The sequence below is a fragment of the Anomaloglossus baeobatrachus genome, chromosome 4 (assembly GCF_048569485.1).
Source record: "Anomaloglossus baeobatrachus isolate aAnoBae1 chromosome 4, aAnoBae1.hap1, whole genome shotgun sequence".
Lineage (NCBI taxonomy): Eukaryota > Metazoa > Chordata > Amphibia > Anura > Aromobatidae > Anomaloglossus > Anomaloglossus baeobatrachus.
This window is the reverse complement of record NC_134356.1, coordinates 574311062-574436093: the sequence shown is the minus strand read 5'-3', so window position 1 is coordinate 574436093 and position 125032 is coordinate 574311062. Positions and strand designations below refer to the sequence as shown.

Genomic DNA, 125032 nt, shown 5'->3' with positions numbered 1-125032 from the left:
ACCACCGGTACAGCCCTCCGGATTCATGCAACGTAGGTGCCCACCATCGGTCCAGCCCTCCGGATTCATGCAACGTAGGTGCCCTCCACCGGTCCAGCCCTCCGGATTCATGCAACATAGGTGCCCACCACCGGTCCAGCCCTCCGGATTCATGCAACATAGGTGCCCACCACCAGTCCAGCCCTCCGGATTGACCTCTTGATTAACAGGGAGCAGACAACTTCAGCACAGCTCAAGGTCGGTGTGAACACTACTCTTGATGAATTGGGCCCAGTGTCTCACCTTCCCACAGTATAGGTGGTAAGTGTTTGCTGTTCACAGAAGTATTCTAGTTTCACTGAATAAACTCTGCTCTTTGCAGAATACAAGTTCTGCCTTTTCTCTTTTAATTTTCTTGTGCTTTTGAAGACCTCTGCTTGCTGTTGTTCACCAGGTACCTTTTATAGTTTTCTTCCAGACATTTGTCCTAGGCATGTGATGGACACTGAGGTGAACGTCTCGTTACAGTACATGCAAAAGTTATCTTGTATTTGTTGTGGAATCTGCACTCATGACCTTTTTATTATAACTAATGTCACTGCGATCATTCTAATTTGGTCTCAGTGGAACAAAGGACGTCTGAGTGAGGACCAAGTGTCCACAAAAAAGGCGAAATGGATATGTTAATTTTTAATCTGTGTTGCAGATCAAACTCACCCATGCAAGTCAATGGTCTGTAAAAAATGTCGCCGGTGGTTTTCGTTGGGCTCCGTCTACTTTGTCGGAACTGGGCAAAAATGGTGTAAGAACACTGAAAGTCCACCTCCAGTTGTACCAAAATTGCGTTCCTATTTACTCCAGAATACGGGTGTAAAAGCTTTGATGAATATTAGTCCGTGTGCTGCTGAATAAAGGAAAAACAGACCGCGCACAGGCTATGTGCGCACGTTGCGTACAGTCACTGCAGAATTTTCTGCAGCGATCTGAAGAGCACATGTGCGCTTTAAATCGCTGCAGAAATGTCCGTAGTGGAAAAAAAAAGCCGATTCCATGCGCTCTGCCTGCAGCTCCTGCCATAGACAGAGCAGGAGCTGCCGGCAAAGCACACGGAAGAAGTGACATGTCACTTCTTAGAACGCAGCGCTTCGGCAGAAGCCAAAGCGCTGCGTTCTAAAACGCCACGCTCTAAAACGCCACTCCATAGACTGTGCAGGGGACACAGGACGCATGCAGTTACGCTGCGCTACAAAGCGCAGCGTAACTGCATGAATTACGCACACGTGCGCACATAGCCTAACACTGCGCACCGATGCATTATTGCAGCCTAGGGCTAAGGGCTCGCTCAGACCACCAATATTCTCAAACAACTATCTGTGGTTTTAGCACTCGTACCTATGCTCTATGGGGTTATTCATATGTCCAAGGAAAATCTGAGACCTCCAATTGTGATACAAGGTTCAGATCAATGCAAGTTTATGGGTCCATGAAAAAAAATTGGACTGAACTTGGATGACACCTGCCTGCAGTCCTATTTTCATGGATTTCAGGAGAAGGTGGGGAAATGTATTTTCTTTTTTGTTTCCACGTACGAGAAAAACTGATCAAAAAAAATTGTCCGATTTGCTGGTCTGTAGAAGCTGCTGACTCCTGATGAGCCGGATGTACTCTGGTCACATATGCATACTTTTTCCCTGTGTTGTGTATGTCTGGCTGCTGCATGTCATTTTGTCAGGCAGATCAATCCATAACAGGAAGGTGACATTCAGGTTTGCGCTGTGGATCTGCTTCAAAATCCTTATCAAAAACTAATGATCTCTTCTAATTGGTTTCAACGGGAAATAGTGTTGTCCATGCAATCAGTTGGGGTTTTTTTTTTTGTTTTTCTGGCTCAAAATGTCATGCTATTGAGACCTGAGGCTGCAAAAATCAGCGTTGAGCTGAAAAATGCCATAAAAAACCATATGGATTTCTTCACCACAAAAAATACTTGGTGTGAATATGCCCTAGTTCAGTATTTGGAGGTTGGATTTTGCTCATTGAACAGTGTTCACGTGTAGCAGAAACTACATGTAAAGGACAGTGTGATCACTCAGCTAACGGTCTGTAACCTTTCCAGTCTGTGTGAACATGGGCGTATGGTAACTGAATTGGCTAATGCACGGCGCCGGCATCTAAGGTAAGACGACTGGGCCTCTGTGATGGGCGCGTACCTGACTGGGCCTCTGTGATGGGCGCGTACCTGACTGGGCCTCTGTGATGGGCGCGTACCTGACTGGGCCTCTGTGATGGGCGCGTACCTGACTGGGCCTCTGTGATGGGCGCGTACCTGACTGGGCCTCGAGGATAGGTATGTAATTAACTGGGCCTCTGTTATGGGCGCATAGCCGACTGGGCATCTGTTATGGGTGCAGACCTAACTTGGCCTCTGTGATGGGCGTGTAACCGACTTGGCCTCTGTGATGGGCACACACCCGACTGGGCCTCGAGGAAAGGCATGTAACCGACTGGGCCTCTGTTATGGGCGCATAACCACCTGGGCCTCGGGTATGGGTGCGTAGCTGACTGAGCCTTGGGGATGGTCGCGTAACTGACTTAGCTTTGGGGATGGGAGCGGACCCAACTGGGTCTCTGTGATGGGCACGTAACCGACTGGGTCTCGAGGATACTAAAAATAGTAATTGCAGCACACTTATAGAATGCAAAAGTGTTATTTAATGGATTTATAATACACTAAGTACAATTTTAACAGGTAAACTGCAACTTAACTGTGATGTTTCGACCCAATTTGGTCTTACTCATTCAGTCGCTTATATTGATATGGGTTTGGCACCCCTGTGTTGTACGCACTTTGTTTAATATATGTGTGCATGACATTTTCTACATTTCATATGGGCCTCAAGGATAGGCATGGAACAGACTGGGCCTGTGTTATGAGCGTGGACCCAACTTTGCCTCGGGGGATGGGGCCTAACCGACTTGGCCTCGGGGATGGGCACGTAACCAACTTGGCCTCGGGCATGGGCACGTAACCGACTGGGCTTCAGAGATGGAAGCAGGCCTCAGGGGATGGGAGCGGAGCCGTCCGGGCCTCAGGGGATGGGAGCGGAGCCGTCCGGGCCTCAGGGGATGGGAGCGGAGCCGTCCGGGCCTCAGGGGATGGGAGCGGAGCCGTCTGGGCCTCTGTGATTGGTAGGTAACTGAGCGGGCCTCAGGGGATGGGAGCGGAGCCGTCCGGGCCTCAGGGGATGGGAGCGGAGTCGTCCGGGCCTCAGGGGATGGGAGCGGAGCCGTCCGGCCCTCAGGGGATGGGAACGGAGCTGTCCGGCCCTCAGGGGATGGGAGCGGAGCCGTCTGGGCCTCTGTGATTGGTAGGTAACTGAGCGGGCCTCAGGGGATAGGTAGTACACAAGCTGCCTTGACACAGTTTAGCTGCTGTGAAACTGGTACATTCTATATGTATCTGGTGACACCTGCGTTGTTTTGGAGGTATTTTCCCTATCAGACTGCGGATATTATGAGACGTTTATTATCTGAGCTGTAAATAGCGAGAGAAAATGATGTGGAAACAATCGTACAACACTATGGTACAAGGCAGCCCACGCCGTGGCACTGGTGGCCCTGCACCGTACACACTGGCCCAGAGATGCCCACAGGTGCTGCACATTAGCGGCCGCTCGGCGACGCGCATACAACCTGCCATTGTGTCCCATCCCCCCCACATTCCCTCCTCCCCCCTCCCGACTCACACTGTCTCAGCGCATGCGCACTGCGTTGTATCCGGGTCCTGCGTTCCTTGGTCGGCGGGAAATGGCGCCCGGGATTTAGCTGCCGCCGTCCGTGGATACGGAGGACACTGGCCCCGGGGAGGCCGAGGACAATTCAGCAGCTCCCTGTGATTTCACCGCTCATCACCCGGAGGACACCGGGGCACTCCAGGTACGGAGCAATGGAGGCGGCGGATGGGGAGAGGCCTGCGGGGAAGAGAGGCCCGGGAATGGTCGGTGTGTGCACAGGTAGCCGCCGCCTCCGGTGCGGGCAGAGTCTGTGTGTGTATATATAATGGGTGTATATATTATATATACAGAGGGGTGTGCGTATAATGTATGTAAGGGGGGGGGGAATAAATATGTATGGGGGGTGTAATCTATACAGGGGGGTATGTGTGTGTATGTTATAGTGTGTGTGTATATATACAGGTGCATGTTATAGTATGTAGAGGTGTGGGTGTGTTATCTATATACAGAGGGGTATGTTAGTGTGTGTATACATACAGGGGGGATTGTATGTGTGTGACTGTTTATGTATGTACAGAGGGGTGTGTATAATGTGTGGAAGGGGGGGGAATAAATGTGTGGGAGTGTATTACAGGTATGTGTGTGTATGTTATAGTGTATGTACAGGCGTGTGTGTGTATAGTATGTAGAGTTGTGTGTTATTTACATACAGAGGTGTGTGTATACATACAGGGGGGTATATATATATGTGTGTGTATATACATACAGGGGGGTATATGTGTGTGTGTGTGTGTGTGTGTATATATACACATACAGGGAGGTATGTGTGTATTGTGGTATGTATGTTATCTACCCACAGGTGGTTTGTATGTGTAATATATATGTGTGTGTCTATGTACAGAGGGGTTTGTGTATAATTTACATCTACAGGGGCTATTGTGTGTACGTATGGGATGTATTACATTGTTTTTTTTTATATACAGACTGTGTGTCTTAGAGTGAGAACGAGTTGTACACACGCTGCAGTATGTATTTGGATGTCGTGTTTATGTAATATGGGGGGTTACATATATTATCTCGGCACTTGTATGTGACCTGTTGGGCATTATAATGCCCCTGTGATTGTGCCATTGACAGGTGACTGAGTGTACTTACCACAGATGTGTACGCACATTCCATAATGTATACCCTCCTCCAGGGCAGTAGGGACGTATACAGATAATCTGCGGCCTGTAGTGACAGTTACCGTGCTCCCATCCATAGGCATACATTATATAGGTGCATACATGATATGTATACGTGTGCACTTGCTTTATTAAAGGCTTATTCCCATCTTTAGGAGTTAACAGCAATTGATGGGGATCCGACCTTTTGGCCCTGCTCCATAGAATGACTCTGAATCCCCCCTGTGAATGTAGGGGTGGTCCGGGGCTCGCACCTCTGCCATAGTCATTCTCTGTGGCACTGACTGAGACGGTGGAGTTCATCACTCACCTATTTCTGGTAATCCCATAGAGATGAATGGAGCGGAGGTGCTCTGCACACCTGGACACCGTTCCCTTCACACCAAGTAACAGTGTCAGGATTGATAACTTTGAGCCTTTTAATTCCTTTTGTCTGATCGTAGATATAAGTGTAACCTGTGATTATAAGGCCTTATGCACATGCAGCTTTTGTTGCAGTTTGTGGGCCTAAACTGCATGTATGACCTTCCCCAGCAAAGTCTATTAGAAATCTGAAAGGTTGTGTGCACTTTGCTTCTTTTTTTGCCTGCAGTTTTGGTTGCAGAAAAAAAAAGCAGCATGTCACTACTTTTCTGCGTTTTGCCATTGACTGTTATACATTGCAGGCCAAAACGCACTGAAAACGCATGCGTTTTTTGGCCAGAGGTGCATTTTTCACTGGAGAAATAAAACTATGGTGTGTGCACATACTCTATGTGCCCACGCTGCGGAAAATTTGCAGAATTTGCTGCTATTTTTTCGCAGAAATTCCGCGGATTTTTCAAAAATCCGCAGTACAGCGAGTCCCCAGCCATTTCTATGGCATTTTGGAACTTCTGTGCCCATGCTGCAGTTTTTTCTTCAGCGGATATCCCTGCAGAAAAATCTGCAGCATGTGAATTATTTCTGCGGATTTATCCGCAGGGTCCCATACTTACCTGCCTTGATAGAAGACACCGGAGTCACTTCCTCCGGTGCAGAGGAGCACGGTGGAGGTGGGCGGGGCCTGCACAAGATCCGGTCATGTGACAGCCGGAGCTAGTTCAGGCCCCGCCCACCTTCTCCGGCAATGTGCAAACAGACACAGCTGGAAAGTGAAGTGCTGCGTGATGGAGGTAAGTATGAACCCCCGATCACTGCAGCACTTGTTCTGCACTGAGGATGCAGTGCCCAAGCCATGGTACTGTATCCTCAATGCAGGACACCGCAGCATATCCGCAGGACATTCCGCAATACATCCGCAGCATGGAAACAGACAAAGTTGTGCTGCAGTTTTCTGGGAGCTTCTGCGGATATATCCGCAGGACACTCTACCCGTGGGTACATAGCCTTAGGCTATGTGCACACGTTGAGTATTTGGTTGTAGAAATTTCAGCACCATTTCTGCATCTCTTGGCAGGAAAATTGCAGCACAAAAACATGCATTATGGAAGGCTTAACATTATTTTGAATGGTGAAAAACACTGCGAAAACACTGGAAGAATTGACATACTGCAGAATATTTCTTTATGCCAAATCTGCAAGAAAAAAAAAACCTCAGCGTGAGCGCTACACTTAAGATTTTTCATTGATTTTGCTGGCATCAGGATTTGCTTGCAGTTTTGTGACAAATGCACTATAAAACTAATCAAAAAGCAATAAAACGCACACAGCCTAACTTTCCAGAAACCTAATTGTTCTAAAGCCCCAAAATGTAGGGAAAAAAATATTTAGGAAATAAAGCTACTTTACACAGTGACAGATGGGTGCTGGATCTCACTGTATAGAGGACAGGCCCAGTACACCGGAGAGGAACGTGAAGCCATCATCAGCTGGGGCCAGAAGCAGCCGCTCATCCTGACACTGGATATAGCTATACAGGATGTGTAGTACCGCACCGCAGCGTAGGAGGCGCTATAGGACTATCAGTGCACACACAGCACTAATCCAGGTGGTTGTAGTGACGAGACCTTGCTGATTGGCTGTGTCCTCCTGTCATTCACGTGCCGCAGATCCCTTTCTCCTGCATTGTAATGTGGTTTCAGGTTACAATGTCTCAGGACAATCCATTACAAGCTGAAAATATTTGTTTTCCTCCAGCTATTGTCACTTCAATGGGCTGTCCCTCGCACAAAGTTCATTTTAATCAATAGATCGTGGAATAATGTCCACAATTGGATGTGTTCCTGAACTTGTCGGTGAGGTTTGCAGAAAGCTCGTTACTGGACATTCCACTTATTGAAGCATTTGAGAAATTTTGTTATTGGCATTGTCCTCGTAACGAGCGGCTGAGATTTCGCAGTGTAGACTACAGAGAGGTTTCCCTTCATGATCGCCTGCAGAGTCCAGGCTGCCAGGTATTGCACGGTTTGTTGGCTACAACTGTTTGCACATAGGCTTCAGGGCTGTTGCAGATTTCTTTGGCTACTTTCACACATCAGTTTTCTGCATTCAGGCACAATCCTTTTTTTCCCCTGATCCAACGGATCCGGCAAAAAAATGTAAAAACCGTATCCACCCATCCGTTTTGTCCGGGGTTTTTTTTTTTTTTTTTGTTGGATCCGTTTTTTCAAAACATTGGAGCATGCGCGGTTTACAAAAACGGATCCAGCAGCCGCATCCATTTTTTGCCGCATTGCGCCGGATCCAGCGTCCATAGGCTTCCATTGTAAAACACGCCGGATCCGGCTTGTTGTGGTTTTTTTTGCCGGAGAAATAACGTTGCAAGATACGTTGCCTCCAGCTGCCGCTTTAAATAATTTTGCCGCATCCGGAAAAAACGGATGCAACGCAAAGCCAACAGGCACAATCCGGTAACAATGCAAATCTATGGGGATAAAACGGATGCGGAAAAAACCTGATGTGTGAAAGTAGCCTTTCTCGTGCTCAGCTTTGGTACAGGTTATTCCCCATTGTATATAGATGCACAGTCCAATAATGACCTTCATCACTGTGTCCTCTAATGTGGACAGACCCTTTACTTTAAAGCTGGTTTCACACATCAGTTTTTTTCCATCAGGCACGATCCGGCGAAAAAACTGATGCGACGGATCCAGCAAAAAAAAAAAAACAAAAAACGGATCAGTCGCATCAGTTTTTTTCTATCAGTTTCTTCCGTTTTATTTTTACTGAGCATGCTCAGTTTAAAAAAACGGAAACTGGTGCCGGATTCCGGCATATAACGGATGATGCCGGATCCGGCATCCATAGGCTTCCATTATAAAAAGCACGATCCGTTTTTTCGCCGGAGACAAAAACCGTTCACTTCAACGTTCAATCCGGCCGCTGGGCGAAAGCCGGATGGAAGGCAAGGCCATCCGGCGCTAATAGAAGTCTGTGGGGGGAAAAAACGCATCCGGTGTCACCAGATCTGGATGCGTTTTTTCATTTTTCTGCTGGATTGCGCCTGATGGCCAAAAACTGATGTGTGAAAGCAGCCTAAGGCAGTGAATATTAATTAGCAGATTGTAGGGCGTTCTGTTGAGCCCCCCCCACCAAGTATCCCATACCTAATGGTGCAGAGAAAGTAAATTCAGTTGTGCCCATCCCTCCACCTCTGACAGTGAGGTCCTGCTGCTCAGGGGGAGATGTTAGGCTGCTTTCACACTACGTTTTTGAACATGCGTCCTGAACGGTCTTTTAACGCAAAAACTGATCCAGTGCAAATGCATTTTCATTTCAATGCATTTGCAATGGACTTGCGTTCACCTGCGTTTGCGTGCGTTATAGTGAGGATCCAGTTTGCAGTTTTTTAACATTTTTCAAAAATGCTACTTGTAGCGTTTTTGAGCTGCGTCCAAATACTGCAAATTGCTGGATCCTGACTAAACAGCATGCAAACGCATGTGAACGCTGGCATGCTGATAGACAGCATCCTGCTTGCTCAACTGAGCATGCCCAGAAACCAGCCTCGGGTGATCAGTCTCTCTCTCCACCTCCCTCCCTGCCTCTTCCCCTCTCCTCTCCCTCTCCCCCGCCTGAGAGCTGCAGACACTCGTAACCAAGATAAATATCAGGTAACCAAGGAAAGCGCTTCTCTTAGTTACCCAATGTTTACCTTGGTTACGTGTGCAGGGAGCCCGGCTCCTAGCAGCTGCAGACGCTCGTAACAAAGATAAATATCGGGTATCCAAGCAAGTTACCCGATGTTTACCTTGGTTACGAGCCGTCTCCCAGTCTATCACGTTCAGTTCCCCTCACTCCCGATCACATGACGCCAATGCCCGCCCATAAACTTAAAGTGACAGGATCCTGCAAAATAACACATGCGTTTGCATGCATTTTTTTGCTGTAAAAGCAGGATCCGCTTTTACAGCAAAAAAAGTTCATGACGCATGTTAAAAAAAACATAGTGTGAAAGCAGCCTTACTTTTGGTCACGTGTAAAGTTGGCAAAGCCGATACGTTAACCCCTTAGCCGGTTTTCCCCTTCCTGACCAGGCCAAATGTTACAATTCAGCCCAGCGTCACTTTATGAAGCAATACCTCTGGAACCCTGGAATCTAGCTCAGTGATTCAGAGATTTGTTGGTTGTTTTTTTTTTTTTTTTTTTATCTTTTCGTGATTCATTGTACTACATGTTATTGGTAAATATAGGTTGAATTTTTTTTCTTTGGGAAAATGTTGGAATTTTCAAACTTCTTTATTAATGATTTTGTGTGACATAACTATCTAGTTAGGGTACTTTCACACTTGCGTTATTTTCCTTCCGTTACAATCCGCCCTTTTGGGAAACAGCGGAATCCGTTAACGGATTCCGCTGTTTCCCATAGACTTGTATGGTTGACGGATTGTACCAAAAGGAGCTGCGTTGCTTCCGCTGGGCGACGCTCCGTTGCTTCCGCCCAGCGGGAGGAACGCAGCATGTAACGTTATTTTGAGCAGCGGAATCCTCTGGATTTCACTGCGCATGCTCTTTTTTTTTTTTTTTTTTTTTTTTTTTAAATCAAACTTTATTTTGGCTCGCGGTGGCCGAACGTTCAGCTGAGCGCCCGGCCGTCGGCAAGCGACAGCGCTCAGCTGAATGACCGGCCACCAGCATGCCCGGCCGCCGGCAAGTCACAGCGCTCAGCTGAGCGCCCGCCCGCTGGCATGCCCGGCCGCCGGCAAGTGACAGCGATCAGCTGATCACCCGGCGGCCGGCTACTGGGAGCAATCAGCTGATCACCCAGCGGCCGGCTGCAGGGAACGATCAGCTGATCGTTCACTATAGTCTGCCGCTGGTAAAACCGGGAAAAAAAAAAAAAAAATCAAAACGAATTGCGTTGTTTTGCAGCATCCGTTGCATCCGTTGTGTCACTATATGCAACACATCCGTTGCATCCGTTACACAACGCAATGCAACGGATACCGTTCAACGCAAGTGTGAAAGTAGCCTTACACAACATAAAAAGGAACATTTCCCAGAAGTCTACTTTACATCAGCCTCATTTTTAAAACATTATTTTTTTTTCATGAAGTTAGAGAAGGGATCAGAGTTTATCAGCAATTTCTAATTTTGCCAATAAAAGTGGTCCATAAAAAATGGTTGACATCACATTTGAAGTGACTTTGGGATGCCTAGGTGACAGAAAATACCCAAAAGTGACCCCATTCTTAGGCCCTGTGCGCACTAGAAAAGATTTTTCTCAAGAAATTTCTTGAGTCTGAAAGATTAGTGCACTTTCGTTCAAAAAACGCACCGAAAACTACATGCGTTTTTGATGCGTTTTTTTTTTCCACAGGTTGCTCCCTGCGTTTTTTACCATTATCTATGGCAGAAACTGCAGTTACCTGCGGAAAAGAAGTGACATGCACATTAATTCCGCAGCGGAAAATCCGCGGGTATAAGAAAACGCAGTGTGCGCACAGCATTTTTTTAAAACCCATAGGATTTGCTGGGGAATTACTGTAGCAACGTTAGACACATTTTCTGCAGCAAATCCGCGGTAAATCTGCAGCGTGCGCACCAGGGCTGTGGAGTCGGAGCTCATGTTGGTGGAGTCAGTATAAAATGCACAGACTCCTAAAATATATAATAAATTGGGGACAGTAGTGCAATGCAGAATGTGCTAAATATTTTTTCATAGGAATTTGGGAAAGTTATGAAATGTCCTATAAATGTCTGTTCTATTCCTGATCTAAGGCTACATTCACACACAGCGTTTTTGCTGCGTTTTTTGAGGATACGTTTTCAGCTGCAAAAGCAGAACAGCTTTTTAAAAAACTGCATCACCTGAAAGGTTTTTGAGCTCATAAATAATGCTTCAATAGCAAAAGCAGATTAGAAAACCGCCACAAACTGACTGCTCATTCTTGTGAGGATCCTCACAAAACGCTGTGTCTGAATGTCCTCTCTTGAAACCCATTGCCTTTGCTGGGATGCCAGTCACTGCATTTCACTGAATTATTTTGCCATCAATGTTTGATATGTTTGTAACAAGAAAGAAATTGTTAGCAAGACACTGGCAGTAAAAGATAGTAAAGCTCATCACAACAGCCAGTTTCTCCAGGCCTTAGTGGAAAAAGTTCTGCAAGATTAGGAACGCAAAAAAGAGCAGGTTCTTGCTATTGGAATGAACAATGCTTCAAATATTAGACCAATTAAACTGATGAATGAGAGTAATGAACAACAGAAGAAAATGTAGGATTCAGTATGTGTGTGATGGAGCCACAGCGCTGTTCATGTAACTGAGGAACAAACAGATATTACAACAGAAGAACAGCAAAATGATACTTTAGGATTAGATGATCTTGTTGAAGCTGCTTCAAAACACTTTCATATTCATCACATGCGCTGTGTTGTGCACACGCTGCAGCTGGCAATAAGCGAGAGTCTGCAAGAGGGACCCCGGTTTCACACATCCTGCTTTTCGCCGGTTTGGCGGATGCGGCACACTCCAGTACAGTGTATACAGTACAGTGGCAGCGCAACAAACGACGATCACATGCTTTCATGTGACCCGGAAGTTGTGGCGCTGCCACTGTACTGTATCGTACTGTACTGGCGTGCGCCACATCCGCCAAACCGGCGAAAAGCCAGATGTGTGAAACTGGGCGTACATGCTGGAAATCTGATTGGAAAAGTGAGGAAGTTTGTTATTGCCGCCAGAACCCCTAAACTTGATTCAATCTTGGAGACGTGCTGGGAAAGGGGCAATTGGGGATCAAGCCACTCGGTGAGGCAGCAATTATATAATGACTGAGCGATTGCTTGAACTAAAATAGTTTCTTATAGATATGGTGAACCCTCAAGTAACATTACATGAAGATCAATGGACACAGGTGGCTGAATTGAAGGAATTGCTTAGTCACCGTGACTAAAAAAATTACAAGCTGAGGATTTAACCCCTGGCATTTTCATAAGTGAGTGGAAGAACTTGCTATTTTGCCTGTCCCAAAGAGGGGTTTAATCGCAGGTGGCATTTATGCTGCAATGAAATGGAGAGAGACACAGCTATTGTAAAATAAAATTCTTCTGGTAGCTGTTTGTGGACCCAAGTCATTTTATACTGCTTGATGATCAACAGCTTACTAAAGGAAAAGAAGCTCTGACTGAGGTAGCAGTTAGGATGAGCGGCTACAGGACTGCAAGGCGCTAGATGACTTGGGGCCTGACAGTTCTACTGCTGCCATATCTTCATCCTCATCAGATGAGGAGTTTAACTTTGACAAGTATGTGGATGACATGGAGCAGGCAAAGCGTTGCCGCAAGGAAAAAGATTTCACTCCGTCTCCTATAGCAGCAGATTGACCAGATTTCAGTAAAATTTTTCACTTGCTCTCAAAGAAATAGAAAAATTCAACCGTTCATCAAAACTGACTGTGCATGAGGCAATTCCTGTAAACGCTGCCTAAAAAGAAAGCAACGTGCAGATGGAAATTCTGATTTCTTATACACTTTGCTGGGGAAGCAAAACGCATGCATTTTCTCATTGACACAGTGCAGTTTAAAAAGCACTCTAAAAGCACACGTGCGCACATAGCGTTATACTGACAGAACGCCTGTTAGACCATGTCAAGAGCATGGTCTAACAGGCCAACATCGTCAGGTAACCCGAAAGTTGTCATTTGACTTCGGGTTGTCATGGCAATGATCGGGACCCCATGATCATGTCATGGGGATCCCGATCGGGTGGGAGAGGGAGCGCACTCTTCCTGCCAGCCTCCTAAATGCTGCATTCGCTATTGATTGCGGCATTCGGGGGTTAAACAGCCAGAGACGGTGCGGACACAAGCCCTGGCTGTGACAGCCGGAGCTCAGCCATCGCTTAAGCCAAGCTCCTGGCAGTGATTGAGCTGGCACAGCTCCAGTGCTCACACGATCGCCAGGACGTATGGGTACGTAAGTTTGTGGGAACGCCACAGAATATAGGACATATCAGTGCGTCCAATGTCAGGAAGGTGTTATGTTCTACTACTATGTCTCTTAGATGCAGCGTACACACATAGCCTTTTTTTACCACAAAGATGCAGCGTTTTTATCTTTGTGGTGACTACAAAGAGCAGCGTTTTTGGCCTAATAAAACAAGTCCTCTACCTGTCAGGCCTCTACTGAAGTGAGCCGCGGGGTTAGCGCTGACGTCACTCAGGTGATGTGCGGTGACAGCTGGAGTCCTCCACCTGTCACCTCAAACCACATGAGTGACGTCACCGCTGATCTCGCGGCTCACTTCAGCCGTGGCCTGATATGCGGCCACAAGTGGAGGACTCCAGCTGTCACCACACCTCACCTGACTGAGGTCACCGCTGATCCTCACACAGCTCACTTCAGCCGTGGCCTGATTTGCAGTAACAGGTGGAGAACTTCAGTCAGGTGATGTGTGGTGATAGCTGGAGTCCTCCACCTGTTACTGCAAATCCGGCCGTGACTGAAGTGAGTCGCGAGATCAGCGGTGACTTCAGTCAGGTGATGTGCGGTGACAGCTGAAGTCACCGCTGATCCCGCGCGGCTCACTTCACTTGCAGCCTGACCCTCACAGCGAACAGTCATGGTCTATAGCCACTCTCTGTGATTGTCAGACGCAGGAGAGCTGGAAGCGTCGTGGGACCTCGTGTGGATTACATCGGACCTGGAGGGGTGTTTTAGGGGTTAATAAAGTGGTGAAAGAGGGGGCTTTTTTTGTGTTTTTATTTTAAATAAAGGATTTTTGGGTTATTGTGTTTATTTACTTTCACTTACAGCTCAGTGATGGGGCTATCTTATAGACGCCTGCCATCAGTAGGCTAGGACTTAGTAGCAGCTATGGGCTTCTGCCATTAACTCCTTATTACCCCGATTGCCACCGCACCAGGGCAATCGGGATGACCGGGAAAAGTCCTGGGACTGTCGCATCTAATGGATGCTATGGGAACAATTCAGTAAAATAAATCTTTACCTAATGCTTTGGGGGTTTTGTTTTTTTTTAGAAAAAAATCTGATTCAAGGTGTAGAGTGAGATGACTTGTGGCTTCCGCCCGGCTCTGCTGTAAGAGCAGACTACTTGGTTTCCATACGACCATTTAATTCAGATTTTTCAAAAGATAAATTCAGATGGAGAATTGCCGTAACGTTTTATTGTCGTATGCTAAGGTTTTGTCTTTACTTTTGCTGCCGACGTAGCAGTTTTAGGGCAATTTTTAGGGTATGTATAATAGCTTGCTATTAATTTTTCAGAGGAATTGGGGAATTGATTTTTTTATTTTTTTTTGCATTTTTTATTTTATGATTTAGACTGTTTACATTTACATCACAGGCTCTGTTGTAGATTCCTTCACAAAACAGTAGCACGCAGAGCTGTTTTGTCCTGTAAACATGCTGAAGACTGACAAAACCAACACATCCTGTTACGCTATGTGCGCACGCTGCATCATTGTGGTGGCCACAACGATGCAGCCTGTGGTCACAGAAACGCAGCCTGTGGCTCAAAAATGCATGCGTTTTTTTGGCAATGTGTTTTTTCTTGTTTTGTTTTTTTTTTTTTTATTACTCAATGGGTGAAAAATAATGATGGGTGGACTGGACTGTAAAGTATGACCCCAGCAGGTTCAAATGCACCCGAGTGCCAGGCCCGGGCCGAAATTCTAAGGCTGCTTTCACACTGCGTTGTGATCTCCGTTCAGTGGTCCCATCAGGACTTCCCCAAACGCTCCATCTCCAAAATGGATTTCGGACGCATTCACCGATGGGGCCATTGCCTATAATGGTGTAGACCGAGTCACCGTTTGCCCTGTTGTGCACCATTTTCGAGCGCATACGCTTACTGGAGGTGGACACTCAGATGTAGTCTACTACTGTACGATACGCCCACAGACCGGGTCTGTGATTGGAACTGTCAGACAGCTGTCACTCAGCGTGGGGGTGTGTCTGACCGCAACCAATCACAGATGCCGGTGGGCAGGGAATCAGTGAATATACATGAGCCTTAATAGCAGTCCCGGAAGGAGGATAGGCCGCGGGTGCGTACACCCACACTGTTGAATAGGTAAGTATGAAGTGCTGGCTCCTACCGCCTTTGCGTCAGATTCTGGTCCCCATAGATTATATGGGGATCGACATCCAGCGAAATACTGGGGATTGATCTTCTGCGAGTCTTCCCATCACTAGTGAGAAACACAGGGACAAAACACAAAAAGAATTGACATGCTGCAACTTTGTGGTCACCAAAAAGATGCGGCCAAAAAAACCTGCAACGTGTGCACAGCAAAAATGAAAACTTAGACTCTGCTGGGAAGGAAATGCATTCAGTTCTGGTACCAAAGCTGCTCCCTAAAGAATGCAGCGTACGCATGTAGCCTTGGGCTGCAGTCACACGACCGTCTGTTTTCTCGTGAGAGAATCGGATCGATTATGCTAATGACTCTCTGATTAGAGTTTGATTGGCGTGTCATCTTAGGGTACCGTCACACTTTAGCGACGCTCCAGTGATCTAACCTGGTCAGGATCGCTGGTGCGTCGCTACATGGTCGCTGGTGAGCTGTCAATCAGGCAGATCTCACCAGCAACCAGTGACCAGCCAGCAGCGACACGTGGAAGCGATGCTGCGCTTGGTAACTAAGGTAAATATCGGGTAACCAAGTAAAGCTCTTCGCTTGGTTACCCGATATTTACCTTGGTTACCAGCGCACACTGCTTAGCGCTGGCTCCCTGCACTCCTAGCCAGAGTACACATCGGGTTAATAAGCAAACCGCTTTGTTTATTTACCCGATGTGTACTCCAGCTACGTGTGCAGGGAGCCGGCACAGGCAGCCTGAGAGCGGCGGACGCTAGTAACCAAGGTAAATATCGGGTAACCAAGCAAAGGGCTTCGCTTGGTTACCCGATATTTACCTTGGTTACAGCTTACCGCAGGCTGTCAGAAGCCGGCTCCTGCTCCCTGCACATTCAGATCGTTGCTCTCTCGCTGTCAAACACAGCGATGTGTGCTTCACAGCGGGAGAGCAACGTCCAAAAAATGAACCAGCACTTTGTGTAACGAGCAGCGATCTCACAGCAGGGGCCAGATCGCTGCTCAGTGTCACACACAGCGAGATCGCTAATGAGGTCACTGCTGCGTCACAAAAGCCGTGACTCAGCAGCGATCTCGCTATGTGTGACGCACCCCTTAGTGTGAACGGCCTTTATTGCATGAAAGAATTGTAGTACTGGTGAGACTATAAAGAAATATCTCCAATCTGTGAGTTTGTGGAGATTTGACAGCACTCGAGAGACATCCCCTGTGCAGTCCGATGTTTTGCACTCACCCATAGACTAGAATGGGTGTGCTCTTTTTCTCCTTACAAATGGGCATAAAAAGTGCTGTTTTGCACTTCCCCATAGTATAACAGAGTGCTGTCTGATAAAACATGGGATAGCACACATCTGTGTTTTACACTCGTGTTAGCGAACCCTTAGGCTGCGTGCCCACGATCAAGGTTCACAGCGTTTTGAACGCAGCGTGTTTTCGCTGCGTCCAAAACAATGCATTGTCCAATACAAGCACAGTGGATGAAATTTATAGAAATCTCCTGCCTGCTGTGATGTGTGTTTTTCCGCAGGGTAAACTGACCTGCGATGCAGGTTCCCGAGCCACACCATGTCAATTTATTGCTGCAGAGCCGCAAGCGGTCTCCACAGGGAGGACAGAGAACCTGCAGCGGCCCGAACCCTGATTGTGAGCACGAGCAAGTGCGTTCTCCAGCGGACAGCACTCTGAGCCCTGCAGGGGAGGACATAGTACATGGTACATAGTTACTTAAGTTGAAAAAAAGACCTAGTTCCCTCTATTTCAACTTTCCTCCACGAATTATATATTTTGTCCCTAAGTCACTTATAACCAAGAATGTTGTGTGTACTGAGGAAATCATCCAGCCCTTTTTTATAAGCTGTTATAGTATCTGCCATTACTACCTCTTGTGGTCGGTATTCCACAGTCTGACTGCTCTAACTGTAAAGAACCCTTTCCTATTTAGCTGCCAGGACACAGCATATCCGGATTGTGGGCACGTACTCTTAGGCCCTGTGCCCACGCTGCGGATTTATCGTGGAATTTGCCGCGTTTTTTCACGGATTTCTTAAAAATCCGCAGTACAGTGGGTCCCCAGCTATTTCTATGGGATTTTTGAAGTCTTGTGCACACGCTGCGTTTTTTTCCGCAGCGGATTTCCCTGCGGAAAAATCTGCAGCATGTAAATTATTCCTGCGGATTTACATGCGGATTTTTCCAATGCAAGTGAATGTGAGGTCAAAAATCCGCAGGGCTGTTCCCACAGGGTTGTTTTCCTGCGTTTTTGGTGCATATTTTCCCACCAAATCCAATGGTGAAATTCCGCATCAAAATCTGCACAAAAGCGCACCAAAGTTTTGGTGCGTTTTTTGAGGGGATGCTGCGGATTTCGCTGCTGAAAAATCCGCATGATCTTTTGTCCGTGGACTCTAGGCCTTAAGGCCCCGTCACACTAAGCAACATCGCTAGCAACATCGCTGCTAACGAACAACTTTTGTGACGTTGCTAGCGATGTTGCTGTGTGTGACATCCAGCAACAACCTGGCCCCTGCTGTGAGGTCGTTGGTTGTTGCTGAATGTCCTGGGCCATATTTTAGTTGTTGCTGTCCCGCTGTGAAGCACAGATCGCTGTGTGTGACAGCGAGACAGCAACAACTAAATGTGCAGGCAGCAGGAGCCGGCTTCTGCGGAGGCTGGTAACCAATGTAAACATCGGGTAACCAAGAAGCCCTGTCCTTGGTTACCCGATATTTCCCTTTGATACCAGCCTCTGCCGCTCTCACTGCCTGTGCTGCCGGCTCCTGCTCTGTGCACATGTAGCTGCAGGACACATCGGGTTAATTAACCCGATGTGTGCTGTAGCTAGGAGAGCAGGGAGCCAGCGCTAAGCAGTGTGCGCTGCTCCCTGCTCTGTGCACATGTAGCTACAGCACACATCGTGTAATTAACCTGATGTGTGCTGTAACTAGGAGAGCAGGGAGCCAGTGCTCAGTGTGCGCTGCTCCCTGCTCTCTGCACGTGTAGCTCCGTGCGGTGGTAACCAAGGTAAATATCGGGTTGGTTACCCGATATTTACCTTAGTTACCAAGCGCAGCAGCTTCCACGCTGCGCTGGGGGCTGGTCACTGGTTGCTGGTGAGCTCACCAGCAACTTGTGTAGCCACGCTCCAGCGATCCCTGCCAGGTCAGGTTGCTGGTGGGATCGCTGGAGCGTTGCAGTGTGACATCTCACCAGCAACCTCCTAGCAACTTACCAGCGATCCCTATCGTTGTTGGGATCGCTGGTAAGTTGCTTAGTGTGACTGGACCTTTATAGTCAGTGAGGTCCACCAGCCGTTAGGTTTCGTCATGTTTTTTGTTTGTTTTTTTTTTTTTTACTATGATGAGGCGGAACAATGCAAATACCAAATGCAGTTGTGAACTTTGCCCTGGTACCTCTGAACAATAAAACATATCATGTTTTATAGAGAGAAAAGTGTATTTTTTCGTCACTGCATTCAATGTCCTTTTTTTTTTTTTTGTTTGCTGCAAAAGGAGCAGTTTTATTGTATATTTTCTAGACTTTTTTTTTTTGCATCATGCAATATCAACAGTATTTTCTTGTAGATTACGATTGCTACAGTAGCTAATAAGTAATTTTTTATGAAACACCATAAAAAATTATATTGTATTTCTGTTGGCTAGAAGAGTCAATATAAATTCTTTTCTGCCCCAAAAAATGCAGGTCTTGTACCCACATATGATCAACACAAATCGGTACTTTAAAGGGAAGGTGTTGCGTTTTTTTATTTTTGTATTAATAATAGTGATTATGAAATCAAGTATTTTTAATACAAAATGAAATTCACTGTTTATTTAGTTTTTATTTAATTCTAATTTTACTGAAGTCCTGGGGGCTGCCATGCTGGATTTGGTGTTTGTAATGACAGTTACTCACCTCCTTTATGGCAGCCCCCTGGGCATAGAGGACAGTGGTCGGAATCCGACCCCATTTAGTTACATACAGAAGGCGTTTGCTGTGAAATGGACGTGCCCCCTGGGCTGTCCAGATCACAGCAAAGGGAGGAGATCAGCGCCATCTTTGTGGAGCACACAGCATGTGCACTTTCCCCGTCACCCGCTGGGATGGATGGGGTGAGTATTGGCAACGGTGATTGCACCGTTACTGATCCTGGTGCGCTGCTCCCCATTCTCCCTTCACCCCCTCCCCGCACTCAGCCGTGGACCCCCCCTCCCCGCATGTGCTCACCTCAGGCCTCCGCTGCTCGTACTGTCATGTCTGACAGGACAGGCTGCCAAGGCGCAGGTCTGAGGTGAGTGCATGCGGTATTGGTATACAGTCAGCGACCTGAGCGAGGCATTGGGAAACAGTCAGTAGGCAGTGTGGGGGCTCTGGGAAACAGTCAGTAGGATGAACCTACACGAGCACACAGGGATGAGCTGGATACGCCGGCCGGGAAACATTCCTCTAGAGCAGGACACAGTACGGCAAAGTCTTAATAATGAAAGGTCAATTTAGGTATGTTCACACGTTCCTTTTTTACTGCAGCCAAGCCTTAGCGGTTAAAATAAAGCTGCTTCCAAAAAAGCAGGTTTTGTTGCTGCGTTTTTTTGCTTTGTCTACAGTACATGTTCAGTTAAAGTTAGTTTCAGTCACCACAAATCGGCAAAAAAGCTGCAAAAACTGAAAGCCGTTTTTCAGCAGTTTTCAATAAATATATATATATATATATATATATATATATATATATATATATATATATATATATATATATATATATATATTTATATAAATTTGTGCTTTACGTGTGCAAACCACTCAAGCGAGCATCGCTGTGCTCGGGTACACTGTGTTCAGCCAAGTTTGAACCATTTGCAGTGTCTGATCGGCTCACACTGGGGGAACAGCAACCTGATCAGATGTAGTGTGCGCTAAAAAATTAATAATGCAAAAAGCCTCCCCCGGAAGCGATCTCTTTGACTGGCTGTATGTGGGCGGAGACCTGAACTGCTCAATCAGTGACTCCCAATGGGGTTCAGGTCAAGTCTGGGCCTCAAACTGAACCTTAGGCCCCCTTCACACGTCCTTGAAAATCACACACGTGTTTCACCGACGTGTCAAAGTTGCGTTTTCCCCTCCATGAGCCATGTTTATGGCACTACGTGTGTTCTCCGTGATAACACACGAAGAACGGGAACTTTCTACTCACCTGTCCCTGGCGTCGCTGTCCGTGGTGCTGATCTTCGGTCTCCAGCCCTGCCGACTCCCCGCTGCTGCTGCTTCCGGCTGCAGTGAAGTGAATATTAAATGTGCATAATGAGCGGCGGTCGGCAGCAAGTGGCAGAGACAGGAGGGCTGGAGAAGGGGAGTAAATATTTTTATTTATTTATTTTTTTTCTCTCTGCCACGTGTATTTCTCCAACGCGTGTCACACGGGACCACATCCACACTACATCCGTGTGGTCCATATGCGGGCCGTGTGACAAACGTGTTGCCGGAGAAAAACGGACATGCATCCGTGTGGAGCACACGGGCACATGTCTACTCCACACGGAGGCACGGGCAAATGGCTGCACACATGCATGCACATAAACCCATTGATTTTAATGGGTTTACGTGTGCCCGTGTCTCCGGTACATGTGGGCACGGACCTAGCACACGTGCGTGTGAAGGGGGCCTTAGATAAAGTCCAGCTAAACCAAACTTCTATGGGTCCGCTCATCTCTAGTCACAACTCCACATGGACACCTTTCCCACCGTCTCCAGACTGACTTCAGATCACCAACCTCCTAAGGCTACGTTCACACATCAGTTTTTTTTCCATCAGGCACAATCCGGCAAAAACATGAAAAAACAGGTCCGGCGTCTGTTGCCGCCGGATCAGTTTTTTTCCCCCATAGATTTTTATTCGCACCGAATTGTGCCGGATGGCCTTGCGTTTCATCCGTTGTTTGCGGGATCTGGCAAAATTTACTTGTCCGGTGGCCAGATGAAACGTTAAAGTTAACGTTTTTGTGTCCGGCGCCGTACGGCGTGTTTTATAATTGAAGCCTATGTACGCTGGATCTATGAAGATTATGCAGGAGACGTGCGCACGTGGCGTATTAGAGTGCAGCGCTTCGGCTGCTGCCCGAAGCGCGCGTTCTAAGAAGTGACATGTCACTTATTCCATGCGCTTTGCCTGCAGCGCCCGCTCTGTCTATGGGAGGGGCTGCACTCAGAGCGCATGGAATCGGCTTTTTTTTTCATTACGGACTCTTTCTGCAGCGATTTGAAGCGCACGTGTGCTGTTCAAATCGCTGCAGAAACTTCTGCAGGGACAGTACGCAACGTGCGCACATAGCCTAAATATTGTGCTCTTGTCTCAGTAATTGAGTTGTAAACTTGTGGTCCTTTGTGCTCTGAACGCTGCACATACCTTTTTATTGGCTTATCAGAAAAATATCATTCCCACAATGCTAAAGTATAATTTTTGTCTTATTGTGACTAGCTATTAAAGGGGTTATCCGGCTTAATTTGCTTTTTTTTATTATTTCCCTATTGGGCTACAATGGGGCAGGTAAGTAGATAGTGAGCACTTACCTGCCCTGCTGTCAGCCCCTCTCCCCCGGCTCAGAGGGGTCATGTGACCGCACCTGCCACAATTTTGCTGCTCCGGTCATTTCATGTCAACATGGGCAGGACTATGTTGACATGCAAATCTGGGAACAGCTTGTTGCCGCCCTGCTGGGCTGTACAGTGCGTGAGTTCCCGCCCCCTTCCCAGCACCCTCCCACACATTCCCCTGCACCCTGTACTCTCCCCGCAACCTCCCCTTGCACTGCTGTGGGACCCGTGACGTGGGGGAGGGGCCTGGCGGCGGCTGCCGTGGTGTCAGCGCCCGCATCGGGATCGCACATTCAAATATACCGGCATCACAGATGCCGATATATTTGAAAGCGCTGATGAGAGGGAGCGCAACGCTGCTTCTCATCACTGCCCGTGCAGTCTGTGTCTGACAGTTCAGGACAGCGGTGACTTCACTACTGTGCTGATATGTCCAGACCAGACAGCGGACGAACGTGCAGGAGCGACTGGGACCGAGGACGGGTGAGTATGTACTCCCTACATGTGTTCCCTATGGGGGGGGGTCGGTACAGAGCTGTGTGTGTGTGTGTGTGTGTGTGTGTGTGTGTGCGCGGTGCAGAGCTCGAAGTGGTGGGGGGGTGCAGAGCCCGATGTGGGGCTTTTATTTGCAATGCTGTAGTAATAACAGGTCAGGTGCTGGGCAGAATACTGACAGGGACTGTGTGTGCAGGGGGCGGGGCTGGACAGTGAGGCCGGGCAGGGCTGGACAGTGAGGCCGGGCAGGGCTGGACAGTGAGGCCGGGCAGGGCTGGACAGTGAGGCCGGGCAGGGCTGGACAGTGAGGCAGGGCTGGACAGTGAGGCCGGGCAGGGGGCGGGGCTGGACAGTGAGGCTGGACAATGGGGTGGGGCTGGACAGTGAGGCCGTGCGGTGCCAGCTGTGACTGGGGGGTTCAGCACAGGAAGGGGTCAGTTTGCTGGAGCTGAATGGAAACAAAGAGCTGCAGAGAATAAAGGGATAATTCAAAAGGAACAAAAGTTAGAAAACAAAAAATAACAATGTAGGTGTGATTTCTATGACAATACAGCACAGATTAGCTTAGCAAAAATTTTTGAGTTTGTCGGACAACCCCTTTAATAGATTAATGAAATTTTATTCATTGAATATGAAGTATTTTCCAATGAATTCCTATGGTGACAGATGACTGTGACATCCATGAATGGCATGTGTTTAGCATACTTGATAAACGGTGACTTAGTTGTGGGCCCTCACCTGACATGTCAACCTGTAGGCACCCAACGATTGCATAGTGGAGGCTGCTGATTGGGAGGCCGAGGAGCCTCTGCTTATGAACCACAGTCTGTATTGATTATCAAATTAAATTAGATCAACTTTTTGTTTTTGTCAGCGTATTCTGTATGGGAGGTGTAATTATTGACCCACATCCTCAGATTACTTTAATGTTGTGTATATATTGCAAACCACACGTACGTAATATCTAGATTTCTTTGCTTCTCTTTTGTGTCCTTATGTTGTGAGTGTCTGCTGTAGTCTACCCTCACTGGTGGAGCAGCCCCCACCTTTATTACTGCAACTTACTATTCGGACACGCGAAATCCATATATTCCTTTGCATAATTGTATGTCACGGTGCTGAAGGGCCTTACTGTCAACATTCATCTGTTACACAAGTGACAGAAGTAAATGACAGCATTTTTGTTTTCTGCTTTCCTGTTGACTGATGAAAAAAATACAAACAAACAAGGAAAAGTTGGTTTCCAAGGGCCTGTGAGCAATATAAGCCATTGTCTATGCTGCAATAAGGAAGCCTGGCTGGTCCCCTGTAAATGGTGTGGAGCTGGTGCAGGCAGAGCTTGCCATCCTGGGCCTGCCTGGGATGTCTGTTTTTGTGCTCTTCCTTTATGTGGTGGTAACATGGCAGCATCTTTTCTTACAAACTCCTTAAAAAGAACCTGTCAGGTGCAATATGCACCCAGAACCACGAGCAGTTCTGGGTGTATATTGCTAATCCCTGCCCAACTGTCCCTGTATACAGTCCCATAAATAAAGGGATCCTTAGAAAAATTACAGTAGTACCTCAGTTTACGAGTAACCCAGTTTGCGAGTATTTCGCTATACGAGCAAAGCTTGCTGTAAATTTGTAACTCAGTTTACGAGCAATACTTTGCCGTACGAGCAAAATCCTCACCGCACACACTTCCGGTTCCGTACTTCCACCGCGCTCTGACCCGCTCTTGCAGTCCTCACAAACACATACATTTATACATTTAAACACGCACGCACACACACATTATGCTCACCTTACCTTCCGTTCCATCGCCGGCCTCACGGTTCTTGTAGTTCACCGCTACAGGATGTGTATCAGGTAACCATCGCGACGAGGGAGGAACTTCCACTTTCAGCCGCTTCTCAAAGGCAGCGCGCTGACCAGTGGCAAGCGTCTCCTGCCTTTGACGTCGGTGCTCTGGCAGCGGAAGTTCCTCAATTGTCGCGATGGTTACCTGATACACATCCTATACCGGCGAACAGGCCAGCGAGGGAACAGAAGGTGAGGTGTGTGTGTGTGTGTGTGTTTGTGTGTGTGTGTGTGTGTGTGTGTGTTGGCACAATAGGGGACCAGGATGGGACATGCAACAAGTTGTGGAATGAATTGTCTGCATTGCAGTGATTTCCTATGGGAAATCTTGCTTTGCTAGATGAGAAACTCTGTTTACACTCACAGGATTATTCTCATTAACCAAAGTTCCAATGTACTTCTAAAGATCGTTTATTATATGCTAATCAGTGCGGGGACTAGTCCCCTGGGCGTTGCTTCCCTTGCTTGTTGGCCCCATTAGCATGTTTGTACGCCCCTGTGGGTGTGCTAACCTGCTAATGATGTGCAGCATCACAGGATGATCTCACTCACCTCTCCGCTGCCATCACCGCCTGACGCTAGATTTCGGCTCAGTGCACATGACCCTGTAGTTTCCGTCAAACACACTATGAAGCCGGGTGTACGCGTCCTGGCTTCAAACTCTTGTAGCGTGCATAACTGGAACTCCGGGGTCATGCGCACTGAGCTGAAGTCCAGGAGTCAGACGCGGTGGCGGCGGAGAGGTGAGTGAGATCATCCTGTGACGCTGCACACTCATTAGCATATAGCACACCCACAGGGAGGTACTAACATACTAATGGGGCCGACTAGTCCCCGCGCTCATTAGCATGCGATATAAGATCTTTAGAAATACTTTTTGTAAAGATCTCTTTATCTATGCCAGTATATACAGGGACAGTTAGGCAGGGATTAGCAATATACACCCAGAACTGCTTGTGGTTCTGGGTGCATATTGTGCCTGACAGGTTCCCTTTAATGTTTTTGGTTATTTTTAGCCACCTTGTTGCTTCTTGTTTCCTTTAGCAGTACACTTGTGCCCATAAGGCCTCATTCACACATCGGTATTTTTGATCAGTATTTGTTTGCCAAAACCAGGACTGTGTCCAAAACACAGAACAGTGCCAATCTTTCAATTGTTGTTTTCATCTGGGAGCTCCACCCCTGGCTTTAGTATTCAAACACTGATGCAGCAATACTGAGGTGTGAATGAGGCATTAAGCAGAGGCTTCTGTGCTGCCCCATGCATTGCTTCACTTACCTGAGTTTAGTAGTTGTCCGGTCTAAATCCGCAGTTGCTCTTGTTGAATCCTTGCAGTGCACTGTGCGCCCAATGTGAGGACTCGCAGGTCTGCAGTCACAGAGGGGGACACAGCGGGACTGCAGACTTGTGGATTTAGACTGGACAACCCCAATAAGGAACTTGACTGCTGTTTTAACCACTGGTTGAGTCTCATTTTCTATTTCCCCACTTTCCCTGCATTGTGTTGTGGTTAAAGGGGTTATCTGGCTTCTTTGACATTTTTTTTTTTATTTCCCTATTGGGCTACATTGGGGCAGGTAAGTAGATAGAGACCACTTACCTGCCCTGCTGTCAGCCCCTCTTCCCCGGCTCAGAGCGGTCATGTGACCGCTCCTGCCGCGATTTTGCTGCTTCCGGTCATTTCTTGTCAACATGAGCAGGGCCATGTTGACATGCAAATGTGGAAACAGCATGTCGCCTCCCTGCTGGGTGTCTACAGTGTGAGCCCCGCCCCCTTCCCTGCACCCTCCCACACATTCCCCCGCACCTCTTTTACTCTCCAGTAACCTCCCCCTGCACTGCTGTGGGGTCCGTGACCTGGGGGCGGGGCCTGGCGGCGGCTGCCGTGGTGTCAGCTCCAGCACTGGGCCCCCTGCTCAGGATCACACATTCAAATGTACCGGCATCACAGATCACAGATGCCGGTACATTTGAAAGTGCTGATGAGAAGCAGCGCAGCGCTGCTTCTCATCACTGCCCGGTTGTCTGTGCTCTCTTCAGCACAGCGGTGACGTCACTACTGTGATGATATGTCCAGAGCACAAACAGCGCGCGAACGTGCAGGAGCGGCGGGGACCGAGGAAGGGTGAGTATGTATTCCACATGTGTTCCCGATGGGGATGGGGGGGGTTGCAGAGCCATATGTGTGCGTGTGCAGAGCCATGTGTGCGGTGCAGAGCCATGTGTTTGCGGTGCAGAGCCATATGTGTGCGTGTGCAGAGCCATATGTGTGCGTATGTGGTGCAGAGCCATGTGTGTGCGTGTGCAGAGCCATGTGTGTGCGTGTGCAGAGCCATGTGTGTGCGTGTGCAGAGCCATGTGTGTGCGTGTGCAGAGCCATGTGTGTGCGTGTGCAGAGCCATGTGTGTGCGTGTGCAGAGCCATGTGTGTGCGTGTGCAGAGCCATGTGTGTGCGTGTGCAGAGCCATGTGTGTGCGTGTGCAGAGCCATGTGTGTGCGTGTGCAGAGCCATGTGTGTGCGTGTGCAGAGCCATGTGTGTGCGTGTGCAGAGCCATGTGTGTGCGTAGCCATGTGTGTGCGTAGCCATGTGTGTGCGTAGCCATGTGTGTGCGTAGCCGTGTGTGTGCGTAGCCGTGTGTGTGCGTAGCCGTGTGTGTGCGTAGCCGTGTATGTGCGCGTGCGGAGCCGTGTATGTGCGCGTGCGGAGCCGTGTGTGTGCGCGTGCGGAGCCGTGTGTGTGCGCGTGCGGTGCAGAGCCGTGTGTGTGCGCGTGCGGTGCAGAGCCGTGTGTGTGCGCGTGCGGTGCAGAGCCGTGTGTGTGCGCGTGCGTGTGCAGAGCCATATGTGTGCGTGTGCAGAGCCATATGTGTGCGTGTGCAGAGCCATATGTGTGCGTGTGCAGAGCCATATGTGTGCGTGTGCAGAGCCATATGTGTGCGGTGCAGAGCCATATGTGTGCGGTGCAGAGCCATATGTGTGCGGTGCAGAGCCATATGTGGGGCTGTTATTTGCAATGCTGTAGTGATAACAGGTCAGTGCTGGGGAAGAATACTGACAGGGAATGTGTGTGCAGGGGGCGGGCAGGGGGAGGGGGCAGGGCTGGACACTGGGGAGGGGCTGGACACTGGGGAGGGGCTGGACACTGGGGAGGGGCTGGACACTGGGGAGGGGCTGGACACTGGGGAGGGGCTGGACACTGGGGAGGGGCTGGACACTGGGGAGGGGCTGGACACTGGGGAGGGGCTGGACACTGGGGAGGGGCTGGACACTGGGGAGGGTGGTGACAGTTCTGACTGAGGTTTTGCACAGGAAGTGGTCAGTTTGCTGGATCTGAATGTAAACAAGAAGCTGCAGAGAATAAAGGGATAATTCAAGAGGAACAAAAGTTAGAAAACAAAAAATAACAATGTAGGTGTGATTTATATGACAATACAGCACAGATAAACTCAAAAATTTTTGTTAAGCTAATGTCGGACAACTCCTTTAATTGCAAAATAAAATCACTAGGAGTTGTCCATGAAGTTCAATGCAAACTAAAACCCTTTGGCTTTATTGGCCTATTTTGCTTTGCAGTGTAAGGGCGAGGGGGTACGGTCTTCCTAAAATCATTATTTTCTATATTGGGTTTTCCTATATAAGTAATACTGCTAGGGGCATTGGATACCTATCATCTCTCCATTTAGTAATGCTAATTTAAAGGGAACCTGTCACCAGGTTTTTCCCTTACGAGCTGCAGCCACACCAGTGAGCCCTTATATACAGTATTTTAGAGTACTATATATAAGAGCCCAGGCCGCTGTGTATAATGTAAAAATACCTTTATAATGCTCACTTAAGGAGCGGACTGGTCCGATGGGTGTCAAGACTCTGTCCAGCGCCGCCTCCATTTTCCGCGATCGCCTCTTGCCCAGCCCCGTTGCGCATGATGTGTCCTTTGCTGAGGGCAGAGTGAAGCACTGTAATGCGCAGGCGTGAGGAAAGGCCAGAGACCGCCCGCACTTGCGTACTACAATACTTTATGTCCTCAGCTGGGTATATCAAAGTGTGCATGTGCAACAGAGCAGTGGTGGCCTCTGTGTGACTGACGGCTATCACACAAGATAGAGGAGGCACCAGACCAAGAGCAGCGGCACCCTCCGGACTAGACTGACCCCTAGGTAGGTATCATAAAGTGTTTTTTACGTGATACAGAGCGGCCTGGGCTCTTATATACAGAATTCTGGAATGCTGTATATAAGGGCTCACTGGTGATGGGCGCAGCTTATAGGGGAAAAACCTGGTGACATTCCCTTCTAAAGGGAATCTGTCACCAGGTTTTTGCTTCGTCACTGGAGAGCAGCATGATGTAGACTCGGACCCTGATTCCAGCAACATATCACTTAATTTACTGGGTGCAGCTGTAGTGACAGTGTTTGATACATGACAGACAAATTTATCACCAGATGTCATAAGCTTTTTATTCTGAGCGTGAAGTCAGGAAAAAACTGTTCAGAGTCAAGTGTCACATATAGTAAAGAGAGAAAAAGGTTATGGACCAGTTGACAAAACTAGAAGTGGACGATCAGACAAAACTTCCCCCAAAGTTGATCACATTATTAAGAAAGTCTGTGTCTGATGTCCATAAAAGTGCTGTACAGATTTTGCACAAAATGAACAAAGAATATGGGGTCAAAGTGAGTCGCCAAACTGGTGTGGCGGCTAAGAGCAGTGGACTTGAGTGCACGAGTTCCAGTCAAGAAGTCTCTCATCTCTGCAAAAGAACTGGAAGGTCTAACTTGAGTTTCCCAAAGAACACAGCCAATGAAAATAGATTAGTCTAAGCTGTTGTGGTTGGATGAATCCAAGTTGAATCTGTTTGGTAGTGATGACAAGCACTGTAGAATACTGCTCAATTAGAAAACATGATGATGTAAGGCACCAATCGCCTACAGTGAAGCATGGTGGTGGCAATGTCATGGTTTTGTCTGCTTTTCTGCATCTGTCACTGGCTCTCTAAATAGAATTGATGGAAATATGAATGCTACCATGTACAGGGATATACTGGGGAATGTAATGCTGCCAACCAAAGTAGACTGGCTGGAAATTCCAGCAAGACAATGATCCATATAATTTAGTCAAAAATTGGTCAGCATAGAAAATTGTTCATTGAGCACCGTTGGGACGGGTTGGGGCCTGTACCCATAGCAATAAAGATGAATTGATTGCAGAAGATCCCTCAAGATGTCTTGAATACCCTCGTGGCTTCATACCCCAGCAATGTCTTGCAGTGTACTAAGCTATGGCATTGTAAACCATCAATTACTCTCTGTTGTGATCAATAAATAGTGTGTGCAAAATTTGACAGTTTTCTTTAATTAAATGCCCATACCTATATTCAAAAGGATTTGGTTAAAATTAAGGTCTTGCATAATGACTTCATGCACCTTCAATTCATCACCAGGAAAATGGCATCACAATAACCAGACAGAAGTAATCACACGTTTAAAAAAAACTAAACAAACCTATATATTAAAGTGGTTTACAAGTGGAAACTGTGGCTAGTAGCCAGTGATTGGGGCTAGCCTACATACAGACCCACAGTAGTTCATATAGTAAATCTGCAGCAGACTTTTGAGTGTTGGGCTCCGCAAGTAAAGTTTGCAGTATGAAGATGCACTTAAAGAGAATTTATCACAAGGTTTTTGCTATGTAATTTGATAGCAGCATTGATGTAGGGACTGATACCCTGATTCCAGCAATTTGTCACTTGTTGAGCTGCTTGCTGTTGTTTTCATACAATCGTTTTCTGCAGTGCTGAGCTGTGTAAAACTCTGCCCACTCCACTGATTGACAGCTGTGCACATTGACAGGAAGCTGCTAATCAGTGATGGGGCAGGGTTAGACAGCAGTTGACAAGGAGGCACAGAATACCTAGTCCTGTAGTGATGATCTTCTGCTGATAAAACAATGATTTCCTTGAAACAGCAACTACAACCTAGGAACTGACACATCCTTGGAATCAGTCTCTCAGATTACACAGCAAATACCTGCTGACAGATTCCCTTTGTTAGGCTATGTGCGCACTAGGCCGTTTTACCCGCGGATTTGCCGCGGAAATTTCTTGAGAAAGATTAGAAATCTTTGTGCAGACATTTCCCAGCAAAACCTATGGGAACAAAAATAGCTGTGCGCACGCTGCAGATTTTTCTCAAGAAACTTTTTTGAGAAAATGTGCATGTCCATTATTTTCCGCAGGTACCTGCGGTATACCCCCGGTACTGTAATGTAATCGCGAAATACTGGGGGTATACCGCAGGTAGCAAATGATGTGTGGTATATCCCCGGTATAGCCGCGATTTACCTGCAGTAATGCTCATCGCTCCCTGCGATTTTGCAGGGAGGGATGTCATTATACCAGGAAGAGGAGGCGCAGCAGAGTAAACAGACAAGTCACACTCCCTGGACGCCGCACAGAAGCGCTTCCGTGTGACGTCCGGCGGGTGCCCGTGCAGTCTGTGTCCCGCTGCAGCCCTGCGGCTGCACGCACAGCAGTGTCAGTGTCTGCCCGCTGTGTGTCAGTGTCTGCTCGCTGTGTGTCAGTGTCTGCCCGCAGTGTCAGCAGCTTGTCACCCTGCAGCGCAGGCAGACACTGACACACAGCAGTGCGTGCAGCCGCGGGGATGCCGAACGCTGCTGTCATGAGGTGAGATGAGATCATTACCTGCTGTGACGATCTCCTGCCTCCTGACATCACCGCTGTCACTGCGGTCTATGCCCATCTCGCGAGCGGCCTGAGACTGTTACTAGTGGTGACGTCACGGGCTCTCGCGATACTGCTGACAACGCGGCGGGCATAGAAGTCAGTGACAGCGCTGATGGCAGGACTACAGGAGATCATCACAGCAGGTAATGATCTCATCTATCCTGACAGCAGCACTCGGCATCCCCTGCAGTGACCTGGGCTATTGATGTTAGCTCAGGTTACTGCACTGCTCTCCCAGCCAATGGGGAACATTCTGTTCTTCATTGAATGGGACAGTGACTATGGTATGGATCGCCGTGGGACCCCCCTTATTGGATTACGCCGGACGTGGAATTGATTGTTCTTTTCAATAAACTTGTGAAAGAGGCTATGTGGGGAGTGTTTTTTCAAATAAAACTTTTTTTGTTGTCTATTTTTTATTTCTTACTGACTGGGTTGGTGATGTTGGGTATCTGATAGACGCGTGACATCACGAACCCCAGGGCTTGATGCCAGGTGACATTACACATCTGGCATCAACCCCATATATTACCCCGTTTGCCACCGCACCAGGGCAGCGGGATGAGTTGGGGCGAAGTGCCAGGATTGGCACGTCTAATGGATGCGCCACTTCTGGGGCGGCTGCGGCCTGCTATTTTTAGACTGGGGAGTGTCCAATAACAGTCGACCTCCTTAGTCTGAGAATATCAGACCACAGCTGTCCGCTTTACCTTGGCTGGTGATCCAATTTGGGGGGACCCCATGTTTTTTGTTTGAAATTATTTATTTAATTTAAAATAACAGCGTGGGGTGCCCTCTGTTTTGGATTACCAGCCAAGGTGAAGCTGCCAGCGGTGGTCTGCAGGCTGCAGCCGTTTGCTTTACCCTAGCTGGCTACAAAAGATGGGGGGATCTCACGTTTGTTTGTTTTTTTTATTTATTTTATGGCTAAATGCAAGGCTAGGCACCCTTTAGTGCCACATGAAAGTCACTAAAGGGTGCCAGCTTAGAATATGCAGGGGGGTGGGACATTATATAGGTCTTTCTCATCTATCTATCTATTCATCTATCCATCTTTCCCTCTATCCATTATCTGTCTATTGATTATCTATTATCTATATTATTTATTGCAGTAGTTACAGCATAAAAAAACGCAGGGACCAACCTGCGGAAAAACCGCGGGAAAAACGCATGCGTTTTTCCTGCGGATTTGGTGCGTTTCTTTTAACGCAGGTGTGGTAATCTTCAACTCCCAGAAGTTTCTCAAGAAATTTTCTTGAGAAAAATCACGTTTCTAGTGCACACATAGCCTAAGGGTTAGAAAACTAGTGGCAGGAATATAGAATATTTAATAATTTTTATTTCTTTGTCGCTCCATTGGGAGACCCAGACAATTGGGTGTATAGCTATGCCTCCGGAGGCCACACAAAGTATTACACTAAAAGTGTAAAGCCCCTCCCCTTCTGCCTATACACCCCCCGTGCTCACGGGCTCCTCAGTTTTTATGCTGTGTGCGAAGGAGGCAGACATCCACGCATAGCTCCACAGCTTGGTCGGCAGCAGCTGCTGACCAGGTCGGATGGAAGAAAAGAGGGCCCATAACAGGGCCCCCAGCATGCTCCCTTCTCACCCCACTTTGTCGGCGGTGTTGTTAAGGTTGAGGTACCCATTGCGGGTACGCAGGCAGGAGCCACATGCTGTTTTCCTTCCCCATCCCTTAGGGCTCTGGGTGAAGTGGGATCCAGGATCGGTCTCCAGGCACATGAGACCGTGCTCCCTCCGCAGCCCCTGGGAATCTGCAGGATAGGAGCTGAGTATCGTCAGGGACAAGGCCCTGCTACTATGAGGTACTCTGTGTCCCCGTGGGGACCGCGCATGGAGCGCTGGTGCCAGACACATTACAGCACTGCTGGGTGTGTTAGTGCGCCGGACATGGAGCGCCTGTGCCAGACACTTTCCAGCACGGCTGGGTGTGTTAGTGCGCCGGACATGCAGCGCCTGTACCAGACACTTTCCAGCACTGCTGGGTGTGTTAGTGCGCCGGACATGGAGCGCTTGTGCCAGACACTTTCCAGCACGGCTGGGTGTGTTAGTGCGCCGGACATGGAGCGCTTGTGCCAGACACTTTCCAGCTCTGCTGGGTGTGTTAGTGCGCCGGACATGGAGCGCTTGTGCCAGACACTTTCCAGCACGGCTGGGTGTGTTAGTGCGCCGGACATGGAGCCCTTGTGCCAGACACTTTCCAGCACTGCTGGGTGTGTTTGTGCGCCGGGGGACTACCGCGCGGCCGCGCTTATTGCCGGCCGCGCTTATAACTTTAGTCCCCGGCTTCTGCGGCCTAGTGTCGTTTATTCCCGCCCACAGGCCTGCCAGTCAGGGAAGGGGCGGGACGCTGCACGGATCGTCAGCGGAGGGCTGGAGCATACATTAGTATCCTCCTCCCCCCTCACTCAGTACAGTGGGGCACTGGATTCCCGCACTTTTCTTGGGCACGCCCACGATCTCCTCCTCCCCACAGAACGCCGGCAGCCATTCCTGTCAGCGATTCAGACGCTGGAGAGGAGAGACAACACAGGGAGACCCAGGCAGGGAATCCGGTGACCACACAACTGCTTTGAGCGGTCGGTAAGCAGCACCTATGGTGCTGGCCCCACTGAGTACCGAAGTGTATATATATATATATAGGCTTATAGGCTATACATTGCACTGTACGGTCGCTCTGTTGATTTTTGGCTATATACCCTCCTGGTTGTTCTCAGAGGAGACAACATGTCATCTGCAAAAAGCAAGGGTGCCAAAGCACAGGCGTACTTTGCAACTTGTACCTCATGTACAGCTGTACTACCGGCAGGTTCCACTGACCCTCATTGTGTGCAATGCTCGGCCCCTGTGGCACTTACTCAGCCAGAGCCTCTGCGACTGGTGGCCCAGGTGGATCCACCTGCTCCCACTGTCCAGGTGACAGGGACGGAGTTTGCAGCCTTTGCTGACAAACTGTCTGAGACTATGGATAAATGGTCTGCTAAAATACTGGAAGCATTGCAGTCCAGACCGGTGATTCAGGCCCCGGGCTCTATCCAATCCTTGACCCCTGGTCCCCCTCAATTGGAACAGCAAAGTGCCCCTGGGGTGACCCATGGGTCCCAGGGTGAGGTCTCTGACACGGACCGCAGTCCCAGGCCGACCAAGCGGGGTCGCTGGGAAAATCCCTCCACCTCATCACACTGTTCAGGGTCCCAGCAGGGGGACTCTCTGGAGGATGAAGCGGAGGTATCAGATCAGGATTCTGATCCTGAAGCCGCTCTCAACCTAGATACGCCTGAAGGTGACGCAGTAGTGAATCACCTTATAGCGACCATCAATCAGGTGTTGGATATTTCTCCCCCAGCTCCTACAATTGAGGAGTCTGCTGCTCAGGAGAAATTCCGTTTCAGGTTTCCAAAGCGTACATTAAATATGTTTCTGGATCACTCTGACTTCAGAGAGGCAATCCAGAAAAACCGAGACTGTCCAGACAAGCGTTTTTCCAAGCGTCTTAAGGACACACGTTATCCCTTCCCCCCCCGAGGTTGTCAAGGGCTGGACTCAGTGTCCTAAGGTGGATCCTCCAATCTCCAGACTGGCGGCTAGATCCATAGTTGCAGTGGAAGATGGGGCTTCACTCAAAGATGCCACTGACAGACAGATGGAACTATGGTTGAAATCCATCTATGAAGCTATAGGCGCGTCTTTTGCCCCAGCATTCGCTGCCGTATGGGCACTCCAATCTATCTCAGCTTGTCAGGCGCAGATTAATGCAGTAACACGTACATCTGCCCCGCAAGTGGTGTCCTTAACCAATCAGGCGTCGGCGTTTGCGTCCTACGCCATTAATGCTATCCTGGACTCTGCGAGCCGTACGGCGGTGGCATCCGCCAACTCGGTGGTTCTACGCAGGGCCATGTGGCTACGTGAATGGAAGGCAGACTCTGCTTCCAAAAAGTTCTTAACCGGTTTGCCATTGGCTGGCGACCGCTTGTTTGGTGAGCGATTGGATGAAATCATTAAACAATCCAAGGGAAAGGATTCATCCTTACCCCAGTCCAAACCAAACAGACCTCAACCACTGAAGGTACAATCGAGGTTTCGGTCCTTTCGGACCGCGGGCAGATCTCAATTTTCCTCGTCCAAAAGGCCTCAGAAAGATCAGAGGAACTCCGATGCATGGCGGTCTAAGTCACGTCCTAAGAAGACCGCCGGAGGAACCGCTCCCAAAGCGGCCTCCGCATGACTTTCGGCCTCCTCAAACCGCATCCTCGGTCGGTGGCAGGCTCTCCCGCTTTTGCGACGCCTGGCTGCCACAAGTAAAAGACCGATGGGTGAGAGACATTCTATCTCACGGTTACAGGATAGAGTTCAACTCTCGTCCTCCGACTTGTTTCTTCAGAACATCTCCACCCCCCGACAGAGCCGAGGCTCTTATGCAGGCGGTGGGCACCCTGAAGGAGGAAGGAGTGGTGATCCCGGTTCCTCTTCAGCAACGGGGTCACGGTTTTTACTCCAACTTGTTCGTGGTGCCAAAAAAGGACGGATCCTTCCGTCCCGTTCTGGACCTAAAGCTGCTCAACAAGCATGTGAAAACCAGGCGGTTCCGGATGGAATCGCTCCGCTTCGTCATCGCCTCAATGTCCCAAGGAGATTTCCTGGCATCAATAGACATCAAAGATGCTTATCTCCACGTTCCGATTGCACCAGAGCATCAGCGCTTCCTGCGCTTCGCCATAGGGGACGAACACCTTCAGTTCGTGGCACTACCTTTTGGCCTGGCAACAGCCCCACGGGTCTTCACCAAGGTCATAGCAACAGTAGTAGCAATCCTACACTCTCAGGGACACTCGGTGATCCCTTACTTAGACGATCTACTTGTCAAGGCACCCTCTCAAGGGGCATGCCAACACAGCCTGAACATTGCTCTGGAAACTCTCCAGAGTTTCGGGTGGATCATCAATTTTCCAAAGTCAAATCTGACACCGGCCCAATCACTGACATATCTTGGCATGGAGTTTCATACTCTCTCAGCGATAGTGAAGCTTCCGCTGAACAAACAGCGTTCACTACAAACAGGGGTGCAATCTCTCCTTCATGGTCAGTCACACCCCCTGAGGCGCCTCATGCACTTCCTAGGGAAGATGGTGGCAGCAATGGAGGCAGTTCCTTTTGCGTAGTTTCATCTGCGCCCACTTCAATGGGACATTCTCCGCAAATGGGACAGGAAGTCGACGTCCCTCGACAGGAACGTCTCCCTTTCTCGGGCAGCCAAAGCTTCCCTTCAGTGGTGGCTTCTTCCCACTTCTCTGTCGGAGGGGAAATCCTTCCTGCCCCCATCCTGGGCTGTGGTCACGACGGACGCGAGCCTGTCAGGGTGGGGAGCGGTCTTTCTCCACCACAGAGCTCAGGGGACTTGGACTCAGACAGAGTCCTCCCTTCAGATCAATGTTCTGGAGATAAGGGCAGTGTATCTTGCCCTAAAAGCGTTCCAGCCGTGGCTGGAAGGCAAACAGATCCGAATTCAGTCGGACAACTCCACAGCGGTGGCATACATCAACCACCAAGGCGGGACACGCAGTCGGCAAGCCTTCCAGGAAGTTCGGCGGATTCTGCTGTGGGTGGATCTACCACAGGACGTGGAAAATATTCCTGTCCTGGTGCTCTGCTCAGGGTGTTTCTCCCTGGCCGTTTACCTTGCCCACTTTTCTGTCCTTCCTTCAATCCGGATTAGAAAAGGGTTTGTCACTAGGCTCCCTTAAGGGACAAGTCTCTGCGCTCTCTGTCTTTTTTCAGAAGCGCGTAGCCAGACTTCCACAGGTTCGCACGTTCCTGCAGGGGGTTTGTCACATCGTACCTCCTTACAAGCGTCCGTTAGAACCCTGGGATCTGAACAGGGTGCTGATGGTTCTTCAGAAACCACCGTTCGAGCCAATGAGGGATATCTCTCTCTCTCACGCCTTTCGCAGAAAGTGGTTTTCCTAGTAGCAGTCACTTCGCTTCGGAGAGTGTCTGAGCTAGCAGCGCTGTCATGCAAAGCCCCCTTCCTGGTGTTTCACCAGGACAAGGTGGTGCTGCGTCCGGTTCCGGAATTTCTCCCTAAGGTGGTATCCCCCTTTCATCTCAATCAGGATATCTCCTTACCCTCTTTTTGTCCTCATCCAGTTCACCAATGTGAAAAGGATTTGCACTTGTTAGATCTGGTGAGAGCACTCAGATTCTACATTTCTCGTACGGCGCCCCTGCGCCGCTCGGATGCACTCTTTGTCCTTGTCGCTGGCCAGCGTAAAGGGACACAAGCTTCCAAGTCAACCCTGGCTCGGTGGATCAAGGAACCAATTCTCGAGGCTTATCGTTCCTCCGGGCTTCCGGTTCCCTCTGGGCTGAAGGCCCATTCTACCAGGGCCGTGGGAGCGTCCTGGGCTTTGCGGCACCAGGCTACGGCTCAGCAGGTGTGTCAGGCGGCTACCTGGTCGAGCCTGCACACTTTCACGAAACACTATCAGGTGCATACCTATGCTTCGGCAGATGCCAGCCTAGGTAGGCTAGTCCTTCAGGCGGCGGTTGCCCACCTGTAGGACGGAGCCAGTTACGGCTCTATTATGAGGTATTATTTACCCACCCAGGGATTGCTTTTGGACGTCCCAATTGTCTGGGTCTCCCAATGGAGCGACAAAGAAGAAGGGAATTTTGTTTACTTACCGTAAATTCCTTTTCTTCTAGCTCCAATTGGGAGACCCAGCACCCACCCCTGTTTTTTGTGTACACATGTTGTTCATGTTGAATGGTTTCAGTTCTCCGATATTCCTTCGGATTGAAGTTACTTTAAACCAATTATAATTTTTTCCTCCTTCTTGCTTTTGCACCAAAACTGAGGAGCCCGTGAGCACGGGGGGTGTATAGGCTGAAGGGGAGGGGCTTTACACTTTTAGTGTAATACTTTGTGTGGCCTCCGGAGGCATAGCTATACACCCAATTGTCTGGGTCTCCCAATTGGAGCTAGAAGAAAAGGAATTTACGGTAAGTAAACAAAATTCCCTTCTTTCTTCTGCTATAGTTAAAAATGGTGCATTTTTTGTTTGAACACAAAAACAAAAAAAAACCATGTAAATTCCGCTGTTCTTTTGAATTTGGTGTTTTCTGTTTGTCTCTATCTGAATCTACTCTTGATATTCAAGTGGGTGTGGTCCCTACCTATTCTCTATGGGAGTCTTGTTTGAGGCCACGCCCAGCTGGCTACAAAGACTGGATTTACATAGAGGGAGCTGTTTCTCCGGAATGGAGATAGTTGATTAGAAAAAGCTCCAGTGTTGGCAGAACAGCGGCATTAACACCAATTTTTACTAGTTAAAAAGTTACATATTTAAAGCAAATGATAGGTCTTCTTCACATGTAATTATATGATCCCAATTTCTCCTCCTCTTCTCTTTAGTATGCGCCTGTGACGTCAGGTGTGCGGCCCTATACCCTGCGCATTCTGCCTGCCGTCTCCCCTGCACGGTGAAGTAGCAGTGACTCCCCAGCACCTGCGCACAGCAAAATTTAAAGACTGCCCACGGAAGAGCAAAAGAGTACAGGGGGGAGACGGCAGGCAGAATGCGCAGGCTGCGCACCTGATGATGTCACTGGTGAATGCTAAAGAGGAGAGGAGGATAATGAAGACTGGGGGGTGACTTATCTTCTGAGCAGCACATACCCCATAGCCTGGAAGATATGAGGATTGGTGTGGATAATTTCACCTCTGCCACTTGTATATCCATATTAATAATTAAAAACCCACCCACAAAAGGGTGACAGATTCCCTTTTAAAGGGGTAGTATATTGCCATCCCTTACATTGTAAAGTGGCCAGGCGTCATCATGTAATAGGAATAAAATCAATTCCCACCCACTAGTCCCCTCCACCCCCCTTTCAGTTCTGATCATATAGACATGTGGCTTCAGTAACCCCCTCACCCCACCCCTCTCCACATTTCCAGGCAAAATCTGCTTAAAAAAAATAAAAAATCTTGTACATGGATATATTTTAAAAGAAATGTCACCAGATTTTAGCTTCTTCAGTACGATGTATGGCAGAAACCCTCGCTCTGATGTGCCACTTGCTCGTCAGCATGCTATAATTTTGTTACAATTGCGGTTTCCTCCACTGTAGATGTAGCAGTGCTCTGAATGCTGAGCTCTGATAACCCGTCCACACCCCTGATTTTCAACTTTGTTTACACTGCACAGTGACAGTGTTGTGGACACAGAGTGATCTTCCTCATGTTGGATCCTTCCTCTTTTATCAGCCGTCAATATTTTACAGAGTTTTGTTTTTTTCTATCTATCGTCAGATGTGTAACGTCCCTGGCTCCTTATTATGGGATCACTATCAATTTCTGGTAAAACGTTTTGCCCCTGTGGTTCCCACGTCTGATGTCATCCGACTATGGTGTGGCCGGTCATATTAATGATGTATAATATAAGTAGTAATCATTCTCTATTCATGATCGCGTGTGTCTGAGCGTTCTGGTGTGTTCCTCGGTTGTCCTTCAGGTGTCCTAAGAGCATGTACTATCGATGTTTTGGCAGATTGGAGGATAAGTAAAAAGTTGCTGATAACCAGTGACGTAGGACAGTGGTGGCACTCGTGGCATCCTGACTTGTTCCACATATGGTAGTTAAAATGAATGAAAGGCCAAAATATTCAGTTTTGTACAATTGAGGTCCTGTTTATCTACAAATTCAGGGAGGCACCTAACTTTGCGAAATATAAAAAAAAAAAAAAATCTTTTACAAAGATCTATGTGAGCCTTCTACTCCCATTTAAACCATCTTTATTTTTATTTTTGTAGCTTTTATGTGGCACTCGTAAAGATGAGGCTAAGGACGCGGAAGGGGTCTCCGCGCAGCAGTCACGGTCCTGCCGGGCGCACTGCACGCACTAAGAGGAAGCACTCAGAAGAAGAGGAGGAGGAGGAGAGCTCACCTCTAGCAGAAAAGTTGTCCAAACCAGACACTGGTCTGCTGTCCACCATCAAAAATTTCATCAAAGGCAGCACAACAAAGGTAAGTCTGTGACCTGCTTAGAAAAAGTATGAAGATTGCTACATGTAACTGAGCGATCATGGTTATGTCTAGTCAGTCTGCCGGAAGTCTTTATTAATAGTCATTTTAACCACTTTAAAGGAACCGGTGGATATGTTGCTGCCCAATCCACGGGCAACGAGTATCCGTCCCTGGCTGTATGATCTCATGTATGTTTCACTCTGAAATGCGGCAACATTCAGAAAAAAACATACTTAAAAAGCCGCCGGGATTGAACCTCCATAGACTGGTAACAGGTGATCGGTGGGGGTGCTGCGTGTCGGACCCCTACAGTCATTAATTTGATGACCTAAATACTGGGACCCACCCCCTTTACATTTTTTAACATTTTCTTTTACCTTTTATTTAGTTACTCTAGGGGACTTAACCATATCTACTTACTTGTGTGTCCAAGTCATTATTGACCATAATATGTAATCCTGGCCATTACAACAGTGTGTTAGTAGTGACGGACATGGCGCCGATGCGGTGAATGTATGGCCAAATTTTCCAAGGGAGTAATCAAATAATTTTGCTGTTCCTAAAGGCCCCTATTCACATTAATTTAGTGCCTGCTGTATCCGGTGGCTCAGTGGTTAGCACTGCAGACTTGCAGACGTGTGTGGAATTAATGGCTCTATTTAAGTGAATACATATTATAGCCACTGAGACTAATTGGGTTGTTTCCCAGTGTAAATGAGCTCCGGTCAGTGTAAAGGCACACCGGCCAGCTGATCCTCAGTGGATGTGGATAGTACATGCCCCGATTTTGGACTGCTAATCACATTATCCTCCCGGAGATGGCCTACATGCTGAATGAGTGTGTGTGTGTTGGCTAACAATTGTTCATTAGAAAGCCATCTAATGTATATGGCTGGCTTAACCCAGAGATGTAGTGATACACTAATAAGTAATAACAGGACAGCTTTTTATTACTAGGAGGATCGAGAGAACCCTGCAAAGAGGAGCAGGGTGGAGCGTGACCTCGATAACAACCTCATCACCTCAACTCCTCGTACCGGTGAAAAACCAAGCAAGCCCATTGCACGCGTCCGGAGGAAAAGTCAAGTTAATGGAGGTAGAGCCAATGCTTTAACTATCAGGTTTACTTAGAACATGTACACACTTACTACATCAGACACCAAAAATTACCCTATATACTGAATTTTTCAGCCAACTTGTTTTACTTTTATGCTCAAAACGCGCCAACCCCCTCGGCTTATACGCAAGTGAGGGTCCCACAAAAACCTGTCCACAGGCACATAGACCACTCAGTGATCGCGGCCGGTGCAGGAGATTTGCGCCACCGCAAAGCATTCAACTGAAGTAAAGTGCTAACGGCGTCTGCCTCGTGTACCAGCCACGATCACCAAGGGCTTTATGAGCATGAGGTCCGCAAGAAGCAGGTAAGAAGATGCCACGGGAGCGGAGGATAGGTGAAAATATTTTTGTCTATATGTGAACAGTGACCTAATAGGGGACAGGAATGAGGACATTATTAAAGTATGGGGCACATTACTAGAGGGCTCATTACTACAGGAGACAATTTGAGCACATTACTACAGGGGACAATATGGGCACATTACAACCAGTACCTCCTGCATTTCCCACCCTAGGCCTATACTTGAATCAGTAAGTCTTCCCAGTTTTTTGTGGTAAAATTAGGTGCCTCGGCTTATCCTGTAATTTAGAATTCAACCCTCTGGTACTAATGTGCTCTAGTGAGGGATGAAACATACAGCCGGGGCCACAGCCTCTACTGCTCCAGCTGTTATAGAACTACAACTCCCAACATCCATAGACTGCTTGGCATTGTAGTTTCACAAAAGCTAAAATGTCTAATGTTGCTACCCCCTGTTTTACATTATACCAGTAACTCGTTTTCAGAGGGCTCCAATAATCTATTTGCTGGAATATGATCGGTATCTTTGGGGCGCTCGGTTCACTTAGTTCTGCCCGACTCTTCTTATTGTAGAAGCTGCGAGTTATGAGGTGACCCCTCAACATCTGAAGCAAAATGGAAAGCTGGATGATGCATCTGTTGCAACCAGCCCACCCAGGACCACGCTGCTGGGGACCATTTTTTCCCCTGTCTTCAACTTTTTTTCACCAGCAAATAAAAATGGTGAGTGATTTATGTACATTATGGTATGTCTCTTCACATACTGTTGACTTTGTATTCAATATATTGTATCTGGCCTTAATCATTTGAATTGTAAAGTAAAGCCATGTTTTTTTCAGGCACGTCAGGATCAGACTCTCCCGGGCAGGCAGTGGAAGCTGAAGAAATCGTAAAACAATTGGAAATGGAGCAAGTGGATGAGATCAGCACCAGCACCACCACATCCACTAATGGAACATCCTACCCCAGTCAGGGGACACCTGTCCGTTCAGCAGCCAATAGCTGGCTGGAGGCCGCAGAGAACGCGCCCGAGCGGGAAATGCCTACATTAACAGGTTAGCGCACTTTTTTTTTTTTTTTTTTTGTGTACATTTGAGAGTAAAAGAAAAAAGATGCTTTACTTCAATGCAACCTGTAATATCCAGATATCAACACTCATTTACTCCTGATTTCCTATGTTTTTGGGCTACTTTTCTTCATCCTCCATTGCGATAGCAATCATCTATGTTAACTTCTCTTTTGCACATTTATTAATTTCAGTTAAATCAGATTATAAAATCCATCATATCTGATTTCTCTATATTCTCAAAAAAGGAGAAAAATCCTTGTACAGGTATCGCCCGGCCTCCATTGCCAGAACTTCTAGAACTTTTTTCTTCCTTTTCATACTGTAGCACATTAACATCTTCAACCCAATTCCTTGGTGGTTTCACAGGGTTTTTTTTTTTTTTTTTTCTCTTTTTTTTTTTTCTATGCTTAAAACAAGAACTTTGATACTGCTGTTTGTTCACTTCGGCTTGTCTGAAGACATTGAACGTTCATCTTCGCTTCCTCTGGAATATCTAGTTAGAACAATTAAAATCATAAGTGCCTCTTTACCAAATTTATTTTTAATTTATTTATTTATTTATTTTTTACTTCCTCATACTCCCACTTTACTTTTATTAGTGATATTTAACCTTGATCCTAATGTTTGGTTTTTTTTCTCTTCTCTTCTTAGCCCCAGTGTCCCCAGACAGTGGTTACTCCTCTGCACACGCTGAAGCAGCATATGAAGAAGACTGGGAGGTGTTTGATCCGTGAGTTTTAGCTTTAGTTTTCTGTCACTTTATTTTTATATTTTTGTGCCCAGTTGCAACACATATTCAGAACACTATATCGTATTTTTTGGGGGGGGGTCCTGTTTTCTAAATGAGCTATACCTCATTTCCAAAACTTCTTACAGCGGATCTGTCACTAAATTTCTTTATACAGATTGTAGAAATTATTAAATACATTTTAGACCTGATGAGCTAATTATTTTGAAAACTTGCCGGAATAATTTTTATATTTTTAGTTTTAAAAAAAGAAAAATGTTTTTATTGAAAATTTTAAGATATAATATAACACACAAATGCGAGGTTACCAAACCCCAAAACAAAGCAAACATTCAATAAGTACTCAAAAGACATGTATTGAAGAGTCGCAGCTCTTTTGAAGGAGAAAAGCGATATTAGGTAAACAAGCAAATAAATGGAGGTTAATATAATTCCTACATTGGCTATTTGTTATGTACAGCGTTAACAATGACGGAGCTTCAAGCGAATGATTCACTATAACATTTGCGAGTACATTCAACAGGGTTTAATTCCTAGCTTCAGTTTACAACAGGCCAAGGCAAAATCTAAACCGGTCCCCTAGACTCTAAACCCAATTCATCAATCCACGGGGCCCATATTTCTTTGTCGCTCCATTGGGAGACCCAGACAATTGGGTTGTATAGCTATGCCTCCGGAGGCCACACAAAGCATTACACTAAAAGTGTAAAGCCCCTCCCCTTCTGCCTATACACCCCCCGTGCTCACGGGCTCCTCAGTTTTCTTGCTTTGTGCGAAGGAGGCAGACATCCACGCATAGCTCCACTGCTTGGTCAGCAGCAGCTGCTGACTAGGTCGGATGGAAGAAAAGAGGGCCCATAACAGGGCCCCCAGCATGCTCCCTTCTCACCCCACTCTTGTCGGCGGTGTTGTTAAGGTTGAGGTGCCCATTGCGGGTACACAGGCAGGAGCCACATGCTGTTTTCCTTCCCTATCCCTTAATGGGCTCTGGGTGAAGTGGGCACCGAATCGGTCTCCAGGCACTGGGACCGTGCTCCCTCCGCAGCCCTTGGGAATCTGCAGGATAGGAGCTGGATGTCGTCAGGGACAAGGCCCTGCTACTATGAGGTACTCTGTGTCTCCGTGGGGACCGCGCATGGAGCGCTGGTCCCATACACATTACAGCACTGCTGGGTGTGTTAGTGCGCCGGGCATGGAGCGCTTGTGCCAGACACTTTCCATCTCTGCTGGGTGTGTTAGTGCGCCGGACATGGAGCGTTTGGGTGAGACACTTTCCAGCTCTGCTGGGTGTGTTAGTGCGCCGGACATGGAGCGTTTGGGTGAGACACTTTCCAGCTCTGCTGGGTGTGTTAGTGCGCCGGACATGGAGTGCTTGTGCCAGACACTTTCCAGCTCTGCTGGGTGTGTTAGTGCGCCGGACATTAAACGTTAGTGCCATACACTTTCCAGCACTGCTGGAGGTGTTAGTGCGCCGGGGGACTACGCGCGGCCGCGCTTATTGCCGGCAGCGCTTATAACTTTAGCCCCCGGCTTCTGCGGCCTAGTGTCGTTCTTTCCCGCCCACAGGCCTGCCAGTCAGGGGAGGGGCGGGACGCTGCACGGATCGTCAGCAGAGGGCTGGAGCATACATTAGTATCCTCCTCCCTCCTCACTCAGTACAGTGGGGCGCTGGATTCCCGCACTTTTCTTGGGCACGCCCACAGTCTCCTCCCCCTCACAGAACGCCGGCAGCCATTCCTTTTAGCGATTCAGACGCTGAGGAGGAGAGGCAACACAGGGAGACCCAGGCAGGGAATCTGGCGACCACACAACCGCTCTGAGCGGTCGGTAAGCAGCACCTGTGGTGCTGGCCCCACTGAGTACCGAAGTGTATATATATATATATAGGCTTTTAGGCTATACATTGCACTGTACGGTCGCTCTGTTGAGTTTTGGCTATATACCCTCCTGGTTGTTCTCAGAGGAGACAACATGTCATCTGCAAAAAGCAAGGGTGCCACAGCACAGACGTATTTTGCTACCTGTACCTCATGTACAGCTGTACTACCGGCAGGGTCCACTGACCCTCATTGTGTGCAATGCTCGGCCCCGGTTGCGCTTACTCAGCCGGAGCCTCTGCTACAAGTGGCCCAGGTGGATCCACCTGCTCCCACTGTCCAGGTGACAGGGACGGAGTTTGCAGCCTTTGCTGACAAGCTGTCTGACACTATGGATAAATGGTCTGCTAAAATACTGGAAGCTTTGCAGTCCAGACCGGTGATTCAGGCCCCGGGCTCTATCCAATCCTTGACCCCTGGTCCCCCTCAATTGGAACAGCAATGTGCCCCGGGGGTAACCCACAGGTCTCAGGGTGAGGTCTCTGACACGGACCGCAGTCCCAGGCCGCCCAAGCGGGGTCGCTGGGAAATTCCCTCCACTTCATCACACTGTTCAGGGTCCCAGCAGGGGGACTCTCTGGAGGATGAAGCGGAGGTCTCATCAGGATTCTGATACTGAAGCCGCTCTCAACCTAGATACACCTGAAGGTGACGCAGTAGTGAATGACCTTATAGCGACCATCAATCAGGTGTTGGATATTTCTCCCCCAGCTCCTCCAATTGAGGAGTCTGCTTCTCAGGAGAAATTCCGCTTCAGGTTTCCAAAGCGTACATTAAATATGTTTCTGGATCACTCTGATTTCAGAGAGGCAATCCAGAAAAACCAGAACTGTCCAGACAAGCGTTTTTCCAAGCGCCTTAAGGACACACGTTATCCCTTCCCCCCCCGAGGTTGTCAAGGGCTGGACTCAGTGTCCTAAGGTGGATCCTCCAATCTCCAGACTAGCGGCTAGATCCATAGTTGCAGTGGAAGACGGGGCTTCACTCAAAGATGCCACTGACAGACAGATGGAGCTATGGTTGAAATCCATCTATGAAGCTATCGGCGCGTCTTTTGCTCCAGCATTCGCAGCCGTATGGGCACTCCAAGCTATCTCAGCTTGTCAGGCGCAGATTCATGCGGTAACACGTACATCTGCCCCACAAGTGGTGTCCTTAACCAATCAGGCGTCGGCGTTTGCGTCCTACGCCATTAATGCTATCCTCGACTCTGCGAGCCGTATGGCGGTGGCATCCGCCAACTCGGTGGTACTCCGCAGGGCCATGTGGCTACGTGAATGGAAGGCAGACTCTGCTTCCAAAAAGTTCTTAACCGGTTTGCCATTGGCTGGCGACCGCTTGTTTGGTGAGCGATTGGATGAAATCATTAAACAATCCAAGGGAAAGGATTCATCCTTACCCCAGTCCAAACCAAACAGACCTCAACCACGGAAGGTACAATCGAGGTTTCGGTCCTTTCGGACCGCGGGCAGATCTCAATTTTCCTCGTCCAAAAGGCCTCAGAAAGATCAGAGGAACTCAGATGCATGGCGGTCTAAGTCACGTCCTAAAAAGACCGCTGGAGGCTCCGCTCCCAAAGCAGCCTCCTCATGACTTTCGGCCTCTTCAAACCGCATCCTCGGTCGGTGGCAGGCTCTCCCGCGTTTGCGACATCTGGCTGCCACAAGTAAAAGACCGATGGGTGAGAGACATTCTATCTCACGGTTACAGGATAGAGTTCAATTCTCGTCCTCCGACTCGTTTCTTCAGAACATCTCCACCCCCCGACAGAGCCGAGGCTCTTATGCAGGCGGTGGGCACCCTGAAGGCGGAAGGAGTGGTGATCCCGGTTCCTCTTCAGCAACGGGGTCACGGTTTTTACTCCAACTTGTTTGTGGTGCCAAAAAAGGACGGATCCTTCCGTCCCGTTCTGGACCTAAAGCTGCTCAACAAGCATGTGAAAACCAGGCGGTTCCGGATGGAATCGCTTCGCTCCGTCATCGCCTCCATGTCCCAAGGAGATTTCCTGGTATCAATAGACATCAAAGATGCTTATCTCCACGTACCGATTGCGCCAGAGCATCAGCGCTTCCTGCGCTTCGCCATAGGGGACGAACACCTTCAGTTCGTGGCACTACCTTTTGGCCTGGCAACAGCCCCACGGGTCTTCACCAAGGTCATGGCAACAGTGGTGGCAATCCTACACTCTCAGGGACACTCGGTGATCCCTTACTTAGACGATCTCCTTGTCAAGGCACCCTCTCAAGGGGCATGCCAACACAGCCTGAACATTGCTCTGGAAACTCTCCAGAGTTTCGGGTGGATCATCAATTTTCCAAAGTCAAATCTGACACCGGCCCAATCACTGACATATCTTGGCATGGAGTTTCATACTCTCTCAGCGATAGTGAAGCTTCCGCTGAACAAACAGCGTTCACTACAGACAGGGGTGCAATCTCTCCTTCATGGTCAGTCACACCCCCTGAGGCGCCTCATGCACTTCCTAGGGAAGATGGTGGCAGCAATGGAGGCAGTTCCTTTTGCGCAGTTTCATCTGCGCCCACTTCAATGGGACATTCTCCGCAAATGGGACAGGAAGTCGACGTCCCTCGACAGGAACGTCTCCCTTTCTCGGGCAGCCAAAGCTTCCCTTCAGTGGTGGCTTCTTCCCACTTCTCTGTCGACGGGGAAATCCTTCCTGCCCCCATCCTGGGCTGTGGTCACGACGGACGCGAGCCTGTCAGGGTGGGGAGCGGTCTTTCTCCACCACAGGGCTCAGGGGACTTGGACTCAGACAGAGTCCTCCCTTCAGATCAATGTTCTGGAGATAAGGGCAGTGTATCTTGCCCTAAAAGCATTCCAGCCGTGGCTGGAAGGCAAACAGATCCGAATTCAGTCGGACAACTCCACAGCGGTGGCATACATCAACCACCAAGGCGGGACACGCAGTCGGCAAGCCTTCCAGGAAGTCCGGCGGATTCTGCTATGGGTGGAAGCCACAGCCTCCACCATCTCCGCAGTTCACATCCCGGGCGTAGAAAATTGGGAAGCGGATTTTCTCAGTCGCCAGGGCATGGACGCAGGGGAATGGTCCCTTCACCCGGACGTGTTTCAGGAGATCTGTTGCCGCTGGGGCATGCCGGACGTCGACCTAATGGCGTCCCGGCACAACAACAAGGTCCCGACGTTCATGGCACGGTCTCAAGATCACAGAGCTCTGGCGGCAGACGCCTTAGTTCAGGATTGGTCGCAGTTTCAACTCCCTTATGTGTTTCCTCCGCTGGCACTGTTGCCCAGAGTGTTACGCAAGATCAGGGCCGACTGCCGTTGCGTCATCCTCGTCGCTCCAGACTGGCCGAGGAGGTCGTGGTACCCGGATCTGTGGCATCTCACGGTCGGCAAACCGTGGGCACTCCCAGACCGACCAGACTTGCTGTCTCAAGGGCTGTTTTTCCATCTGAATTCTGCGGCCCTGAACCTTACTGTGTGGCCATTGAGTCCTGGATCCTAGCGTCTTCAGGTTTATCTCAAGACGTCATTGCCACCATGAGACAGGCTAGGAAACCAACGTCCGCCAAGATCTACCACAGGACTTGGAAAATTTTCCTGTCGTGGTGCTCTGCTCAGGGCGCTTCTCCCTGGCCGTTTACCTTGCCCACTTTTCTGTCCTTTCTTCAATCCGGATTAGAAAAGGGTTTGTCACTAGGCTCCCTTAAGGGACAAGTCTCTGCGCTCTCTGTCTTTTTTCAGAAGCGCCTAGCCAGACTTCCACAGGTACGCACGTTCCTGCAGGGGGTTTGTCACATCGTACCTCCTTACAGGCGTCCGTTAGAACCCTGGGATCTGAACAGGGTGCTGATGGCTCTTCAGAAACCACCGTTCGAGCCAATGAGGGATATCTCTCTCTCGCGCGTTTCACAGAAGGTGGTCTTCCTAGTGGCAGTCACATCGCTTCGGAGAGTGTCTGAGCTAGCAGCGCTGTCATGCAAAGCCCCCTTCCTGGTGTTTCACCAGGACAAGGTGGTTCTGCGTCCGGTTCCGGAATTTCTCCCTAAGGTGGTATCCCCCTTTCATCTCAATCAGGATATCTCCTTACCCTCTTTTTGTCCTCATCCAGTTCACCAATGTGAAAAGGATTTGCACTTGTTAGATCTGGTGAGAGCACTCAGATTCTACATTTCTCGTACGGCGCCCCTGCGCCGCTCGGATGCACTCTTTGTCCTTGTCGCTGGCCAGCGTAAAGGGACACAAGCTTCCAAATCAACCCTGGCTCGGTGGATCAAGGAACCAATTCTCGAGGCTTATCGTTCCTCCGGGCTTCCGGTTCCCTCAGGACTGAAGGCCCATTCTACCAGGGCCGTGGGAGCGTCCTGGGCTTTGCGGCACCAGGCTACGGCTCAGCAGGTGTGTCAGGCGGCTACCTGGTCGAGCCTGCACACTTTCACGAAACACTATCAGGTGCATACCTATGCTTCGGCAGATACCAGCCTAGGTAGGCGAGTCCTTCAGGCGGCGGTTGCCCACCTGTAGGACGGAGCCGGTTACGGCTCTATTATGAGGTATTATTTACCCACCCAGGGACTGCTTTTGGACGTCCCAATTGTCTGGGTCTCCCAATGGAGCGACAAAGAAGGGAATTTCTTTTTCGCTCCTAATTGGGAGACCCAGACAGTGGGTGTATAGCTACTGCCCTCTGGAGGCCGCACAAAGAACTACACTTAAAAGTGTAAGGCCCCTCCCCTTCTGGCTATACACCCTCCCGTAGGAGTACAGATTCCTCAGTTTTAGCTTTGTGCGCAAGGAGGTCAGACACGCACGCATAGCTCCATTGTTTTTAGTCAGCAGCAGCTGCTGACTATGTCGGATGGAAGAAAAGAGGGCCCATACAGGGCTCCCAGCATGCTCCCTTCTCACCCCACTGTATGTCGGAGGTGTTTGTAAGGTTGAGGTACCCATTGCGGGTACGGCGGCAGGAGCCCACATGCTGATTCCTTCCCCATCCCTTTTTACAGGGCTCTGGGTGAAGTGGGATTTACTGGTCTCCAGGCACTGAGACCGTGCTCCATCTACAGCCCCTGGAGAAGATGCTGGATGGAGCGGAGTACATCAGGGACATGGCCCTGCTTCCTCAAGGTACTCTGTGTCCCCGTGCATTTGGCGCTCACACCGCAGCATGCTGGGTGTTGTAGTGCGCCGGGGGACATCAGCGCTACGGCGCTTGTGCCATGGCCTCATTCAGCTTCGCTGAAGCAGGCACACTTATAGGAATCGGTCGCGCCGGCCGCTGGGACTGCGGCGCGGCTGGCACTTGTGGTGCGCCGGGGACTTCAGCGCGGCCCGCGCTTTTACGGCGGCCGCGCTGATAACTCGAGTCCCCGGCTTTTGCGGCCTGCTTCCGTTCGTTCCCGCCCCCAGACCTGCCAGTCAGGAGAGGGGCGGGACGCTGGCCAGTGCATCAGCGCCGAGGGCTGGAGTCGTTTTTACATACTCCAGCCCTCACAATCGGCACAGAGGGGACACTGTTTCCCGCACTTTTGTTTGGGAACTCCCACGGACCGCCCCTCTCCACAGACGCCGGCAGCCATTCCTGCTGACACGCTGAGCTGCAGAGGGGAGCCGGGGAGACCCAGACAAGGAATTCTGCAGCCTCTTACCCGCTATTCAGCGGGCGGTAAGCAGCCCTCAGGGCTCACCCCCTCTTGTGCCAGTAGTATTCTTAGTATTTTGTTTCTACAAATACTTTGTATTGCATAGCGCTGGTCGCCCTTTGGCTATAGACTCTCTCACATTGCAGAGAGCCAGCAGCATGTCGTCCGTAAAACGCAAGGGTGCCAAGGCACAGACATTATATGCTTCCTGCACCGCATGTGGGACTTTTCTACCGGCAGGCTCCACGGACCCCCATTGTGTGCAGTGCTCGGCCCCTGCGGCGCTTGCACAGTCGGGACCTCTGCTGGACGTGACCCAGGGTGTACCACCTGTGAATGCTGTCCAGGTGACAGGAACTGAGTTTGCAGCTTTTGCTGACAGAATGTCTCTCACTATGTCACAAATTCTTGACACATTGCGAGCTAGGCCTGTACTTCAGGCCACGGACACTGTGCAATCATTGCCCCCTGGTCCCCCTCAGCTCCAAGCTCCGGGACGGGCATATACACCTCAGGGTGAAGACTCTGACTCGGACGATGGCCCCGGGCAGCCTAAGCGGGCTCGCTATGACGGGCCTTCACATTCATCTCAATGGTCAGGATCCCAGCGAGATGAATCTATGGGTGATGAGGCGGACGTAACTGATCAGGATTCTGATCCTGGGACCGCTCTCAATCTAGATACACCAGATGGTGACGCCATAGTTAATGATCTTATATTTAACATCAATAAGATGTTAAATATTTCCCCACCAGCTCCTCTTGTGGAGGAGTCAGCTTCGCAGCACGAGAGAATCCATTTCAGATACCCTAAGCGTACTTTAAGCACTTTTCTGGACCACGCTGACTTTAGAGACGCAATCCAGAAACCCCACGCTTATCCTGAAAGGCGTTTTCCTAAACGGCTTAAAGATACACGCTATCCTTTTCCCCCTGAGGTGGTCAAGGGTTGGACCCAGTGTCCAAAAGTGGATCCTCCAATTTCCAGGCTTGCAGCTAGATCCTTGGTTGCAGTTGAAGATGGAGCGGCACTTAAAGATGCCACTGACAGGCAGATGGAGCTCTGGCTGAAATCCATCTATGAAGCGATTGGAGCGTCATTAGCGCCTTCTTTTGCAGCCGTATGGGCACTCCAAGCTATCTCAGCCGGGCTTGCGCGAGTTGACTCCGTCACACGTGCATTTGCCCCGCAGGTAGCACCATTGACCTCGCAAATGGCGGCATTCGCGTCGTACGCGATTAATGCTGTTCTTGACGCTACAAGCCGCACGGCAGTGGCGTCAGCCAACTCCGTTGTTTTGCGTAGGGCCCTGTGGTTGAGACATTGGAAAGCAGATTGTCATTCCAAGAAGTGCTTAACCAATTTGCCTTTTTCTCGTGACCGATTGTTTGGAGAGCGTTTGGATGAAATCATCAAACACTCCAAGGGTAAGGACTCATCCTTACCGCAACACAGACAAAACAGACCCCAACAGAGGAAGGGTCAGTCTGGTTATCGGTCCTTTCGAGGACCGGGCAGGTCCCAATTCGCCTCGTCAAAAAAGACTCAAAAAGACCAGAGACGCTCAGATTCTTGGAGGTCTCAGTCACGCCCAAAAAGGACAGCCGGAGGAACCGTTGCCAAGACGGCGTCCTCCTGACTTGCGGTCTCCGATTCCCACACCCGCGGTCGGTGGGAGGCTTTCCCACTTTGGCGACATCTGGCTGTCACACGTCAAAGACCGTTGGGTGAGGGATATTCTGTCTCACGGGTACAGGATAGAGTTCAGTTCTCGTCCGCCAACTCGTTTCTTCAGAACTTCTCCACCACCAGACCGAGCCGATGCTCTGTTGCAGGCGGTGGCCGCTCTAAAGGCGGAAGGAGTGGTGACCTCCGTCCCTCTTCAGGAACAAGGTCACGGTTTTTACTCCAATCTGTTTGTGGTCCCAAAAAAGGACGGATCGTATCGGCCCGTCCTGGATCTAAAGTTGCTCAACAGACACGTAAAAGTCAGGAGGTTCCGGATGGAATCCCTACGCTCCGTCATAGCCTCAATGTCTCAAGGAGATTTTCTAGCATCAATAGATATCAAAGATGCGTATCTCCACGTGCCGATCGCACCAGAGCATCAGCGTTTCCTACGCTTCGTCATACACGACGAACACCTGCAGTTCGTAGCGTTACCTTTCGGTCTGGCAACAGCCCCCCGGGTCTTCACCAAAGTCATGGCAGCAGTAGTAGCTGTTCTGCACTCGCAGGGTCACTCGGTCATCCCGTATCTAGACGACCTGCTTATAAAGGCACCCTCTCAAGAGGCATGCCAACACAGTCTGAAGGTGGCACTAGACACTCTCCAGAGTTTCGGGTGGATTATCAACTTTCCAAAGTCTCATCTAACCCCGACCCAATCTCTGACTTATCTTGGCATGGAGTTTCATACTCTCTCAGCGATAGTGAAGCTTCCACTGGACAAGCAGTGCTCGCTACGGACTGGAGTGCAATCTCTCCTTCAGAGCCAGTCGCACTCACTGAGGCGCCTCATGCATTTCCTAGGAAAGATGGTAGCAGCAATGGAGGCAGTCCCGTTCGCGCAGTTTCATCTGCGCCCTCTACAATGGGACATTCTACGCCAATGGGACGGGAAATCGACGTCCCTCGACAGGACTGTCTCCCTCTCTCAGACTGCCAAGGACTCTCTGCGTTGGTGGCTTCTCCCCACCTCATTGTCACAGGGAAAGTCGTTCCTTCCCCCGTCCTGGGCAGTGGTCACGACGGATGCGAGCCTATCAGGGTGGGGAGCGGTGTATCTCCACCACAGGGCTCAGGGGATGTGGACTCTGGAAGAGTCCACCCTGCAGATCAATGTTCTGGAAATCAGAGCAATCTATCTTGCCCTGCGAGCCTTCCAACAATGGCTGGAAGGCAAGCAGATTCGGATTCAGTCGGACAATTCCACGGCGGTGGCGTACATCAACCACCAAGGGGGAACACGCAGTCGCCAAGCTTTTCAAGAAGTCCAACGGATTTTGACGTGGGTGGAAAGCAGAGCGTCCACCATATCCGCAGTTCATATCCCAGGCGTGGAAAACTGGGAAGCAGACTTTCTCAGTCGCCAGGGCATGGACGCAGGAGAATGGTCCCTTCACCCGGACGTGTTTCAGCAGATCTGTTGCCGCTGGGGGACGCCGGACGTCGATCTGATGGCGTCACGGCACAACAACAAGGTCCCAGTTTTCATGGCACGGTCTCACGATCACCGAGCACTGGCGGCAGACGCCTTGGTTCAGGATTGGTCGCAATTCCGACTCCCCTATGTGTTCCCACCTCTAGCATTGTTACCCAGAGTTCTCCGGAAAATCAGGTCCGACTGCCATCGAGCCATACTCGTCGCTCCAGATTGGCCAAGAAGGTCGTGGTACCCGGATCTGTGGCATCTCACGGTAGGCCAACCGTGGACACTACCAGACCGTCCAGATTTGCTGTCTCAAGGGCCGTTTTTCCATCTGAATTCTGCGGCCCTGAACCTGACTGTGTGGCCATTGAGTCCTGGATCCTAGCGGCCTCAGGTTTATCTCATGAGGTTGTTGCCACAATGAGACAGGCTAGAAAACCATCCTCAGCTAAGATCTATCACAGAACGTGGAAGATATTCTTAGCGTGGTGCTTGGCTCAAGGGTTTTCTCCCTGGCCATTTGCATTGCCAATTTTTCTTTCCTTCCTGCAGTCTGGGTTGGAAAAAGGTTTGTCGCTTAGCTCTCTTAAGGGTCAAGTCTCCGCGCTATCCGTATTCTTTCAGAAGCGCTTGGCACGGCTTTCTAAAGTACGCACGTTTCTCCAAGGAGTTTGTCATATCGTTCCTCCTTACAGACGGCCATTGGAACCCTGGGATCTGAACAAGGTTCTCATTGCTCTCCAGAAGCCGCCTTTCGAGCCTTTGAAAGAGGTTCCCCTTTCTCGGCTTTCACAAAAGGTAGTTTTTTCTTGTGGCGGTCACGTCTCTTCGAAGAGTGTCCGAGCTAGCGGCGTTATCTTGCAAATCTCCCTTCCTGGTGTTTCACCAAGACAAGGTAGTACTGCGTCAAATTCCAGAGTTTTCTCCCAAGGTGGTTTCTTCCTTTCATCTCAATCAGGATATCACTTTGCCATCTTTGTGTCCGCATCCAGTTCACCAATTTGAAAAGGGTTTACATCTGTTGGACCTGGTGAGAGCACTCAGGATTTACATTTCTCGCACGGCGGCTCTACGCCGTTCTGATGCGCTCTTTGTCCTAGTCGCTGGTCAGCATAAGGGATCGCAAGCTTCCAAATCCACCCTGGCGCGGTGGATCAAGGAACCAATTCTTCACACATACCGTTCTGCTGGGCTTCCGATTCCATCTGGACTGAAGGCCCATTCTACCAGAGCCGTGGGTGCGTCCTGGGCATTGCGGCATCAGGCTACGGCTCAGCAAGTGTGCCAAGCGGCTACCTGGTCGAGTCTGCACACGTTTACCAAACACTATCAAGTGCATACCTACGCTTCGGCAGATGCCAGCCTAGGTAGACAAGTCCTTCAGGCGGCGGTGGCCCACCTGTAGGAAGAGGCTGTCTGACAGCCCGTTCATGTGGTATCTTTTTACCCACCCAGGGACTGCTTTTGGACGTCCCACTGTCTGGGTCTCCCAATTAGGAGCGAAAAAGAAGAAGGGAATTTTGTTTACTTACCGTAAATTCCTTTTCTTCTAGCTCCAATTGGGAGACCCAGCACCCGCCCTATTTGTTCTTAGGGTTTCGTTTTTTCGGGTGCACATGTTGTTCATGTTGTTTCTTAAGTTCTCCGATCGTGTTATCGGATTGAATTTGTTTTTGAAACTGTTATTGGCTTTCCTCCTTCTTGCTTTGGTACTAAAACTGAGGAATCTGTACTCCTACGGGAGGGTGTATAGCCAGAAGGGGAGGGGCCTTACACTTTTAAGTGTAGTTCTTTGTGCGGCCTCCAGAGGGCAGTAGCTATACACCCACTGTCTGGGTCTCCCAATTGGAGCTAGAAGAAAAGGAATTTACGGTAAGTAAACAAAATTCCCTTCTTTGTTTACTTACCGTAAATTCCTTTTCTTCTAGCTCCAATTGGGAGACCCAGCACCCGCCCCTGTTTTTTTGTGTGCACATGTTGTTCATGTTGAATGGTTTCAGTTCTCCGATATTCCTTCGGATTGAATTTACTTTAAACCAATTATAATTTTTTCCTCCTTCTTGCTTTTGCACCAAAACTGAGGAGCCCGTGAGCACGGGGGGTGTATAGGCAGAAGGGGAGGGGCTTTACACTTTTAGTGTAATGCTTTGTGTGGCCTCCAGAGGCATAGCTATACAACCCAATTGTCTGGGTCTCCCAATTGGAGCTAGAAGAAAAGGAATTTACGGTAAGTAAACAAAATTCCCCCCTTTGTCAAATTTAAGAATACAATTCCTTTTCGGTGTCCTGGCCATGAGGGAGTGAGGTTGTGCTTTTGCCTCAGCTCCCCCTTATCTCCCAGGAAATCAGCTACTACATTAATTTTTTCGGCCCTCTTTCCCGGACTATGAGCACAAGGAGGCGGAGGGGAGCTCAGGGACACCTTTCCAGGCAGAATCGAGGCAGCATCCAGCGATTTCTGGCTAAACCAAGAGTGGCACAGATGGAGCAGGAGGGAAGTAAGATGGCCGCTGGCCTTGTCAGCTATGCAGCAGTGGCAGCGGGGGAGAGGACGCACAGAGTACCTGTCGGAGACCCACAGCAGAGAACAGCCCGAGGAGCAGAAGGTGGCGGCAGGAATCCAGATGGTGACAGATCCTGTGCAGCTGGAGAAGTGGGGTTTGAGGAGCCAGGTACTCGGAGGGAGCAGGCTCTGGTGTCTTCACAGCATGGGGAGCAGGTCCTGGCAGAGGGAGAGGAGGTGGACGGGCGGCAGGTGAGAGGTCTGGGCCTTGCAGACTCTGCAGCTTCTCCTGGAGGAGGGGAGAGGGATCTGACTTTGCCCCTGAGCCCTTCACTGTCAATGGAGCTCCAGGAGGGACAGGAGGATGGGGCTCCCTGGACCTCCAGCCCATTGCTACTCAGTGGCTCTGCAACTGCTGTGACAGGCACAGAGGTCAGAGCTAATATAGAAGATATGGAGAGTATGGAGCACTCCACCAGACAGATTTCTCAGCATGTCAGCACTCTGGGGCTGGGACAGGAAGATTCCGGTGTCCTGAGGGAGCTAAGGGAGCTCAGAGCAAGAATCATCAGCATCCCATCCAGAGAGGACATGCAAGGCTATATCTCCAGATTGGAGAAGGCGTGCAGGTCAGAGCTGACAGAAGTGCGTTCCAGTGTGCAGAATATAGATGCAAGGGTCCTGTCTCAGGAGACCCAATTACAAGAAATGCAGAAGGACTTATCCTCTCATAAAGAGTTGCTAGAGACCCAATCTCGCCAGCTCCACTACCTGACTGAAGCACTGGACGATGCAGAGAACAGAGGACGACGCAACAACTTAAGAGTATGGGGTCTGCCAGAGTCCATTGATTCCAGGGAACTCCCACGTGTCCTCCAAAGAATCTTCAACAAGATATTGGGGCTCCCTCCAGCCACAGAGATCGAACTTGATAGAGCACACAGATCCTTGGGACCCAAACCAGCGGACTCTGAGTTCCCGCGGGACATGATCTGTCGGGTCCACCATTATTTACAAAAGGAGTCTATTCTGCTGAAGCTCCGGGAAGGGGTACCGATCCTTTTCCAAAAGATTAAGTTGCAGATCCTACCCGACCTCTCTCGTCTTACTCTCCAGAGGAGGAGAGCACTACGGCCTCTGTTGGAGCTCCTTCGGTCACGAGACTTGGTGTACAGCTGGGGCTTCCCTTTTCCCCTTCAAGTCCGCAGTGGCGGCCGAATGCACGTTCTTCATTCACCAGAGGATCTGACACCCTTTTCGGAGGCCTTGAATCTCCCCAGAGTTGAAATCGAGGACTGGCCTTCTATTACAAGAGAATTCTCGCAGGGGCTTCCTCAGCGTCCTCCAAGAAGTAATCGCGGGGAGAGGAAGACGGGAGGAGGAGGTCGTCCATCTACCAAGGACTGATGTTCGTCAAGACGGGGCTTGTATGCTTCTCACACTTTATACTGTACTTGAGTAGTATTGTTATTTGGGGGTTGGATGCGGAGGGCTGATTGAGGGGCTAAGTTTAAGTTAATGAAGTCATGGGAGAAGTTTAACGCTAGATATAATAACTGACGTGAGTCGAAACGGTTCCCTCTCTCTGCCGCTACAATTTTGCCCTCCTGCCCCCGATTCTTGTAGTTTCATGCTTTTACAGAATTCCTAGCAGTTTCATATAGGACATGTATGGTTATGATTAACACCCCCCGTTTTTCATGTTTCCTTCCGCTTCCTCCTTCTGTGTCCCCTTTGGCCTTTTATCGCCTCTTTTCGGGCCCGTGCTCCACGACCTCTCTCTTCCCCCTTTCTTCTTGCCCCCTGTGGCCCTCTGTCCCCCCTTGTCCCCGTCCCCCCCCCCTTTTTTTTTTTTTTCTTTCCTTCCCCCCCCCCTTCCTCCCTCCCTTTTTTTCCTTCCCTCCCCTTCTTTTTTTTTTTTTTTCTTTTCTCTCCTCCCCCCCTTTTTTCCTTTCCCCCTTTTTTTTATTGTGTCTCTCTCCTTCCCCCCCCCCCCTTTCTTTCCTCCTTTTTTCCTTTCCCCCTGTTTTTTTTTTTTTCTTTTCTCTTTTCTTTCTACCTCTCTCTTCTCCCTCCCTTCCTTCCCCTGAGGGGGGTGGGTCGTGGGGGGGGGATTGCAGGGTGCGCATCTGAACTGGGGTTTGTCTGTGGTTTGGGTTTTATAATGAGGCCTGGGAGGGGGGGGGGGGGGGCTTCCGTCCTGGAAAGTACACGCCTGGTTTGGGTTTACGCGTCGCGGATTGAGTGACGCTTGAAAGCAATACCCAGGAATTACCGCATTTGTTGGGCTTACAGTTTGTAATCTTTGTTTTCCCTTTTCTTTTTCTCTATTTCACAGCCTAATCTTTTCTTGATTCTTGCTGCATTTCTTGCTCCTTACTCTGGTCATCTCTCTTTCCCCTTCTTCACCCCTATCCTTAGGTGTGGGACCCCAGTGCTCGGCATGACGCAACTTAATTTTGGCTCCCTTAATTGTAGAGGGTTGAATGTGCCGCAAAAGAGATCGCAAATATTTTATGCTATGCATAAACAGAGGACTCAGGTGTTATTACAAGAGACCCATTTTAAAGCAGGCCAGGTCCCAGTTCTTAGGGATAGATTTTACACAACATGGTTTCACAGCCCTAACCCGACTGCTAAATCCGGGGGGGTCTCCATTGCTCTCCATAAGTCATTGGTGTTCTCCGTGATTGACTCTTTGGTGGATCCTGAGGGTAGATTTATATTTCTGAAGCTCCAGATTGGTGTGGGTGTATATACCGTAGCTAACTGGTATTTACCCAACTCCAGACCCACTGTGGCATGCTCTTCCCTCCTGTCTCGGCTGGCGGAATTTGCAGAAGGGACTTTAATAGCTGGGGGGGACTTTAATTTCACCTTTGAACCGGCAATTGATACCTCCTCGGGGCGGCGTTTTATTTCACAAAAAAGGATGTTGGCACTAGGGAAAAAGTTGCAAGCATTACAATTGGTTAATATTTGGAGGGCACTGCATCCCATGGAGAGGGATTACTCTTATTTCTCCCCAATTCATTCATCTTACAGCCGTATAGATATGTTGTGGATTAGCCAACACGCCATGCCATGGCGAGCCCAGGCCTCCATAGGGTCTATATGTCTATCGGACCATGCACCGGTGTTCGTCCAACTCACTCCCCCAGATGGTTCGCGGCGACCATGGACGTGGCGTCTTAATGAACATCTACTTAAAGACGACTTATGTGTAGCAGAAATACGACAGGTGATGAGTGATTTCTTGGAAATTCACGCTCAGGACCAGACTGCCTTGCCGACACAGTGGGAGGCCCTTAAATGTGTGGTGCGGGGTATATTAATAAAGCATGGATCAAGACTTAAACGGGAGAGGGCCTCTTATTACTTCTTTGGTTCAGCGAATACAGACCTTGGAGGCATCCCACAAAAAATCCTTATCGGCCTCGGTGTACGCTGAATTGGTGGGATCCCGGGAGGAACTTAGGGGGCTCTTAGATCAAAAATACTATGCACAAAGGGCACATTTACAGAGATACTTATATGAACATGCAGACAAGTGTGGAAGGGCATTAGCCAGGTTTATTCACCCGAGGAAACTCACAAATCATATCCCGAAAATTAAGGACAGAGGAGGACATATGATTCAGGACCCGGTTAAAATAGCTGAAGAGTTCCGTGCCTTTTATGGGGACCTGCACAACATAAAGGGTCAGTTTACTGATATGTCACCGATGGCACTCAATAATAAGATTGAGGACTATGTCCAGCAGACTGCCTTGCCTAGGCTAGCGCAATCAGAAATTGAGACGCTGGAGTCAGATTTTACGGAAGAGGAGATATCTTCGGTTATCAGACACCCCCCAGTAGGTAAGAGCCCGGGACCGGATGGTTTTACAACTAAAGTTTTTAGAATTTTCAGGGAACAAATTGTCCCCTTTTTGACACGGGTCTTTAACTCTGTGCCTGCTGGAGCATCTTTTGTTCCTCAGTCTCTAGAGGCGCATATATGTGTAATTCCGAAGTCAGGGAAGGACCCGATTAATGTCTCCAATTACCGTCCCATATCATTGATTAATATAGATGTCAAATTCTTTTCAAAAGCTCTCGCCAATAGACTGGCACCTTTGCTTCCAAAAGTGATACACACGGACCAGGTGGGTTTTGTTTGGTTTTGCCGAGAGGCAAGAGACAACACGAATAAGACGTTTCTTCTGTTGGCTCGGGCGAAGGCAAAGGCACTACCTATGTGTTTACTTTCCATAGATGCAGAGAAAGCCTTCGACCGGGTCAGCTGGAGTTTTATGTTGGCAGCGTTGAGACAGGTGGGGATAGGTGACAGGTTCCTTAGAGGAGTGGCCTCCCTTTATAGTACACCGACTGCCAGAATAAAGGTAAATGGGTCCTTGTCCGCGCCAATTAGCATAAAAAATGGTACCAGACAGGGTTGTCCCTTATCCCCCCTCCTATTTGTTCTCGTAATGGAGCATTTGGCTTTGGCCATTAGACAGAACCCAGATATAAAAGGGATAGAGGTGGGAGAGCATCATTGTAAAGCGGCATTATATGCAGATTACCTCCTCCTATACATTACACAGCCCCACATATCCTTTCCCTCCTTGGTTAAGGAAATTGAGAACTTCGGACATATAAGCAACTTTAAAGTTAACTATAATAAATCAGAAGCCTTGAATTTCACTCTGCCGGGGAGGGAAGTAGATCATATTGCATCCAACTTTCCTTTTAGATGGCAGACATCGGCCCTGACTTATCTGGGGGTGGCGGTACCACGGGACAGTATCAAGATTTTTCACCTCAATTACCTCCCTTTGTTGGAACGCACTATGAGAGATCTTAAACAAATCGATACAGAAACTGTCCTGGTTTGGACGTATTAATGTCATCAAGATGGATGTTCTCCCTCGTTTTCTATATATCTTTCAAACGGCCCCTATAGCACTACCATCGTTTTTCTTCACCAGAATACAGTCCATTATTAACAAATTTGTGTGGGGAGGGAGGAGCTCTCGGGTGGGGAGGAGAGTGTTGAGTAGAGGTAAGGGAGGGGGGGGGGGCAGGGTTGCCAGACTTTAAAAAGTACCACAAGGCGTCTCTTCTGCTGAGACTAATGGATTGGCAGTTTAATAGGAGCACTAGACAATAATTGAGTCTGGAGCAGGTTTGGTCCGAAACGCCCCTGCGGTTCCTCCCGTGGATCACACCACTGCGGAGGGGACGGATAGATGGAGAGGCGGAGTTTCTCAGGACATCCCTGAGGGTCTGGGACGTTGAGTGCAGGCGGGGATCTCTCTCTAGGGATCCTGGTCCACTCTCACCGCTTTTCTCTAACCCGTAGTTCCCCCCAGGGATGGGAGTCGAGCGTTTCTTAGGTTGGAGGAGGGGTGAGGAGACACGGATAGCTCAGACTTTGCACGGTTTGGAAGTACCCCCCTTTTCGGCCCTTTTGCTCCCAGAGGGTCGGCATCCAACGGCTTGGCTGGAATACCTTCAACTTAGGTCCTTCTTGATGGTTGACAACAGACTTGGGCATTTTGCGGCTCAGCCCACAAAATTTGAACAATTGTTTCTGCGGGAGGATTCTCCCGGGCATCTCTTGTCTCTGGTTTACTCCTTCCTGATTACAGAGGCGGACATGGGAGACCTTAAATATATCGAGAAGTGGAATAGAGATTTAGGGACTTTCATTCCTGAGGAGGACTGGAAAAAGTCCTTTCTCCTCACTCATAAATTTTCCATCGCCTGTGCAGCACATTAAAAAAATTATAAGATTCTGACCCGTTGGTACAGGTGCCCGGATACTCTACACGCAATATTTCCCGGGGTCTCAGCTGCTGGAGGTGCGGAAGGGGAAGGGGGACAATGCTGCATATCTGGTGGGACTGCCCATTGATACAACCTTTCTGGAGGTCCGTGTTCAAAGCATACGCTGTGATTTGCGGAGAGCAGTTGGTGGGTTCCCCTCAGATGGCGCTGCTTTCAATTCTCCCGGGATCGCTTAAATCACAGAAAGCGGGCCTTCTGAGATACTGTCTTACAGCGGCACGCATGGTGATCCCGAGATACTGGAAATCGACTGGGGTGCCATCTGTGAGAGAGTGGTTTGCGGAGATGGCCATCATCCACAGGATGGAGTCCCTAACGGCAGAAACCAATGACTCGGTGGATAAATTTCTTAGGATCTGGACCCCCTGGACCCTGGCTCTTGATTCTCTACCATTTCAGAACCTTATTGGTAACGCATGACGCGTGTTACGTCAGTCCAATGTAGCGGCCCGAGTACTGGGGAGGTAATCCCTACCATGCCTTCCCTCCCTCTTTCTGTTGCTCTTCTCTCCCCCTTTTTCCTTCTCTTCTTTCTTTATCGTTCCTATGGGAGACCCAGACATTGGGTGTATAGCTTCTGCCTCCGGAGGACACACAAAGTACTACACTAAAAAGTGTAGCTCCTCCCTCTAAGCCTATACACCCCCTGGAGAACCAGATCTAGCCAGTTCATTGCTTTGTGTTCAGGAGGCATACATCCACACATGCATTCTCATCTGATTTTTCATTTTTGGAAAGAGTTTGAAGAAAAGCGGGTCCAAGTCTGGACCCCCGGCATGTCCCCTCTCACCCCACTGTGTCGGCGGTGCTGTTAAGGTTGATTCCAAGGCTGGAGCCTTACATGCCGCACTCCTTCACCATCCCTCGGGCTCTGGCTTGAAGTGGGAGCCAGCACGGTTCTCCATGCTTTGCAGGAGACCTGTCTCCATCCGCAGCCCCTCAGGATCCTGCTGGACGGAGCACTCATCCCCAGGGACTTGGAACCCTGCGTCTCAGCAAGCTAAGTACCTGAGACGTTTATATCTGGGGGTCCCTGTACTTTATTATGGTGGGAGAGTGTGCTGAGTGAGTTTTCTGACATTTCCGGCCGGTTCTCTGGCTGTCGCCTGAGAACCGCGCCGATGGTGCCTGCGCGCCGGCCGCACCGCTCAAATTTAGGCCCCGGCTTCGCCGGAGGCCTACTTTCGGTTTCACTGCCCTCGCATGTCATTCATGCAGAGGGACAGTGCGGCTCCGCCCAGCGGCCGTTCTGCACAGGGGAGGGACACTCCTCACTGGGTACATGTCTCCTCCCCTGTAAGTCTCTTTGGCCCTCCAGATCCCGCTCTGAGTTGGTCCCGGCCCCTCTCCTCGCTCCGGCACCATTTTATCAGCGTTTTCTCTGCGATCAGCACTGGCTGCAGCATCCCTGCTGAGGTGCTTGGGGGTCCGGGCTTCGGGATCTGGAGGGCACACAACACCGCTCCAGCGGTCTGGTAAGACACAACCTCTGGTTGTGGGCCTCTGTATATACTCTCTGGGGGTCACTCTGGCAGAGCCCCCACTTCAGCAGCATGTCTCACACGAGGAGCAAGGCTCCAAAGCTATATTCAGTATGCACTGTATGTAAGCTCGTGCTGCCTGAACCGAGCACATATCCACATTGTGATGCCTGCTCTAACCTGACAATGCCTCAGCCTGGAATCGCACCCACAGTGGTCGCTCCGGTTGCTCCGGCTCCTGTGGCTGAACCCCCGGCTTGGGTAGAATCCTTATCTAGGTCAATCTCCCAGTCTTTTGCCGACTCCATGGGACAGCTGTCCCGGACTTTGCTGAACATGCATCAGCCCCCTTCACAGGGTGCCTCTGCTGCTAGGGCTCTCTCAGCGGAGCTCACAGAGGATTCTTCATCTGGTCCCAGGCCCCGTCCTCCTAAGAGGAGACGCAGGGCTCCCTCCCCTTCCTCGTCCCGCGGCTCTGTTTCAGAGGCTGACTCGCGGGATGAGGAGGATGCCTTTACAGGGGGCTCGGAGGCTACCTCCATGTGCCCCATTGATCTGTCCGAAAGTGACTCAGATGTTAGTGATTTGATTGCGTCCATTAATTCTGTACTGGACCTCAATCCGCCAGTATCAGAGGAGCAACCCTCTCTGGCAGAAAAGCACCCGTTTACCTCGCCTAAGAGGACAAAGAGTGTGTTCTTTAACCACTCCAGTTTTCAGGCCGCTGTGTCCAAGCCTAGGGCCTGTCCTGACAAACGCTTCCCAAAGCGTGCTTCTGATGACCGTTTTCCCTTTCCACCTGAGGTGGTCAAGGAGTGGGCTCATTCACCAAAGATAGACCCCCCGGTGTCTAGACTCTCAGCCCGGACCGTTGTATCAGTGGCTGATGGCACCTCTCTTAAGGATTCCACTGACCGCCAGGTTGACCTTCTGGCCAAATCTGTATATGAAGCGGCAGGGGCCTCGTTCTCCCCATCTTTTGCAGCAGTGTGGGCTCTCAAAGCCATCTCTGCTTCTCTAGAGGAGATGTATTCCCTCGCCAGGGAATCTATGCCCGAAATGGTTGCCTTAACTTCCCAAGCTTCCGCTTTTTCATCCTATGCCATGTCTGCCATGCTGGAGGCTTCTCACCGCACTGCGGTGGCTTCGGCCAATTCCCTCGCTATCCGCAGGATCTTGTGGCTTCGAGAGTGGAAGGCAGATGCTTCTTCAAAGAAGTACCTTGCTGGGCTCCCTTTTGCTGGGTCCAGGCTATTCGGTGAACAACTGGATGAAATTATTAAGGAAGCTACTGGCGGGAAGAGTACTTCCATGCCACAAACCAAAACCAGGAAACCTGTCCAGGATAGGAACCAGTCGAGGTTTTGTTCCTTTCGTTCCTCCAACTGGTCGTCCTCTAAGCCCTCGGCCTCGTCCACTAACTCAGCCAAGGACCAAAAATCCAACTGGCGCACAAAGGCGCGTCCACAGAAGACCGCAGGAGCTGCTGCCACTAAGGCAGCCTCCTCTTGACTATCTGTCCGCGCCAACAACGTCCTTAGTCGGTGGCAGGCTCTCCCACTTTGGCGACGCATGGTTTCAACACGTCTCCGATCAGTAAGTGCGGGATATCATCTCCCACGGCTACAGGATAGAATTCTCTTCCAGCCCGCCAAACAGATTTTTTCTGTCAACTCCCCCCTGTTCCAAGGCCGCCGCCTTCTCTCAGGCCGTGGCATCCTTGAAGGTCAACGGAGTAATTGTACCGGTTCACTCCCGGGAACGGTTCAGAGGTTTCTACTCAAATCTCTTCCTAGTCCCCAAAAAGGACTGTTCCTTCCGGCCCATCCTGGATCTCAAGCTTCTCAACAAGCATGTTCAGGTGCGGCATTTTCACATGGAATCTCTGCGGTCAGTCATTGCCTCAATGACCCAAGGGGATTTCCTGGCATCAGAGATGCCTATCTGCATGTGCCAATTGCAGTTTCTCACCAGCGTTGGCTACGTTTTGCAATCGGAGAGGAACATTTCCAATTCGTGGCTCTCCCCTTCGGGTTAGCCACGGCCCCTCGGGTATTCACCAAGGTCATGGCAGCAGTGATTGCGGTTCTGCACCTCCAGGGGTTGGCAGTGATTCCTTACCTGGACGACCTTCTAGTCAAGGCTTCATCCAGCGCAGACTGTCAGCGGAGTGTCTCGCTCACTCTCGCCACTCTAGCCCAATTCGGGTGGCTGGTCAATCTGCCCAAATCCACTCTGACTCCGACCCAGAGGCTTTGCACAGGTTAGTGGCTCTGTCGCCACAGACCAGGAGCTCTCTTCAGTGGTGGCTTCGGCCCCTCTCTCTGTCTCAGGGACGCTCCTTCCTGGCTCCGTCCTGGGTGGTCCTCACCACGGATGCCAGTCTATCCGGCTGGGGAGCGGTATGTCTCCACCACCGAGCGCAGGGCACTTGGACTCAGTCCGAGTCAGCCCTCTCGATCAATGTGCTGGAAACCAGAGCCGTGCTCCTGGCTCTCCTAGCTTTTCACCACCTATTGGCGGGCAAGCACATCCGAGTCCAGTCAGACAACGCGACAGCGGTTGCCTACATCAATCACCAAGGCGGGACACGCAGCCGCCTGGCAATGTTGGAGGTACAATGTATCCTTCAATGGACGGAGGACTCAAAGTCCACCATATCCGCAGTCCACATCCCAGTCGTGGAAAACTGGGAGGCAGATTATCTCAGCCGTCAAACCGTGGACAGTGGCGAGTGGTCCCTGCATCCGGCAGTGTTTCAGTCAATCTGCCGCAAGTGGGGCACTCCGGACGTGGACCTAATGGCATCCCGTCACAACAACAAGGTTCCGATTTACGTGGCTCGCTCCCACGATCCTCAGGCCTTCGCAGCGGAAGCTCTGGTTCAAGACTGGTCCCAGTTTCGTCTGTCCTACGTGTTTCCCCCTCTAGCTCTCTTGCCCAGAGTCCTGCGCAAGATCAGAATGGAGGGCCGTCGGGTCATCCTCATTGCTCCGGACTGGCCCAGGCGAGCTTGGTACCCAGACCTGCTCCATCTGTCCGTAGAGGTGCCGTGGCATCTTCCGGACCGTCCAGACCTTCTCTCACAAGGTCCGTTTTTCCGCCAGAATTCTGCGGCTCTCAGATTGACGGCGTGGTTCTTGAGTCCTGGATCTTGACGGCTTCTGGTATTCCTCCTGAAGTCATTTCCACTATGACTCGGGCCCGGAAGTCTTCCTCGGCCAAAATCTATCACAGGACTTGGAAAATTTTCCTGTCCTGGTGTCGCTCTTCCGGCCATGCTCCTTGGCCTTTTTCCTTGCCGACCCTTCTGTCCTTTCTACAGTCCGGTCTGCAGCTAGGACTGTCCCTCAATTCTCTCAAGGGACAAGTCTCGGCGCTGTCAGTGCTGTTCCAGCGGCGTATCGCCCGGCTGGCTCAGGTCCGCACCTTCATGCAGGGCGCGTCTCACATCATTCCGCCTTACCGGCGGCCCTTGGATCCCTGGGACCTCAATTTGGTCCTCACGGCCTTGCAGAAACCCCCCTTTGAGCCTCTTAGGGAGGTTTCTTTGTTTCGTCTTTCACAGAAAGTGGTCTTTCTAGTGGCCATAACTTCTCTCAGGAGAGTCTCTGATTTGGCTGCGCTCTCTTCGGAGTCACCTTTTTTGGTTTTTCATCAAGACAAGGTGGTTCTCCGTCCGACTCCGGACTTTCTCCCTAAGGTGGTTTCTCCTTTCCACCTTAACCAGGACATTACCCTGCCTTCCTTTTGTCTGGCTCCTGTTCATCGCTTTGAAAAAGCGTTGCATACTCTGGATCTGGTGCGGGCGCTCCGGATCTATGTGTCTCGCACCGCTGCTCTTAGGCGGTGCACCTCTCTTTTTGTGCTAACCACAGGTCGGCGTAAGGGCCTCTCTGCTTCTAAGCCGACCTTAGCCCATTGGATTAGGTCGACCATTTCGAATGCCTACCAGTGTTCTCAGGTGCCTCCCCCGCCGGGGATCAAGGCACACTCGACCAGAGCTGTCGGTGCCTCTTGGGCTTTCAGGCACCAGGCTACGGCTCAGCAAGTCTGTCAGGCTGCCACTTGGACTAGCCTGCATACCTTTTCAAAGCACTACCAAGTGCATGCTCATGCTTCGGCAGATGCGAGCTTGGGCAGACGCATCCTTCAGGCGGCTGTCGCCCATTTGTGAAGTTAGGCTCTGCCTACTTCTCAGTTTTTCTGTTTATTCCCACCCATGGACTGCTTTGAGACGTCCCAATGTTTGGGTCTCCCATAGGAACGATAAAGAAAAAGAGAATTTTGTTTACTTACCGTAAATTCTTTTTCTTATAGTTCCGTATTGGGAGACCCAGCACCCTCCCTGTTGCCTGTTGGCAGTTTCTTGTTCCGCGTGTTATCACCGGCTGTTGTCGTGGACAGAGTCTCCGGTTGTTCCGGTTCTTGCTCTGTGTTTACTTGTGGGTGGCTATTCTCCTTCAGCTTTTGCACTAAACTGGCTAGATCTGGTTCTCCATGGGGTGTATAAGCTCAGAGGGAGGAGCTACACTTTTTAGTGTAGTACTTTGTGTGTCCTCCGGAGGCAGAAGCTATACACCCAATGTCTGGGTCTCCCAATACGGAACTATAAGAAAAAGAATTTACGGTAAGTAAACAAAATTCTCTTTTTTCCTTATCTTTTCCCCCTTGCTACTTTCCTTTCTTTCTAGTTCTTGTTAAATCTTCAAATTTTTTCCTTTTTCTTTTTTGTTTTCGGCAGTAGCCCCACTTTGTTTGAGGTGTAGTTCTCAATTGGAAGGAGATTGTCTGTATTATAAAAGGTGGTTACATGTCGTATGCGTGCCTTATGATAGTAAGAGAAGAGGTGTTAGTTAGGATGTGGCTTATACTCTTCTCTGTAAGTTGACATGAAGTAATCACGTATTTGAATCTTTTTTTTTTTTCTTCCTGTAAATTCTCTATTTTACTTTATTAAAGAAAAATTAAACATACAATTCCTTTTCAAATATATCCCTTTTCCTAAATCTATCAACCTGTTTATTTGAATAAATTCTGAAATAGTTGTAGTTTGGTCTGAGATCCAGTATTGTGCAATCAGTTTTCTAGCCATGAATAATAAACAGGATACAGTTGGCTTTCCCTCCTTATCTACAGTCAGATCTTCAATATATCCCAATATGCACATGAAGGGGGTAAGATTTAGGTCAGTCAGATATACTCTGTTAATAATTCAATCTACCCTTCTCCAGAACACTTCCAGGTTAGGGCATAACCACAGCAATATGGAGCATAGAAGCAGAGTCTACCTTCGGGTACGGTTCCACTTGCGTATGGCTTCTGATGTGACAGCATCGGAAACGATAGGTTAATGACCCTCTGCTGCAAGCATCAGCCGAGGGTCATGTGACATGATGTGGAGGGAGGGAGCACTTTCTCCCCATATCCTCCGCTGTCTGTCTCTACGTACAGCACACTGCAGTAGCATGACATGCAAGTGCAGTGCGATGTTTCACATGCTCCCATAGACTTGTATGGGGGTGCATGAGCCGAGACTCTCTGCCAAACGCAGCATGCTGCCATTCATTTCGTATGCCACTATGGCATGAGAAATCAATCACAGATGGACACTGCCCTATAGTTTTGCACTGGTGCGAGTGCAATCAGATGTTTTATCGGCTTAAACTCGTCCATGCAAAACGCAAGTGGTACCGTACCCTAAGGCTATGTGCCCACAGGACTCTGTACCCGCAGATAACCTGCAGATTTATCTGGATTTTCTAGATAAATCTGCAGGTTTTAGCAAGTACAGACAATCTCCATGTTATCCTATGGGACATGGGGAGTATCTCTGTCCATGCTGCGGTGTGTGCGGCTGCGGAATATGCTGTGGATGTCCCGCAGCAGCACAGAACTGCATGTCTATTATTCCTGCGGAAATATCTGCAGAATTCCCGGCCCTCCACTATGGAGATAGAGGCCGGGATTCTGCAGGTAAGTCGCACGAATGTCCGCAGGTTTACCGCAGCTATTTCGCTGAAATCCCGCAGCTATGTATAGCTACGGATTCTGGGGATCAGCTGCGGGAAACCTGTGGACGTACCTGTTGATATATCCGCGGGTACAGAATCCCGTGGGCACATAGCCTTATAGCGAGGGCAGGAGGCGTCTGGTCTGGAACATATCTCAAAAAGAAATGTATGCGTTCAATATACTTCTTGTAGTACATAAAGCTGTGATAGTCTGAGCTTCGCCAAAGGATAGGTCAGGGACTCTTTTGGCCCATTGATTATCTTAAAGAGGACCTATCTCCCACTTTTCTTTAGAGTACATTGTGTGATTCAATAGTATTCTATCTAATATATCACTATACAGCGCTGATATTAATCCAGATGAGCCACTTGAAAGTGCTTTTGATTCTTTGTACTATCCTGTTATGTTGTATCCTCTGACCCGCATAGTTTTATATTCTTATTTTCAAGATAAGGATTTTGAGTCCAAGTGTATTAAATTTCCACTCTCCCTACCTAACGGACAGCAGCAGCTTGTACTGAGCAGTGAGAGATCTCCACAGGCAGGAGGGACACTGCGAAACGGTCAAGAAGTCTAGGTGGTCGGAGATTGAGAATGGCTGTATAACACTTTGTTAAAATTTAACTCTTAAAGTAAATACACCAGCCTCATCAGGTTAAGATCTACAGAGTAATAAATGCAGTTAAAATTGTCAAACCACTTGTATATATGAAAAAAACAAATTCCAGCAATTTTAATCCAGAAAAGTCGGACAAGTGAAATTATAAATCTGATCACTCATCTGTATAAAATACATGTGGGAGCAATGCCTCAGGCACAGACATGCACAGTTTTCATTGCGTATCTTGAGCTAATGGCTCCTTTCTCCACTGTAGATACTATTTCATTAAACATGTACCACCCCTGACCGAAGAGCAACTCAACAGGAAGCCGGCTCTCCCTCTGAAGACGAGGAGTACACCAGAGTTCTCTCTTGTCCTGGACTTGGTAAGGGATCACTTTTATGGACTTTTAGTCATATCATGCGAGTGTACGTTTTTGCTTTGTTGTAAACTTTTTTCCCCCCTTTTAACAGGATGAGACTTTGGTTCACTGCAGCCTCAATGAGCTGGAAGACGCTGCCCTGACATTTCCAGTGCTGTTCCAAGATGTCATTTACCAGGTGATGATCACTTTGTGACTTGTTTTTTTTTCTCTCTCTAAAATATATAGTACAAGTAGCTACTCAAAAATTACAGATGGCTGCTGCGAGGATTACCTGGTTTGGCTTTTGAATTTTTTAAGACTAGCACTGGGCATACTCGCAAAAAAACAGGGACTCTTTTTTAAAAAAAAAAAAAATAATAAAAAAAAATCCAAACCGGAATCCGCCCACATATAAGTCTATGGGGATCAGAATCTGGAGATTAATTTTGGTGGTAGAAAGGATGGAGGAATGGGATCGCAAGCTGTGTACTTACCAAGGCCCTGGCATGGCTGTATGCTGCTCCCAGGCCTTGCATTCACTTTCTGCGCCGCTAATTACAGTCACATGCCCCCTCCTGGAGTGTCAGCTGACTGCATCCAATCACAGGCTGTCTATTTAATTTCACTTACAGATTAGTGATGGGGTGTCATACATGCCTGTGCCATCACTAATCTAGGGTTTAGTAGCAGTTGTGCGCTGTTATTAACCCCTGCTATTACGCCGATTGCCACCGCAGAAGGGCAATGGGAAGAGCCGGTAAAGTGCTGGGCTTATTGCATCTAATGGATGCAACAATTCCTGGAGGCTGATACTTTTAGGCTGGGTATCCCCAGCCTGAGAATACCAGCCCCCAGCTGGCTTTATCATGGCTGGGTATGAAAATTAGAGACGACCGCACGTCTTTTTCTTCGTCGCTCCATTGGGAGACCCAGACGATTGGGTGTATAGCTACTGCCTCCGGAGGCCACACAAAGCATTACACTAAAAAGTGTAAGGCCCCTCCCCTTCTGGCTATACACCCCCAGTGGGATCACTGGCTCACCAGTTTTCGGCTTTGTGCGAAGGAGGTCAGACATCCACGCATAGCTCCACTGTTTAGTCAGCAGTAGCTGCTGACTATATCGGATGGAAGAAAAGAGGGCCCATATAGGGCCCCCAGCATGCTCCCTTCTCACCCCACTGGTGGTTTGTAAGGTTGAGGTACCTATTGCTGGTACGGCGGCTGGAGCCCACATGCTGTTTTCCTTCCCCATCCCCCTGAGGGGCTCTGAGGAAGTGGGATCTTACCGGCCCCAAAGCCCTGAGGCCGGGCTCCATCCACAGACCCATTGAACCTGCTGGATGTGGAGCGGGAGTGCCGTTCAGGGACATGGCCCTGCACCATTCAGGTACTCTGTGTCCCTGTACACACAGGCACAGCACACTCCAGACTTGCTGGGTGTGCTAGTGCGCCGGGGACAGTAAAGGGTTACAGTCACTGCAGCCTAGCTGAGTGACTTTATTTATTGGGAACTACCGCGCCGGACGCTCCGGGAGCGGCGGCGCGGCTGGGACTTGTAGTGCGCCGGGGACTTAGCGCCGACCGCGCTTTTACGGCGGCGGCGCTTATAAATCCAGTCCCCGGCTTTTGCGGCCTAGCTCAGATTCGTTCCCGCCCCCACCCTGTCAATCAGGGTAGGGGAGAGACGCTGTACAATCAGCAGCGCCGAGGGCTGGAGCCTTATTTACATGCTCCAGCCCTCTCACTAGACACTGTGGGACGCCGGTTTCCCGCTCTGACTTGGGGCACGCCCACGGCCCGCCCCTACTCATACGAGCTGGAGAAGGACGCCGGCAGCCATTCCTGCAGCCCGAGCTGAGAGAACGGACTCTGGGCAAACAACAGGACTAGGGCGACCACACACCCGCTTATAGGCGGGCGGTAAGCGGCACCTAGGGTGCTGACACTAAATACCGCAGTTTGTCTATTTGTATTTTAAGTACACTGCATAGGTCGCTATTTTGGGCTATATGCCCTCTTAGATGGCGACACATCAGCAGCAGGAAAGCATGGGTGCTAAGGCACAGGCTTTCTATGCTGCTTGTATTGCACGTACTGAAGTGTTCATGTGTATTTATGCTTGTATGCTATACACTGCACTGTACGGTCGCTAGTCTTGGCTATATTCGCCATAGAATGGCTAGACTACAGCAGCAGAAAAGCAAGGGTGCTGAGGCACAGGTTTTTTTCTATGCTGCTTGTATTGCAGGTGTTGCAGTGTTCATTTGTACTTATGCCTGTATGCTATACATTGCACTGTATGGTCGCTATTCTGGGCTATATTCCCCTAGATGGCTAGTCTACAGCAGCAGAAAAGCAGGCTTTCTATGCTGCTTGTATTGCATGTGCTGCAGTGTTCATTTGTACTTTATGCTTGTATGATATACATTGCACGGTACGGTCGCCATTCTTGGCTCTATAAGTCGGCAGCAGCATATAAGCAACACAGGCTTTCGATGCTGTTTTTGCTGCATGTGATACTGTTCCACGGCACTGCTCCCCATTGGGTGCAATGCTCCCCTGTAGCACTTGCTCAGCCGGGGTCTCTACTTGACGTGGCCAAAAGAACCACCTCTCAACCCTGTCCAAGGACAGGGACGGAGTTGCAAGGGGATAGAGACTTGCAGTCCGGACAGGCCATGGGCAATCTGGATCATTGCTCCCTGGCCACCCTCACTTGGAATAAAATCGGTGCTCCGGGAGGGGTCCCAGGAGGCTCTCTGTATGATGAGGCAGACGTAGCTCATCAGGACTTTGATCCTGACACCGCTATCACTCCGGATACACCGAATGGTGACGCCATAAGGCATGATCCTATAGCGTCCACCAATGGAATGTTGGATCTTTCTCCCTCAGCTCCCCCAGCGGAGGAGTCAGCTTCACAGCAGGAGAAGTCCCATTTCAGTAGCTCAAACGTATATTGAGTATTGTTCTGGCCACGCTGACTTCAGAGAAGCAGTCCAGGAACACCACGCTTCCCAGATAAGCGTTTTCTCCAAACGTATTACGGATACACGTTATCACTTTCCCCCTGACGTGGTCAGGCGTTGGACCCAGGGTCCAAAGGTGGATTCTCCAATCTCCAGGCTTGCGGCTAGAGCCATAGTTGCAGTGGAGATGGGACTTCACTTACAGATGCCATTGACAGACAGATGGACTCTGGTTGAAATCTGTCTATGAGGCTATCGGCGTGTCGGTTGCTCCGGCATTCACAGCCGTATGGGCACCCTAAGCTTTTCAGCTGTTCTTGCGCAGCTGGTCTTGAGCACAGGTACATCTGTGCCGCAGGGGCGTCCGTAACCTCGCAATGTCTGCATTGCGACTTACTCTATTAATGCTGTCCTGGAAGGACAGTCGAGGTTTCGGTCCTTCCCAGGCTCGGGCAGGTCCCAATTGTCCTCGTCCAAAAGGGCTGAAAAGCCTCAGAGGGGCTCAGCTGCCGGCCGGGCTCAATCACGCCCAAGGAAGGCAGCCGGAGGAACCGCTACCAAGGCGGTCTCCTCATGACTCTCAGCTCTCTCATCTTTCCGCATCCGCGGTTGATGGCAGACTCGCTCGCCTTTGGCGACATTTAGCTGCCACAGGTCACAGACCGGTGGGTGAGGGACAGTGTGCCCACGTGCACAGGACAGAGTTCTGTTCTCGTCCTCCGACTCGATTCTTCAGAACGTCCCCACCTCCCCACCGAGCCGATGCTCTTCTGCAGGCATAAGGAGTGATTATCCCGGTTCCTCTTCAGGAACAAGACACGGTTTTCCTCCAATCTGGTTGTGGTGCCAAACAAGGATGGCTCTTTCCGTTCCGTTCTGGACCTAAAACTGCTCAACAAGCACGTGGAGGCCAGGCGGTTCCGGAAGATACCCTCCGCTCCGTCATTGCCTCAATGTCTCAAGGAAATTTCCTAGCATCAATAGACATCAAAGATGCTTATCTCCACGTGCCGATTGCTACAGAGCACCAATGTTTTTCTACATTTCGTGATAGGAAACGACCATCTTCAGTTCGTAGCTCTGCCATTCGGGCTGGCGACAGCCCCACGGGTGTTCGCCAAGGTCATGACGGCAGTGGTAGCAGTCTTGCACTCACAGGGACACTCTGTGATCCCTTACTTGGACGATCTACTTGTCAAGGCACTCTCTCAAGAGGCATGCCAACTCAGCCTGAATGTGGCGCTGGAGACTCTCCAGACGTTCGGGTGGATCATCGACTTTTCAAAGTCAAACCGGTCACCGACCCAATCACTAACGTAGCTTGGCATGGAGTTTTCATACCCTGTCAGCGCTAGTGAAGCTTCCGCTGGACAAGCAGCGGTCACTACAGACTGGGGTGCAGACTCTCCGTCTAGGTCAGTCGCACTCCTTAAGACGCCTCATGCACTTCCTCGGGAAGATGGTGTCGGCAATGGAGGCGGTTCCGTTTGCGCAGTTTCATCTGCGTCCTCTTATTGGGACATTCTCCGCCAATGGGACGGGAAGTCAACATCCCTGAACAGGAAAGTATCCTTTTCGGAAGGACTCTCTGCAATGGTGGCTTCTTCCCACCTCATTATCACAGGGAAGATCCTTCCTACCACCGTCTTGGGCGGTAGTCACGACAGACGCGAGTCTGTCAGGGTGGGGAGCAGTTTTTCTCCACCACAGGGCTCAGGGTACGTGGACTCAGCAGGAGTCCACCCTTCAGATCCATGTTCTGGAAATCAGAGCAGTGTATCTTGCCCTACTAGCCTTCCAGCAGTGGCTGGAAGGAAAGCAGATCCGAATTCAGTCGGACAACTCCACAGCGCTGACATACATCAATCACCAAGGAGGGACACGCAGTCGGCAAGCCTTCCAGGAAGTCCGGCGGATTCTGATGTGGGTGGAAGCCACGGCCTCCACCGTATCCGCAGTTCACATCCCCGGCGTAGAAAACTGGGAAGCAGACTTCCTCAGCCGCCAGGGCAGGGACGCAGGGGAATGGTCCCTTCACCCGGACGTGTTTCAGGAAATCTGTAGCCGCTGGGGAAGGCCGGACGTCGTCCTAATGGCGTCCAGGCACAACAACAAGGTCCCAACCTTCATAGCACGGTCTCGCGATCACAGAACTCTGGCGGCAGACGCCTGAGTGCAAGATTGGTCGCAGTTCCGGCTCCCTTATGTGTTTCCACCTCTCGCACTCTTGCCCAGAGTGCTACGCAAGATCAGATCCGACTACAGCCGCGTCATACTCGTCGCCCCAGACTGGCCAAGGAGGGCGTGGTATCCGGATCTGTGGCATCTCACGGTCGGCCAACCGTCGGCACTACCAGACCGACCGGACTTACTGTCCCAAGGGCCGTTTTTTTTTTTTTTTGTTTTTTTTTTTTTTTTTTTTAAAATTTTCCAATTTAAAGTTTTATTGGTTTTCAAAGGAAAGAGTACAACAACATTGCAAACCATTGAATACAATTTTGATAAACAAGGAGCCATCACGGCGGCTAAAGGCCACAGGCTCAGTAATCTTTACAACTGTCGTTGAGGAAATAATCAAACAACATGACTTACTAATAGAGAACAAGAAACCAAAGTAAAGGTAAAGAAGGATGAACAAGGAAAAGAGTAGATCAGAAGTAGGTGGGGGAGACAAGAGGGGGAGAACCGTAGGGGGAAAGATGTGGATAGGAGTATGTTGGCCGAGGCTGGCGTCCCGTCTGTTGGGCGTGAACCTGAAAAGAATGCAAATGACTATGGAAGGTGTGGCTAGCTGAGAGTCTTATTTACTGAGGGTCAACGAGGGCAAGAAACCTTGGGTCAGAGAGAAAAGATTCCCACTGATACCATTTAGAGGAGGCTTCCACTAGCTGGCCTCGCGATTGAGCCATTACCATCTCCATGCGGTGTATTACATTTACTTCTGTCGCCCATTCCTCTATGGACGGGGGGGTAGGGTCTTTCCAATGTCGTGGGATTACTGTCTTGGCAGCCTGGAGCAGATGTCCGGTAAGAGACTTTTTATACACCTTTTCTGGTATTTTAAACATAAACAATAGGGCTGCCTCGGGGCGACTGGGGACTAAGATCCCTGTGACCTCCTGGATGCCCACCAGCACCTTGCTCCAGAAGGCCGCCAAGCTCGGACAGTACCACCAGATATGGGCCATGGTACCTCCCTGTGCTCCGCACCGCCAGCATGTGTCAGGGATTTCGGGGCACCACTTATGAAGGGATGACGGGACCTTGTACCACCTGGAGAGAATTTTGTAGCAAGTCTCTTGCATTCTCGTTGCAACCGCTGACTTGTGGGTCAGGCGGAAGCATCGTTCCCATTGATCCCTGGAGAATGTCTGGCCGAGCTCTGCCTCCCAAGCAGTACAGAAGCGAGGAAGTGGTGTTTCTGCTGCTGCTGTCAAGATCCCATAAATCCTTGATATTGCATGTCTAGTGTCGGGTGTCCCTGTACAGATAAGTTCAAAAGGGGTTGGGGATGAGGGACAAGTTAGGTCTAGCCCCTGCGTGGTTATGAAGTGTTTAAGTTGGGCATATTCAAAGTAGAACCGCATTTTGAAGTCTCTCTGCCCCACAATGTCCGGAAGTGGGAGAAGAACCCCTTCTGGTGCCACCTGTCCCAGTCTCAGGGGGTTCTGTTTTGAGCTTCCCAAAAAGTTATTAGACGATGCCCCTGGTAAAAAGTCAGGGTTATCCGTCAGTGGCATGAGGGGTCCCTGAGTCTGGAGCAGGCGCTTAATCCGTGGCATTGAGTGTACTGATTGTAATGTTTGTTTAGTGGTGTAGGACATTCCTATCTTATGTTTGGTAAGAAGTGGCCAGTTCCATGGCATGGATAGAATAGATAAGGGGCACAGGTCGTGTGCCAGGCGGACCCAGAGCTTCGATCCAGAGTTATGTAAGAGGTCTAAGACCCTTGCATGGGCAGCAGCCAGATAATAACGCCGACAGTCAGGCAGCCCCACCCCTCCCGCCCCCTTGGTCCTAGTTAGGACATTCCTCCCGAGTCGGGACCGTCCCTTGGACCACACAAATTGATTAAACAGGCGCTGTAACTTTACCCAATACGACGCCGGGACATATACCGGGACCGTCTGGAGTAAGTAGAGCAGTCTGGGCAGGGCTGTCATCCTGAGGGCACTGATCCTACCGAACCATGAGAGGGTGCCTCTACGCCATACAGTCAGGTCCCTCTCGAGTTTGGAGAGAAAGTTTTGAAAATTAAGCTGGAAAAGTCTGGTTACATCAGATGGGATAATGATACCTAGGTAGCCGATACTGTCGTGTGGTGGCCATTTGAAGGGGAAGTTTGGTTTTATAGCATCTACTGTTGCTTGGGAAAGTGATATGTTTAGGGCTTCAGATTTGTCAAGGTTGATTTTAAAATTGGACCATTTGCTAAAACGATTGAGTTCACGCATTAAGGATGGAAGGGAAGTGAGTGGGTTTTGCACATAAATAAGTAGGTCATCCGCGAAGGCGGCGCATTTATATTCTTGAGTGGCAACTTTAATCCCCCGTATGTCGGGGTTAAGCCGGATGGCCGACAACAGATGCTCCATGACTAAGATATAGAGCAATGGGGATAGGGGGCATCCCTGTCGAGTCCCGTTATGGATATCAAAGGGACTCGACAGGGTGCCATTAATCTTTAGACGCGCGGTCGGGGAACAGTATAAGGCCAAAATTTTAGATGAGAAGGTTGGACCAAAACCAACATGGGACAAAGTCTGAGAAATAGAATGCCAGGAAATTCTATCGAATGCCTTTTCGGCGTCTAACGATAACATCATCACGGGGATTTTTTGGGTGTGAGCATGTTGGACCAGGTCTAGGGTTTTTAGGGTGTTGTCCCTTGCTTCCCTACCAGGAACGAATCCTGCTTGGTCCAAGTGCACCAGATCTGGCAAAAGGGGATTGAGTCTGTTTGCAAGAAGCTTAGCATAGATCTTCAAATCCACATTGAGCAACGATATTGGTCTGAAGCTGCTACATGCGGTAGGGTCTTTACCAGGTTTTCGGAGCAAAGCCACATGAGCTGTCGTGGAGTGGGGAGGGAATGGGGTCTCATCTGATATAGCGTTAAAAGAAAGGAGCATTAGGGGTGCTAACTGTTCTGCAAACGTCTTATAAAATTTGGCTGGGAATCCATCCGGGCCGGGACTTTTGTTACCGGGTGTGTCACGGATTACTGACAGAATGTCCTCAAGAAGAAATGGCTTCTCGAGGTCCTCAATTGTGGACTGATTAAGAGGTTGAAAGGGAGAGGGCATTGTAGGGGGCTCGTGGTCTATCTCAGGAAACCGAGGGGTCAGATTGTATAATTTGGAATAGTACGCATGGAAGGCAGAAGAGATATCAGGAGTAGCATAGAGCATCTCGTCTCTTGTATTTTTAATGCAGGGAATTAGAGTGTGGGCTTTCCCTTCCTTCAGTGCATTTGCCAATAGTCTGCCCGGCTTATCCCCGAATTCATAAAATTTCCCCCTTCCCACTTGCAATAGGCGCTGGTATGACGCATCCAACAATTTCTTGACCTGTAATCTGGCCTGCAAGAGGGCCTGTAAGGTGGTGGCTGATAAAGCTCGCTTATGAGCAAGCTCTAACCCCGAGACCCTGCGGAGGGCCTCTGTTAGATTCTGGGCTTTTTCTTTTTTAATACGGGCTCCATGTTTGATGAAAGTGCCCCTCAAGACGCACTTCAGTGCCTCCCACTTAAACGTGGGGGCTGTGTCGTCTGCCAAATGATCCTCTGAAAAATGAGTGATCGTGGTCAGCACATCAGAAACACAGAGCTCATCCATGAGCAAAGATTCATTAAGCCGCCATGTTCCCGCAGGGGCTGGGAGGGAAGGAACCTCTACCTCACAGTATACTGGGGCGTGGTCTGACCACAATATGCTGCCTATTCCAGTCTGTCGGACCCAAGGGAGAGCATTGTGCTGTATGAAGATGTAGTCTATACGACTGTAGGAGTCTTGTGAGTGCGAGTAGAAACTATAGTCTCTATCTGACGGATGTGTTATTCTCCAAGTGTCAAACAACTGGATACTTAATAGAACCCTTTTGATACGTTTGATGGTGGTGTATGAAATGCTGGACTTCCCCTTGGAGTTATCTAATGTAGGGTCCAGAGTAGCATTAAGGTCAATACAGAGAATTGCTGTACCTCTAATTAGGGGCATCGCAGTGTCGGCAAGGCTAGCCAGAAAGTCATCTTGTCTCTGGTTTGGGGCGTAAGCATTTATGATTGTGAATGTTTGGTCTCCAGCTATTAGTGAGAGGATAATATACCGTCCCGCACCGTCTGATGTGCAGTTTATAATTTGATGTGGAAGAGACTTGTGAATGGCAATCGCCACTCCCTTTGAGCGGGATTCTGGGTTATCTGAAAATAACCAGGTTTGGTAGTACTTGTTCTTTAAGATAGGGGCGTGTCCCTGTTTGAAATGCGTTTCTTGAAAACATACTATTTTCACCTTGTGCTTGTGGAAGTGGTAGAGGACCTGTGCTCTCTTCTCCGGCACGTTAAGACCCTTAGCATTGAAGGAGGCGATTGTCAGGTTGGCCATCTGTAAAAGATTGAAGTGTTATAGGTACATGAGATATAAGGACGGACTAGCCCGTCTCGGCCACCATTTGGGGAGGGAGAAGGAAGTGTGAACTGTGAAAGGCAGATGAAGAGTAAAAAGAATAGGAGTTGAAGCAGAGAAAACAGCAGGGGTATAGCTCCCGCGCAATACACTAGCTGAGAACAAACGTTCCGGGGGAGCTTGTCCGCCTCACCCGGGCAAGACAGAGGGTCCCGACCTACTTGGGGGAGAAAAAGATCAGACATAACCGTTGATAGCTCCGTAGTATACTGTTAACATTAGAAATTACCATAAACACTGGCGCATATAATCAAAAGTTTGAGTAATAAGGGCCTTGGGCGCTCGGCAGGTTAGAAAGTAAAGTCTATGTACTTAGCTAGTTAAAGTTTACGATACATTGGGTAGTCCCCGATATCTTGACCTTTATCTCGGACGGCCCAATCTCCGGTCCCGAGTCTCTCTCGGGGGGAGTCCCCTTGCATGAACGGGGGATGGATTTGCGTGGGGAGGGGCTGGGCGTTCCCTTGGGACCCACGGTTGGAGCAAGGTGGTGGGCCATTGAGAGATGGAGATTGGGGGTAGACCCAGGTTTGAGGTAAAGGATGGGAGGTCTTCTGGTGACCGCATTACCCACCATCTTGAATTTTTTTGTACCGACAGAGAAAAGGGAAAACCCCAACGAAACGGGAGACCCCTTTCTCTAATGACATCCAACAAGGGTTTGAGAACCGCCCTCTGAGCTAAGGTGTGTCTCGAAAGATCCGGCATGATGCGTATTGTAGATCCATTGTACGTTAGGGACTGTTTCTTTCGAGCTGCTTGAAGGATAGCTTCCTTTGCTGCAAAATAGTGCACCCTGCATACAATGTCTCTCGGGCGGGGGTCCCCTGGGTCCAGGGGGCGTAATGCCCTGTGGGCCCTGTCAAGTTCCAGGGGGGCCCCGGGTGGTCTTTTTAGTAGATTATTAAAGATTGAAATAAGGACTGAAGGTATGTCAGGAGGGGCAATTGACTCCGGCAGACCCCTGATACGCAGGTTATTTCTTCGATTTCTATTCTCTAAGTCGTCCACGTGCTGTTGGAGAGAGAATAGCTGCTTGGACTGAACCTGCAGTGTGGCTTGGACAGATTGGATGTCAGCTTGAGATGTTGTTTGTTGGTCTGTAAGGACATCCACCCTTTGGGTGAGTGAAGAAAGGTCCATCCGTAGCTGGGCAAATTCTTGCTTACATTCTGCCACTACCTGGTTGGCCAAAGCAGCTATATCATTTTTAGTGGGCATTGCTTGGAAAAGGGACCGTAGGTCTGCTAAGGATGCTGGACGCTCTTCATTTATCACATTAGTGGAGAAAGATGTTGTGGAAAAAGAGCCGATAGAGTCCTGCAAAGCTGGGTCATATAGTATTTGTGAACTTCTAGAGGTGCTTATATTTCCTCCCAAGTGTGCTACTGTGGTAATCTGTTGTGGAGGGGTCCCTGGTGCCCTGGGCCCATCGTTCCACTGACCTTTAGTGGTTGCCACCATGCTACCTCCTGGGCCCGTCGGGCTATTTTCCCTTGAGGAGCCCGTGGACCACCTCGCAGGGGGAGTATAAGGAGGGGGCCCTTGGAGGTTTCCCCCAGTCTGGTCCGGGGGCCCTTGGATGCTGTAGGATCCCCTCTGCTCCACATTAGTGCCCGTATATGGCGGTGTTATAGGGGGGGCCGTCAGGTAAATAATTGTGCCTTTTGCAAATGATGGGGGGCTGCTGTCGCCAGCCATGACTGTGCCCCTTCCCCCCTCCCCCAGTCCAGTTATCGCCTGCGGGCTGGAGATTTTGGTATGCGGTGGGGCCGGGGTGCCCGGGTTTTGTTTCCTACCTCCATCGGTGGTGCTGTTGACAACGCGGGAGACTGGTGACCGCGGGGCCCCCTCACTCTGGGAGCGCTGCTGTAATGGATGTTTCCCGAACGCCGCTCCAGAGCCTGTCTGCGTGTGTGCTGCAGGCTGAAGAGGCATTAGGCATCTGGAAGCGACCGGAGGTAAGTCGATGTTCTGCCGGCCACCGGGAAGTTCCATTCCCATCGCGGGCTGCGATGAAGGAGTAGCGGGCGGTGATGCTGCCGCTGAGGGGTCATCTTGCTGACGCTGCAGGGCCTGGTCTGGAAGCGTGCGGCGGCCATTTTGGAGTGGGGCCTGTGATTCATGTTGTCGGCCGCTCCTCCGCACATCCCCCGGCCCGTGACCGTCACTGCTGTCGGTGGTCACCGCGGTTCCCCCGGGTCCCCGCGACTCCACTGTCGACCCCCGCCTCTCCACCGACGTCTTGAGGTCAGTTATCGGGACAGCAGGCCGCGATTCTTGCTGCCTTTCCAGCTCGGGCTGCGATAGAGCGCTGGAGCCCCGTGGATTAGACAGATATGTCCCGATTTTGCCTTGAGCCATGGGGGCCTTCTTTGGGGTTCGTGCTGTGGCCTTCTTGCCCGTTAATTTGCCCATTTTGGAGACTTGGGCCAGTGCTATGGAGGTCTGCAGAGAGGAGCTCAGAGAAGCTGCGTCCTCACTCGGCCATGTCCGGCTCCGCCCCCCCAAGGGCCGTTTTTCCATCGGAATTCTGCGGCCCTGAACCTGACTGTGTGGCCATTGAGTCCTGGATCCTAGGGTCTTCAGGATTATCCCAAGGGGTCGTTGCCACCATGGGACAGGCTAGAAAGCCCACGTCCGCTAAGATCTACCACAGAACGTGGAAGATATTCTTATCCTGGTGCTCTGCTCAGGGAGTGTCTCCCTGGCCTTTGGCATTGCCTACCTTTCTTTCTTTCCTGCAATCTGGGTTAGAAAAAGGTTTGTCGCTCGGCTCCCTTAAAGGGCAAGTCTCGGCGCTATCCGTCTTTTTTCAAAAGCGTCTAGCACGGCTTCCTAAGGTGCGCACGTTCCTGCAGGGGGTTTGTCATATTGTACCCCCGTACAAGCGGCCGTTAGATCCATGGGATCTGAACAGGGTACTAGTTGCCCTCCAGAAGCCGCCCTGCGAGCCTCTGAGGGAGGTTTCACTTTCTAGACTATCACAGAAAGTGGCTTTACTGGTAGCGATCACATCTCTTCGGAGAGTGTCTGAGCTAGCAGCGCTGTCATCCAAGGCTCCTTTCCTGGTCTTCCACCAGGACAAGGTAGTGCTGCGCCCCATTCAGGAGTTTCTCCCGAAGGTGGTATCCTTTTTTCATCTTAATCAGGATATCTCTTTGCCTTCTTTTTGTCCTCATGCAGTTCATCGGTATGAGATGAATTTACATTTGTTAGATCTGGTGAGAGCACTCAGAATCTACATTTCCCGCACGGCGCCCCTGCGCCGTTCCGATGCACTCTTTGTCCTTGTCGCTGGTAAGCGCAAAGGGTCGCAGGCTTCCAAAGCCACCCTGGCTCGATGGATCAAAGAACTAATTCTTGAAGCCTACCGTTCTGCTGGGCTTCCGCTTCCATCAGGGCTGAAGGCCCATTCTACCAGAGCCGTGGGTGCGTCCTGGGCATTACGACACCAGGCTACGGCTCAACAGGTGTGCCAGGCAGCTACCTGGTCGAGTCTGCACACTTTCACCAAACATTATCAGGTGCATACCTATGCTTCGGCAGACGCCAGCCTAGGTAGAGGAGTCCTGCAGGCGGCGGTTGCCTCCTCGTAGGGGAGAGCTGTTTTGCAGCTCTAACTTGAGGTATTAATTTACCCACCCAGGGACAGCTTTTGGACGTCCCAATCGTCTGTGTCTCCCAATGGAGCGACGAAGAAGAAGGGAATTTTGTTACTTACCGTAAATTCCTTTTCTTCTAGCTCCTATTGGGAGACCCAGCACCCGCCCTGTTGTCCTTCGGGATTTTTGGGTTTTTTCGGGTACACATGTTGTTCATGTTGAACGGTTTTTCAGTTCTCCGATGTTACTCGGAGTGAATTTGTTTAACCAGTTATTGGCTTTCCTCCTTCTTGCTTTTGCACTAAAACTGGTGAGCCAGTGATCCCACTGGGGGTGTATAGCCAGAAGGGGAGGGGCCTTACACTTTTTAGTGTAATGCTTTGTGTGGCCTCCGGAGGCAGTAGCTATACACCCAATCGTCTGGGTCTCCCAATAGGAGCTAGAAGAAAAGGAATTTACGGTAAGTAACAAAATTCCCTTCTTTTTTTTTTTTTATTTAAATAATTTTGAAAAAACGCATGCGGTTCCTCTTCTCTTGATACACAGCCAACATACGCGCAGTACTGGGTCGGCAGCCTGTAGCCATGGGCTTTATCTGTGCTGGGTATGAGAATACCGGGGGACCCTGCTCCAGTTTTATATATTTATTCTTTTACCTCGGTTCTGACCCGCTTACAGCGCCTGTCAGTGATTGCAGGCAGACACTGTCACAGGCTGGGGGCGTCTGACTGCATCCAATCACATATAACAGGACGGCGGTGAGCAGGGTAAGCCGTGTGTATGCGATAAGCCTAATGTGCGCCCAGCCCGATTTTAAGACCAGAATATTTTAGAAGCTTGCAGACCTGATAGTGTGGTATTACTCCCAGGCTACACAGTTTTTCTGTTAAAATTCTGTGTTTTCTTGAGTAACTCATTCCTAATATTTTTTTTTTTTTTTTTGTAGGTTTATGTACGGTTAAGACCTTTCTTTCGTGAGTTCTTAGAACGTATGTCTCAGATTTATGAGGTGAGTGACTTTCTGGAATGTGTTCAGTTTTCTTATTTTTTTTCATTGTCTCCTTAGAACTTTGTCCTTTTGTTTCTGTTGTGACTAAATTGACATCTGGGTGTGTCTTAACAGTCTGATATTGTCAGCTCTGACTGGAGAGTGTGTGCAGCAACACTCTCCACACTGGTAACGCCCAGTTGTCTATTTATAAATAGCAAGTAGGAGGAACAGAGGAACGGGACAAAGCAAGAGCTATAAGAAAAGATACCCCCGCAATTGTATTATTCTGGCGTTTACAAGTGGTTACTAAAACAGAAACAGATCCTCTTTATAACGTCTGATCCTTGTGCGCTTCTTAGTTGTTAGAGTACCACACTTAAAGATGTCATCAGATATTTCACCCGATGGAAAATGCCCCAATTTTTAGTCTATTTTATAGTTATAAAGTAGAAACGAAGAATGAAATCTGATGTGCAAAGAGGAGAACATGCACTGCTGTAGATGCCAAATAAACCATCACTAATGCCGTGAAACATATGACTAATGCTTCTAGAAAGTATTCATTGCTTCAACTCCTACTATGTGGCTCAGATACAGTATTGATATTTATTTTGCTATTACTGGCAAGCTGATGCGCATAAACATACATACATTATATATATATATATATATATATATATATATATATATATATATATATATATATATATATATATATATATATATATATATATATATATATATATATATATATATATATATGGGTGTGGGCGCATCATACATATATATTTTTCTTTATTCATACCTTATTCTTGTATTCCACAGATAATCCTTTTTACGGCCTCAAAGAAAGTCTATGCAGACAAATTACTGAATATTTTGGATCCCAAAAAGCGACTGGTCAGGTAAGAGTTCACATCAAACCTCAGAAATGTAGGTTCATTCATGAAGATTGGTGCTGCATGATTTGATCCACAATCGGCTGGAGAAAATACACCAAATTCTTTCACATGGTGCAAGTCTTTGTCAGTTTAGCACATCAATTGGCCACCTCCTGACGCCTGGAGCTGGTGTGTGCAAAAACCTTTCACTAAGGGCGCTCTCACACATCCGGCTTTTCGCCGGTTTGTCGGTTCCGGCGCACACCAGTACAGTGTATACAGTACAGTGGCAGCGCTGTAACTTCTGGGTCACATGACAGCTTGTCGCGCTGCCACTGTACTGTATACACTGTACTGGTGTGCGCCGGAACCGACAAACCGGCGAAAAGCCGGATGTGTGAGAGCGCCCTAATCTGACGTTTCTAGTGAATAGGTCTTGATGGATGGATCCCATAGTTTTGCCCCTGTTATCCGTCTCTACTAATTCTCACCCTGTGTATCTGCTTTCTCCAGACACAGATTGTTTCGAGAGCACTGTGTGTGTGTTCAAGGGAACTACATTAAAGACCTGAACATCCTGGGGAGGGATCTTTCTAAAACAATCATCATTGATAACTCACCACAAGCCTTTGCATACCAGGTGAGTTCACTTTGTCATATATAGAATTGATTTTTTTATTTTTTTAATACTTATTAGGACGGTAGCTGCACAATCAGCTGACACACTGAATGGTCGTAGGCTTTTCCCAATTAATCTTTAAGCAAATTGACTATGAACAGTGCACAATCTTTCTGTACAGAGTGGAAAACCAGTCGTTTATTTGGACGGCAATATGTTTGACTCTTTTCAGCTTTTTTTCCTGTTTGGTGTGACAGTGTCTGTTAGGCCCTGTGCGCACTAGAAAATGGAATTTTCTTAAGAAAATTCCACACCCTCTGAAAGATTACCGCACCTGCTGTAAGAAACCGCATGCGGTTTTACCGCGGTATTGCTGCAAATTTTCCGCAGGTTGTTCCCTGCGTTTTTTACCATTATCTATGGCAAAAACCGCAGGTACCTGCGGAAAAGAAGTGGCATGTTCATTCTTTTTGCTGCAGAAAACATGCAGCAAAACCTGTAGGTGAAAAAAAACGCAGTGTGCCCACAGCATTTTTTTTTTACCATAGGTTTTGCTGGGGAAGGACTGCAGCAAGGTTATGAACATTTTCTGCAGCAACACCGCGGTAAAAAAAAACCGCAGTGTGCGCACAGGGCCTAAAATTTGTACAGCTGACCCCAGTGATGTGATATTATATGAGAGGAATGAATAGTTTTAGGATCACACATCTTATGTGCTTTGAAATAAAACACAATTTTCTTCTTACAGCTTTCAAACGGTATCCCCATTGAGAGTTGGTTTATGGATAAAAATGACAAGGAGCTGCTGAAGCTTGTCCCTTTCCTGGAGAAGCTTGTAGAACTGGTAAGCTTGATCCTTTCTTTTGGGGGTGTCTTCATAATAAAAAAAAAAGTCCTACTGTATTCTATAACTTTTTTGGCTGCTTGGACACTTCCTTATTGAACCTGTTGTGAGCCAATATTCAATGACTACAATGAGCACAATCCACCAGAGTCATAGGTAATAGCGTACCGACCGCAAGCCCTGAACTAAACACCACACTAGAAGTAGCTGGGCAGCATACCTGACTATCCTAGATGCCTCAAACCCAGCCAGAGGACTACAAGCCTACAAGGCAGAAAGTGAAAAGAAACTATCTTGCCTCAGAACAGATTTTCCCCAAAGAAAATAGGCAGCCTCTCACATATAAAGACTGTGAGCAAAAATGAAAAGACATACACAGTAAGAGCAGGATGGAGCAAAGAGAGGCCACTCTATACTAAATACAAAAGACAGGATAGGGAACTCTTGCGATCGGTATGGAAAAACACTATCAAAACTTCCTACACGGAATGTGCAAAAAAGGAGGAGTAATCTAATACTCGCACGTTCACAATCCGTACAAGACTCTGGTGAAATTGTAGGAAAAGAAGGGAATTTTGTTACTTACCGTAAATTCCTTTTCTTCTAGCTCTTATTGGGAGACCCAGACAATTGGGTGTATAGCTACTGCCTCCGGAGGCCACACAAAGTATTACACTAAAAAGTGTAAGGCCCCTCCCCTTCTGGCTATACACCCCCCGTGGAATCACGGGTTCTCCAGTTTTAGTGCCAAAGCAAGAAGGAGGAAAGCCAATAACTGGTTTAAACAAATTAACTCCGAATAACATCGGAGAACTGACAAACCGTTCAACATGAACAACATGTGTACCCGCAAACAAAACCAAAAATCCCGAAGGACAACAGGGCGGGTGCTGGGTCTCCCAATAAGAGCTAGAAGAAAAGGAATTTACGGTAAGTAACAAAATTCCCTTCTTCTTCAGCGCTCTATTGGGAGACCCAGACAATTGGGACGTTCAAAAGCTGTCCCTGGGTGGGTAAAGAAAAACCTCTTGTCAGAGCTGCAAGACAGCGCCCCCCTACTGGGAAGCCACCGCCGCCTGCAGGACTCTTCTACCTAGGCTGGCATCCGCCGAAGCATAGGTATGCACCTGATAATGTTTGGTGAAAGTGTGCAGACTGGACCAGGTAGCTGCCTGGCACACCTGTTGAGCCGTAGCCTGGTGGCGTAATGCCCAGGACGCACCCACGGCTCTGGTTGAATGGGCCTTCAGCCCTGATGGAACCGGAAGTCCAGCCGAACGGTAGGCTTCCAGAATTGGTTCTTTGATCCATCGAGCCAGGGTGGCTTTAGAAGCCTGCAATCCCTTGCGCGGACCAGCAACAAGGACAAAAAGTGCCTCGGAGCGGCGCACGGGCGCCGTGCGGGAGATGTAGATTCTGATTGCTCTGACCAGATCTAACAAATGCAAATCCTTTTCATACCGGTAAACCGGATGAGGACAGAAAGAAGGTAAGCAAATGTCCTGATTTAGATGGAAATCAGATACTACTTTAGGAAGAAATTCTGGAGTGGGGCGCAAAACCACCTTGTCCTGGTGGACCACCAGGAAAGGAGCCTTGGATGACAGTGCTGCCAGCTCAGACACTCTCCGAAGAGACGTGATCGCCACTAGAAACACCACTTTCTGTGACAGGCGAGAAAAGGAAACCTCTTTCAAAGGCTCGAAAGGCGGCTTCTGTAGAGCAACTAGTACCCTATTCAGATCCCATGGATCTAACGGCCGCCTGTACGGGGGTACAATATGACAAACCCCCTGTAGAAACGTGCGCACCTTAGACAGACGCGCCAGATGCTTCTGAAAAAACACTGATAGTGCCGAGACTTGCCCTTTAAGTGAGCCAAGCGACAAGCCTTTTTCTAACCCCGATTGTAGGAAGGAAAGAAGAGTAGGCAATGCAAATGGCCAGGGAGACACTCCCTGAGCAGAGCACCATGATAAGAAAATCTTCCACGTCCTGTGGTAGATCTTGGCAGACGTGGGCTTCCTAGCCTGCCTCATGGTAGCAACAACTCCTTGAGACAATCCTGCACACGCTAGGATCCAGGATTCAATGGCCACACAGTCAGGTTCAGGGCAGCAGAATTCTGATGGAAAAACGGCCCTTGGGACAGTAAGTCTGGCCGGTCTGGAAGTGACCACGGTCGGCCGACCGTGAGATGCCACAGATCCGGGTACCACGATCTCCTCGGTCAGTCTGGGGCGACGAGTATGACGCGGGTGCAATCGGATCTGATCTTGCGCAACACTCTGGGCAAGAGTGCCAGAGGCGGGAATACATATGGGAGTCGGAACTGCGACCAATCTTGGACCAAGGCGTCTGCCGCCAGAGCCCTTTGATCGCGCGACCGCGCCATGAATGCCGGGACCTTGTGGTTGTGCCGAGACGCCATGAGGTCGACGTCCGGCACCCCCCACCGGCGACAGATTTCCTGAAACACGTCCGGGTGAAGGGACCATTCCCCTGCGTCTATCCCTTGGCGACTGAGGAAGTCTGCTTCCCAGTTTTCTACGCCCGGGATGTGTACCGCGGATATGGTGGATGCTGTGTCCTCCACCCACGTCAGAATCCGCCTGACTTCCTGGAAGGCTTGCCGACTGCGCGTCCCTCCTTGGTGGTTGATGTATGCCACCGCTGTGGAGTTGTCCGACTGGATTCGGATCTGCCTTCCTTCCAGCCACTGCTGGAAGGCTAGAAGTGCCAGATACACTGCTCTGATCTCCAGAACATTGATCTGCAGGGTGGACTCTTGCTGAGTCCACGTCCCCTGAGCCCTGTGGTGGAGAAAGACTGCTCCCCACCCTGACAGACTCGCGTCTGTCGTGACCACTGCCCAGGATGGAGGTAGGAAGGATCTTCCCTGTGACAATGAGTTGGGCAGAAGCCACCATTGCAGAGAGTCCTTGGCCGCCTGAGAAAGGGAGACTTCTGTGTCCAGGGATGTCGACTTCCCGTCCCATTGGCGAAGAATGTCCCATTGAAGAGGACGCAGATGAAACTGCGCAAAGGGAACTGCTTCCATGGCTGCCACCATCTTCCCTAGGAAGTGCATGAGGCGCCTCAAGGAGTGCGACTGGCCCTGAAGAAGCGACCGCACCCCTATCTGTAGTGACCTCTGCTTGGTCAGCGGAAGCTTCACTATCGCTGATAGAGTATGGAACTCCATGCCAAGAAACGTTAGAGACTGAGTTGGTGACAGATTTGACTTTGCAAAGTTGATGATCCACCCGAAAGACTGGAGAGTCTCCAGCGTAACATTCAGGCTGAGTTGGCATGCCTCCTGAGAAGGTGCCTTGACAAGTAGATCGTCCAGATAAGGGATCACGGAGTGTCCCTGGGAGTGCAAGACTGCTACCACTGCCGCCATGACTTTGGTGAAAACCCGTGGGGCTGTCGCCAGACCGAATGGCAGAGCTACGAACTGAAGATGTTCGTCTCCTATTACCAAACGTAGAAAACGTTGGTGCTCTGTAGCAATTGGTACGTGGAGATACGCATCCTTGATGTCTATTGATGCCAGAAAATCTCCTTGAGACATTGACGCAATGACAGACCGGAGGGATTCCATCCGGAACCTCCTGGCGTTCACATGCTTGTTGAGCCTTTTTAGGTCCAGAACAGGACGGAAGGAGCCGTCCTTTTTTGGAACCACAAAGAGATTGGAGTAAAACCCTCGCCCTCGTTCCTGAGGGGGGACAGGGATTACCACTCCTTCTGCTCTTAGTGAGCTCACCGCCTGCAGAAGGGCATCCGCTCGGTCGGGATGTGGGGAGGTTCTGAAGAACCGAGGTGGAGGACGGGAACTGAACTCGATTCTGTACCCGCGCGACAAAATGTCTGTCACCCACCGGTCTTTGACCAGTGACAGCCAAATGCCGCAAAAACGGGAAAGCCTGCCACCGACCGAGGATGCGGAGGGAGGCGGCTGAAAGTCATGATGAAGCCGCTTTGGAAACGGTTCCTCCGTTTGCTTTCTTGGGTCGTGAGTGAGCCCGCCATGAATCAGAGCTCCTTTGTTCTTTCTGCGTCCCTTTGAATGAGGAAAATTGGGCCTTGCCTGAGCCTCGAAAGGGCCGAGACCTCGGCTGCCACTTTTTCTGCTGAGGTTTGTTTGATCTGGGCTGGGGTAAGGACGAGTCTTTACCCTTGGACTGTTTGATGATTTCAGCGAGCTGCTCGCCAAACAGTCTATCTCCAGATAATGGCAAGTTGGTTAAACATTTTTTGGAACTAGCGTCTGCTTTCCAGTCCTTTAACCACAATGCTCTGCGCAACACTACGGAGTTGGCGGACGCCAACGACGTACGGCTCGTAGATTCCAGAACCGCGTTGATAGCGTAGGTCGCAAACGCAGACATTTGTGAGGTTAGGGTCGACACCTTTGGCACTGCTGGCTGCATGACAGCCTCTACCTGTGCCAACCCAGCTGAAATAGCTTGGAGTGCCCACACGGCCGCGAATGCAGGGGCAAACGACGCGCCGATAGTTTCATAGATAGACTTCAACCAAAGGTCCATCTGTCTGTCGTTGGCGTCTTTAAGTGAAGCGCCATCCTCTACCGCGACTATAGATTTTGCCGCAAGCTTGGCAATAGGGGGATCCACTTTTGGACACTGGGTCCAGCGTTTGATCACGTCAGGGGAAAATGGATAACGTGTATCCCTAGCGCGTCTGGAAAAACGCTTGTATGGCTGAGCGTGGTGTTTCTGGATAGATTCTCTGAAGTCAGAGTGGTCTAAAAAGGCACTCAATTTACGCTTGGGATACAAGAAATGGAATTTCTCCTGCTGTGCAGCAGCTTCCTCTGCTGAGGGAGCTGGGGGAGAAATATCCAACGCACTATTGATGGCCGAAATAAGGTCATTGACCATAGCGTCACCATCAGGGGTATCCAAATTGAGAGTGGTCTCATGGTCCGAAACCTGACCACTTTCTTCAGTCTCATCATAGAGAGACTCATCCCTGTGAGACCCTGAACAATGTGATGATGTGGAGGGTCTGTCTAAGCGAGCTTGCTTGGGCTGGCTGGGGCCGTCATCTGAGTCAGAGCCATCAGCCTGTGATACATGAGAGCCCCTTGAAGTACAGACTCGCTCCAATTGAGGGGGACCAGGGGGCAAGGACACAGCCGTGTCCGGAGCCTGAGTAATTGGCCTGGTTTGCAAGGCCTCAAGGATTTTTGTCATAGTGACAGCCATCTGACCAGCCAAAACTGCAAAATCTGTCCCTGTTACTGGGGCAGGACTTACAGGCGTCTCTGCCTGGGTTACTACTGCCACCTCCGGCTGACGAAGCGTTACGGGCACGGAACATTGCACACAATGGTGGTCAGTGGAGCCTGCCGGTAGATCAGTCCCACAAACAGTACAGACAGTGTACACAGCCCGCGCCTTGGGACCCTTGCGTTTTGTGGAGGACATGTTGCTGTCTCCTCAGCGCAATATGGGGTCTATAGCCAAGAAGCGCCCTACAGTGCAAATATATATACAATATCTATATGGCACCAGAAGAAAGTACACAAATAGAATCACTGTGGCACAAGAGGGGCTTTCAGCCTGCTTACCGCCCGCCTCAGAGCGGGTGTGTGGCCGCCAGACGCCCTGTCTGAGTCTCCCAGAGCCTGCCTGCCTGTCCCCAGCCGGACCGCATGAATAATGGCTGCCGGCGTCCTGTGAGGAAGAGGGGCGGCTCTGGGCGTTCCTAAACGAAGAGCGGGAAAGCGTGCTCTCACTGTGCCTCGTGAGGGGGCTGGAGCATGTAAATCAAGCTCCAGCCCCCGGCGCTGGCCATTGCACAGCGTCTCTCCTCCGCCCTGATTGACAGGGCGGAGGCGGGAACGAAGCGGCGCTAGGCCGCAAAAGCCGGGAAGTAAAGTTAGGAGCGCCGCCGCCGTAAAAGCGCGGTCGGCGCTCTGTCCCCGGCGCCCTGCATGTCGCAGTTGCGCCCCGCCGCCGGAGCGGTCGGCGCTAGTTCCCAAACACATAACCCGTCACCCAGCCATAACTAAGGTGACACAACCCCATTGCTTATGTCCCCGGCGCACTATAACGCCCAGCAAGTCTGGAGCGTTCTGTGCCTGCCGGGGACACCGAGTACCTGACAGATGCAGGGCCATGTCCCTGACTGTACCAATGCTCGACATCCATCAGGTTCGTTCTGGGTCTGTGGATGGAGCCCGGCCTCAGGGCTTTGTGGCCGGAAGGATCCCACTTCCACAGAGCCCTCCAGGGGGATGTGGAAGGAAAAACAGCATGTGGGGCTCCAGCCTCTGTACCAGCAATAGGTACCTCAACCTTTCAAGCACCATCTGGTGAGAAGGGAGCATGCTGGGGACACTATATGTGCCCACTTTTCTTCCATCCGAGTAGTTAGCAGCTACTGCTGACTACACACCGTGGAGCTATGCGTGGATGTATGACCTCCTTCACACACAAAGCTAAAACTGGAGAACCCGTGATTCCACGGGGGGTGTATAGCCAGAAGGGGAGGGGCCTTACACTTTTTAGTGTAATACTTTGTGTGGCCTCCGGAGGCAGTAGCTATACACCCAATTGTCTGGGTCTCCCAATAGAGCGCTGAAGAAAACTAGCAATTACCATGCTGACTAATCCTTATTCAGTTCAGGTTAGGTCTTATTTTTGGGGAAACTGGGTGTAATTATATCACTTACAAATTCTTCATCGAACTTTACAATATAGAACAGTCAAGGGCAGCTTTTTGGAGCAGGCATCATTATTCCTATATTAACTGTATAGATTTCACATAGTAGACAAATTGGTATTTAACCCCTTTTTCCCCCTGGTTTCTTTTTTACCCCCTTTTTATTAGTATAGCTGATAAATTGTCAGATATTTATTTTTATATTTTTTTAGGTGATTTCTCTACACTTTAAACACCTCTATTATGTTATTTTTTTCTATTTTCTTGCAGAATGAGGATGTGCGGCCTCACATCAGAGACAGATTTCGCTTACATGACTGTTTGCCGCCAGATTAGAAGGACTTCAGGCACCTGCAGGATCCCCTAACACGGGGGCAGCTTTCAGACGCCTGCAGGGGAGCAAAGCTGCACAACCACAGACTGAAGCATCCATGTACACATCAATTTGCCATAACTGCTGAAGGCATTTCTTTACTTTGCTGTCTAAAAAAAAACACACATAAAAAAAAACAACAAAAAAAGAAAAAAAAATTCTATATGGGATAAAAAAAAAATTGGAACGGTTTCACCGTGACGTGTTGTGACTGGTTTGGTGGCACATCACTGGGCAGCTTGGCCTCCTCCCAGGAATCGTTATGTCTCAGAGAGAAACCCCGCTGTCTGTGAGCTGCAGATTGCACCCTATCCGCTGTTGAATAGTTTGTTCGTGTCAGCAGGAACGGATAGTTTTTCTCAATTTTTATCCTCCTACACAGTGATCCTTATTAGTGTAGATTATTCATTATCCATTCCTTGTATTTCAGTCGCTTCAATCTGTTCTAGTAGCCAAATTTTCCTTTTTTTTTTTTTTTTTTTTTTTTTAATTTTGTATGTTTGGCTGTTCCTATTCTCTGCTTGCATAATGTGTTTTTATTTTATTTTTATATTTTATTTTATTTTTTTAGATAAAATTTAAATTCTTAAGGTTCAATCCATGTAAGCGCCATTTAGAAATTCATATATATTTTATATTTTATCTGTAATCCATTCTAGTACTTTTGTTTGTTTTTGTTTTTGTTTTTTTTTTTCTTTTTTGTTTTGTTTTTAAACATAAAGCTTTTAAAAGGCAAAGTAGAGAGAGTGGGAACATGGAGGCTTGTACAGAAGGTGTGGTGTCTGCGTACAGTACAGGGGGGAGGGGATATATAACCTGTGACTAGTCCAGGTTTCTTTTATCACATTCTTTCCTCTCTGTACGTGCAGATCCGAACACCCATCACTCACATATAAATATATATATATTTACGTTCACACATGTATCCACGCAGCCTCTCCCTCCCATACGTATCCATCCACAGCTCTGGTACCGATGCAGCTAAGTTGAATGGTGGGTATTTTTGTATGAGGTGCTCTGTCCTGCAGGAAGAAGTGCAGAAGATGTGGATGCAAGGATGCTTGCTGTTTCTGGTGTGTGCACTATGTTTCAGTGGTGCACTCACTGCATAAAGAAAGAAGAGAAGGCACTTTTTTCTTTCTTTTTTTTTTCCTTTTTTTTTTTTTTTTTTTCGGCCCTCCTTTTCTAAAAAAAAGAGGTTTGTATTTTGTACGCTTGTTCAGAGAGTACAGTATTGGAAATAAGCTCTACAGTGGAGGCTGTTCATCCTTTTTGTTTCTATGTATATTACCCGTTTAACTGTATGCCATTTTATTGTATAAATTTACACATGGGTTCATTTTCAAGTCACTCCTTAAAGTAAGGAGTTTTTTTAGTAAGTTTTTAGGAAAACATTTAATTTTTGTATTTTTGATTTTAAAGAAAAAGCATGAGTTCTGTCATATTTTCAGTGTATTAATGAAGATTTTAACCTTTCTTCTGTCTGGCTGTTTTATTCCGTACTTTGTGTGTTTTTTTTATATACAATGTTATTTGCTTTGCACAACCTTTTTCTTCTTCTTTAGTGCAAAAGTACTGTGGGGATTCCCTAACAGCACCACCTTCTACTAAGAGTGGAAGCGTATTTGTCTTAAGACCCTGTGCGCACACTGTGGGTTTTTTTGCGGCAAATTTGCTGCGGTTTTTGCTGCAGAAAAGGGGCGGTTTTTGTTCATAAAGTTCATGCAGTCCTTCCCCATCAAAATCTGAATAATCCAAAATGCTGTGCGCACACTGCGTTTTTCTTCGGCGCTCCATTGGGAGGCCCAGACGATTGGGTGTATAGCTACTGCCTCCGGAGGCCACACAAAGCACTACACTAAAAAGTGTAAGGCCCCTCCCCTTCTGGCTATACACCCCCCGTGGGATCACGGGCTGCTCAGTTTTATGCTTTGTGCGAAGGAGGTCAGACATCCACGCATAGCTCCACTGTTTAGTCAGCAGTAGCTGCTGACTATGTCGGATGGAAGAAAAGAGGGCCCATACTAGGGCCCCCAGCATGCTCCCTTCTCACCCCACTTTTGTCGGCGGTGTTTGTTAAGGTTGAGGTACCCATTGCGGGTACGGAGGCTGGAGCCCACATGCTGTTTTCCTTCCCCATCCCCCTGAAGGGCTCTGGTGAAGTGGGATCTTACCGGCCTCCAGACTCTGAGGCCGGGCTCCATCCACAGACCCGGAGATCCTGCTGGATACGGAGCTGGGTACCGTCAGGGACAAGGCCCTGCAACATTCAGGTACTCTGTGTCCCCGTACAGACAGGCACAGACACACGCCAGCGTTGCTGGGTGTTCTAGTGCGCCGGGGACAGTAGCGCTGCGCGCTTGGGTTATACTCACTGCAGCTTTGCTGAGTGAGTTTATGTGTGGGGAACTACCGCGCCGGCCGCCATGGTGACTGCGGCGCGGCTGAGACTTGTGGTGCGCCGGGGACTTCGCGCCGACCGTGCTTTTACGACGGCAGCGCTTATAAATCTAGTCCCCGGCTTCTGCGGCCTAGTTACGCTTCGTTCCCGCCCCCAGCCCTGTCAGTCAGGGAAGGGGAGAGACGCTGTACAATAGTCAGCGCCGAGGGCTGGAGTCTTATTTACATACTCCAGCCCTCTCACTGGGCACAGTGGGACGCCAGTTTCCCGCTCTTTGTCTGCAGCACGCCCACGGCCCGCCCCTCTTCACAGGACGCCGGCAGCCATTCCTGCACGCAGTCTGAGCTGGAGAACGGACATAGCCCTGGGAGACCCAGACAAGGGATTCTGGCGACCACACACCCGCTGTTAAGCGGGCGGTAAGCAGCACCTAGGTGCTGACCCCACTAGTGCCACAGTGTTGTTTTGTGTACTTTTGTCTGTACCTATATATTGCACTGTACGGTCGCTTCTTGGCTTATACCCCTATATTGCTCTGAGGAGACAACAGCATGTCATCCGCAAAAAGCAAGGGTGCCAAGGCACGGGCTTCATATGCTGCCTGTACCGCATGTGGGGCTGATCTACCGGCAGGTTCCACTGACCCCCATTGTGTGCAATGTTCGGTCCCTGTGCCACTTCGTCAGCCGGAGTCTATGCTAGTAGTGGCCCAGGCAGAGACGCCGGTGAACCATGCCCCGGTGACGGGGACAGAGTTTGCAGTTTTTGCTGATAAGATGTCTGTGACTATGACAAAAATTCTAGAAACTTTGCAGTCCAGGCCGGTCACTCAGACCATGGGTACTGCTGATTCAATGTTCCCCGGTCCCCCTCAGTTGGAACTAATCCGTGCTCCAAGGGGGTCCCAGACATCACAGGCTGAAGGCTCTGACTCGGACGACAGTCCCAGGCAGCCTAAGCGAGCTCGCTGGGAGAGACCCTCGGCGTCATCACGCTGGTCAGGGTCTCAGCGAGAGGATTCTCTGTATGATGAGACAGAACTAGGTGATCAGGAGTCTAATCCTGAGACTGCTCTCAACCTGGATACCCCTGATGGTGACGCCATGGTGAATGATCTTATAGCGGCCATCAATAGACTGCTGGATATTTCTCCTCCAGCGGAGGAGGCAGCAGCACAGCAGGAGAAATTCCATTTCAGGTATCCCAAACGTAAATTGAGTACTTTCCTGGACCACGCTGACTTCAGAGAAGCAGTCCAGAAACACCATGCTTATCCAGATAAGCGTTTCTCCAAACGTCTTAAGGATACACGTTATCCCTTTCCCCCTGACGTGGTCAAACGCTGGACCCAGTGTCCAAAGGTGGACCCCCCAATCTCCAGGCTTGCGGCTAGATCCATAGTTGCAGTGGAAGATGGGGCTTCACTCAAAGATGCCAATGACAGACAGATGGACCTTTGGTTGAAATCTGTCTATGAAGCTATCGGCGCGTCGTTTGCTCCAGCATTCGCAGCCGTGTGGGCACTCCAAGCTATTTCAGCTGGTCTGGCGCAGGTGGACTCTGTCATACGTCCATCAGTGCCGCAAGTGGCGTCCTTGACCTCGCAAATGTCTGCGTTTGCGACTTACGCTATCAATGCGGTCTTGGACTCTACCAGCCGTACGTCAATGGCGTCCGCCAACTCTGTGGTTTTACGCAGAGCATTATGGTTAAAGGAATGGAAAGCAGATTCTGCTTCCAAAAAATGCTTAACCAGTTTGCCATTATCTCAAGACAGACTGTTTGGTGAGCAATTGGCGGAAATCATTAAACAGTCCAAGGGTAAGGACTCTTCCTTACCCCAGCCCAGATCAAGCAACCCTCAACAGTGGAAGGGACAGTCGAGGTTTCGGTCCTTTCGAGGTTCGGGCAGGGCCCAATTCTCCTCGTCCAAAAGGACTCAGAAGGAGCAGAGGAGCTCAGATTCCTGGCGGACTCACTCACGCCCAAAGAAAGCAGCCGGAGGAACCACTTCCAAGCCGGCTGCCCTCATGACTTTCGGCCTCCTCACTCCGCATCCTCGGTCGGTGGCAGGCTCTCCCGCTTTTGCGGCATTTGGCTGCCACAGGTCAAAGACCGGTGGGTAACAGACATTTTGTCTCACGGGTACCGGATAGAGTTCAGTTCTCGTCCTCCGCCTCGGTTCTTCAGAACTTCCCCACATCCCGACCGAGCCGATGCTCTTCTGCAGGCGGTGTGCTCTCTAAGGGCAGAAGGAGTGGTGATCCCTGTTCCTCTTCAGGAACGAGGTCAAGGTTTTTACTCCAATCTGTTTGTGGTGCCAAAAAAGGACGGCTCTTTCCGTCCTGTTCTGGACCTAAAACTGCTCAACAAGCACGTGAAAACCAGGCGGTTCCGGATGGAATCTCTCCGCTCCGTCATTGCCTCGATGTCTCAAGGAGATTTCCTAGCATCAATAGACATCAAAGATGCTTATCTCCACGTGCCGATTGCTCCAGAGCACCAGCGTTTTCTACGCTTCGTTATAGGAGACGAACACCTTCAGTTCGTAGCCCTGCCATTTGGTCTGGCGACAGCCCCACGGGTTTTCACCAAGGTCATGGCAGCAGTGGTAGCAGTCTTGCACTCTCAGGGACACTCGGTGGTCCCTTACTTGGACGATCTACTTGTCAAGGCACCCTCTCAAGAGGCATGCCAACACAGCCTGAACGTTGCGCTGGAGACTCTCCAGACTTTCGGGTGGATCATCAACTTTTCAAAGTCAAATCTGTCACCGACCCAATCACTAACATTTCTTCGGCGCTCCATTGGGAGACCCAGACGATTGGGGTGTATAGCTACTGCCTCCGGAGGCCACACAAAGTATTACACTAAAAAGTGTAAGGCCCCTCCCCTTCTGCATATACACCCCCCGTGGGATCACGGGCTGCTTCAGTTTTCATGCTTTGTGCGAAGGAGGTCAGACATCCACGCATAGCTCCACTGTTTTTAGTCAGCAGCAGCTGCTGACTATGTCGGTTGGAAGAAAAGTGGGCCCATATGGGGCCCCCAGCATGCTCCCTTCTCACCCCACTTTTGTCGGCGGTGTTTGTTAAGGTTGAGGTACCCATTGCGGGTACGGAGGCTGGAGCCCACATGCTGTTTTCCTTCCCCATCCCCCCTCGGGGCTCTGGGTGAAGTGGGATCTTACCGGTCTCCAGGCACTGAGACCGGGCTCCATCCACAGACCCGGAGAACCTGCTGGATATGGAGCTGGGTATCGTCAGGGACAGGGCCCTGCTACATTAAGGTACTCTGTGTCCCCGTACACATCGCGCACACACACACCAGCATTGCTGGGAGTGTTAGTGCGCCGGGGACAACAGCGCGGAGCGCTTGTGCTATTATTCACTGCAGCTTAGCTGAGTGAATTTATGTGTTAGAAACTGCCGCGCCGGCCGCTGCGGGATGTTTTACACTGTGGCGCGGCTGGGACTTGTGGTGCGCCGGGGACTTCCGCGCTGGCCGTGCACATAGGCGTGCTTGGCGGCCTAGTTTTCGCTTCGTTCCCGCCCCCAGCCCTGCCAGTCAGGGGAGGGGCGGGACGCTGTATAGAAAGTCAGCGCCGAGAGCTGGAGTCTACTTTGCATTCTCCAGCCCCCTTCACTGGACACAGTGGGACGCCAGTTTCCCGCTCTTGTCTGGGGCACGCCCACGGCCCGCCCCTCTTCACAAGACGCCGGCAGCCATTCCTGCACGCAGTCTGGGCTGGAGAAGGGAGACAAGCTCTGGGCAACCAGTCACAGGATTCGGGCGACCACACACCCGCCTTTGTGCGGGCGGTAAGCAGCACCTGAAGTGCTGACCCCACTAATGCCATTTGTACTTTATGCCTAGATGGCTAGACTACAGCAGCAAAAAGCAAGGGTGCTAAGGCACAGGCTTTCTAGGCTGCTTGTATTGCATGTGCTGAAGTGTTCATTTGTACTTTATGCTGGTATGCTATACACTGCACTGTACGGTCGCTATTCTTGGCTATATACTCCTAGATGGCTGGACAACAGCAGCAAAAAAGCAAGGGTGCTAAGGCACAGGCGTTCTATGCTGCTTGTACTGCATGTGCTGAAGTGTTCATTTGTACTTTATGCTGGTATGCTATACATTGCACTGTACGGTCGCTATTCTTGGCTATATGCTTCTAGATGGCTAGACAACAGCAGCAAAAAAGCAAGGGTGCCAAGGCACAGGCTTTCTATGCTGCTTGTACTGCACGTGATACTGTTCCACACGGCAGGTTCCACTGTCCCCATTGTGTGCAATGCTCCCCTGTACCACTTGGTCAGCCGGGGTCTCTGCTAGAGGTGGCCAAAGGAACCACCTGTAAACCCTGTCCAGGGACAGGGACGGAGTTGCAGTGTCGGCTGATAGATTGTCTGTGACCGTGACTAACATCTTAGAGACTTTGCAGTCCAGACGGACCATGGGCAATGTTGATACAATGCTCCCTGGCCGCCCTCATTTGGAACAAATCAGTGCTCCGGGGGGGTCCCATACATCCCAGGGCGCAGGCTCTGACACGGACGACAGTCCCAGACAGTCTGAGCGAGCTCGCTGGGAGCGGCACTCGGCTTCACCACTGGTTAGGGTCCCAGCAGGACTCTCTGTATGATGAGGCAGACGTAGCTGATCAGGACTCTGATCCTGAGACCGCTCTCAATCCGGATACTCCGGATGGTGACGCCATAGTGAATGATCTTCTAGCGTCCATCAAGGGAATGTTGGATATTTCTCCCTCAGCTCCTCCGGTGGAGGAGTCAGCTTCACAGCAGGAGAAATCCCTTTTCAGTATCTCAAGCGTATATTGAGTACTTTTCTGGCCACTCTGACTTCAGAGAAGCAATCCGGAAACACCACACTTATCCAGATAAGCGTTCTCCAATCGTATTAAGGATACACGTTATCCTTTTTTCTCCCTGACGTGGTCAAGCGCTGGACCCAGTGTCCAAAGGTGGATCCCCCAATCTCCAGGCTTGCGGCTAGATCCATAGTTGCAGTGGAAGATGGGACTTCACTTAAAGATGCCATTGACAGACAGATGGTCCTCTGGTTGAATTCTGTCTATGAAGCTATCGGCGTGTCGGTTGCTCCGGCATTCGCAGCCGTATGGGCATTCCAAGCTATTTCAGCTGGTCTTGCGCACGTGGACACTGTCACATGTACATCTGTGCCGCAGATGGCGTCCTTAACCTCGCAATGTCTGCATTGCGACTTACGCTATTAATGCTGTCCTGCACTCTACGAGCCGTACGTCAGTGGCGTCCGCCGACTCCGTGGTTTTACGCAGAGCCTTGTGGTTGAGGGAATGGAAAGCAGATTCTGCTTCCAAAAAAGTGCTTAACCAGTTTGCCATTATCTGGTGACAGACTGTTTGGTGAGCGATTGGATGAAATCATTAAACAGTCCAAGGGTAAGGACTCTTCCTTACACCAGCCCAGATCAAACAACACCCAACAGAAGAAGGGACAGTCGAGGTTTCGGTCCTTCCCAGGCTCGGGCAGGTCCCAATTGTCCTCGTCCAAAAGGACTCAAAAGGCTCAGAGAGGCGCAGATTCCTGGCAGGCTCAATCACGCCCAAGGAAGGCAGCCGGAGGAACCGCTACCAAGGCGGTTTCCTCATGACGTTCAGCCCTCTCTCTCCGCATCCGCGGTCGGTGGCAGACTCTCCCGCTTTGGCGACATTTAGCTGCCACAGGTCAAAGACCGGTGGGTGAGAGACATTTTGTCTCACGGGTACAGGATAGAGTTCTGTTCTCGTCCTCCGACTAGATCTTCAGAACTTCCTCACCTCCCGACCGAGCCGATGCTCTTCTGCAGGCAGAAGGAGTGGTAATCCCTGTTCCTCCTCAGGAACAAGATACGGTTTTTACTCCAATCTGGTTGTGGTACCAAAAAACGACGGCTCTTTCCGTTCCGTTTTGGACCTAAACCTGCTCAACAAGCACGTGAAAACCAGGCGGTTCCGGATGGAATCCCTCCGCTCCGTCATTGCCTCAATGTCTCAAGGAGATTTCCTAGCGTCAATAGACATCAGGATGCTTATCTCCACGTACCGATTGCTCCAGAGCACCGGTGTTGGCTACGATTCGTTATTGAAGACGAGCATCTTCAGTTCGTAGCCCTGCCCTTCGGTCTGGCGACAGCCCCACGGCTTTTCACCAAGTTCATGGCAGCAGTGGGAGTAGTCCTGCACTCTCAGGGTCACTCTGTGATCCCTTACTTGGACGATCTACTTGTCAAGGCACCCTCTCAAGAGGCATGCCAACACAGCCTGAACGTGGCGCTGGAGACTCTCCAGAGTTTCGAGTGGATCATAAACTTTTCAAAGTTAAATCTGACACCGACCCAATCGCCGACATATCTTGGCATGGAGCTTCACACTCTCTCAGCGATAGTGCAGCTCCCGCTGGACATACAGCGTTCACTACAGACGGGGGTGCAGTCTCTCCTTCAAGGCCAGTCGCACCCCTTAAGACGCCTCATGCAGAGGCAGTCCCTTTCGCGCAGTTTCATCTGCGTCCACTTCTATAGGACATTCTTCGCCAATGGGATGGGAAGTCGACGTCCCTAGACAGGAACGTACCCCTTTTCTCAGATGGGCAAGGACTCTCTTCAGAGGAGTCCACCCTTCAGACCAATGTTCTGGAAATCTGGGCAGGGTATCTTGCCCTGCAAACCTTCCAGCAGAGGCTGGAAGGCAAACAGATCCGAATTCAGTCGGACAACTTCGCAGCGGTGGCATACATCAACCACCAAGGCGGAACACGCAGTCGGCAAGCCTCCCAAGAAGTCCGGCGGATTCTGATGTGGGTGGAAGACAGAGCATACACCATATCCGCAGTTCACATCCCGGGCGTAGAAAACTGGGAAGCAGACTTCCTCAGTCGCCAGGGCATGGACGCAGGGGAATGGTCTCTGCACCCGGACGGGTTTCAAGAAATCTGTAGCCGCTGGGGGAGGCCGGACGTCGACCTAATGGCGTCTCGGCACAACAACAAGGGCCCGATTTTTATGGCGCGGTCTCACGATCAAAGAGCTCTGGCGGCAGGCGCCTTAGTTCAGGATTGGTCGCAGTTCCAGCTACCCTATGTGTTTCCCCCTCTGGCACTGTTGCCCAGAGGGCTACGCAAGATCAGCTCCGATTGCCGCCGCGCCATCCTCGTCGCCCCAGACTGGCCGAGGAGGTCGTGGTACCTGCATCTGTGGCATCTCACGGTCGGCCAACCGTGGGCACTACCAGACCGGCCAGACTTACTGTCCCAAGGGCCGTTTTTTCCATCTGAATTCTACAGCCCTGAACCTGACTGTGTGGCCATTGAGTCCTGGATCCTAGCGTCTTCAGGATTATCTCAAGACGTCATTGTCACCATGAGACGGGCTAGGAAGCAGACGTCTGCCAAGATCTATCACAAGACGTGGAAGATATTCTTATCTTAGTGCTCTGCTCAGGGAGTGTCTCCCTGGACATTTGCATTGCCTACTTTTCCTTCCTTCCTGCAATCTGGTTTGGGAAAAGGTTTGTCGCTCGGCTCCCTTAACGGACGAGTCCCAGCGCTGTCTGTATTCTTTCAGAAGCGCATAGTACGACTTCCTCAGGTACGCACGTTCCTGCAGGGGGTTTGTCACATTGTCCCTCCGTACAAGAGGCCGTTAGACCCATGGGATCTGAACAGGGTACTAATTGCTCTCCAGGAGCCGCCCTTTGAGCCTCTGAGGGATGTTTCACTTTCTCGACTTTCACAGAAAGTGGCCTTTATTGGTAGCGGTCACGTCTCTTCAGGTAGTGTCCGAGCTAGCAGCGCGGTCATCCAAAGCTCCCTTCCTGGTGTTTCACCAAGACAAGGTAGTGCTGCGCCTGATTCCGGGGTTTCTCCCTAAGGTGGTATCCCCCTTTTCATCTCAGTCAGGATATCTCCTTACCTTCCTTTTGTCCTCATCCAGTTCATCGATATGAATTGGATTTGCATTTGTTGGATCTGATGAGAGCGCTCAGAATCTACATTTCCGGCACGGCGCCCCTGCGCCGCTCGGATGCACTCTTTGTACTTGTCGCTGGTCAGCGCAAAGGGTCGCAGGCTTCCAAATCCACCCTGGCTCGATGGATCAAGGAACCAATTCTTGAAGCCTACCGTTCTGCTGGGCTTCCGGTTCCATCAGGGCTGAAGGCCCATTCTACCAGAGCCGTGGGTGCGTCCTGGGCATTACGGCACCAGGCTACGGCTCAGCAGGTGTGCCAGGCGGCTACCTGGGCGAGTCTGCACACCTTCACCAAGCGTTATCAGGTGCATGCCTACGCTTAGGCGGATGCCAGCCTAAGTAGAAGAGTCCTGCAGGCGGCGGTTGCCTCCATGTAGGGAAGGGCTGTTTTTACAGTCCAAACTTGAGGTATTAATTTACCCACCCAGGGACTGCTTTTGGACGTCCCAATCGTCTGGGTCTCCCAATGGAGCGCCGAAGAAGAAGGGAATTTTGTTACTTACCGTAAATTCCTTTTCTTCTAGCTCCAATTGGGAGACCCAGCACCCGCCCCTGTTCCTTCGGGATTTTTGGTTGTTCGGGTACACATGTTGTTCATGTTGAATGGTTTCAGTTCTCCGATGTTCCTTCGGATTGAATTGTTTAACCAGTTATTGGCTTTCCTCCTTCTTGCTTTTGCACTAAAACTGAAGCAGCCCGTGATCCCACGGGGGGTGTATATGCAGAAGGGGAGGGGCCTTACACTTTTTAGTGTAATACTTTGTGTGGCCTCCGGAGGCAGTAGCTATACACCCCAATCGTCTGGGTCTCCCAATTGGAGCTAGAAGAAAAGGAATTTACGGTAAGTAACAAAATTCCCTTCATCTTGGCATGGAGTTTCATACTCTCTCAGCGATAGTGAAGCTTCCGATGGACAAGCAGCGTTCACTACAGACAGGGGTGCACTCTCTCCTTCAAGGCCAGTCGCACCCCTTAAGACGCCTCATGCACTTCCTGGGGAAGATGGTGGCAGCAATGGAGGCAGTCCCGTTTGCGCAGTTTCATCTGCGCCCACTTCAATGGGACATTCTCCGCCAATGGGACGGGAAGTCGACGTCCTTAGACAGGAAAGTCTCCCTTTCCCAGACGGCCAAGGACTCTCTTCAATGGTGGCTTCTTCCCACCTCATTATCACAGGGAAGGTCCTTCCTACCCCCATCCTGGGCGGTGGTCACGACAGACGCGAGTCTGTCAGGGTGGGGAGCAGTTTTTCTCCACCACAGGGCTCAGGGTACGTGGACTCAGCAGGAGTCCACCCTTCAGATCAATGTTCTGGAAATCAGGGCAGTGTATCTTGCCCTACAAGCCTTCCAGCAGTGGCTGGAAGGAAAGCAGATCCGAATTCAGTCGGACAACTCCACAGCGGTGGCATACATCAACCACCAAGGCGGGACACGCAGTCGGCAAGCCTTCCAGGAAGTCCGGCGGATTCTGATGTGGGTGGAAGCCACGGCCTCCACCATCTCCGCAGTTCACATCCCCGGCGTAGAAAACTGGGAAGCGGACTTCCTCAGTCGCCAGGGTATGGACGCAGGGGAATGGTCCCTTCACCCGGACGTGTTTCAGGAAATCTGTCGCCGCTGGGGAAGGCCGGATGTCGACCTAATGGCGTCCCGGCACAACAACAAGGTCCCAATTTTCATGGCACGGTCTCGCGATCACAGAGCTCTGGCGGCAGACGCCGTAGTGCAAGATTGGTCGCAGTTCCAGCTGCCCTATGTGTTTCCCCCTCTGGCACTCTTGCCCAGAGTGCTACGCAAGATCAGGTCCGAGTGCCGCCGCGTCCTGCTCGTCGCCCCAGACTGGCCGAGAAGGTCGTGGTATCCGGATCTGTGGCATCTCACGGTCGGCCAACCGTGGGCGCTACCAGACCGGCCAGACTTACTGTCACAAGGGCCGTTTTTCCATCTGAATTCTACGGCCCTGAACCTGACTGTGTGGCCATTGAGTCCTGGATACTAGCATCTTCAGGATTATCCCAAGGGGTCGTGGCCACCATGAGACAGGCTAGGAAGCCCACGTCTGCTAAGATCTACCACAGAACGTGGAAGATTTTCTTATCCTGGTGCTCGGCACAGGGAGTGTCCCCCTGGCCATTTGCATTGCCTACTTTTCTTTCCTTCCTGCAATCTGGTTTGGAAAAAGGCTTATCACTCGGCTCCCTTAAAGGGCAAGTCTCAGCGCTATCGGTATTTTTTCAAAAGCGTCTAGCACGACTTCCTCAGGTACGCACGTTCCTGCAGGGGGTTTGTCACATCGTCCCTCCGTACAAACGGCCGTTAGATCCATGGGATCTGAACAGGGTACTAGTTGCTCTCCAGAAGCCGCCCTTCGAGCCTCTGAGGGATGTTTCACTTTCTCGACTCTCACAGAAAGTGGCCTTTCTGGTAGCTGTCACGTCTCTTCGGAGGGTATCCGAGCTGGCAGCGCTGTCATCCAAAGCTCCCTTCCTGGTTTTTCACCAGGACAAGGTAGTGCTGCGCCCCGTTCAGGAGTTTCTCCCTAAGGTGGTATCCTCTTTTCATCTCAATCAGGATATCTCCTTACCTTCCTTTTGTCCTCATCCAGTTCATCGGTTTGAAAAGGATTTGCATTTGTTGGATCTCGTGAGAGCACTCAGAATCTACATTTCCCGCACGGCGCCCCTGCGCCGCTCGGATGCACTCTTTGTCCTTGTCGCTGGTAAGCGCAAAGGATCGCAGGCTTCCAAATCCACCCTGGCTCGATGGATCAAGGAACCAATTCTTGAAGCCTACCGTTCTGCTGGGCTGCCGGTTCCATCAGGGCTGAAAGCCCATTCTACCAGAGCCGTGGGTGCGTCCTGGGCATTACGACACCAGGCTACGGCTCAACAGGTGTGCCAGGCAGCTACCTGGTCGAGTCTGCACACTTTCACCAAACATTATCAGGTGCATACCTACGCTTCGGCGGACGCCAGCCTAGGTAGAAGAGTCCTGCAGGCGGCCGTTGCCTCCTCGTAGGGGAGAGCTGTTTTGCAGCTCAAACTTGAGGTATTAATTTACCCACCCAGGGACTGCTTTTGGACGTCCCAATCGTCTGGGTCTCCCAATGGAGCGCCGAAGAAGAAGGGAATTTTGTTACTTACCGTAAATTCCTTTTCTTCTAGCTCCAATTGGGAGACCCAGCACCCGCCCTGTTTCCTTCGGGATTTTTGGTTTTTTCGGGTACACATGTTGTTCATGTTGAACGGTTTCAGTTCTCCGATGTTACTTCGGATTGAATTTGTTTAAACCAGTTATTGGCTTTCCTCCTTCTTGCTTTAGCACTAAAACTGAGCAGCCCGTGATCCCACGGGGGGTGTATAGCCAGAAGGGGAGGGGCCTTACACTTTTTAGTGTAGTGCTTTGTGTGGCCTCCGGAGGCAGTAGCTATACACCCAATCGTCTGGGTCTCCCAATTGGAGCTAGAAGAAAAGGAATTTACGGTAAGTAACAAAATTCCCTTCTTTTGGGGTTTTTTTTCCCTACAAGTTTTGCTGCAGAATTTCTGCAGCAATTACAAGCAGCGTGTCACTTCTTTTCCGCAGGTACCTGCGGTTTTGCCATTGATAAATGGTTAAAAATCGCAGGGACAAAATTGCGGCAAAACCACATGCGGATTTTGGGTGCATTTTTTTGACAGTGTGCATATTTTGCTTAAAGGCCGCGTTACACGCTACGAGATCGCTGAAGCGATACTAAAGCAATGTCGTTGGGGGTCACGGAATTTGTGACGCACATCCGGCCGCGTTAGCGATGTCGTTGCGTGTGACACCTATGAGCGATTTTTGAATCATCGCAAAAACGTTCAAAATCGGTGACATGCCCCCCTATTCCCAATTATCGTTGCTGCTGCAGGTACGATCTTGTTAATCGTTCCTGAGGCAGCACACACCGCTACGTGTGACACCGCAGGAACGAGGAACCTCACCTTACCTACGGCCGCCGGCAATGAGGAAGAAAGGAGGTGGGCGGGATATTACGTCCCGCTCATCTCCACCCCCTCTGCTTCTATTGGGCCGCCGCTTAGTGACGTCGCTGTGACGCCGAACGAACCGCCCCCTTAGAAAGGAAGCGGTTTTCTGGTCACAGCGACGTCGCAAGGCAGGTAAGTATATGTCACGGGTCCGTGCGATTTTGTGCGCCACGGGCAGCGATTTGCCCGTGACGCACAAACTATGGGGGCGGGTACGCACGCTAGCGAGATCGCAACGTGTAAAGCAGCCTTAAACTCATCTACCCAGTGTGCAGACCCTTATTGGGGTGTTCCCATCACCAAGATCCTATCCCAATATATAGTAGGTATAATAATAGCAAATACCTCCAAATAGAAATGTAGTATAGTTCTCCTGATATACAGTATTTCCCCAAAATAAGACACTTTCTCTGACGCCTCATTGGGGGACACAGGACCATGGGTGTTATGCTGCCTATCCATAGGAGGACACGAAGATGCAAAAGCATAGCTCCTCCTCTGCAGTATACACCCCCTGGCCGGGCCAGGCAGCCACAGTTTTAGCTTAGTGTCTGTAGGAGGGACATCTTTCAAGGTTTTGTTATTTTTTTGAGGGCGACTGTTTCCTTTTGGGACCGATCTCCCAATACCATCAATTCGGGCGGGAACACGGAGTGTTGCCTCCATGTACCCCCTCCTGCGACGCTGGATCCTGGGCTGCGCCTTTTACTGGACAACGGATCCCACACACACAGATTTTTCCAGAGCCCAGGGCAGAAGCACAATTCCTCAGCCCCTCTTTGTGGGCTCTGAGTTGAACATTGCACCTGTGTGGCCGGACACAGCAAGCTGACTCTATTTCCACTGCCTGGACTGAGGCAGTGTTAAGGTGAGATCCCCCCTGACTGGTTTCCCAGACAAAGGGAGAAAGGACGGTGCAAGGATGGCTCCCAGGACTACAGAATTTACAGTATTTATTATGAGAAAGTCCCTTGCTGATTGCAAGGAGGAGAGCCCCAGGGATCCTGAACACAGTGTTAATTTTTCTCTAGCTGCGTGCTGGCTGGAGGAGGGGGGAAGTCACTCGCTGTTTGCAGAAAATCCTGCACAGATAATTTACCGGTGGCAGGGGGAGGACCCATAGCTCAGTAACTCACGCTGTTTATTTGCTCTAGCAGAAAAGCCGGCAGAGAGAACCACCAGTGACAAGCTGTGTGATGACTGGAGGGAGAGGGAGGAAAACTGTCAGAAGCTCCCTTCCCGCCGTTTTTTACTACCCACAGCAGGGGGGGGCACACTGACTTCGCGCTTTTTTAGCGCTAAGCCCCGCCCCCCAGGAAAGCGTGCGAAGATCTCCACAGAGCTTACTCCTTCCTGAGGACAGGGCCATCGGCTGATTCTGGTGAGGTGCTTGCTTCACTTGTAGCTCTGCTGACCATTGCTCCCCCTCCTGGCATACTCCTATTAGGAACATGCAGAATTCTAAGGGCACTAAGAGATTATTCAGCCTGCACTGCCTGCCACGCTGAGCTACCACGTAAACACACCTCTTCTCTCTGTAAGTCCTGTGCACCTATAGCCCCGCCACCACCACCGCAACCGTCGGCCCACCGGAATGGGCACAGTTTCTGTCCCAATCCATGGAAAAACTGTCACAGAACCTGGTTCTGGCTATGCAATGTCTTCCTCCACACCCTTCTGGGCCTGGATGGAACGCAGCCCGAGGATACCCCTATGGAGGATCCTTCTGAGGTAATCCGGGCATATGCTTCACCGGTTGCAGGGATCAGGAAAAGAGCACACGGCTGGGTGTCTCCAGCACTCTCTCATGGCCCCCAGGGCTCTCGGGAGCACACAGGGCAGGCTCTCCCACACGCTCCACGGCTTCTGAAGAGCTGGAGGAGGGAGAATGCTGTTTGTACCAGGAGGATTCCTTGGTTTCATCCTCCCCAGATGATCAAACTGCAATAGACTCCCTTATAGCAGCAGTCAACCAAACTCTGCATGTGGAGGATCCCCATCCACTACCACTGACCATGCGGTCTCCTTTAAGAGAGCAAGGAAACCCCAAATGGTTTTCGCTGATAACCCAGAGTTTCCGGTTATCCTCACAAAGCAAAGGGAGAAGCCTGACAGGCGCTTCAGTAACCAAAAACTCATGGAGTCCCGGTACCCTTTTGCCTCACCTGCCCCTAAGGGCTGGGCCGATCCGCCCTCGGTCCCCCCCCCCCCCTCCATGGACGCTGCCACCTGCGCAGCGTTTGCTGCCTCAAATACCATAGTCATCCGTAGAGCTCTTTGGCTCCGATAATGGCGAGCGGACTCTGCCTCCAAGAAGTCTCTCATGGGCCTTCCCTTTTTTCCCGACCGATTGTTTGGCGAACGTCTGGACAAGCTCATTTCTGACGCCACGGGAGGAAAGAGTACCTCCCTCCCCCAGCTGAAGTCCAGGACGACCTTCGCCAGACGTCCACAGTCCTCGTTCCGCTCCTTCGGTACTCATTTGGTTGGTCGACATTCCGTGCTGTCCCCACCACCAGCCGCGGACTACGCAGGGACCGACCTTCTCAGCTCTCCCCGAAACTCACTTCTTCATGGCAGCCTAGACCGAAATAGTCCAGGACTAGGGAGACTCGTCCACGACGTTTTCCCCCCTCATGACTCCTTCGGCGCCCCGGAAGACACACTCATTGTAGGTGGTCGACTGCGGCTCTTTCAACACATCTGGGCTGCCGCCTCAGACGACAAATGGGTGCGAGACCTTGTGTCTTCCGGTTACCACATAGAATTTCGGACCCGAGTTGGTTCTTTCTCTCAAACCCCCCAAAGACTCGAAAACGACGCAAAGCTTTTTTCTCAGCAATCCACTCGCTCCAAACAGCAGGAGTGATACCTGTCCCGGACGACGAGAAGTTCAGGGGGTTTTATTCCAACCTCTTTGTGGTCCCCAAAAAGGATGGGTCAGTTCGACCCATCCTGGACCTCAAACACCTAAACAAACGTGCACGTACGGAGATTCAGAATGGAGTCCCTAAGGTCCATTATTGCATCCATGGTTGAAGGGGAATTCCTCGCCTCCATAGACATCAAGGACGCGTACCTGCACATACCCATCAACCCAGATCACCAAAAGTTCCTCCGCTTCGCAGTTCAGGACTCCCACTTTCTATTCGTAGCTCTACCCTTCGGCCTTGCCACCGCACCAAGGGTCTTCACCAAAGTCATCGCGGCCGCCATGAGCGTCCTCCACGCCAGGGGAGTAGTCGTTCTCCCTTACTTGGACGACCTCCTCATCAAGGCCCCCTCCTTCCGCGACTGCTCAACCAGCGTACAGATCACTGTGGACACCCTATCCCGCTTAGGGTGGCTAGTGAATCTAGACAAATCATCCCCGATCCCATCACGATCCATCACCTTCCTGGGCATGTCCCTGGACACCCGTCGGGGCTTGATCCTTCTCCCCCTGGACAAGGCGATCGCTCTTCAACGAGCGGTACGCTGCCTTCTACGTCCTCCGTCTCGCTCCATGCGATTCAGCATGAAGGTGCTCGGCAGGATGGTGGCGGCCATGGAAGCAGTACCCTTTGCTCAACTGCACCTCCGCCCACTGCAGCTAGCCCTTCTAGCGGCCTGGGACAAGAGCCCCTTCTCCCTGGACAGACATCTTCACCTGACTCCTTCAGTCAGGTATGCTCTCCGCTGGTGGCTTCGGTCCTCATCCCTAACGAAGGGGAGATCTTTTCTCCCAGTGAACTGGCACCACACTGCTCAAGGACGTTGGACGCCCCAGGAGTCTTCCCTACCCATAAACATCCAGGAAATCTGCGTGATCTTTTTCGCGCTCAGGGCGTTCTGCCTTCTGCTAGCGGGTCATCAGATTAGAGTCCAATCTGACAATGCGACAGCTGTAGCCTATATCAATCGACGGGGACACCTGCAGCAAGGCAGCTTATCTCGAGGCCCACAGGATCCTCAGCTGGGCCGAATCAACAGGGTCAGTGATATCAGCGGTACACATACCGGGAGTAGAGAACTGGGCAGCAGACTTCTAAGTCGCCAAGGCCTGGCCGCCGGAGAGTGGTCTTTCCACCCAGAAGTGATCCTACACATCTGCACTCGCTGGGGTACACCAGACGTGGATCTAATGGCCTCAAGGTTGAACGCAAAGTTACCCGCGTTCATAGCCAGGTCACGCGATCCGCAGTCCATCGGCGCGGATGCTCTAGTCTGCTCCTGGCACCACTTCCGCCTGCCTTACATATTTCCACCTCTACCTCTGCTGCCGCGGGTAATCAGGAAAATCAAAGCAGAGGGAGTCCCGGTGATACTGATAGCACCGGACTGGCCCAGGCGCGCCTGGTACGCCGAATTAGTACAAATGCTCATAGACGTACCGTGGCGCCTTCCAGACATCCCAGACTTGGTGATCCAAGGGCCCATTTCCCATCAGAACTCCAGAGCCCCGAAGCTGACGGCATGGCCATTGAGACCTGGGTATTAACAAGAGCAGGATTCTCCCCCGCGGTTATCTCCACCATGATCAGCGCCCGAAAGCCTGCTTCATCCCGCATTTACCACCGTACGTGGAAAATCTTCCTTCATGGTGCAGGGAAACTAACGTCCAGCCTCTGCCTCTGGCCATCCCCAGAATTCTCGATTTTCTGCAGGTTGGCTCTCAGTTCCCTTAAAGGGCAGGTCTCAGCGCTCTCAATCTTCTACCAATGCCGCCTGGCTCAAAAAACGCAGGTCAAGACCTTCCTCCAGGGCGTTTCCCATCTAGTTCCCCCGTACAAACGGCTGCTGGACCCATGGGACCTCAATCTCGTTCTGGACGGTCTCCAGAGGTCCCCATTTGAACCTCTCAAGGAATCCTCCCTTGCTCTTCTGTCCTGGAAGGTAACGTTCCTGGTGGCAATTATGTCCATCAGACGGGTTTCGGAGCTAGCGGCACTCTCTTGCCGCGAGCCTTTTCTGATTTTTCACCAGGACAAGGTGGTTCTGCGCCCCCTTCCGGATTTTCTTCCAAAGGTTCCTACCCCGTTTCATTTGAACGAGGACATTGTTCTGCCTTACTTTTGTCCACACCCAGTTCATAGGGTGGAAAGGTCTCTGCATTCGTTAGACCTCGTCAGAGCTCTCAGATATTACATATCTAGGACAGCCCCCTTTAGGAAAACGGACTCTTTGTTCGTCATTCCTGAGGGGCCTAATAAGGGACAGGCAGCTTCAAAGGCGACTCTGGCTCGCTGGATTCGCTCTGCGATCCAGGAAGTCTACCGCTTGCAACTCAAGCCCATTCCTAGTGGGCTGCGGGCTCATTCCACGCGAGCAGTTGGTGCTTCGTGGGCCATTCGGCATCAGGCTTCAGTGGAACAGGTGTGTAAGGCTGCGACCTGGTCTAGCCTACATGCGTTTTCAAAGCATTACAGAGTCCATACCCAGGTTTCAACTGAGGCAAATCTGGGTAGGAAAATTCTGCAAACAGCAGTAGAGGACCTCTCTCAGTAGGTGCTCCAGGCTGTCTGGGACTGGTTCCTAGTCCTTGGGTTGCGTTGTCTTGTTTTATTTTTCCCACCTAGGGACTGCTTTAGGACGTCCCATGGTCCTGTGTCCCCCAATGAGGCGTCACAGAAAAACGGATTTTTGTGTACTCACCGTAAAATCGTTTTCTCTTAGCCATCATTGGGGGACACAGCACCCACCCTGTTGCCCTGTTAGGCCTTGGTTCTCTCAGTACCTTATTTGGTTATGACTCTTTTTTTTTGTCATGTTCCTCTGTTGAGAAGTTTCTACTGGCTTATTCTCCTTCTGCTTGTGTACTAAAACTGAGGTTGCCTGGCTCGGCCAGGGGGTGTATACTGCAGAGGAGGAGCTATGCTTTTGCATCTACTTCGTGTCCTCCTATGGATAGGCAGCATAACACCCATGGTCCTGTGTCCCCCAATGATGGCAAGAGAAAACGATTTTACGTTGAGTACACAAAAATCCGTTTTTCTTTGACATGGAAAATGCGCTAGGGCTCGTTCTGGGGGAAAGTTTATTAAACACCCCCCACCCCCGCAATGAAAAAATAAGTAATAACATGCAGATCTCAAACCCCCTCTTCCTCAGGAGAATCTTATTTGCCAGACCCCGGGCATCTGCGTTGCTCCCAGGTCCTCCTGCGATCTTCGACAGGCGCTCCAGGCAGGTATGCTCCACGCGGTCCTCCCCTGCTTCTGGCCAACACTCGCACACATCAGATTGCACACTCACATACATGGATACCGATTGCTTCCAGCTGGTAGAGGAACACAGGGTAACGCGAGGACCTGCAGTGGAACACAGATGCATTTCACAGTCGCGTCCTCCATGTATTCCACCGCAGGTCTTTACACTCCACTGCACTGTGTCTCAGGATCTTCTGCCGGCCGGAAGCAATCAGTATTGCTGGATGGGGCAAGTGTGTGTACCACGATCTGATGTGTGATTGTGTGTGCGAGATCAGATATGTGTGGGTGTGCGTTTTACTGCAGGTCCTCCTGTTCTGCATTTGGGGAGTATGATTGCAGAGTCTTCTTTCTTCTCTTTTGGGGGTGACTGCTTTCTATAATGAAGTGTCCTGCAGTAGTCTTCTACTTTTTTTTTAGCTGCATGGGCACTTCATTATTGAACCGCGACTAGGCTTTATTTTCGGGGAAATACGGTAGCCATGTCTCTTACCTCGTGCAGGGCATTGCTGCTTAGGTATCCATGGTTACGACCACGAGAGACTGAATAATTTTCACAATGAATGGACGTAACCATGGATACTTAAGCTGCAATGCCTTGCACATGAAGTAAGAGACATGCCTATATCAGGAGAGCTATACTACATTCCTCATTGGAGGTATTTGCTAATATTATTACACCTGTTACATATTGGGATAGGATCTTGGAGATGGTAACACTCCTTTAATTTTTATTCAATGGGCAAATTCAATACAAAAAATGTTTTGTTTTTTTATTTTCTCATCTTCAATGGTGGATACAAGAAATCTCGCATTTAGTGTGCTGCCTCTTAGGAGACGTGATATGAAGAAGAATTTTGCATTTTCTACTCTGGCATTACCTAGCTTGTTCTTCTAATCAGATTGTGCCCAAGTAGAAGGTTATTAAACTTATGAGAAGGGTGGAGGGGTCAGAAATGTATAGCCAGAGGCAAGAAACCATTGTTAAATGGGGTAGGTGTTATCACTCAAGGGAAAAGCCAGAGATTTTTTTTCCTCCAATGTGCTTTATTTGGGGGACATAGAAAACCATGTGATGTTCTAAAGGAGACCCTAGGGTGGAAAAAGAGGTCGATTTACCTAATAAGGTGGCATGACCATGATGGCTAGAAAAGCCTTATTGAAAAGGCTCCTCTACTAAGCATAATGTAGAAATGACTGTGTGGCTAGTGGTGGTTAGTGCCTAAAGATGGTAGCTGGGCAGTGTGCCAGTTGCAGTACACGATCATATCTGTAAAAGGACCTAAAAACCACTGATCAAAATCAGCAACTAAAAATGGAGCTCTGAATGGAGAGGTATTGTGTGGAAGTTTGCCTTTAGGTTTACTTCTGTACAGAATAAGGCAATTGTGGAGAGCTGGATACGATCAGAGCCAGAACTATGGACATGAGGAATGAACGGGAGGGCGGGGGAAACCTGTTTTTCTGGGGGGGGGGATAGACCGCAAAATAGAGGACAGAAGAGGTAATAAACCCCTTTTGGTTCCTCCCCAGGTTCTCCTGCCGAGTCAGATCAACAAAGACCTCCATACTACAGTAGCTTTAATCATGAAGTGCAGGGTTAAAGTCCAGAACCAATTGCCATGAATATACTGCTCTAGATCCTTGTGAAGTTAAAACAATAAAGACATTTATTGTATGTTTATGCTGGTGCCTGCGGAATAGCAGTGTAGTGTTTTGGGGTTTGTTTTTGTTTTACACCTCAAAGAATGAGCCTCATTTTTCAATCCTGACCAGCATCACTTTGAGGTAATAACTTTGGAAAGCTTCAACATATCTCAGTGACTGAGGGTTTTTTTGTGATGCATTGCGTATACATCATGATAGTAAATTTAGGTTTGTATGTTTTGCATTTATTTGAAAATATCTAAAAAGTGAAATAGGAGCAATTTTCACACTTTTCATTTTTATGCTCTTAAAACAGTCATTCCACACATAATGGATAATAAATAAGATTTGCCACATCTGCTTTAAATCCACATCATTCTTGAAGTTACTTTTTTTTTTAGTTAATCTTTGACCCCTTCTAAACAAAAATGTATCGGCAGGTTTTAAATTTTCAATTAAATTTACAAACCGGAAACTGGCAAACAAGACCCTATTTTAAAATCTACACCCTCCAAAGTATTCAAAACCACATTCAAAGTTTATCCTAAACACAAATTAAAAATTACTTTTCTCTGACGCCTCATTGGGGGACACAGGACCATGGGTGTTATGCTGCCTATCCATAGGAGGACACAAAGTAGATGCAAAACATAGCTCCTCCTCTGCAGTATACACCCCCTGGCTGGGCCAGGCAGCCTCAGTTTTTAGCTTAGTGTCTGTAGGAGGCACTTCCTTTCAAGGTTTGTTATTTTTTATTTGTTATTTATGTTATATGTTGTTTATATGCGATTTTATTTTTTGAGGGCGACGGTTTCCTTTTGGGACCGATTTCCCACTACCATCAACGGGCGGGAACGTGGAGTGTCGCCTCCACGTACCCCCTCCTGCGACGCTGGATCCTGGGCTGGACGACTGGTTCTACAGACACAGATTTTCCAGAGCCCAGGGCAGAGGCACAATTCCTCAGCCCCTCTTTGCAGGCTCTGAGTTGAACATTGCACCTGTGTGACCGGACCCAGCAAGCTGACTCTGCTATTTCCACTGCCTGGACTGAAGCAGTGTTTAAGGTGAGATCCCCCCTGACTGGTTTCCCAGACAAAGGGAGAAAAGACAGATGCAGGGAAGGCTCCCAGGACTGCTGAATTTACAGTTTTATTATGAGAAAGTCCCTTACTGATTGCAAGGAGGAGAGCCCCAAGGATCCTGAACACACAGTGTTAACTTTTCTCTAGCTTGCTGGCTGGAGGAGGGAGAAGTCCCTCGCTGTTTGCAGAAAGTCCTGCACAGATAATTTACCGGTGGCAGGGGGAGGGCCCATAGCTCAGTAACTCACGCTGTTTATTTGCTCTAGCAGAAAAGCCAGCAGAGATAACCACCAGTGACAAGCTGTGTGATGACTGGAGGGAGAGGGAGGAAAACTGTCAGAAGCTCCCTTCCCGCCGTTTTTTACTACCCACAGCAGGGGGGGGCACACTGACTTCTCCGCGCTTTTTTTAGCGCTAAGCCCCCCCCCCCGGAAAGCATGCGAAGATCTCCACAGAGCTTACTCCTTCCTGAGGACAGGGTCATCGGCTGATTCTGGTGAGGTGCTTGCTTCACTTGTAGCTCTGCTGACCATTGCTCCCCCTCCTGGCATACTCCTATTAGGAACATGTAGAATTCTAAGGGCACTAAGAGTGCTAAGGCCCACATAGTCTATTATTCAGCCTGCACTGCCTACCACGCTGAGCTACCACGTAAACACACCTCTTCTCTCTGTGAGTACTGTGCCCCTATAGCCCCCCAAGACCACCCTGCCACCACCGCTGCAACCGTCAGCCCAGAGCCTAGGGCTCCCAGCCCACCGGAATGGACGCAGTTTCTGTCCCAATCCATGGAAAGACTCACAGAACCTGATTCTGGCTATGCAATGTCGTCCTCCACACCCTTCTGGGCCCCTGGACGGAATGCAGCCTGAGGATACCCCTATGGAGGATCCTTCTGAGGTAATCCGGGCACATGCTTCACTGGTTGCAGGGATCAGGAAAAGAGCACACGGCCGGGTGTCTCCACTTTCTCATGGCCCCCAGGGCTCTCCCTCGGGTGAACACAGGGCAGGCTCTCCCACACGCTCCACGGCTTCTGAAGAGCTGGAGGAGGGAGAATGCTGTTTGTACGAGGAGGATTCCTTGGTTTCATCCTCCCCACATGATCAAACTGCAATAGATTCCCTTATAGCAGCAATCAACCAAATTCTGCATGTGGAGGATCCCCCATCCACTACCCCTGACCATGCAGTCTCTTTTAAGAGGGCAAGAAAACCCCAAAAGGTTTTCGCTGATCACCCAGAGTTTCAGGATATCCTCACAAAGCAAAGGGAGAAGCCTGACAGGCGCTTTGGTAACCAAAAACTCATGGAGTCCCGGTACCCTTTTGCCTCACCTGCCCCTAAGGGCTGGGCCGATCCACCCTCGGTCAACCCCCCCCCCCCCCCTGGTCTCCCGCCTTACCACAAAGACGCTCCTGTCTTTACCCGATGGTTCCTCCATCAAGGACCCGACAGACAGACAGGTGGAGCACCTCGCCCGCTCTGCTTTTGAGGCTGCAGGTTCCTCCCTCTCGCCCTCCTTTGCCTCTGTGGGTCGCAAAGGCGATATCGGTCTGGGCAGAATCCCTTAACACTTCGCTTGAGGAATCCAGTTCACTCATACCTTCACAGAGGTAACAGCTCAAATTGCCGCCGCGGCGGAGTACCTCATGCAGGCCTCCATGGACGCTGCTACCTGCGCAGCGTTTTCCACCTCAAATACCATAGCCATCCGTAGAGCTCTCTGGCTCCGACAATGGCGAGCGGACTCTGCCTCCAAGAAGTCTCTCACGGGCCTTCCCTTTTTACCAGACCGATTGTTTGGCGAACGTCTGGACACGCTCATTTCTGACGCCACGGGAGGAAAGAGTACCTCCCCCCTGCTGAAGTCCAGGACGTCCTTCACCAGACATCCACAGTCCTCGTTCCGCTCCTTTCGGAACTCATTTGGCTGGTCGACATCCCGTGCTGTCCCCGCCACCAGCCACGGACTACGCAGGGACCGACCTTCTCAGCCCTCCCCGAAACCCACTTCGTCATGGCAGCCTAGACCGAAACAGTCCAGGACTAGGGAGACTCGGCCACGATGTTTTCCCCCCTCATGACTCCTTCGGCGCCCCGGAAGACACACTCATTGTAGGAGGTCGACTGCGGCTCTTTCAACACATCTGGGCTGCCGCCTCAGACGAAAAATGGGTGCGAGACCTTGTGTCTTCCGGTTACCACATAGAATTTCGTACCCGACCCCCGAGTCGTTTTTTTCTCTCACCCCCCCCAAAGACTCGAAAACGACGCAAAGCTTTTTTCTCAGCAATCCACTTGCTCCAAACAGCAGGAGTGATAATACCTGTCCCAGACAACGAGAAGTTCGGGGTTTTTTATTCCAACCTCTTTGTGGTCCCCAAAAAGGATGGGTCAGTTCGACCCATCCTGGACCTCAAACACCTAAACAAACATGTGCACGTACGGAGATTCAGAATGGAGTCCCTAAGGTCCATTATTGCATCCATGGTCGAAGGGAAAGGACGCGTACCTGCACATACCCATCGCCCCAGATCACCAAAAGTTCCTCCGCTTCGCAGTTCAGGACTCCCACTTTCAATTCGTAGCTCTACCCTTCGGCCTTGCCACCGCACCAAGGGTCTTCACCAAAGTCATAGCGGCCGCCATGAGTGTCCTTCACGCCAGGGGAGTAGTCATTCTCCCTTACTTGGACGACCTCATCAAGGCCCCCTCCTTCCGCGACTGGTCAACCAGCGTACAGATCACTGTGGACACCCTATCCCGCTTAGGGTGGCTAGTGAATCTAGACAAATCATCCCCGATCCCATCACGATCCATCACCTTCCTGGGCATGTCCCTGGACACCCGTCGGGGCTTGATCTTTCTCCCTCAGGACAAGGCGATCGCTCTTCAACGAGCGGTACGCTGTCTTCTACATCCTCCGTCTCGCTCCATTCGATTCAGCATGAAAGTGCTCGGCAGGATGGTGGCGGCTATGGAAGCCGTACCCTTTGCTCAACTGCACCTCCGCCCAATGCAGCTAGCCCTTCTAGCGGCCTGGAACAAGAGCCCCTTCTCCCTGGACAGACATCTTCACCTGACGCCTTCAGTCAGGTACGCACTCCGCTGGTGGCTTCGGTCCTCATCCCTATCGAAGGGGAGATCTTTTCTCCCAGTGAACTGGCAGGTCCTGACCACGGACGCCAGCCTCCTAGGCTGGGGAGCAGTGTACCGGCACCACACTGCTCAAGGACGTCGAACACCCCAGTAGTCTTCCCTATCCATAAACATCCTGGAACTCCGCGCGATCTTCCTCGCGCTCAGAGCGTTCTGCCCTCTGCTAGCGGGTCGTCAGACTCTAGTCCAATCGGACAATGCGACAGCTGTAGCCTATATCAATCGGCAGGGGGGCACCCGCAGCAAAGCGGCTTATCTCGAGGCCCACAAGATCCTCAGCTGGGCCGAATCGACGTGATCAGTGATATCAGCGGTACACATACCGGGGGTAGAGAACTGGGCAGCAGACTTTCTAAGTCGCCAAGGCCTGGCCGCCGGAGAATGGTCTCTCCACCCAGATGTGTTTCTACACATCTGTACTCGCTGGGGCACACCAGACGTGGACCTAATGGCCTCAAGGTTGAATGCAAAGGTACCCGCGTTCATAGCCAGGTCACGCGACCCGCAGTCCATCGGCGCGGATGCTCTAGTCTGCTCCTGGCACCACTTCCGCCTGCCTTACATATTTCCACCTCTACCCCTGCTGCCGCGGGTAATCAGGAAGATCAAGGCAGAGGGAGTCCCGGTGATACTGATAGCACCGGACTGGCCCAGGCGCGCCTGGTATGCCGAATTAGTACAAATGCTCACAGACGCACCGTGGCGCCTTCCAGACATCCCAGACTTGCTGACACAAGGGCCCATTTCCCATCAAACTCCAGAGCCCTGAAGCTGACAGCATGGCCATTGAGACCTGGGTATTAACAAGAGCGGGATTCTCCCCGCGGTTATTTCCACCATGAACAGCGCCCGAAAGCCTGCTTCATCCCGCATTTACCACCGTACGTGGAAAATCTTCCTTTCATGGTGCAGGGAAACTAACGTCCAGCCTATCCCTCTGGCCATCCCCAAAATTCTCGACTTTCTGCAGTCTGGCTTGCAAGCGGGGTTGGCTCTCAGTTCCCTTAAAGGGCACGTCTCAGCACTCTCAATCTTCTACCAATGCCGCATAGCTCAAAAACCGCAAGTCAAGACCTTCCTCCAGGGCGTTTCCCATCTAGTTCCCCCGTACAAACGGCCGCTGGACCCATGGGACCTCAACCTCGTTCTGGACGGTTTCCAGAGGTCTCCCTTTGAACCCCTCAAGGAATCCTCCCTTGCTCTGCTGTCCTGGAAGGTAACATTCCAGGTGGCAATTACGTCCATCAGACGGGTTTCGGAGCTAGCAGCACCCTCTTGCCGCGAGCCTTTTCTGATCTTTCACTAGGACAAGGTGGTTCTGCGCCCCCTTCCGGTTTTCCTTCCAAAGGTTCTTACGCTGTTTCATTTGAACGAGGACATTGTTCTGCCTTCTTTTTGTCCACACCCAGTTCATAGGGTGGAAATGTCTCTGCTTTCGTTAGACCTCGTCAGAGCTCTCAGATATTACATATCCAGGACAGCCCCCTTTAGGAAAACGGACTCTTTGTTTGTCATTCCTGAGGGGCCTAAGAAGGGACAGGCAGCTTCAAAGGCGACTCTGGCTCGCTGGATTCGCTCTGCGATCCAGGAAGTCTACCGCTTGCAACTCAAGCCCATTCCTAGTGGGCTGCGGGCTCATTCCACGCGAGCAGTTGGCGCTTCGTGGGCCATTCGGCATCAGGCTTCAGTGGAACAGGTGTGTAAGGCTGCGACCTGGTCTAGCCTACATACGTTTTCAAAGCATTACAGAGTCTATACCCAGGTTTCAACTGAGGCAAATCTGGGTAGGAAAATTCTGCAAACGGCAGTAGAGCACCTCTCTCAGTAGGTGCTCCAGGCTGTCTAGGACTGGTTCCTAGTGCTTGGGTTGTGTTGTCTTTTATGTTTCCCACCCATGGTCCTGTGTCCCCCAATGAGACGTCAGAGAAAAACGGATTTTTGTGTACTCACCGTAAAATCGTTTTCTCTTAGCCATCATTGGGGGACACCGCACCCACCTTCTTGCCCTGCGGGGCCTTGGTTCTCTCAATACCTTATTTGGTTATGACTCTTCTTTTCTCATGTTCCTCTGTTGAGAAGTTTTTACTGGTTTTTCTCCTACTGCCTGTGTACTAAAACTGAGGCTGCCTGGCCCGGCCAGGGGGTGTATACTGCAGAGGAGGAGCTATGCTTTGCATCTACTTAGTGTCCTCCTATGGATAGGCAGCATAACACCCATGGTCCTGTGTCCCCCAATGATGGCTAAGAGAAATCAATTTTACAGTGAGTACACAAAAATCCGTTTTTTATTATTATTAAAATGACATCTTGGCCCCACATTTTTATAAAGGTAAAAGGAGACATTGCACAACAAACTGGTGTCCATTTCCTCCTGAGTACACCGATACATGTTGTTGAAAACTACTGTTAGGGCACTCGGAAGGCGAGAATCGATGTCTGATTATAATTTGGCTGGAATAGATTGTGGATGCTATGTTGAATTTAGTAGAGCCCCCAAGGTGTCAAAACAGGAGGAACTCCCCACATGGGACCCCCAATGTGGAAATTACACCTCCAAGGAATTCATACACGGCTGTGATGACCATCTTAAACCTAGAGGTGCTTCACAGAATTTTATAATATTGTGTTGTGAAAATTTAAACTTCATTTTTGCACAAAAAATGTTTATCTCCAAATTTCACACTTTTCACAAGGGTAGCAAAGAAATCACACAGTAGATTAATGGGTCAATTTTCTCCTTAGTGCAGCAGTACTTCACATAGGGTTGGAAACTACTGTTTGGGACTTATGGAGTGCAAATTTTGCTGGAACAGATTGGACGATATGTCTCCTTTTTAGAGTGTTTCTGAGGTGGTAAAAACAGATGACTGCTTATACACAGTGGCCATTTAAGTTCATGATGAGTATAATTCGATATGAAACTGAAACCACATCAGGACAGATTATACCAGTCATTGATAGTTAAAGGGGCTAAACTTGTTTTATTGAAGATTATACAACATAGAAAGATACCTTGCTCATTAATATGGTTTGGCAAAGTTATCATTGCACTTAACATACCATGGGTCTAATTTCATAACAAAAAGCATAAGACACTCATGTCAGGCACCAAATATCAAATGCTTTAATCACAAGAGAATACTCATCACTTGGGGACTAATGTGTGTCTAAGGGGAGTCAAACCAGGGCTTTCATACCTTATCAAATTTTTGAGAACACTGTCTATTATACACAACCCTCTCAAAGGGAGCTGAAGTATTTACCATATTGGCCCAGTGTGAAATCCTTGAGGGTCAATTCCAAAAAAAACAGTATTAAGTTTTTGAAGGATTTCACATTGAGAGCAGTCATCAGCACGTTCCAGTATCAGTAAGCATGACATCGCCAGCTCTGCTCTCTTCCAATGCAGAAGCGAGCAGACCTGGAGTATCTTTTGAAATGGTAGAAACCTAAATAGTTGTTTGGGGTTTTTTTTTAACTTGCAAACTTGGTATTAGGCCCCTTCAGACGTCCATGTTTCAGGTACTTGTGAAATCCGTTTTTAACATGAATGTCACACGTATCCATGTTATTCTCTGAAGTTACACGGGCCTTGTGGCCCCGCACGCACACACATGTCCGTTTTTTCTCCAGAAGCACGGGTGTCACACGGATTGTACATTGATGTGATCCGTGTGACATGTACTGGAGAAAACACGGATCTTTGAAATAAAATTTTCTATATTCACCTGTATCCAGCGCTGTTGTCTTCGGCTCTGCTGTCTCCTGCTTCTGACCACCGCTCATTATATTCATTGATTATTCACTGCAAGAGGTTATTGGATTTCCCAATGAACTCTGATGAACAGTGGTGACTCCTGCTGTAGCGGGGGTGTCATCGAGATGCCATCAGAGTTGATTGGGAACTCCAATGACTTCCTGGACGTCACTGCACACACACTGCTGCTGGATACTCACCTGTCACCAGCAATGCTGTCCTCGGCGGTGCGGTCATCTCAATGCTCCGGCTTCCAGCTCCTCAGTGCAGTGAATAATCAATCAATATAATGAGCGGGGGTCAGAAGCCG

The 125032-nt window shown here is 50.0% G+C and overlaps 1 protein-coding gene across 1 annotated transcript; it reads left to right on the top strand.

Moving 5' to 3' along the window:
• Positions 1–3830: 3830 nt before the first annotated feature.
• CTDSPL2 (CTD small phosphatase like 2) lies at positions 3831–95932 on the top strand. The gene is made up of 13 exons (XM_075342893.1): positions 3831–3915; positions 39881–40094; positions 41052–41190; positions 42088–42237; positions 42354–42569; positions 43235–43313; positions 70697–70808; positions 70897–70983; positions 84996–85058; positions 85866–85945; positions 86435–86561; positions 87289–87384; positions 94354–95932. Exons 2-13 carry the CDS (start codon positions 39903–39905, stop codon positions 94417–94419), a joined length of 1407 nt encoding a protein of 468 aa, XP_075199008.1. The 5' UTR covers positions 3831–3915; positions 39881–39902; the 3' UTR covers positions 94420–95932.
• The last annotated feature ends 29100 nt before the right edge of the window (positions 95933–125032 follow it).

Bases quoted from the DNA above. Each gene is read 5' to 3' on its own strand.
- CTDSPL2 (XM_075342893.1), top strand. From the start codon at position 39,903: ATGAGGCTAAGGACGCGGAAGGGGTCTCCGCGCAGCAGTCACGGTCCT. The intron at 41,191-42,087 runs GTAGAGCCAATG...TTCTTATTGTAG, and splicing joins GAAAAGTCAAGTTAATGGAG to AAGCTGCGAGTTATGAGGTG. The intron at 42,570-43,234 runs GTTAGCGCACTT...TTCTCTTCTTAG, and splicing joins GGAAATGCCTACATTAACAG to CCCCAGTGTCCCCAGACAGT.